The sequence below is a fragment of the Phocoena phocoena genome, chromosome 9 (assembly GCF_963924675.1).
Source record: "Phocoena phocoena chromosome 9, mPhoPho1.1, whole genome shotgun sequence".
NCBI classification, from domain to species: Eukaryota; Metazoa; Chordata; class Mammalia; order Artiodactyla; family Phocoenidae; genus Phocoena; species Phocoena phocoena.
In genome coordinates this window covers 2,263,984-2,408,162 of record NC_089227.1, presented here as the reverse complement: position 1 = coordinate 2,408,162, position 144,179 = coordinate 2,263,984, and the positions used below count along the sequence as shown (strand labels likewise).

Sequence of the window (144,179 nt, the reverse complement as noted above, 5' to 3'; positions counted from 1 at the left end):
TGCTGATTATTAAGCTATATTTATAGGTAATTTGGAAGGTACATTTTAGCGTACACGAGTTCTTGGTTTTTACTTGACTTCAATACCCTTAGGAAGCTTCATAGTTTCCTTACAAATTTCTCTTCTGGATTGGCAGGTAAATTCTACACATCTGTCACCATGATACATCCATCTGCAGTCCTGTTAAAATCATTTTAACTTAACGTAAGGAGGCTTATAAAAGTAACCTGAGGAAGAAAATCTAAAATAAACCACTTCAGTAACACACTTGTTCTCCTGTTTCATTTATCACGACAGCTTCACTTTTTAATGCTTCTTGTGAAATTGTGAGAGGTTCTGAGGCACCCTGTTTTAAGTGCTCACTTATAAATCCTTGAAAACATTTAGTATATGACTAAATCCTGTTGTTTGTCTGTGATCCATGCTGCAGTGACCTTTGGCGGCAGTACGAGGGGCCTTTATTTGGTGAAGTGTGCACTAAATGCAGTGAAACTGCCCGTGTGCGGGTTTAGGCACCGCTGCTCACTGGCTGTGTGACCCCAGCCAAGCTTTTGAACTCTGTCTGCCTCCGTTTCTACATTTGTGCAGTAGAGATCATAATAGTAATGTTTAGGTATTTTCGCGTTCATTATTTGACTTGATTCTCGTAATGACTTCTCTCATTTTACAGATAAAACTGAAGGCCCAGTGATGTGAAGAGGCTTGCGTGAGATCATTCGTCTAATTTTCCTAGGGACGGAGCTTGGCTTGGTTTGTTTTGCTTTGCTTGTCTCTAGATCCCTTGTTCTTCCATGTTGCCTTTCGTTTGCTGATTAATTTTTTTTTAATTTAATTAATTAATTTATTTATGGCTGTGTTGGGTCTTCGTCTCTGTGCGAGGGCTTTCTCTCGTTGCGGCAAGTGGGGCCCACTGTTCATCGCGGTGTGCGGGCCTCTCACTATCGTGGCCTCTCTTGTTGCGGAACACAGACTCCAGACGCGCAGGCTCAGTAATTGTGGCTCACGGGCCTAGCTGCTCCGTGGCATGTGGGATCTTCCCAGACCAGGGCTTGAACCCGTGTCCCCTGCATTGGCAGCAGACTCTGAACCACTGCGCCACCAGGGAAACCCTGCTGATTAATTTTAAATCCTCTCCATCTAAACCTTTCCCTAATCACAGGGAAAATTATTATATAACTAAAACAGTTTAACCCATAATAGAGCATTATTATTTTTTTGGCTGCGTTGGGTCTTCGTTGCTGCGCACAGGCTTTCTCTAGTTGCGGCGAGCAGGGGCTACTCTTCGTTGCGGTGCGCGGGCTTCTCATTGTGGTGGCTTCTCTTATTACAGAGCATGGGCTCTAGGTGCACAGGCTTCAGTAGTTGCAGCACCCGGGCTCAGTAGTTGTGGCACGCGGCTCTAGAGCACAGGTTCAGTAGCTGTGGCACACGGGCTTAGTTGCTCCATGGCATGTGGGATCTTCCCGGACCAGGGATTGAACCCGTTTCCCCTGCATTGGCAGGCAGATTCTTAACCACTGCACCACCAGGGAAGTCCCTAGAGCATTTTTAAGTCAAGTCTTTAATCTTTTATATCTTGAATGCCTGAAAGCTATGGTTAACTAGATGTTCCCCTATAAACGGTCTTTCCTTATAAATGAAAAGTCCAGTGTACCTTCCTTCAGATAGGCAGAGATTTTAAAAGTATGTTTAAAGTATTATGTCTTTGTTTCCTTCTGGATACTGAATCTTTTTCATCTTTGTCGTCTGTTATAGAACCTCTAAAATGCAGGTCTCTAGCTCCAGGTCTGTACACTTGAGTGAATGGCAGAAGAATTACTTTGCAATTACGTCTGGCACGTGTCCGTCAGGAGAGAAGGCAGACGCGTACCGAGCACAGATTCTCCGCATTCAGTACGCATGGGCAAACTCTGAGATCTCCCAGGTCTGTGCTGCCAGACTGTTCAGAACATATGCAGAGAAATATTCTGCAGTTATTGATTCTGACAGTGTTGAAACTGGCTTGAATAACTATGCAGAAAACATTTTAACTCTAGCGAGATCTCGGCAAACTGACAGTGACAAGTGGAAGTCTGGATTGTCAATACATAACGTGTTCAGAATGAGTAACGTGCAGGAGATGATGCACGCTGGCAGGAAATCCAGAGACTCTCTGTTGGCACCTGCTGATGAGTCAGTAGTCATCCATAGAGGGGCCGCTGTCTTTGATCTTCCTAAATTTAGTGTTTGTGGTGGTTCTGGGGAGAGTGACCCATTAACTAACTCAGCCCATGGTGCCGATAGGACCAAAGACTTCCCAGAGGGCAGTCCTTCTTTGAAGTGCCCTCAGAATGCCCAGCCACCTCTGGTCACTGACACCACTAAGACGTGTCCTACAGTCTCAGGACCTTTCGGTGAGTCAGCCACTGCAAAATTCCATGCCACACCATTATTTGGAAATGTCAAAAAGGAAAATTACAACCTCCCAAAAGCCAACATAGGACTAAGTGTGTTCTCATCTAATCAGTCTTGTTTTCCTTCTGGCTTTGAAAATCCACGGGAAATGAAAGCATTTTATGGTTCTGGCACCATTGATGCACTTTCTACTCCAGTAATGAATAAGGCTTTTAGTAAAACAGAAGATAATGGCCAAAGAGAGGAGAGCAGCCTGCCTACTTTTAAAACTGCAAAAGAACAGCTATGGGTAGATCAGCAGAAAAAGTACCACCAGCCCCAGCGTGCATCAGGGTCTTCACATGGTAGTGTCAAAAAGTCTCTGGGAGCTAGTAGATCCCGAGGGATATTTGGAAAGTTTGTTCCCCCTGTACCTAAGCAAGATGGTGGAGGTCAGGGCGGGGGGACACAGTATAAGCCTCATGGCGCGGGAGCTGCAGACCCAGCACATCCCGTGGATGAGCGTCTGAAGAGCTTGGAGCCCAAAATGATTGAACTTATTATGAATGAGATTATGGACCAGGGACCGCCAGTAAATTGGGAAGATATTGCAGGAGTGGAATTTGCCAAAACCACAATAAAGGAGATAGTTGTGTGGCCCATGATGCGGCCAGACATCTTCACTGGCTTACGAGGACCCCCTAAAGGAATTCTGCTCTTTGGTCCTCCTGGGACGGGTAAAACTCTGATTGGCAAGTGCATCGCTAGTCAGTCTGGGGCAACATTCTTTAGTATCTCTGCTTCCTCCTTGACTTCTAAGTGGGTGGGCGAGGGAGAGAAAATGGTCCGTGCATTGTTTGCTGTTGCCCGATGTCAGCAGCCAGCTGTGATATTTATTGATGAAATTGATTCCCTGTTATCTCAGCGGGGAGATGGTGAGCATGAATCTTCTAGAAGGATAAAAACCGAATTTCTAGTTCAGTTGGATGGAGCAGCCACATCTTCTGAAGATCGTATTCTAGTGGTAGGAGCAACCAATCGGCCACAGGAGATTGACGAAGCTGCCCGGAGAAGGTTGGTGAAAAGGCTGTATATTCCCCTCCCAGAGGCTTCAGCCAGGAAACAGATAGTCATTAATCTGATGTCCGAGGAGCACTGCTGCCTCACTGAGGAGGAGGTCGACCTGGTGGTGCAGCACTCTGGTGGGTTCTCGGGGGCTGACATGACGCAGCTCTGCAGGGAGGCGTCTCTGGGTCCTATTCGCAGTTTACAGGCTGCGGACATTGCCACGGTAACGCCGGATCAAGTTCGACCAATAGCTTACAGTGACTTTGAAGATGCCTTCAGAACTGTGCGACCTAGTGTGTCTCCAGAAGATTTAGAGCTTTATGAAAACTGGAACAGGACTTTTGGTTGTGGAAAGTAAATGGGACGCTTGAAATTAAAAGATGGCATTTTTGTAGCCCAGTCTTCCCATTTTTTTAGCATAGGAGATTGATGACGTGTACATCAAATGTATATTCTGAATTCTGTACCTCAAATAAAATAGAATAACAATAGCTCAACTTTTACAGTTGATTGACTTAGACTATGTTAATATAAGCTCAATTTCCCTTCCAGTCACCACCTGATATGTAAGCCTATTCATGTGAAATGGGAATGTACTTTTTTTGTTTTGTTCCTAAGAGGTCTTTTCAAGATGTATAGGATGAACAGTGAACTCAAATTGAAACTTAAAATCTGAGTTGTATATGAGGATGTATCTGACTTACATGTGTCTTTTATTGAAGAAAGTTTCTTCTGAGGATCACATAATTCTTAGTGTTGGCTAGTATAGTGGTTTGCATTTGAGACCGAGTGTTGCTTAGTGTTGTTTAGTAGATTTAAAATCTCAACCAAAGCTGAAGTGAAAGGGCCAGTTTTTACTTTGTTCTGGCTTGTAACTGCTTATGGTTGTCTTTCCTTCCCAAGACTAATTAATCAGAACATGTTCAGAAATAGCAAAGGGTAATCTAACATCAGAGACAGGTCCACAGAACTGAAAGGGGAAGAATGTTGTGTTTCTCCAGGGGGTGGGTGATGTTTGAAAGTAGTATTTTATTTGGCACTACTTTACAACCTGTAGGGTTGGTCTCTTTCAAAAATAAATGTTTTCAGGTTTTAAAAACGGACTGTTTTGTTTTCCAAATAGTGCATGTTCTATGTAGAAACATTGGGAAATAGAGGTGAACAAAAGGAAGAAAATAAAAGTCAGTTACCCTACCACTTTGCGGAACACAGTGTTAACGTTTCAGCATCACTTCTTCCAGATGTTTTATACAGGAGTGGGGTTGTGCTACGCCTTTTCGTTTGCAGCTGTTTTCTTTAAAGTCCCTCATCATCATCTTCCACATTGACGTACTTCTGCATCTTCCCGTACGTGAGTGCCTGGGCTTCCGTGATATGAGGGGGCCTATAATTTAGTCAGCATTCAGGGCCGTTCCTTAGGTTCACCTTTTGTATATAGTAAATAAAATATGTTAAATGCCTTAGTTATCTTTTTAAAAAACATACATTTCTTGAGTAAAATTCTTGGATTAACAATTTTTAATGCTTTTGGCATGTGTTCTAAATTGTCTTTTGGAACAGTGGTACTTGTGTAGAATTCCTATCTGCACTGAGTCAAAAGTGCCTGTTTACCTGAACCTGGTGGTCATGGACACTGTCCAGCTGCCAATTGGACAGTACACAGGTTTTGCATCCATCCATCCATTCAAAAAATATTTATTAGGTGCCAGGCAGTGTTCCAGGCGCTGAAAGTAGACCAGTGAACAACAGACAAAAGTCCTTGGTCTCATGGAGATTACGTTCAAGTTCTAATGTTTTGAGAACAATTCACCTTAAGAAATGGAATTTGAAACTTTTAGTAGATGAATTTAAGCAATTTATATATTGTTTTAATTTTTACTCTTGGTCTGTCTGCTATTTTTATGCTCTTTTAAAAGCTTTATTTCTCCAACTTTTAGTTTTTCCCTTTGAAATATGTAATTGTCTTTTATTAGAATTTGGATGTTAAATCTCTTAATCTTTAGTTGTGTCTTTTAAAATCTTAAAGCATTTCACCATATTCATTGCTATCATCTTTACAGATCACTTCCACCCACTTGGATCTTACAGTTACTGTAGTTATTTAGATTTATCATCAATTGCCCGGGAGGGGTTAGTGTTTTATTTAACTTTGTAACTTGGTCTTAATGTTTATTAGCAGTTTTTTCTCGACAGCAACTTCTGCCAGTTCTGACTTTCAGCTCCATTGATCACCAACCATGGGGCCATGTCCCTCTGTAGAACTTCTTTTTTCTTTTTTTAAAAAAAATTTTTATTGGAGTATAGTTGCTTTACAATATTGTATCAGTTTATACTGTACAGCAAAGTGAATCAGCTGTACTTCTTTTAGATTTTGACCAAGAGAAAAAAAATCTCATTGGCCCAGCTTATCTTGGACTAGGCAGAGCCATGTCCTTGTTAGATTGTGAAATGGCCCCTCCAGAATTAAGGTCTTCTCTGTTCAACTGAGACTCTAAGCCTGAAAGGAATAAGCAAGTAGGATATTTTAAAGCTGGAGAGAAAATAGGAGATAGGGAGTCACTTGGCAGTTTCTTCTATGTTATACCACATTAGAAGCATCCTTTCTCTCAGCGTTTTGTGATTTACGGTATGTTTCTGAGGCATTTGGGTAGGAAATTTCCTGAAACTTAGACTTGAGATTTCTTTCTATTTCTACATTATGAATATTCTCTTGATTGAATATGATAATTTTGGGTTGAATTCTTTCCTCCCAAGTGTTTTGTTCTGCACTGTCTTTAGCCATTGTTTTTGAGAAGGGAATATTTACCTGTTTTTTGTTTGTTCTGTTTTTTTTTTTTTTATGTCATTGAAAGATACACTTCCTTTGTAGAAATACACACACACATTTTACCAACACATGTAACTTGTTTATATATTAATGCTTAAAAATGTTGGTAGGAATACAGAAATTTATCTGAGTTTTTAATGTCAGGACTTTTTAAATGTTTTTGTTATACATCTAATTATAGTTTCTGGTTCTTTTGATGTGTATTCTTTGGGAAATTCGATTCCAATTTACTGTATTTGCCATTCTTTTGAAACTCTAATTCATTTTCTCAGTTCCAAAATACCAAGTCTGCCTCTACGTCGACAAGTTGTTAGGGTGGAATCTGTGGGAAGGGCGTGGACTTTGGCACAAAATGGGCATGTTAGACTCTGTCATTTACTAGTTGGGACTGTAGCCTGCCTCTTTGTTCAGTCTCAGTTATGAAATTAGAGTGGTCTGTACCTGTCTTGTTGGAGAATGAGAATGACACAGTAAAATACAGGTTTGAAAAGTCTGACTGCTCAACAATTGTGCACCCTGCTCTGTCCATCCAGCTTGATTCTGCCTTCATTGCTCTGAAGAATCATTTTCTTTTCAACTGTTTCATGTGATTGTCTATTCCATCTTATTGTTCTTATTTCTACCTTAATCCAGCGTGGTACTGGCACAAAAATAGACACATAGATCAGTGGAACAGAACAGAGAGCCCAGAAAGAAACCCACACATCTATGGTCAATTAATCTTTGACAAAGGAGGCAAGGATATACAATGGAAAAAAGATAGTCTCTTCAGCAGGTGGTGCTGGGAAAACTGGACAGCTACATGTAAAAGAATGAAATTAGAACATTTCCTCACACCGTATACAAGAATAAACTCAAAATGATTAAAGACTTAAACATTAAGACATGACACCATGAAACTAGAAGAGAATATTAGGCAAAACATTCTCTGACACAAGTCATACAATGGTTTTCTTAGGTCAGTCTCCCAAGGCAATAGAAATAAAAACAAAAATAAACAAATGGGACCTAATCAAACTTAAAAGCTTTTGCACAGCAAAGGAAACCATAAACAAAACAAAAAGACAGCCTACAGAATGGGAGAAAATACTTGCAAATGATGTGACTGACAAGGGCTCAACTTCTGAAATACACAAACAGCTCATACAGCTCATGGCTGATAGGCACATGAAAAAATGCTCAACACTGCTAATTATTAGAGAAAAGCAAATGAAAACTGCAATGAGGTATCACACCAGTTAGAATGGCCATCATCCAAAAGTCAACAAATAATAAATGCTGGAGAAGGTGTGGAGAAAAAGGAACCCTCCTACACTGTTGGTGGGAATGTAAATTGGTGCAGCCACTATGGAGAACAGTAGGGAGGTCTCTATAAAAGTAGAGCTACCATATGACCCAGGAATCCCACTCCAGGGCGTATATCCAGAAAAGACAAAAACTCTAATTTGAAAAAGATACATGCACTCCTATGTTCACAGCAGCACTATTTACAGTAGCCAAGACGTGTCCATCAACAGAAGAATGGATAAAGAAGATGTGCTACACGTATACGATGGAATATTACTCAGCTATAAAAAGAGAATGAGGGCTTCATTCTCTTGAGAGAATGTGGTTGAGAGTCCGCCTGCCGATGCAGGGGACGCGGGTTCGTGCCCCGGTCCAGGAGGACCCCACATGCCGCGGAGCGGCTGGGCCCATGAGCCGTGGCCGCTGGACCTGCGTGTCCAGAGTCTGTGCTCTGCAACGGGAGAGGCCACAACAGTGAGAGGCCCGCGTACCGCAAAAAAAAAAAAAAAAAAAAAAATGCCATTTGCATCAACATGGTTGGACTAGAGATTATCATACTAAGTGAAGTAAGTCAGAAAAAGACATATCATATGATATCACTTATATGTGGAATCTAAAATAAGTGATACAAATGAACTTATTTACAAAAGAGAAACAGACTCACAGACATAGAAAACAAACTTATGGTACCAAACGGGAAGAGGGAGGAGGGATACATTAGGAGTATGGGATTAACAGATACGTACTATTGTATATAAAACAGATCAACAACAAGGACCTACTGTATAGCAGAGGGAACGATACTCAATATTTTGTAATAACTTATAAGGGAAAAGACATATTCATATATATATGAGTCTCTGTGCTATATACGACATTGTAAATCAACTATACTTCAATCAAAAAAAAAAAAAAAAAGAGGATTAACATAGTGCAAAACTGAAATGAATCCAGAGTCAGAAGCTCAGCCACTGGTCCCGTTCCTAGGCCACATGATGAATTTGGGACCTAAGCTAATAGACCGAATAAAGGCAGCTCCACCTTTGCTAGGAAGATCATATCAGTAGACATTTGTCTCATTCAAGAGAGGAAACTGTTTCCTGTGTTTTCAGAGAATCCCTGCTGAAATTCCTGCTGAAGTCTTTGGGTTGGAAGTAAAACTAAGCAGGCCTGAAACAATCACAGATGTTGCCAAAGCAGAATTATAGGTGTTTTAATAAGCTGATAACCAACCCACCAATGCCAGGCAGAGCAGACATGATTCAGTAAAGCAACACGTGGGGTTGTAAAGTGCCTACTGTAAATGAGCCAGGGGCCCTACCAAGAATTGATGCTCTTCCTGCAGTCCTTATGTCAGCAGCTCATGGGAATAGTTTTTCCTTTGTAATCACACACTGTTGAATGGGTGCAGGACATCTAGAACAGGGCTGTTATATATATATATATATATATATATATATATATATATATATATATATATATATATATATATATATTTATATATATATATATAATGAGAACCACATATGTAATTGGAAATTTTTCAGTAACAAAGGTTAAAAAGAAAAAGAACCAGGTGAAATTAATATCTAATTATTGTCATTCCAACATGCAATCAATGTAAGAATTATTCGTGATATATTTTACTTTCTTTTTCTCCTACTGAGTCTTTGAAATCAGTGAGTATTTTTCATTCACAACACATCTCGATCTAAGTGACCATATCCAAATACTAGACGGTCACATGTGACCGGTGGCCACCACACTGGACAGGGCAGGTCCAGAGATGGTATGATCAGCCCCATATTTGTAATTAAGGTAAGTAGTTCTCTTAAACTCTGTGTTGTATATATGCAGTCAGCCTTTTTTTTTTTTTAACATGTTTATTGGAGTATAATTGTTTTACATTGTTGTGTTAGCCTTCTAGGAAGTAATTTCTATACCATTAAAGCTAACGTTAAGAATCTGGCTTCAGGAATTGGTGAACTTCATACAGTGTCGGCCTCTGGGCAGTTCCTCATCATGTTACCTCAGTGCTGCAGCAAATGTGACAATGATCTTTAAACTCTCCCAGGCTTCATTGTCAGGCATTTGGTTGTAGCCCAGGCTCATTCTGTCATCCAAAATCACTGTCAGAGGTAAGTACTTACTATAAAAAAGAGAAGGTATATAAAAATAGAAATGCTTAAAAACAATAATGCTTTTATTGACATAAATTTTCATTTAAAAATGTCTCTAAAATTGTTGATATTGAAGTTCAGAACTCACAGGGTAGTGTGTATTTAATATTGCATTTAACTTCTTGTATCATGTTCTTATGTTCTCTTTAATACTTGGGGTAGATGACTGAATATTGATGAACGTTTCATATTAAATCACTCCTTTAGAATAAATGGCAAATTATTATTCAATCAGCACTGATTAAACATCTAACTATGTAATATATGAATCTATATGCATATTTAAATATATATCCCATTTAAATTAAGGTAAAAACAAAACTAATATATAATATATGTGTGTATATGTTTGTATATATATTTTAAATACATCTGTCTAAAATGTAAGTGAAAATGATAGTAAGAAATAGGACAAAGATAAGAAATGAGATATAAAACCTCCAAATCACCAGAGAAAAATAAAAGCAAGGAAAACCTGATCAATCCAATGAAAGAGAAAAAAAGACTTTTTAAAAAAGCATGAAGAAAAAAAAGAATAAAAGCTTAATAACAGAACATTTTAAGTAAGATGTCAGAAAAAAAGATCAAATACTTCAGGTTCAAAATAAATGGGAGGAACTTGATTAATAAAGCCTCATAGATGAGGTAAAAAAGGCAAAGTTCAATGATATTATCTTTATGAAGTGAAACAAGAACGGTGACAATAAAGGGATGGAGAGAGATGCAAGCAGGAAAGTGCTGACAACAGCAGGAGCGGCACCCTTACTCCCAAGGAGAGAGGAATCGGGGTCAAAAGCAGTAAACTTGGTGAGGAAAAATATTTCATGTTGATAAAAGTTTCCTACCTTTCACACCATTCGTGAACCTTTATACGTGGAGGCAAAAGCATCAAAATAAACAATTAACGACTACAAATGATTAAAGCATCAGCAGCAATGTGAAATATCCATGGTACTCCGCGCTGGTAAAGCTTTGGAGAGCAGGCATTGCGCACACTGCTGGGGGAGAGTAGAGGTGAGTCCAACCTTGCAGGAAGGCAGTCTGATCACAGCTGCCTAGAAATGCCTCCACTGCTAGGTACGTATTACATAAATACGTTCATGGAAACATTTTAATATGTAAAAACTAGTGCAGACATCTATCAATGGAGAATCGTTAATCTGGTCCACGAGGTTTTAGTAGTGGTTTTTAAGAATCAAGTAGATGTCTGCATATACACTGATGGGAAGAGAGCGCCAGGCTCCATTGTTCATTGAAACGAGCAAGTTGCACGGTAAATCATGTGTCTCTGTGTAGGCAAGGGAATGCAAAAATACTCCAGAAGGGTATGCAGTGACCATTAAGACTGCTTACCTCTTGGAGTGAGGTTGGAGGAGGTGGCCAATTTCCATATCTGACAACAATAATGTACTCTTTTTGTAATTTTTAAAAACTCAGTGAAATAGTATTTTTAAGGTGTTGAACATGGCTTTGTTGAATAATTAAAGTTTTTATTTTTTTTAATTAGAGGAGCCATGAAGTTTGCTAGTAAGGAAGAGGCAAGGGGTGAGAACTGAAAACCCTATCATAAATTCCTTTTAGAAAATATTACGCATTTCATATGGGAAATGAGGCTGAAAAGATGATGACCAAACAGAAAATAAATCTTTAAAAACCAGGGTAGAAGTCTCCCCATTTTGCACATACATATAATTGTATTTAGAAGTAAACCTCTCAGAATCAGAATTTGTAGCACATATCATTCATCCAACTCCAAATTGAGCAGGACCATCAAAACTGCTTTAAAAAGTAGCTGTGAGACAAATACAGATTTCATCTGCATTTTAAGAAACTGAATGCTCAGAAACCCATTATACAAAGGAATCTTTGAGAAAGCAGCATACATGCATAACATCACAACAATGACCACAGAAGTGGTTAAATTCTATTTTATCAGAGTTTGGGATGCAGATAAAGTTGGGGCCTCACATCTGGAAGAAACGGCATGGCCATAAATATGCTTCTGACCTTGTGGGGCAGCCTGAATGTATGAAATTTTGAGACATAATTTCACAAAATATAGGAAATTGCTATAAAACTAGGGCACAATTGCAATTTAAGGGAAATGGTGCAGATAAATCTATTTTAGTGGATAAGCTTAGTAGATGCAAAATAAATATGTCAGGACTTCATTATTTATTCCTCTCAACTGGCCTAAATTAGGGTGGAAAATGCACACAATATCCAGCCTGCAATTGTACACAGAAATGAAAACAATTTGTTTTCCCTAAACCATTTTAGTATTTTGGAGAAACTTAACCCTACTGTATAACTAATCTCAAAGGCTGTTTCTGACTCAACTCCACTACATGATCTATTATGTATCTTTTTGTGTCACACATTACCTAGGCTCACCACTGAAAGAAGTTCACAAATGCCCTTCGGGTCAAGTGAGTCTCTCTGGACTCTAAGGTATTTTCATTCAGCAAAATTTAGGTTAGTGAATTGGACAGAAAGAGCTGCCTGTCATCACTACCAGACAAAAGGGCAAATGGGGATGAGCCCAACACAAAAGGCTGTGATACCTTCCAATTCGGTAACTCTTGGTTTATTGAGCAATGTGATTAAGTCATGAGCAAGGCTTGTCTTTCTTGCAGCCAACACAACAGATAGATTAAGAAGGGGACCTAAAAGTCTAAGTAAACTTTTACGATTCCAGACTCTCCTAAAATTCTACCTAAGTTGAGAAATCAATTCATAGATATTTATCCTAAGAAATGGGGAATTCAGTATAATATTTCCTTCATTATATTAAATTTGCTAATTTATGTAAAAAATAGTACACATTTTATCATGTCCTAGAGAAAATAAGACTTTTTTTTTAAAGGCAAAGAAACAAATTCCCTGATAAAATTCTATAAGTAGTGTTATCCACTTAAGATAAATGAACTCCTCTAAGTTTAGTTATCAACTTGAAACAGGAGAAAGTATATTAAAAAGACAAAGCTGAATTTTGCCTGAGAAAAAAGCCCAACACATTTTCTAAGGAAACCATAAAAGTATGTACAGGTCCAGGGTCAAAAAGTGAAACAACTGAAATTGGGTCGTTCAAGCATAAAAATCAAGAATATAAAATTCTAGGTACTGGGATTTAAGAATATTTGCTCTCCTTGTCTCTTCTTGATGTTTTATGTTTTATTTTTCATAAGGATAATCAGAGACATGCTCAATAGACATTAAAACATTTTTTTCTTTTCTTTCTTCCATTTTCCCCCATTCTTTATCTTTTCTTCAAGTGTTAATTTAAGCCTTCTGATTAGTATTTGGATACATAAGGAGCTTTTTCTAAAATTTTATTTATTTTTATACAGCAGGTTCTTATTATCTATTTTATACATATTAGTGTATATATGGCAATCGCAGTCTCCCAATTCATCACACCACCACTACCACCTGCCGCTTTCCCCCCTTGGTGTCCATACGTTTGTTCTCTACATCTGTGTCTCTATTTCTGCCTTGCAAACTGGTTCATCTGTACCATTTCTCTAGATTCGACATATATGCATTAATATACGATATTTGTTTTTCTCTTTCTGACTTACTTCACTCTGTATGACAGTCTCTAGGTTCATCCACATCTCTACAAATGACCCAATTTCTTTCCTTTTTATGGCTGAGTAATATTCCACTGTATATATGTACCACATCTTCTTTATCCATTTGTCTGTCGATGGGCATTTAGGTTGCTTCCATGACCTGGCTATTGTAAATAGTGCTGCAATGAACATCGGGGTGCATGTGTCTTTTGGAATCATGGTTTTCTCTGGGTATATGCCCAGTAGTGGGATTGCTGGATCATATGGTAATTCTATTTTTAGTTTTTTAAGGAACCTCCATACTTGTTCTCCATAGTGGCTGTATCAATTTACATTCCCACCAACAGTGCAGGAGGGTTCCCTTTTCTCCACACCCTCTCCAGCATTTGTTGTTTGTAGATTTTCTGATGATGCCCATTCTAACTGGTGTGAAGTGATACCTTATTGTAGTTTTGATTTGCATTTCTCTAATAATTAGTGATGTTGAGCAGCTTTTCATGTGCCTCTTGGCCATCTGTATGTCTTCTTTGGAGAAATGTCTATTTAGGTCTTCTAACCATTTTTGGATTGGGTTCTTTTTTTTTTAATATTGAGCTGCATGAACTGTTTATGTATTTTGGAGATTAATCCTTTGTCGCTTGCTTCAATTGCAAATATTTTCTTCCATTCTGAGGACTGTCTTTTCATCTTGTTTATGGTTTCCTTTGCTGTGCAAAGCTTTTAAGTTTAATTAGGTCCCATTTGTTTATTTTTGTTTTTATTTCCATTTCTCTAGGAGGTGGGTCAAAAAGGATCGTGCTGTGATTTTTGTCATAGAGTGTTCTGCCTATGTTTTCCTCTAAGAGTTTTATAGTGTCTGGCCTTATATTTAGGTCTTTAATCCATTTTGAGTTTATTTTTGTGTATGGTGTTAGGTAGTGTTCTAATTTCATTCTCTTACATGTAGCTGTCCAGTTTTCCCAGCACCACTTATTGAAGAGACTGTCTTTTCTCCATTGTATACCGTTGCCTCCTTTGTCATAGATTAGTTGACCATAGGCACATGGGTTTATCTCTGGGCTTTCTATCTTGTTCCATTGATCTATATTTCTGTTTTTGTGCCAGTACCATATTGCCTTGATTACTGTACCTTTGTAGTATAGTCTGAAGTCAGGGAGTCTGATTCCTCCAGCTTCGTTTTTTTCCCTCAAGATTGCTTTGGCTTTTGGGGATCTTTTCTGTCTCCCTACAAATTTTAAGATTTTTTCTTCTATTTCTGTAAAAAATGCCATTAGTAATTTGATAGGGATTGCATTGAATCTGTAGATTGCTTTGGGTAGTATAGTCATTGTCACAATATTGATTCTTCCAATCCAAGAACATGGTATATCTCTCCATCTGTTTGTGTCATCTTTGACTTCTTTCATCAGTGTCTTATAGTTTTTTGAGTACAAGTCTTTTACCTCCTTAGGTAGATTTATTCCTAGGTATTTTATTCTTTTTGTTGCAGTGGTGAATGGGATTGTTTCCTTAATTTCTCTTTCTGATCTTTTGTTTTTATGTATAGGAATGCAAGAGATTTCTGTGCATTAATTTTGTATCCTGCAACTTTACCAGATTCATTGATTAATTCTAGTAGTTTTCTGGTGGCATCTTTAGGATTATCTATGTATAGTATCATGTCATCTGCAAACAGTGACAGTTTTACTTCTTCCTTTCCAATCTGTATTCCTTTTATTTTTTTTTTTCTTTTCTGATTGCTGTGGCTAGGACGTCTAAAACTATATTGCATAAGAGTGGTGAGAGTGGACATCCTTGTCTTGTTCCTGCTCTTAGAGGAAATACTTTCAGTTTTTCACCATAGAGAATGATGTTGGCTGTGAGTTTGTCATATATGACCTTTATTATGTTGAGATAGGTTCCCTCTATGCTCACTTTCTGGACAGTTTTTATCATAAATGGGTGTTGAATTTTTTTTTTAATTAATTTATTTTGGGCTGTGTTGGGTCTTCATTTCTGTGTGAGGGCTTTCTCTAGTTGTGGCAAGTGGGGGCCACTCTTCATCGCAGTGCACGGGTCTCTCACTATCGCGGCCTCTCTTGTTGCGGAGCACAGGCTCCAGACATGCAGGCTCAGTAGTTGTGGCTCACGGGCTTAGTTGCTCCGCGGCATGTGGGATCCTCCCAGACCAGGGCTCGAACCTGTGTCCCCTGCATTAGCGGGCAGATTCTCAACCATTGTGCCACCAGGGAAGCCCCAAAGCAGGACTTGTAAGTGACTAACTCGTCATTGTGACCAGACACGGGGCTTCCAAGCAAAGTGTGGAAGGTGCTAACTGGTTCCTGCTCATAGTGAAACACAGGAGGAGAGGTGGGTACCGATAGAAGAACCATCAGACAAAACAGAACCAGGGCTTGATTCTCAAAATCCTCAGCCTCTCCAGATGGCAAAGGTGCTAAAATTAAGAGATTTATTGTCAGGAAAATGTCTCGAGGAAAAGCAGAGCGTGTCACTTCAGAAGGATGAAAAGTTCAGAATACTCACTCACACAAAAGACACTTTGGTACCCCACAGACCCTCCCCATTCAGCTGGCTGGCCTCCATCCCTTGGCCGTGCTCAGGGGCCATGGAACAGGAGGGATGGTCTGAGGGCATCAACATCCCTCAGATGTCTGATGGGGTCAACCCACCAAAATCCACAGAAGGCTCATACAGTATCTGAGAAAAACTGTCTTGGTGGAAACACTGTCAGCTTAGACTAACAGGGACAACGAATAAAAATGAAGGCGGATGGCAGACTCTCGAACACTTCTGGCAGAAAACAGGCTGGTGAAACTGCTCACCTGCCAGTAACTTCCATGAGAAAGGAAGGATGGCTCAGAGGGCGGAACCCGAGACTCGGAAGGCAGAGCCAGGGCCAAGGGATCTTGTACTCAGGCCTTGAAACTGAAGCCCCTCCCAGCGTTAACCTGGTGGAATTTCAGAACCTCTAGGGGTCAGTGCTACCCACCTGTGTGCCTCTCCCGTGTCCCCATTTGGCGTGAGGGTGTGTGTAGCTGCTTTCCTACCATTGTACTCAGGTTGTGATGGGGTAGACAGCTTGTCTCTTTCATTTGCAGGCTCTCAGATCAAGAGATTTTGAACCCCAGGAACTTGCTCAGGGGCCACATCTGGACCTGGACTTGACTTAGGTGATAAGAGTTTGGACTTTGAGTTGAATGGGATGAGACTTTTCAAGGGGTGACTGTATCTTACAGGTATCAGGATAGAGTCACTGGGGCCAGTGGGAGGATTCTGGTGGATGGACTACAAGGCAGTTCCCAGGATCTTGACTTCATTTGTTCATGGTTTCCTGTAATCCCCTCTCCTTGAGGGGATTACAGGAAACCATGAATACAATACAGTAAGTCCAGTACCTACAAACCTTCAAGTTGCGAACTTTCAAAGACGCAAACATGCGTTCCATCAACGTCAGGCGTGAGTGAAGTTGCAGCTTGCCCTCTGTCCCCTGTTGCTGATGACCCTTCAGCTCTACCATCTCCCACCTCCTCTCCCTCCACCAATCAGTAAGTCTTCTTGCCTGTTCACTCGATGCCAGCCCCTGTGTGCCAGCCGTTGTACCACTGTACTTTTCAAGGTACTGTGCTATAAGATTAAAAGTGTTTATTTTTTGTGTTTGTTTTTTTATGTACATATTATTTGTGTGAAAAGTACTATAAACCTATTACAGTATGGTACTGTATAGCACTGTTAGTGTGTACCTAGGCTAATTGTGTTAGTTGGGTACCTAGGCTAACTTTGTTGGACTTAACGAACAAATTGGACTTCCGAATGCGCTCTCAGAATGGAACTCGTTCGCACGTAGTGGACTTAGTGTATAGCAAAATTGATCAGATGCCACCTCCATGATTAGTTCTCAAAGGCCGGCTTCTAGCTCACTCCTCGCTCGCTGCCTCACTCTGGGTGGACGGCTGCCACGTGTGAGCTGCCCTGTGCAGGCCCACACAGCAAGGACAGAGGCCTTTAGCCCATGGCCAGCAAGGAGCTGGGGTTCTCCATCCAACATCCCGAGAGGAGTTGCATCTTGACGATCCCATAAATGAACTTGAGTGAATCTCCCCCATTTGAACCTTCAGACAAGACCTCAGCCCAGGCAAACCTTGTTTCCAGTCTTGTTGGATGCCTTGAACCAGAAAACCCAGCGAAGCTGCACCTGCATTCCTGACTTCCAGAAACTGTTAGAGAAAAAATGTCTCCCGTTTGAAGCTGCTAAGTTTTGGGATAAGGTGTGTATAGCAATAGATAACCAATAAGGCCTGTGAAATGATATTTCTTGCACACTTGAGTTTGTGGCCTGAAATTCAAACATATAATAGTATGCATAATTTCACTGCTAACCATATATGTTTACCCCTAAAACGCTTGCAGTAAAAGGAAGACTTATGATTTGCTTTCATAGATTCCATGGTGTCTTTCCCATAGCTACTATTTATTTAAAAACTCAGGGATCCCACTTCTTATTTGAAACTTGCTAGCTCACCCACTTTTTTTTGTTCTGATTAAAATATCTCCTATTTTATTCATTAAAAATACTTCCTATTTAAAAATTTCAGACTTACAAGAAGTTGCAAAAATAGTACAGGTTTTGTACCCTCTCCCAGTTTCCCCTGTGATAACGTCATACATAACTGTAATTCATCATAAACATCATCTCTATTTTTTGAATAGAAGAATAAGTCTACTTGGCAGATTTATAAGTAGGAGTTCACCCTCCATGGAAAGTCTCTCTGTCACTGGAGCCTTCCCCCAAATGTGGCTTCAGATCATCATTCTTCTCTTGTTGAACAGAAATTATTCCAAAGATTGATGGGAACCAATACCTCTGTGCAGGCCTTACACTAGGCTGAATCCCACAAAATTGCCCACATTGGACCACTTTTTGGACCACATTGGACCACCTAAGCCATGGAACTTCACAGGGTACAAGCGGATAGGAAGATGATTCTACTACTTTCCAGGCCTCGGGTCATCACTGGTCAGTGGTGCTAGATATGCCCACCCTCAGCCTCCAGCCTGCTCTCGGGTCTCCCCTAACCCCATGACCCTCACAAGCAGGATGCTTCTTGGAGGAAACCGGGCACGGATGGTGTTTCCAGCAGGTTCTCTGTCTTGGGGTCTCTGGTTTATGTGCCCAGTGAAAGGAGCACTTCCTGGCACTGTGTCCTTCCAGGCTGAAGGGAGAACGACTTTGCTGTTCCAGGTCAGTGTTTATGCTGAGGCTCTAGAGCAGAGTTCCCGGGTTCTTCACAATTTTACTGACTTTCAGTCCTCTGTCAGCCTTGGCTTTCCAGCCATAGATCCAGACTCAGTGTGTCTCTTATTCGGCGTCCTGATTGCTTTGGGTGCTTTCGTACAGGGAGCAGAGTTGTGTGAAGGTTTTACATAGTTAAATGAGAGAGACAGAGACAGAGACAGCAGAGGGAGCTGGGGGGGGGGGGGGAGGGACAGAGACAGAGACAGAGAGACAGGAGAGAGCTGGAGAGGGGGTGAGAGACAGGAGAGAGAGCTGGGGAGGGGGAGAGAGACAGAGACAGGAGACAGGAGAGAGCTGGGGAGGGGGAGAGAGACAGAGACAGGAGAGAGCTGGGGAAGGGGTGAGAGACAGAGAGACAGAGACAGGAGAGAGAGCTGGGGAGGGAGTGAGAGACAGAGACAGAGAGACAGACAGAGGGAGACACAGAGAGAGACTCCTACGTGCCCACCTTACAAGGAAAAGCCTGTTCCCAGATGCCCAGCAAATGGGTCTCCTTGCCCTCTTCCTCTCTAGTCTTGGTTCCTATCTGTTTATGTACCAGACCACGCAGACTTCGGTGTTTTAATGGACTTTTCTCTTGTTCCGCTATATCACAACTCTTTCCTGTAAACTTAGGGTTAGACCTGCTGCTCTCAGATCACTCTGGCGCTCCTGCACACGGAGGGAAATGACCTAGGAGTGAGTTTTTGCACTGGATTGCAAGTTCTGAAATTGCACAACCGAATTTCACCACCACGTTTTGTGCGGCAAAATGTTGCACTTTGGGGAAGATCTGCATCTTAATGAACTAAATTTTGCCTTTTTAAAGATAAAGTCTTAAAGTGGCGACTTGCATCTCAGTGGGGCTTTGGATGAGTCTTGGGCTTTAACCCCGACTCAGTCCCAGTGATGACTTTGGATGTGACCCAACTGCTCTGAACCGAGTCTCCTTATCTGTAAAATGGGTCTGATTGTACCTACTGTGTGTGCCTCTCTCGTAGCACTGTGATAAAAACAACTGAAATGACATGTTTAAAAGTACACAGCACCAGTTACATGTGAAACAGAAGAAATTCTATAACTGAATTTCACTTATTAATATAAATTATAACGTAGGATATGAAACAGCATATTGTTGTTTAAACCTGATGAAGTAATATTTGTTAATGGGCGGGTGAAAGGAAACGATTGTAAAGGTTTATAAAGTATTTTGCTGTGGTGAAATGAAGCGCTTTGCCATCAAGACAGATGATGGAGTAGAAGTATATTCACTGATGTGGGGAGGGTCTCAGGATGGGCAGAGGTGGAGTGGGGGGGGTTCCTCAGGCTTCCTGGTTCCACCCAGAGGGATGTCACAGGGCAGGAGAAGGAACAAACACTGTTCTCAGAGAGCGGGACGGAAAAGTGAAGACCATCTCGTGCTTTTTATTTTATCTTGCTTTACCTTATTTGACCTTTATTCTATTCTATTCTGTTCTATTCTTGCTATACAGAGAGTGCTTCTTGTGGAGATAAGGACCCAAGCTCGCAGGGCCGTGCTTTCCTAGGGCAGCTTTCCAAGTCCATCTTTTCTTCAAAGAAGAAAGGTGTTCCCACGGTGAATGGCCAAGCGTCCACTTGCCCAAAGTCTCCTGAGCCCGGAAAAGGAGGAATTAGAAATATCAGTGGGGAAGAAATATTACTCAAAAATTTTGCAGAGATACTTGGTGAGTTACTTGGAAACATCCATCTAAATACCCTGTGACATTTAACAGCATCAAAGGACCATGCTGCCGTTCACATAGCACGTCACATCTGGTCTCACATCCCATGTTTTGTTTTCTTTCCTTCCACATCCTTGCGTTGTCTAGACCAGCTGTCCCAAAGATCTTTCTGTGATGCTGGAAATGTTCTGTGTCTACACTGTCCCAGACAAAATCCATTGGCCACATGTGCTACTGAGCACTTGAAATGTGGCCAGTGTAACTAAGGACCTGAATGTTTCGTTTCATTTCATTTCAGTTAATTTAAAGTTAAAGCCACATGTGGGTGGTGACTACTGTTTGAGACAGGACAGGCCTACATGCCACTAGAAAAACTCTTAATTCTCCTGTGTCTCCTGAGCAGATCATTTCCTAAATGGTCTCTACTTATTTAATGGCTTTGCCGCATTAATGTTCTGAGTTTTTGCTGGGAGCTGCACTGTGAGGTTGATTCCACACTTACTCTTAAATGAAACACCCACAGGGTTTTAAACCTGGACGTTGTTGACGAGAGCCCTTGCCTATCCCGAGAGGTGTGAATCCAGAACAGGTCTGTCATTTAGCTGAAAGGGTCTTGTGAAGTCTCACGCTTAGGTGCCCAGAGCCAGAATTGAAGTGATGCTTGCTCTCGTCTTGAATCCAAATAGCAGCGCCCCCTTCCTCCTGGAATCTGTGGTGTATGTCACCATGCTGCCGCTGCTATTATTTTGGTGGTGTGGCTTTCCCCCGAAGCCTAGGGCTGTCGGGCCTTCTGTGGGGCAGGCTCATCAGGGCTGCAGTAGGTAGGCCAGGTTGATGCTGCTCTACCTTTGCTGACGAGCACACATCCCCACAGAGATGCTCTGGGCTTCGGGCTCCGCTCCCTGTACAAAGGTACCAAAAGCAATCGGAGGCTGGACAAGGTGCACAAGTGGACAAACAACTTCCCAGAACCTGGGCTGAATCCACAGCAATAGCATAAATAATAAGTTAAACACAAATAGTCTCTCCTAGAGGATTAAGTGAGCCTTGGTGGATCTGTGCGCCTGGGCCCCGGTGTGATCCTCTAAAGACACACCGTCCTTTGCTTTCCCGACGTTTCAGATCATTTTCCTGAATAGTCACTGTCTGACACACGAGGGGGCACACTTAGCGAGATGAGGTCGCCTCACTGCCGTGACCACACCTGCGACTCAGCCAGTGAATCCGAGCCCATTTCGAGGTGAGTCTGGATTTAGAGCCAACATCTTGGCTAAATATCTTCCTTCAATTCTTCAGTTTTCAGACTTCTCACAATAGCGGCTTATTATTTATTGTTGCCTGTGCCATTAACAGAGTGAGGCAGAATGAGTTAAATTAGTTGAAGGGCTATCATTTCCCTTTTACCTTTAGAATGGCGACCCTGTTTCCAGCAAATCCTACATATGGGGTTAAATATTTGTGATTTTGACAATTTGCAGGGGTCCCAGGTGCCAGGACGGGCGGTGATGCTATCTGCACTGGATCCTAATGGATGCGCTGTATACGGAGGCCGGTCTCCCGGCCCCAAGGTGAGCCTGGGGTGAAGGACGCCACGGGCTTGTCAGTCTTCCTCACGCATGTTGGGAGGACCCTTGTGAAGCTGGGGACCCACGAGTCTCCCGAGGCAAATTTGCTTGTGGATGTCGAGGGTCCGGTCCGCTCTAGGACATGGCTGCCCGCCAGGCATCAGAGGTCACTGGTTTGCTCTGACGTTCACTTTCCCAAATAGTCCATCCTAGCATAGACCAAGAGTCCATAAACGTCAGGGAGCCTCCCGGTTCCCAGGGCTCTGGGGATCCCCGACAGTCTCCAAGGACCAGAATGCAGTCAGTTCCCGGGCAGTCGGACACAACCCTCAGCAATCGATCTCCCGCTGTGGGTTTCCGTGCATTGTTGCAGCCTCCTGTCTGGCCTCAGCCCTTCTTCACAGACATTTATTCAATAAACACATAGGGACAATTGCTGGTGACAGTGGGGTTACAAGTATGAACGGGACGTGAGGCCTGACCTAAAGGAGCCCGCCGTCTGGAGGCCAACAGACCTCATGCATGAGGGCTAGAGCTCCAGGGCCAGGATCTCGCGAGCACTTTCTCCCATCCCTCCTCACGTGGTGGGGTTGCCCTTTCTTAAGCACGTGGGCGCCTCCATAAAGACCCTGGACCCAACTCCAACGTGTTGGGGGCAGGGGAGTTCCCACAGCACCAGGCACTTCTCGGACAGCAGCTGGGGGCCCTACAGTTTAACTCAGATCTGACACTGTCTACCTGGAGGCGGGATCAGATGCCACAGGTGAAGGGCTCAGTCCCACAAGACCACCCTTCACTTCAGGGGCCAGTCCCAAACCCAGACTATTACCTGTGCTTCTAACCAAATGACTATAAATCAGAGGTTCCCACAACCCCTCCTTGGGTTCGATTCATTGGTTAGAAGAGCTCACGAAACTCACAGAGACATTTTACTGACTGAGTTACTGACTTATTATAAAAGGATAGAAGGGATAGAGATGGACATCCAGATGGAGGAGATGCATAGGACAAGGTGGGGGAAAGGTGGTGAGGCTCCCATGCTTTTTCTGGGTGCTGCCATCCCCTCAGCCTCCACATGGTCACCAACCCAGAAGCTCTCTGAACCCCGTTTTCTTGGGATTTTATGGAGGCTTCATGGCACAGGCAGGATGGAGTCAATCATTGGCTGTTGTGATAGATTCAACCTCCAGCCCCTCTTTCCTCCTGGGAAATCGGGGGGGGGGGCAGTGAGGGGTAGGACTGAAAGTTCCAACTGTCTGATCACATGGTTGGTTCTCCTGGAAACCAGCCCCATCCTTAGGTGGGACCCCAAAAGTCACCTTCCCCGAAGGGTTTTCTGGAGCTGATCCCATTGCTTTTATCGCTTAGGACAGCCCAAGGAAGGGTTTCAGGATCTGTGAGCCAGGGATGGTGCGTGAAGGCCAATCATATAGGAGAAACGTGCGTGGTGATTCAGGTGAATGAGCAAAAGTATATATGTGTTTCTTATGAATCACAGTATCACAGTACCTGCACCAACCTTACTAGCCAACCCTTACGTACCGTTGCCTTTCCAGAAACTACCAGCCCCGCACATTGAGTCCCTTTCCTCGGTCTCGGCCCTTCTCATTAAATGGATCTTTCTTTGTCTGGATGGTTCAACAGCCCCCAAGCCTCACTGTTTCTTGGGGGGGAGTTCTCTCCTTTCTATGAAGTCCCTTGTGCCACGTAAAACTTTTTAACACCAAATAAAATTGTGTGCCGTTTCTCCTGTTGACCTATTGTTAGCTTATTTTGCAGACTCAGCCACTGAACTTAAGTGGGTAGAGGCCAATTTTTCCTTCTCTACAGACATCAGGTATCTTGGTTCCAGGGACCTGGAGGCCCCGGGTTAAGGGCCAGTGGAAAGAAGAATCACTCCTGAGCAGGTGAGCTCCCGAGACCCCTTGCTCAGGCCAGGGGGAGGCTCCACAGAGGTCGAGGTGGGATCCCAGGTAGGGGTCAGATAGGAGCACCCATCAAGTTAGAAGGGTTCTGGGCTAGAGTGAGGACCCCCTCTGGGTGGGGGAGGTCTCTGTGCTTGGTGTTGACAGAGTTTATGCCAGAACTGATTTCAGGGGGCATAACAGCTGAATAACGGATTTTAAGGGTATTGAACATCAAACTATAAGCTAATGATACTGAGAGAACACATTTCCAGCCTTAACATGCTAAGTGACCAGTTCAGTTTTCACTGCCTCAGGGCTCCGTTTGTCCTTGTCGCAGTGGCGAGCTGGGCTCAGGGTGTAGAAACGCTCTCCCCTGGTAGGTGCTGTGAGACCCCGTCCTGGAAGCCGGGGGTTGGCGGCTGCACTCTCTGCCTTCACCACTAGGGGGCGCGCGTCTCCCGCTTTCCTTGGGGCTCTGGGTGGGCTCTGGAGTTGCCTGTATCCAGCCAGCCGTTTGACATTTTTTTTTTTTTAATTTCATTTGTGAGCTCTTTTTTGTTTTATTTTACTTTTTAATTTTTATTGGAGTATAGTTGATTTACAATGTTGTGTTAGTTTCAGGTGTACAGCATAGTACTTCAGTTATAGGTATACAATGTACCTATTCTTTTTCAGATTCTTTTCCCATATAAGTTGTTACAGAGTATTGAGCAGAGCTCCTCGAGCTCTACAGCAGGTCCTTATTAGGTATCTATTTCATACATAGCAGTGCGTGTATGTGTCAACCCCAATGTCCTAATTTATCACTCCCCCCCCCCACCACGTTTCCCTTTTGGTAACCATCAATTTGATTTTGAGATCTGTGAGTCTATTTCTGTTTTGTAAATAAGTTCATTGGTATCATTCTTTAAATTAGATTCCACATATAGGCGATATCATATGGTATTTGTCTTTCCATTTGAAGTTTGATACTATTTTAAGGAATTCCAACTCAGATGTTAGAGAATGTTCAGCTAGTTTGCCACACAACTCACATATTGAGTTTCTTCACTTTTGTATTTAAACTAAAAACAAACTGTGCTTTACTGAATTGGCTTTTAAAAATGCTCTGGCCTATAGTGTTACTGGGAGCTTTCCAGCTGGATTGCTTTACTGATGCTGGTTTCTGTGTACACAGAAATGGCCTCGAGTCCCTTCCAAGGGACCTGTTCTTTCCTGGGCCAAGCAGACGTGTGAACCGGTGGAGATGGGGGAAGGCGGGCAGTCGGTTCCTTCCACCCTTCCAGCCTCTGTGCTTTCCCAGCTCGGTCGCCTGCCAGAGAGTCCCCAGGTCCTCAGCCCAGACACTGAACACACACACACACACACACGGAATGGCTCCCTGGGAGGGCAGTGCACACGTACTCTCTTGACGTCTAGCGTCTCCTGCACCCTTCCCTCTGCTCTCAGGACGAGTATGTTCAACCTTGCTTGTTACAGAGGAGGCAGGTTAGAGTGAGTTGCTAACCAAGGGGTCCCCAGCCCCCCAGCACACACAGAGGCCTGGACTTTGTCCATTTGCAGCAGGGCCACAGAGAGGCCTGGGCCTTCGGGAGGCTGCTGCTGGCTGATGAGGTCGCCGTCCACCCTGGGAGGCCCCCAGTTCTCGGGGGAAACCTTCCAGAGCTCCCAGAGATGTGCATCCCGTCCCACCCTGGAGTCCAGCGGAGATGAGCACACACCATCAAAGGAAGAGCTGGATGCTTCGAGCTGGCGTTTGTCTTCCGACAGAGATGCAAGGACTTTAGCCAAAGTCCAGGGATGGGGGAGCCAGGCCCGGGGAGGAAACTGCCATGCAAATCCCTCCTGGAGGCCTGGGTGGCACAGCGTGTGGATGTGTGGAAATCGCTTTCACGAGGAACATTTCTCTAACTGCAAAGGAAATGAGACAAGCAGTTTATCGAGGAGAAGCAGAAGCAAGAGGAAAGTGATTTGCCTTTTTTTCCTCTTTTTCTCCTGAGAGGAGAATGGTCCTGCAAGAATCTACCAGCAGGGCATCAGAGTCCTTCCCTATTTGCTGGAAATCCCACCCTCCTGCGGCTGCTCGGCAGGTCGCCACTGCCAGGAGGGGACTGGAGGTCACAGGAGGAGCTGCCGGGGCACAGACCCAGGGGCAGCAGGGTGAAAGTCTGGGAGATACCCGTGGGGCATCGGGGAAGAGCAGCCCTACCCCAGAGACACCTTGAAGGGCCTGTGAGCCTGCTTTATTAAAGGTACATGGTCTCAGGCAGATGCGGTGTCCCTGCCGGCAGAGTGGAAGGCCTGATTCCCCAAGGGGAAGTGAAAGTTGCTGCATAATTTGAATATTGACGGCAGCCTTCAGGATTCGGTACCCCAGGGCAGGCTTCCTCAGGAACAAGCTGGGAGCCCATGGTTTTCTGGGGGGAGGGAGTTAAGGTGTCCCCCTCCAGGCGCTGGACGCTGAGGGGCTGCTTGGCACCCTGGGACAGAGCTGTCCCTTCGATGGAAAGCTTTCCTATCTGCTCTGTCCAGCATGGCAGCCAGAAGCCCCACGTGGCTTATGGAGCACTCAGAAGGAGGCTATTGCAACAGACAGGCTGAATGTTATAATTTATATAGTTCTGATGATTTTAAGTTTAAATCGCCGGGGGTGGCTGGCGGCTAACGTGTGGAACAGTGTCGTTCTGTGTGGAACCTCTCTTTGGGGAAGGATCTCAATACTCTGTTCTGGCATTTCCAAGCCGCAGGTGTGGAAAAGGATGCCCTGTTTCTCGAAGCAAACAGGCGAGAAGCAGAATTGCTCTTTGTTTCTGCACGCCTTTGTTTCCGTGCGCCTTTTCGGCTGCTCTGTGTTTAATCTCCCAGTACAGCCTGCGTGGGGCTGGGCGCGCACCCAGAGTGTGTGGCAGTGACCAGGTAATCCTCAGGGTAAGACACTGTTACCTGTTTTCCTTTCTGGTGGTTTAACATGATCCTGTTGTACACGAGTTCCTGCCCAGGTCACCAGGAGTCTGAGCTGCCCCACGGCCTCGTAGTGTGGTGACAGCTCCCCCCAGCTGGGGGACCCCAGGCCAGGTGGGGACCCTCTAAGCCTCTTTCACATCGTCTCTAGGGCACTGGGATAGCGACACCTTTGTTTCAGGATTGCTATCTGCATTTCTGTGCAGTATTATTCTTTTTCCTATGTGTCTGACCCAGAGAAATATTCATTCAGGGACTGTGTATCTTGGGCATAAGGGGCGTCAGGAAGTGTGGTTCAAGGGTGACTCTCTGTCACCATGAAGGAGTGTCTCTGCTTCTCCGGCCTTCCTTTCACTACCTGAAGCTGCTGATAACGCCCCTCCCCGCCCTTCCTCCAAGGTCCCTTGACAGCCGGGCAGTTCCAGGACCAGGACGGGGGTTTGTTTCCTGCCTCTTTCCCCAAGCCTCTGCTTAGCATTGAGAAGGCCCTTCTCAGGCTCAGTGTGGATGCCCCCCTTCCTGCTGGACCCCCCAGTGGGCTGGCTCCTCAGCACCACGGAGGCTGCAGACCCCAAAAGCCCTTCCGTGTCCCTCTGGCCAAACCCAATGGCATGGCCGTCCCCAGACACATGGCCATGTTCTGGCCTCTGGACCCGTGCTCACCTGTCCCTCTGCCCCAAGTGCCTTCACACCTTTCTTCAACCAAACACCTTCTGTCTTTCCAATCAGCCCCGTCCTTCCTGGTTCTCTGTCTGCTGGATCTGTCTGTTTCTGATGGAGGGTGTTGACGTCTCCAACCGTGAATGGATTTGTCTATTTCTCCTCGTGGTCCTATGGCATATTTGGATGCTCTGTTTGTAGGTGCATACACGTTAAGAATCGTTACGTCCTCCCAGAGGACTGACCCCTTTATCGTGACACAAGGCCCCTCTTTACCCCTGGTAACTTCCCTGGCTCTGAAGTCCGCTGTGTCTGAACATAGTATAGGCTCCGCTCCTGCTTTCTTCCGACTGGTGTTGGCAGGGTGTGTCCTTCTTCATCCCTTCACTTCGATCTATGTGTCTTATGTTTAAAGTGAATTTCTCATGGATGATGTGTAGTTGGGTCTTGTCTGTGGATCCACCCTGACAGCCGCTGTGTTTTAATTGGTGCATCTAGATCAATGACATTTAAACTAAGGATTGATACAGCTGGATCGGTAGCCACCACATTTGTTACTGTTCTCTTTGTCGCCCTTGTTCCTCTCCTTTTTTAAAACTTAATTGTCTTCCGCTCCTTCTGCCTTCCCTGGTTTGAATCGAGTGTTTCTGCCTCTGTCTCTCCTGACTCAGCTGAGACGCACTTGGTCAGCGGAACCTGGCTGCCCTGCCTCCAGTCCTTGCTGCTCTCTGAGCAGCAACCCCCAACCCCACCCCCAGGGCTGCTCAGCCTGTCCCCTGGACGAGACACCCCTGCCAGGGCCTGAACACCAGGACCCACGAGAGAGGACCCTCCTGGAGACCCCGGGAGCTTGGGCCCTGTGTCCCATTGCCTCCTGCCTTTCTCTGGGGAGATGACGCTGGCCCTGAAGCAAGTGGAAAGATGGGAGGGGGCTTCAGAAGGAAGAGCCGTGGGCTGGGGTCCAGGCCATCATCTTGGGTGAGATAAGACCTCACAGACTTCCAGACGCAGGGGAGGAGAGTCCATCCTACATGCCACGTGCCATTCCTGGGGCCACAGGGGCATGACCCCAGCTTGGATTGAAGGTTTGGGGGTGATGAGGTAAGACCCCTGACTCATAGTCCGACAGGGGAGGTTGGCACTTAACACAGCACCGTGAGGGCCCTGACACAGACTTAAACATGCTGCTCCAGGAGCCCAGAGAACTGGCCTTGAGAAAACTCCAAAAGTTAGCCAGAGACAAGGGTTCAGCCTTGTCACACGCCTAGTTCAGCAGCCGGCAAGGCTCGGGGGGCATCCCAGGGCCAGCGGGCTCGTGGTGAGAGGGAGCCTGGGTACCAGGCTGCCTTGAAGGTTGGAAGCAGCCTGGAGAGAGGCGGGGGTCAGGTCTTGATCAGGCTGGATGCCATTCTGGAGGGGGTGGACTTGAACCCCAGACCCGTCTCCCTGACCCCCAGGCCCTTGGTGATGGCAACAGACCCCTGAGCTCATACCCGTGCCTATTTTATTTTTGTAGCAGTGGATATACACGTATGATTGCTTTCTTGTAAGATGGTTCAAAGGCAACTTAGCAAAGGAATTGTGATGCCTTAAGGGGTGGGGTCCGGGTGTGGGCAGGGGGAGCCACGGCGGGTTTTGTGGAGGGCAGTGCCCAGAAGGGAGGAGGGCCCTGAAAGGGGAATCGAACTGAGGGCCTGAAACCGCACGCCCCCCTTGCTGTGGGGCCTCGCCTGCCCTTGCCCACAGGAAGCGGGAGGGCTGATGCAGCCGCAGGTGTGGGGATGGGGTGAGGTGTCCGGGAGGAGCTGCTGCCAGGAGCCTGGGGCCCTGCCACGGGGTCCCTCTGAGAGGGAGCGGGGTTCTGCCTGGGCAGGGGGCACTGCTGGGTTGCCCAGAGGGGCCATGGACCAGCCGGGGAGGGGACCCTGGGAGAGTAAAATCAGGGGAGAGGGAGGAGGCCTGACTCACACAGGGAGAAAGAAGACATCTTTGGACAATTCACACACTCAATGTCGTATCTAGTTGGCTTGACAAAACATGGGAAAGAAGAAGTGAAATTTGTTAACTGTACCGAGATCCAGGCAGTTCACTTCAGGGGACAGCTTTGCTACCAAATTATCCTTATTATGCAAATGTCCTCCCCAAGCGGCTGGGTCCCAGTTGTGCGCAGGGGACCACGGTGGCCACATCTGCTTCCGGTCCTGCGATCCCCCAGGCAGCCACAGCCCATCTGCTCTGCCGGGGCGGCACCCTGCTGCCAGGGAAGGGGGGCACGGGCTGCTTGAGTTGGGGAGGGAGGTGGGGCCGGCTCCCCAGGGGTGCCCAGAGCCCCAGAAAAGGGTGGCCACAGGAGACATCGCACAGGGATGGTGCCTTGCTCCTGTCCTTGGCTTTGCCAAAAAGCAGAAAAAGTGAGGGGACTTCACACTGAGGTTTTCACCTTCCTCCTTAGGAAAGTTCAGCCCAGTACTTGGCATTTTTGAAGCATCAGGTCCCAGCTGAGGCCTGAGGCCCGTGCTTCAGGGAGTCCCCATTTCTTCTCTGCCAGCGTCTCGGGTCCCAGCCGTCCTCCGCCCATCCTTGCCTCTTGAACCCACCTGCCCGACAACCTGCTTTTTGGCCTCTTCTTCATAGAGGAGACCCAGGTGCTGGACTCAGCATGCTTTCCTTCTGTCTGGCACAATCGCCCTCTTCCCTCTGCAGTTCCAAAGCGTCTCCCGCCCTCCCACCTGGCTCTCCCCTTGGGCACCTCCCTGTGTCCATCCCGCTTTCCTTGCTGTTGTCCACGTGACTCTCAAACTCTGACCTGTCTTCACAGCTGACCTGCTCTGGTCATCCAATGGCTTCAATTAAACAAAAGCGAGCTTCCTTCCCCAATCCCACTGCCCAGCCTCCCTACTAACTGCTCATACAGGACCGGAGACTTGGGGTCAACGCCTCATGATCCCTTCATGTGCAGTCACTTTAGTCATCTTCAGTAGATGATTATGCATGATGGCTATTGACCTCCGTCTCCATCTGCGAGCTGCTATAACAAAACGCCAAAGACTGAGTGGTTTATAAACAACAGCAATTTATTTCCCCCAGTTCTGGAAGCTGGACGTCTGAGATCAGGGTCGGGTGAGGACCCCCTCCCGGGTGGCAGACTTCTCCCTGTGTCCTCACATTCAAAAGGGTGAGGGAGCTCCTTGAAGCCTCTTTATAAGGGCGCTAATCCCATCACAAGGGCATCATCAACCATATGACCTCATCACCCGCCAAAGGTCCACATTCAAATACCATCACCTTCCGGGGCATAGGATGTCTGCATCTGAATTCTGGGTGGACACAAACATTCAGACAATAGCAAGCACCTACTATGTGCCAGGTACTCTTCTTGACACTGAGGATATGACAGTAAAAAATTGTCCCTGTTCCTGGAGATTGCATTCCAGTGGCAGAGATTCATGTCCTCCCCTCTCTGCTTCTGCTCCAGCCCCGCTGCTGTACAGGTTACAGCCATGTCTCTCCTGCCAGGACTGCTGCCTGGCCCTCCCATCGCTCTCCCTGGTTCCCACTACATCACTCTCTTCTCTGTCTCCAGTGGCTCGCCCGCACCTGGTTCCCTACCTTTCCACACTTGTCTGGCTGCAGGAACTGAGCTTGCTTTCTGCTGCTTTCCTGGGGTCTGCTGCCTGCAGGATGTGGGCTCTGGTCCCCCTCCCCTTTCTTGCAGGGTAGGGGCTGAGCCTCTTCAGGGGGTACCTGAGTTTAAGTCCTGTCTGCATCCAGCAGAGCAAGTCTGCCTGAGGTTTGCAAGCCCGCTGTGGTCCATGCACTGAAGCCATGTCCTCTAATCTAGGTTTCTATGGGTAGCACGGATAGGATTTTGACTTCCCATTCTCTGACTCTCTTGTCTATATCTGAGTTGTCTCAAACTTAAGAGGGGGAAGAGAGAGACATATTAATTTTTAATAATTATTCATTTTTATTAATAATTATTAATTTTCTTCCTCTGTCAAAAAAGAGGGGGTTGATTGAGCTGGAGGAGAGGGTGAAGGCTGTACCTGCCTTGACAGCGAGGGGGCTGGGGGGAGTCAGCTTATCCGGACTTGGGGAGCTGGTCCCACACCTGGTGTGTGGGGCTCCATGCAGACCTCCAGCTCCAGAACGGTCAGGAGTGGGTCTCTGGAAACTGCATTTTAAAGAACCAGCCAGGTGATTCTGAGTCGCCTTTGAGAACCAGGGTCATGGGGGAGTTTTGGAAGCCCCGGGGCTTAGGGAAGGTGGCATGGTTTAGGGAGTCCAGAAGCAGCCTTGAGCCAGGAACTGGGAATTTGGGTTAATCTTGGGAGAGGTCAGTGGGAGGACAGCAGCTTGGCTGTGAGGCAGAATTGTTATTCCAGGAGCCAAGGGAATCCATTTCCCCCTCGTTCCTGGGTTCTCTGGGGAAAGGCAGAGAAGATCAATGCTACATAGGCAGTACTCGGGCTCCACCCAGGGTTGCTGCTCTGGGTTCTGGTGGCAGAGAAAGGCCAGCGGGGTTCAGAGCGATGCCCTGGGTTTTGGAGGAATATTGAACTCCTGTGTCAGTGGTCTGAGAACGTCTTCCGAGTCTTCAACAGATTGTCCAGCTCCTAGATGTCTGTTTTGAGCTCTGCTCTGTGTTTGGAGTTGAAAGGTGGCCATATAAAAAAAACAAGACTTTTGGCAATGTCCAAGGGATCCTGTTCCTTGAGAATGCACGAGCTTTTAATGAGAATGCACGACCTCACCAAGGAGTCACAGAACCACCAAGACGTCTTATTTTGATAGCAAAGGTGACCAATTAATTGGAAATGGGATCAGAAATCTTTGGCATCTGAACCCCGAATTCTGATGTTTAGCTCCCCAGATTTCACACTAATATTTAAAATATAGCACAGCACTCATCAGGAATAGAACTGGACTGCAGATGAGCAGCTGTTTTCAGGGGGTGGGTGGGGGATGATAAACCGCATGCAGGAAACTTCCAGGGCTGCCCCAGGGGCACCACCAGAGAGGGAGATGTCCAGCACGCGCCAGGCTGCTCCAGGTGCGCTGGGAACAGTGTCAGGTGTGAGGGCTGCGTCCATACCTTGCTTCCTCCACTCAGCCTCTTCCCGGCCCTCCGTGCCGGCCACCGGCTCTTCGAACCTTGCTGCATCCACCTGGAATTAGGCGTAGTCCTCCTGGGGCCAACCAGGCAGACCGATGCTGACTCCGCTCCCTCCCAGGTGTGGAGGTGAAACGCTCCGGTCCTCACCGTCACCCCAAGAAGGTGACACCCTCCAGGTCAGCCTCCCCAGAGTGGGGCCCACCGGGTTGGGCACATGGAGTGGATATACCACTGACTCACTACAAGTTCGCAGGGGCCCAGAGGAAGGTTAATGGGAACGATGGTTTACAGCATCAGAAAGACATGCTGAGAATAATCATTCTTAGGAGGACTCAAATAGAATAAAAGGTAGTGAAAACCAAGGAATGAAGTCTCGTCTCGCTAGTGGCTCTCGAAGTGGGTGTTTGAAAACTCACCCTCACTCGTCGCCACGTCCCGGGATCCAGGATGGACGCCGCCGCCCCCACCCACCATGCTCAGTCGACGGGCACCAGGGAGGCTGGAGAGAGGAGGGCAGGCAGCTGCTCCCCTCACACCCCTTCCACACACACTCCTTAGGCTTTGTAAGATGAACACAAACACAGTCACGTCCTCACTCTCACGGTCTAACCCCACACTTTCGAGTCACTTTTTCTCCTTAGGTTGAGCCTAGGTCATTTCTGAGTTAATGCAAGCCTTCTTTATTTTTTGGACCTGTGATCGCTGAGAAATGACAGGACATAGCTGTGAAGCGGTGGGATGGATCTGGCAATGGGTGTGTCATCACGTCTCTCTAAGCCACACGCTCTTTCAGAACTCACGCGCACTGTCAGTGCTGTAACCGAAAAGGCACTCACCGTGAGAACTTCCTTTGAAGGACGCTGCCTCAGCCAGCACCGCTTACGAAAAGCCCCTGATGCCAGAGCCTGATGTGAAACAGTACCGTCTATGGATTTCATTAAAGTTTCGCCCCACGTGGGTCAAATGTTGGACCATGGAAACTTAGTCACTTCACCTTGTTTAGTAGATCTGAACCCATAGGATGTCTGGCTAGTTGTCCAAAAGGACCAGAGGGTTTTCACCACCGAGAGTGTCTGCAGCAGAGCTGGAGCGCCCCTGCCCTAAGTGTGCAGCTCTGCAGGGAGAGCGCCACCTGGCGGTCACTGCGGTCGGTCACTGCCTCTGGGCTCCGGGGCCACGGGCCTGCTGCTTGCGGCATTAAGCACTGCTCTACGAAGAGCCAGGGATGTATGTCTTGCTGCTCTCGACTTCTACCTACCCTCAAACCCACAAGTATCGTAAGCGCAGCACAGCTAGGCCCGGGGCAGGGGCGGGGTGTCAGTCTGCTGAAGTGAACTGACGCACTGGCGGGAACGTCGTATGCAGACGATCACATATGATTCCAACTTGTACTGTACCCGCCCCCAAGCCCACCTCTGTCTCCTCCGACCCGGAGGGGGTCTGTAGCAGGCGGCAGCTCTGCAGGACCTTCTCTCAGACTAGCGTGGGCTTCACAGGATAGGGCAGACAGAGTACTGGTTGCATTTATTTGTTCTATCACTACAGAGGAAGCTTTTCAAAATGTGTACAAAAGGATACTCTATTCCTCCAGGGGTACACCCCTTGTTCACAGCAAAACAGAAATAATTTAACATCGTCATAGAGGCAGATTGGAAATACAACTGCATTTTCCCATTTACAATCCTGTACACGTAACTGCCAGAATGGCAGCCGAACACCTAAAGCTGCATTAGATACAAACAAGTTGAACCCTGAACAGTCATCACACACAACATTGTAAAAAAGTGTATCAGAAAGTATTGGAAACAAGATTGCATATTCATATCTGGTTACACGGGTTCACAGTGAATGCTAATGGCACCAACAGCCTATGTGCTTTTTTTTTTTTTTCTGATGTCTGTATATCTTAAATAACTCTAATTTTGGTTCATTTTAAAGTAAAACACACACACACACACACACACACACACACACACACACACACTGAACTGAAGGAGCGGGCTCTGAGTAGTGGTGACCCTTCATTATTGCTGGAACTTAAGAAGTGCAAGAGAGGGAAATACATTTGCTTCATGACTTGTCTACAGCAGTTCATTCCATCTCGCTTTTGTTTCGGCAAGATGATGACACCATTGAGAGTCACAATCAAAACAAAACAAGAAAAAAGCACAAAAATAGAAAAGAAAGAAAAAGAACTCACATCTCCATAACAGGTAGCTGTCTTTCTCAGTGAAAATTCTGAGATTTCATTCTGCGGTTGATGCTGAATTGGAAGTGAAACGCGCAGGTATCTGAAGCGCTGGGTGCTGGGACATGCCCTTGCGCGATAAAGCAACGGTAACACAATTCCTTTTAGTGACTTTTCTACTAGGACAAGCCCATGCTTTAAGGGACGCGATGCAGGAGGACCTGGGTAAGGAGCGGGCATCCAGGTGTTTCGTGTGGAGGGAAGCTGGGTGACACGGAGCGGCAGGAACGCCAAGCAGGGATTTCTCGTGATCAACGAATCCACCTGCTACTGGTGCCCCTCCTTTGGTTGATAGTTATTTTCAACGAAACGAGAATGCATTAAACCTAGTGCATCCATGACAGTCCCCGAGACACACACTCACACCATCAAACAGCAGAACAAACCACAGAACAAAAGGGAGTGAGATCATGCAAAATCCTACTTTTACCAGCTAGGAGGAAAACATTAACAGCTTTCAGTACAGAACATGGCCGCTTTTCAAACATAATTTAATTACTTGTTGACATTATATGAAACTTACTTTAAATACAATAGTTTGAAAGAAAAATGGTGTTACAATAGAAAACCACAACAAAAGGTGTGTAAATAAACAGTTATATTGGCTATAAAAGGCAGAGACAGGGAGGGGAAAGCCCTGGAGAAAAGAACTCCTGTAGCCACTATTTACAGTGGTGGGTCCAGCTCTATTTGAAGTCACAGGGAAAAATAACTCCGTTCAGCCAATGGACCCTGTGGAGCTGGCTGGGAAAGGACAGGGCAGGTGAACTTGGCCTACAAACTGTAAATCTAAGCAGTCTCTCACCTTGAATATATATGTTCTTGGGGATGAGGTGGGTCTTTCTCTGTAACTGCAAATGGAACTAACACTGTCCACAGCCCAGAGCCTCCCTCTGCCCCTTCACCCAGTGCATCAGTGTGTCACTGCCCAAATTATTACAACTTCGTCTATTTCCAGGTTCAAAATGTCAAACGGTTCTGTAAGCAAAGAACCCCGTGCCTCAAGGATGCTGGGACGCCATCCTTTCCAGAAAACTCAAATGGACCTGAGAGGGTATGTTTCTGAAGACTGAAGAGGGATAATTCATTGACAGAATTTATAATGAATCCAAAGGAACAGGAGTCAGGCTCCAGCCTGCTGATGGGAAACATTCTTGCAGGGCTTCCAGACCCTTTAGGAGGCCTCCAGACCCTTGACTGGTTCAGAATTTTCTTAGAGCAGTGTTCTCCGCTAGGGGCAACTCTTGTTCCCAGGGAACATTTTTGGTAGTCAACTCGGGGTCTTACTGGCATCTATCGGGTAGTGACCAGGGATGCTGTTAGCCTATGATGCCCAGGGGAATCCCCTGCAACAGAGTATCCAGCCCCAAATGTCAAGAGAGCTGAGCCCAAGAACTCTGGATTTAGATGAAATGCAGAGGTGCTTGTGCACAAGTTTTCCTGTTTCTTCATGGTCACCTTGGACATTTTTGGTGATGACAGATACTGGAAACATTTGAAACTGTATGCCCTTCCTGCTAGATGGTGGAGATGAATGTCCGTAATGACAGAATTACCTTCCTGGTTGGGATGAGAACCCACGGACACCTTCGTGGAGCTTCAGAGAGCACCTCTGGGGCCACCTGCCTCTGTCCTGTTGGACTTCGAGTTCTGGTCACGAGATGGTCCCGAGTCAGACGGGTGCGTCCTGCCTACGTGGATGCAGGGTACAGCTCTGTCCTTACAGGAGAGAGTTTCAGATGGTTGGAAAGTTTAGTTTCAAACAAATAGGTGCTGTGTGTAAGAAGCGTCTCCCGGACTTCACCTGTCAAACTTCTTTGACCTAAAAATGAAGGGTCATTCTGAATGTTTCTTTTAAGGATTTTAAAATGAGAATAATATACACAGCGAGCAGGGTAAGAAATGTACTGACGGTAAGAAATCCAGGCCTGGGGCTGCAAACAAAACATTAACTGAGGTCTAGGACGGGCCTTCTGCAGGGAAAATAGCCTTCTGGTCATAGGTAGAACCCAGCGGGGAAGGAGTACAGAACCAAAGAAATGAGTGTGGAATTTAGAATAAAATTTTGGTTTCTGGGGGATTTTATCATCTGAACATTTCAAAAGGAATTAAGGTTCAAATTTCAGGACTGGTGTTAAAAATGTAGTGATAGGTTTTGGTGGGGGGCCCTTAAAAGTACTGATATGAGGGAGCAGAGGACAGTAGTCCCAGGTGCCCCAGGGGAACACGTGACAACAGGCCTCGGAAGGCTTAGCTGTGGGCTGAGCAACCTCACGGTCTGGAAATCGAGAATGAGTCCAAAGGCTGTGCAACCCCTCGCTCCCTCTGCCCAATGGTCACTTGTCCCAAACAACGTGCAGAATTTCACTTAGAATCGTATCTCTGTTTAGAACCTGTGGCCTGTCTTCCCTGGATGCACACGCAGCTTCCGGCCCTGCTGTAGGGGCACTCACCCCCAGGGTCAGCTCACGACCACAGCTCAGGGGCTGCGCACACGGCTCCCGGGACCTCGGAAACCCCATCTGGGGCGTGAATCCCATGCTTAGCACGGAACCGGCTCATTCCTTCCCGGGCTTCCGCCTGTTTTTATAAAATTCTCTCTGAACGTGACCCATCATTTGGAGGACAGCAATTTCTAGGGAGCAACAGGGGAGGGGATTTCAGCCAGCGGTCTACAGAATCGTCTAGTAAGAGAGCATTTCGGGGGCCCCGAATGGAACCCTGCATCTAACAAGAAAAACTTCTTGTTTTCAAAAGCAAACCAACTCAGAACAAAACGAAACACGACCTAGAGGTCAAAACAAAGCACAGCAGTCGGTCCATCCCGGCTGCCCGCGCAGGGGCTGGCGCGGGTCCTGGATGCTCTTCCTGGGGGCGGGGCGGGGCGCGGTCCGCGGGTGGGGGTGGGGTGGGGTGGGGGTGGGGGGTGCTTTAGCTCATGTGGAAGCGGTGCTCCCCCCGTGTGATGTGGGACGAGAACTCGTAGCGGTCCTGGCTGTGGTAGCCGCACATGTTGCACTCGAAGGGATCTCGGAAGCCGTGGCAGCCCATGTGGATGGTGTACATGACGTGGTCCAGGAAGAGCACGCGACAGTGTTCGCACCTGTACACCTTGAGGGGCTCCCCGCTCGTGCCGATCACGCGCAGCGCGTCCGCGGGGCCCTCCGAGGCCGCGCGCAGCACGTCGTAGGCCGCGTGCTCCTCCTTGATGGACAGGCCATTGCGCGCGTGAGGGGTGAAGTGGTTGGTCAGGTAGATGAGGCCGCCCCGCTGCTCCTCCGTGTTGCTTTCGGTGTCCGTGGAGTCTTGGCAGCTGTTGCTCGGCGACGCCTCGCGCTCGGAGGACGCGGACTTGGCCTTGGAGAGCAGCAGCAGGTTCTCCACGGCGCCGTCCTGGGCCGAGTGGTTGGAGCGCGCGGGGCCCTCGGCGTGGGGCTTGTGGAGGTGGTACATGGGGCTGAGCACCGGGACCACGTCGGAGCTGCCCGGGGGCGTCTGCACCAGGGGGCGCAGGGACTCGGCCCCCAGGTAGCTGATGGCGTTGTTGATGGCCTGGTCCATCACGTGCGTCTGCATCATCTCGTTCTCCTTCTCGTAGCTGGCGCTGCCGTCGTAGGGCAAGTCCGACAGGCACTTGTCCCCTGTGGGAAGCGGGGGACAGTCAGAGAGGCCCAGGTTACCTCTGCACCCGGCGGCAAGAGCCGACAACTACACCTGCGGGGCACCGACCTCGGGAGCACCTCCAACATGGGGGAGAGCTGACACATCTCTGCCTGCCGGGCTCCTGGCACGGGGCTCTGCCCGGGGTCGGCGTTTAAACCGATTTGTCTGGACAGATCGATAAATGAATCGGGGAAATAAGGATGGTGTGCCAATTTAAACAGCATATATTCAAACGGGTGAAACCAATACTTGTGTCTTTTACTCCGGATGTTATAAACATTTTTATATATTTTTTTTAACATTTTTATATTTAACATTAATATTTAAATGATGTGTTTTCAATATACTGTTGTAAGAAATTTACAATGGCTGCTTAATTTATCAAATTTATTTAATTAAAACATAATTATATGATTACAACAATGTGCGACGTACTTATTTAAAATAATATTATCTCGTATGTTTAAATTCCCATCTTTAATACGCTAGAATAAGGCTTAATCAAAAATACGAAAACTGTATATCCTTTATAGTGAAATGGTATCAGTCTTGTCAGTAGCACAAAGCTGGCTCTGACTCGCGTGAGAGTGAAAAGCATCGTCGGACGTGCCGGCCTCCACATCCTGCCTGGCCTCCAATTCCACTCTCGCCTCCCAGCCCTTAGCAGCACTGAGCCCGTGCTGCAGAGTCACGGGGTGGAGAGCCGGGAGCAAAGCAAGGAGGCTCCAGGGGTTACATTTACTTGTCCTTTCAAACAATTACTGAGCGTGAACGATGCCCGAGAATTGTTGTCAAGGACTCGTCAGCAAGCTTAGCCTCAAGAAACTTAGGGTCTAACATGACAGTTTGTAGAAGGCGGCGAGCTCGCTTCCCCTGGAAAGGGGAAATTTGAGAAAAGATTTGACTTCTTGTAATTAACTTTCGAGTATAAATTTTCACAATGAAATAAAATGAATATACTTGAAGATACACCTTCCCGATCTACTGGTCCTAAGCTCAGTAGGAAACCATGGCTTCATTAGCAAAGTCATTAATGAGCTGTCTGTCCTCATGGTCAGGGCTATTGATTCACTGGACTTTCAGCGGTGGTTAGTTAATAAGTCACAGGACGAGAGGCCCTCCACAGGCAGGTCTGAATTGTTTACGTTTCACCCCTCGCTCTGCTTCTTTCCTTCTCGCACCAAATCTCCACCAAGCGTCCACCCTGAAGCAGACAGGAGGGACGGAATGGCGAACAAGTAACAGTGGTCCCCATTCTCAGCAGCCCACAGGGGAGACAGACATTAACACATGATAACATGCAGTGCATCCCTGTCTGAGAAGTTGCGTGAAAGGAAAGGAAGGTTTGCTGCGGGGACCTAATGAAGCTTTCTAGTATGATGAGGCATATTCCTGCCACTTATCAATGGTCACAGATTTTTTTAAGGATTAATAATAAGTCTGGGAAGCATGGAGCAGTTTATCCTTCTGTTGCTAAGAGCGGGCTGCAGACCATGAAGTGTGTCCCACACAGGAGAAGCAAGAGGACTGAGAGGAGAGGGAGACTGGAGCCTTGAAGGGATGGGTGAAGGTGGCCAGAGCCCTGGGCGGATCAGTAGGCTGGGTAAACCCTGCAGAGACTGTGTCTGAAGGAAGACAGAAAGGTCCGAAGGAAGGAAGAACCCTTCTTGGTCACTGGCGGGAGGCAAAGGTGAGGAATGCCTTCCGGCTGCCTAAGGGTCCAGGTTACAGCTGATGGTGGCTGGAGCGGCTGGTGACAGCAAGGACCCCCACACCTCCCACACTGAAACCTGACAGCACAGTCTGCAGCTAGTTCTCAGCAACGAAAGGAAAAATCGCTCCACAGTTCGTAGACTTATTAATCATCCTCAAAAATGTCTGTGACCTTTGATAACTGTCCAGGAGTATGCCCCATCATACGAGAAAGCATCATTAGGTCCCACTTCTTGCTTTGTTAGGGACGTGTATCATACAGCGGCCTGGCTCTCATTCATTCAAATCTGCTGGGGGTCAGGAGCGACACACGCCCTGACAACAGTACAATGTGACCCCTGGATGACACAAAGAAACTTGTCAGTGGACTGCCACGCCCTCTGCAGAACTGCAACAGAATGGAATTTCTACGTAAGTTGGGTGGCAGGGATCACAGAAGTGGTGTTTCTCCCCATTTAAGGTTAGAAGTAATTGAGTAGCATTACAGAAACCACGTGGGTTTTTATTTTTCCTGTTTTTGTGTCGAGGTGCCCAGTGTCTGGTTACATTAACCTCAGAGGAGAAGGAGTCCCTTCTGGCTGGTATCTCAGTCTGTCCCTCCACCAAACCCCAGCAGGGAGGGGAGGGGAGTGGACTTCACAGACAATTCTGATACATATAAAAGTGCTTACAGCTCCACCAAAAATGGTGCTTTCCCACCTAATCATCCTGTTTCTCCCAAAGTCATGGTTCTGTGGTTTCCTAAGCAACCACTGAAATCTGTTGTTTTTAAAACTGGGAATCAACAACAAAAGGATGTAGGAAATAAAAAACAACAACATAGATTTCAGACTCACGTGGTATATTAAAACCACCCACAGAATTTCTCTTCCCTACTATTCCACAAAGTGAGAAAATCCCACAACATTCACTTTGGCAATATACTAAAGAAAGGTACATAGTCTAATGAAATACATGTTTATAAAAAATCAAGGACCAAGGAAAGAAAATTCTGGCATGAGATACATGGCAAAGCTTGGCTGTTGATCTCACTTACAAAAACCTTAAGTATGAATCAACAAAATCTTCAGCATTTTCCCTAATATCCTCATATCCATAGAGAATCAATTCAAATAGGTGTCTTTTCCCACTTATGATCAAAAAGCAGTTAAAACCTCTGCTAATGAGACCAGGTGACCCTGGCCAAGTGAGCAGTGAGACTGGTTCTCTGGATGGGAGACAGGAGTTAAGTCCTCAATGCTGTACACTGGGAGGAAATAGCCCAAAGGACCAGAGCAGGCCCCTGTGGGAAATACTCCCCAACCAGGTATGGTACAGTGATAACTGGTTTAGGGCATTTAACCAGGTCTCAGAACGAGGGACAGAGGGCGGAGAGGAACTCTTTTAACAAAGGCTGCACTTCGCATCACCTGAACTCTCCCAACCCCATCCTTGGCATTCTTTCAGTATTGAGAAAAGTCAATAGCTCTCACAGGAAAAAAAAAAAATCTCAGATACAATAGGAAGAATGTAGACATGTCAATCAAACTCTATCAGCCCAAGCTGAATAAGCAAGATGAAAAGAAAAGGTCATGGTTGCTGTGAAGATATTTTCTAGCAAGACAAGGGAAGAAAGGAAGTGAAACACAGAACACTAAGCCCATCCTAGGGAAAAGCTTAATTCAAGGAAGAGAAGTAATGTTTCATAATTGCTTTGTGACACGGATTCAATTAAAAAAGATACTGAAACATGGCAGGCTAAAACAACAGAATAAGATGAAAACAGAGATTTTCGATCTCAGGAAACAAAATGAGGTCCAAACAGTATTATTACAGAATTAACACATGGATTAGAAACATCAAGTAATAGAACATAAACTCCTAAAAATGGAATTACTAACACAGAGGAAAAACACAAGATAATAACAGTGAATAAATGTGAAAAAGCCAAAAAAATAAACTTAGAGAAATGCTAACAGATATGGAAGACAAACTCTCCAACATAAGGACATCTGGTATCTCTGAATAGAGATCCCAGCAGATGAAACGAAATATATACTTATAAAAAAGAGAATTTCCAAGAAATAAAAGAGAAAAGAAGGGAATCCCCAGATTAAAATGTCAGGAAATTTTTATTCAGAATGCAAAAACACCAAGACACATCCCAGTTAGGGTATTTAACTTTTAGGTTAAAGAAAAAACTCTTCAGGCATTCAGAGAGAAAATGAAAATCTTGCCTTCAGTCATGATGGCAAGATCTAAAAAGTTCCCAGGGGAAAAAAAAGAGTGAACAACATCACATACTTGTCAGCATGCTCTTCAGGTAGAAAGGCAGCAGGCAGACCTCCTCAAACACAAAGCAATTATGAAAACAGAATACCTACAGAAGCTTCTTGAAAAGAGTGGCATGTAAAGTCCAATCAATTAAGAGATCACTCTAAATAAATAGAAATAAAAGTAGTAGAAGGGCTGGGTCTGAGCCTCTCTTGAGTTCAAACTCGGAGCTCTTTCAATCCCACCAATACCCTGCCAGCTTGTACGGTAACAGCTGCATTCCTACACACTCTTTCTGAATCTGTATACAAGATAGACCACTTCTAGAGGTTAGAGGTCCATCTCCTTTTTAATTTTAGAGATGGAGAAACCACAGGTTAGGAGTGGTTGATGAAAACCCCATCAAGTTGACATGAGGGTGAGGTAGTCATCTGGGGGCAAGAAGAGGCATTATTTTAGAAATAAACTGCCAATCACCAAACTCTTGGGCAAACACCTAACAGAACACACAGCCAGTTCTGAGCCCTTTTTTCCAATCTCCACTCTGCCATCCTTGTCCTACTGTCTACTGTCGTTCCCCCCGGGACCCTGCCACTTCTCCTGTGCTGTCCACCTCTCCCCAGTGACTCCTTTTTACCTTAGCTTTGTTTGATCAGACAGACGGGTTCTGGTTTTGTTTGTTTGTTTGTTTATTTATTTATTTATAAATAGCATCTAAATCTCAATACAACACCTAAATTGTGGTCTCACCCGCGGTGGCTACTGCGGAGTTTCACAGATAGTTATTTGAAGTCTCCATAAGCTGCAGGGGCTGAAATGCCCATTTATAAAGCCCTTGGTATCCCTCACTTTCCTCACCTGAAGGAGGAAGTGGTACCCAGCTCCCCAGGGCCCGTGACTGTCAACAATCCTCGGGCACACGTGTTGCTCCATCTCTCCTGGTCACCGGCCCCCAAGCTCCCTCCACACAAGGCCTCCAGGGAGGAGCTGAGGGGCCCCAGGCTCGCCTCCACCCGGTGCTACCTGAAATCCCACCCGCAGCACTTGGTCCTCCACGTCACGTCACTCCCACTCTGCTCAGGAAACATGAGGCCTCCCCCGCCCAACAGTCTAAAGGCTCAGGTTTGTGTGGGCGACTCCCCAGACCGCGTCTCCAGCCGGTGGTTTGCAAAAGTGTTTTTTAACTGAATCCTTCCTCCCCCCACCCCGCCAAACACCCAGCCTCCGATCAAAATGAAGCCTGTTTTAAGTGTCAGAGACAGGATGGAGCCCAAGAACTTGGGCTCCTGTTGCTCCTGCCCACCTCCTGTAGGAAAGCAGCTGCCCCAGGCTTCACTGACCACTCACCCCGTGCTGGACCCACGCCCTCTCCCAACACACGTTTCCCAGGCTCCCACAGGGCGTCACTCAGAAAGCCCTTGAAAACGAGCAGATCAGACCCAGACTCTATCTTTTCCCAGAACCTGTCAATGGCACATGGGTCCCCATGACTCATAACTTCCATCCCCCAGTCCCGGCACGGCCCCCATACCTCCCTCCTTCCACCACAGCCCCACCGTCCTCGCATTTCCAGTCAATCTTTGGCACTCGAGCTCTCTATTTTCCAAGATGTGGCTCCAATCAAAAACATGCCAATGCTTTCTTCTGCCTACTGCATTGAGGCTACCTTTCTCACCTTGGCATTCCAAGGCCATTCACCTGTGACCAGAGCTGACTCGGGCTTTACTATTATGGCTTCCCTGAGGATCCGTGGGTCACCCTGGGATGCGCCCTGCTTGTCAGACGTGTCCACACGTCCCGCTCCAGCCCCCAAACGGCATCATCATTTCTCTGTATTTGTATCCATCTGCCTAGAACCCTCCTTCATTGTTCCACTGTCAAAAATGTGTTGAAATCCTCTTCCTCCCTCCCAGTGACAGGTCACTGTCAGCTTCACAAGCTCTTACTGATCCTCCTCCCTGGACGTGACCCTCCCCCCTGGTAGTCCTCCCTGGACATGACCCTCCCCGCTGGTCCTCCTCCCTGGACATGACCCTTCCCCCTGGTCCTCCTCCCTGGACGTGACCCTCCACCCTGGTAGTCCTCCCTGGATGTGACCCTCCCCCCTGGTCCTCCTCCCTGGACATGACCCTCCCCCCTGGTCCTCCTCCCTGGACGTGACCCTCCCCCCTGGTAGTCCTCCCTGGACGTGACCCTCCCCACCCCAGTCCTCTTCCCTGGACGTGACCCTCTCCTCTATGTTCCTCCTTCTACATTATCTTCATGATATTATCTTCACACTGAGGGCTTCTAAATGTTGTCACTTCCTCGGTGCTAATCTACGTTCATAAAACCCTGTGATATACGTAAAGAGTGGAACCAAGACTGGAGAGTTTGACTAATTTTGCGAAGGTGACAGTGTGGCTGTGAACTCACACCCTCAGGCTGGGTCCCCAGCCCAGAGCCCAGAGCCCCTCCCTCCTGCCCAGGTGTCGTCCTTCTTGAACTCCCAGGGTCTGGGCTGGATGATGGCTACATTGGCAATAACCTCCTAGAGGAAGGGCTGCCCCACCCTGAAAGCACCTAGCACAGGTAGAGAGTCAGAGGTATCTCCTTACTGGGCACCTCACAGGCCAGCTGCCCTGCAATTCTGCCCTTTTAGCCATCAAAGTAGCCCATGTGGGGAGCATTATGAGCTTCTTCTGAGAAATGAGCACCTGAGGCTCAGAGAGGCTGCTCTCCAGGCCATGCACCCGCTGCCCTGTGCCCACTGACAGGCCACCCCCAAAGGACACAGAGCGTCCCAGGCAGATCTCGCCGAGTGCCCCAGAAGCTGCAGAACCACCTCTAAGGACAACTCCTGGGAGAAGGTCTGTTATTTTTAAGAAGCCTATTGGAAAACCATTCCGAGATGTTTGAGAAATGTTAAGCTTGCCAATGTTTGCTTTTAAAAAAATGAGATATGTTTTCCTTTCTTCTACCCTCAACTAATCACCATCTAAAGCACCCGCGTGGTTGTTCTTTTAAGAGACAGGAAACGTTTAACTCTTACCAACAAATTTCTGAGGCATAGAGCTCTTACGTTTGGCGACGTTACTTGCTAGTCTGTCCAGCACGAGCGAGCGCTCCGATCCCATCTTGCACAGGTCTTCTGCCATTTCACTGTGATTAGTTTCTTCTTTAATGACTAAAGTCAAAGACAGTTAGAAAGACCAGTTTAGAAACACTTACGGTGAAAGGATTCAGTCTCATCATCAGTGTTAAACATGACATGTGTTAAGTGCCTACAAGAGCCAGGATCTTCACGGAGATTATTTCTAATCTTCCTAGCAACCCTGCCAGCCAGATGCAGGCTGACCAGAGCCACCTGCTAATGACACCTGCCTTATCCCCCAAGACCAGGGAATAAGCACCACCACTGTCCCTAGAAGCCAGACTGTGATTAAGTAATTGTGTCCCTTTGACAAGTCCTCTTAACTTTTCAAATACACCCCAATCCACTAATTCAGTCAATCCTGAGAGCAGCCCTCCTGAGAGTCAAAGAACTCTCAGCTAGAAATGATCTAAGGCTCGGACTCTGCCACAGTGAACAGAGGTGCAGGAGAAACCTGGCCACAGAGATGCTGCGGCCAATTCTGGCAACATGGGAACGAACTCAGAGCTCCTGGACCCTGAACACAGCAAACCGGAAAATCAAAAAACATGCACTGTAGGAAATCTAGAAATTGTGGAGGTGAATGTTGATCTAGGAAGTGTTTCTAGCCAACCTGTGCTTTTCTATGTCATCCCTTTCTTTCCATAATTGAAGACACAGCTTTGTATCCTGCATAACCATCCGTGTTCTAGTTTTTACGGTTGGAGTTTTGGAAATATCGCTCTTTCATCCCCCTGCAATTTATCCTAAGCTATAAGAAGCTAAAAATGCAAACTGATTATCTTCCAAATGGCTAATCAATTCTTCCCACACCGATTCTGAAAAGTCCACTGAAATCCCACTGCTCTGTGCTTCTTCCTTTTTCAGATGGGACGGGCTGATTGATCACAGGGTCTCTGGAAGTTTTACTCATTTCTATTATTGATTTGTCTGTCTATTCTTCAAAGAGGTCCAGATGACAGCTACATTTGAATACAGCATTAGACATTACTCTTCTTTTTAAAAAATGCCATTTCCCGCATTTGCTTTTCCAGATACACTTTATGACATTCCAATAAGATTGACAAACCAATTTCATGCTAAAACCATGCTGTGATCCCAGAGGACACACGTGCAGTGTCCAAGCCTCTCTCCCTGTGACTCCTCCATGTTTTCTGGCCCCAGTATTGTTTGCTAGCTTTCTTCATCATGGACTGCACATGACCTAAGATTATTTCTAAGCATTTTATGTCTTCATTGCTTCATGATGAATGCCACTTTGAAAAAATAGATTTCAAATTGGTTATTAGCGCTGGTAAATGTAATTTTTTAGCCTTGGAAATGTGGGTTTCTTATTAAATGGACAAACGTAACAGCCCATGCCCTGATTTATATGAGGGGTATCCATAAAATCCATAGAATTCAATTGCACTGGTAGTATTTTTGATCTATCAAGCTAATATGCTTCCCGGTGTATCCATCCTTCTCTGCAAAGCCGGGCCTGTGGCCTGTCCAGGGCGCCTACAGCATCTCGAGCTGGGTTTCCTCTCTGCCAGGCCATGGGGCCTCCTGAGACCCTCAGAGACAGCACAGTGAGGGGCCACGAGCCCAGGGCTCCCAGACCACTGACTCTTCTGCCATTTGATTCATTTCTCTCTAAGCTTGTAACACAATCTGTGCACCTAAGGCTCAAGGGAACCTCATGCTTTCCACAAAGACATTAGGAAATTATGACAGATGACCAAAAAGCCTTTTCCCAAATAAAATCATATTCAGAAAAATTAAATCTTTGCTACATCTCATAAGCTAGGCTTTGTCTATACCTAAGCCCAAAGAATGGCTCCAACCTAAGGGGATGGAGAGGGGTGAGCCTGCTTAAGGGCCCATCTGAGTGCTCATGGGGGCTGGTCCTGGGGGGCCCAGGAGGGATGGGTCATGAGAAATGCACAGAGGGCACAGGTCAACCAGCCCAGCACAGTGAAACCCCCACCCACTGCCTGCCCGGGACCCGGTGTAGTCTTGCAGGAATTCCACTGGCTTTTATGGACCCTCAACCAGCACTAGCTCCACACGAGAAGCCGTCTCATCTGAGTACGGGACAGAAAGCCATCATGAAGAATCCCAAACCATCTGATCACCAAAGGGAATCGATTTGCATCTTAGGACTAAATGGATCCACACTCTCTCTGTTTACATCTTTCACTTTACATTATCTCAGATCAGAGCCAAATGTTATCTCGAGATGCAATACACAGCAAAGCATCAGAGCACATGAGGAAAAAAAGCAAGCTTTCCTTGAAACCTGTGACAGCTGCAAGACTACAGACAGTCAGGGTCTTCCAGTCATCCCATGTTCCAGGCAGGTGCCAACACTGATGAATGAAAACATGGTCTGAAAGCTCTTATTTGATCCACTTCATGAAAAAATCATTTTTAAAACCAGATTTCACATCTTATTTTGATGACTAAGCACAAAGAAGCAATCGATACTCCAGGTTAAAAAAACACAAAAAAACAAAACACCAAAAACCAGAAAGAAAAGAAAAAAAACCCAGACTTTCAAGGGTCACTACAATCTTAGAAGCTTCCCCAGACTTCGAGAGGGAGGGGTTTCAAGGTCACGTGCTCCCTGGTAAGAGGAGGTCTTGGAAAGCTGGGAAGCACAGGGCACTCCTAGTGAGAGTTCAGCGGCCAAAAACATCCCTCCATCCCAGCCGTGGTGGCTCCCGGGCCTGTGCTCTGGTCCAGCTGCATCCCAGCGGGCAGGGGGCCCTCCTTCCCCCCAGCTGGGGAGGGAGGGGGAGCCAAGGCCAGGCAGCCTGTGCCCTCGGCGCTTACCTGGGTACAGTGTGCCTGGAAGGCCCATGCTTTGCAAGTAGTTGTGGCAGCGCTCTTTGTGTTCCTCTAAAGAGCTTCGCTGTTTATAGCTTCGGCCACAATATCCACATTTGTGAGGCTTACCAACTGCAGGAGACACAATGGAGTTCAAGACCCCGATTAAATAGCGGCCGTACGTGTCATGGGAAGGCATGCAATACACTTTTTACCAAAAAGGCAAAAAAAACTCTGCTCTTGAGAGCTAAAAGCATTATGGGCTCCGTCGAGTTGACTGAATTTAAAGATGTGAATGCCCAGGTGTTTCCGGATTGTACCAAGAACTCCTGTTACCTTTTTATCATTTTAACTTGTTCACTGCCTAACAAATTCTCTTCTACTTAAATCACAAAGTCTGAACTTTAACTGGAAGAAACAAACCACTGCAGTGTTATAACAGGGATGCCCGACAACAGGGCAGAGATGTGAGGAAGGCCCGAGCTGGCTGGATAATATACAGACTCAGCTCCAAAGTTGGCCTCTTGTCCGTGGCCACACCGTGGGCCAGGTCTGGAGTGACAGTGGCGTCAGGTCTAATGCAACCAAAGTGAATTCAACTCCTAGTGCTAAACAAATACCTGAGGTCTCTAAGACACCACAGTGTTTAAATAGACTTTAATGAAATAAGCCTTTTGTTTCCAAAATGTACTTTCTTGTTCTAACCTGGAAAAGCTCTGTTTTCTCCCCAGAGACCTTTAGGGATGGCATGGCTTCTAGATCAGCCCTGTCCCACAGAATTTACTACGAAGAAGGAAATGTTCTCCACCTGTTCTGTCCAATATGGCAGCCACCAGCCATGTGTGTCCACTGAGCATTCAAAGTATGGCTTGCGCCACTAAGAACAGAAGTTTGAATTGTGTTTAACTAATTAAAATTTATAGACCACATATGGCTCGTGGCTACTGTATTGAGCAGTGCACTTCTATACAGAGTTTAGTTCTTCCTGAATTTTATGGAGTGGTATTTTAGGAAGAGAAGACTAGCGCAAGTTCATATCATGCCTAAGTTTAAAGATTTTAATAGCATTTTAGGAGATAAAATGGATAAAGGATCTTCTATTATTTATACAATACAAATTTCCATCCTAAAGCCAGAACCTTTTAGTTCCTCCTCATATTGTTAGATTTCACATATTTGAGAGCATTATGTCAAAATCGACGCCATCCAAATAGGACTGTTTGGTGAAACGGCTTAACCAAATCTTGTACTGGTTAAATCTCTTCCTTAGGTGAACAGAAATTATGGTTTAAGAAGACTAGATGAAAACCAAAATTTGACTTCTGGAACATTTACTGGAGGGAAAAGGGAGCTTTTTTTATCCGGAGAAAGTGTTGTATCCCTAACATCAGAGAAACAACATTGACATATACAATGTTGCCTAAAACCGCACGTTTTACTGAGTATGGCCTTTAGAAACTCATAGAATAGAGATAACCCACTCAGTGTCTTTTCCTGGAAAAGCTACAGCTTTAGCAAATTTCCATACATAGAGCCTGGTGTCTGAATACCCATTTCTGTCTGAGTATATGATTGATTTTAACTCTGGAACATAAGAAGTTCATGAAAGCAACTGAACGAAAGTATATCTTGAAGCGTAGTCCACTGTTCTGCAGGAAAGAAGGTCTCTAGCCAAGCTTGCAATTTCCAAAGAAAGCAGAGAAGAAGGGAGGGGAACCCTTCCTCACCCTTCCAGACTACCCAAGCCCCTCTTATCAGTATGGGACAAATCCTATAGCTGGAATCTCAGGCCGCCACCGGTTGCCAGGGAAAGCTACCAGGCTGATGGTGGTTTTTAGCGGAATGGGGGTGTGGCCATTTCACAACGGACTAGAACGTGACCATATTTGAATTTGCAGACAAAGGCTGAAGTCCTCATTTCATTCTAGTGAAATCACCTTGTAGAACCTAAGTCATTGTCTTTTTTTTTTTTTTTTGCAGGAGTTGTGTGTCTGTGGCACTTTTCAATGGCAGAATCACCAGCAGCCCTGGATCAATGACGGTTTTCTCACTACAGTTTTGTCTACGCACTCATCAGTGGATCCCTGACAGAAGTAAAGTGTCCAAAGTCTACCACTGTTATATATAATCAGCCACACTTGGAGCGGGATACCATCACGCCTCAAATGAAATAAGCAGGCATGGAGCCAGAATAAGTTAAAATATTGCACTAGGTATTTCTAACTTCACCATAGAACTGATATGCAGGAGAGATTTCTGTTGCCAATCGGAGTGACCCAGGGATGACGACAGTATGGTTGGTGTCAAGCTAAGGCTGAGTCTTTATGTTTTCTACCAAAGGGGATATTGTGCATCCTACGACTCTAATGCAGTGTTACTGCTGTGATGAGGTCAACCTGACTCCACATGAAGGCCACCTGTGACGTTTCTCTGCCCTAGAGCCCCTGGTCGGCTCTGTACACAGACGGTGTCACTGTCACATCTGAAGCCTACAGAGACCCTGCAAACCTCCACCTCTGGGGGGACGACACATGTGCTCCTTGTTAGCCACACGTGTGAGCACCTGCGAATGCTCACTGTCACGGCGTCACCGTCCCGCTTTGGGGGAGCCGCCTGTCTTCCTGTCCCCTGCAGCAAGGTCCTCCCCAGCCCTCAGCAGGGCCCAAGCCCCACAGGCACCCCCGCTGACCTCTCCTCGTGGAGAAGCCACTCCTCGGCTTCGTGTGGCTCCTTTCTCGGAAGATTCTGAGAAGCTTTCCCACGCCATCTCAGTGTTCTAAGAGCATTTGGGAGCCTCCGCCACGCTGACGGTCAGGAAGGAGGTCGGAACGAGGGGCGATGGCCGGGCCGAGCATCTGAGAACCAGAGCTGCCGGGACCCACCCCCCACTGTCCCTGTGGCCTTCCGCTGACTCCCTGCAGGCACCACCCACCAGAGGAGGACCACCTCCCCACAACACTTATAAATGCCCAGCACCTCCCTTCCCAGGACCACATGTTCACTGGGAACTTCTCCGAAGGTGAGCCTAGAAACTCGCCCTGTGGCTGGACCCCAGCCCTGCCTCCTCCTGGATGGACACCTCCCGCCCGAGACTGACTGTCCCCTCCCTGCGCTCCCACTGTCCCTCGGATGCTCGCACCATGGTACCCGGCACACGCTGGGGCTCTGCCATCTCCTCCCCCGGGTGCTCATTAAATGCGTGATGAGGAAGCGGCCCCAGCCCTGGCATCAACTACACCCATCACCTCTGGGGAGCGGGGCCTGAGCGCAAGCCAAGCTTCCCCAAGGACGCGCATCCCCGCCTCCTGCGCTGCTGTCCTGGGGGCGTCGGGGGGAGCTGGTCCACAGCCTCTTCCTCTCTCCCACCGCAGGTCTGGACAGTCTGGACAGTGAGCTCCCTGAGGGCAGGGATGAGGGCCCGTCACCTCCTGCTCTCGGGGCTGGAAGGGCGTGATGTCAAATACCCCTGCGGGTGGCGTGCTGGCACAGCACACATTCCCTACCCTGTCTCCTGACCTGGAAGGTTACGGGGCCACTGGATCATGAAACACCAAGGAAGCTTCTCCGGGGACAGAAGATCCAGTCTACTCAGAGGTGGATCTGTGCTCTCAGGCTGGAGCGCTTCGAATATTGTGGGACATTCTCGCTTACCATGACCTTGCTGAGACCCTGATTACTCAGGACGCATTTACTAAAATCTCATAACAGCCCCAAACTGGCCTCTCCCACGGAGGCCTCGGCTGGCCTCTGGCGTGACCGTTGCACTTGGGCCCAGTCGGGAGCGCACCCTCAGGGAACAGGCAACACCAATCAGGACAGAATCACCTTATCTACCACCTTTGCAAAGAAAATTAGCCCCATGATGACTCCCGAAATGCTCGGCATGAAACAGTAGCGAGGGTGGCTGAACGGTTAACATTGAGAGACGTATTTGGAAACTTTCGGGCGTTAGCAGCACACTCAAGACAAGTACGGGCTGGCAAAATCCTTTAAAAGAGAAACCCACTTACCTGACACAAGGGGATGAGGAGGCCTCTTTTGAAATACTCTACCTAAGATGAGACATGTGCATGCGTGTGTGTGCGCACGCACACGTGTGTGCGTTAAGGTTCCCCACCCATCAGAGCACATGGGGTAGGGCACTGCTGTCTCCGTCAGGTGCAGCCGATGACCGGGGGAGTGGTGTCCCGGGAGCAGGGCATCCCTGAGAGGATGCCAGGCAGTCCCCAAGCCAAGCCCCGCCTGCGCCCAGAGGACCTACCAGAGTGCGTCCTCAGGTGGCCGGTGAGGGCGTCCCGCCGGCGACATGCGTAGTTGCAGAGATGGCACTTGAAGGGCTTCTCGCCCGAATGAAGCTTGATGTGCCGGAGCAGGTTGCCCTTCTGCGTGAAGGAGGCCCCGCACTGGTTGCACTGGAAAGGCCGCTCTCCTGCGGGGACGAGAAGGGAGCCGGTGAGAGCGGGACTCAGCGCTGGGACGAGGGGAGGATGTGGCGAGAAAGTTGTTTCCCGAGGGCCCGGTGACTTCCACCGGCTGCAGGTTTGATGGAACGTGAGGCTTTCAGACTAAACCTGCCAGTTCCTTAACGCTTCACTGGTTGGGTCAATTTGATCTGAAAATCTAATTTTTTTTCCCTAAATCAGAATGGCACATCACAATGCAAATTCAAACTCATTTAAATAAAGTGGCTGCAACATTTTGCGATGAAGAGCCACTCTTCCTCATCAGCAGTTTTGGAATAAACCAATATCCAATTTTGCGTGTTGTGGCATTTGGTGGGGCTTTTAATGTGGCTTTTTTCAAAGGGTCTTTAAAATATGCCACTGAAGCAGCAAAATAAAAAGGAAACTCATTAAAAATGCATTTCAGGATCACAAGTTCATTTCAGCGTTACATTCTTATATTTAAATGAAAGGCACTTCATTATAACAGTTATAATAACTTCTTTTCATTTACATTTTCCCTGTCTTTTCCCTTTCAATTTCTTCTCCATTACCTGTCTGTCCCTATGCCGGCAAATCAGGAAAGAGACAAGACAGAGCGTGAGGGTGGGAGAGAGAGAGAAAGAGAAAGATTGAATAAAATGAGAAGTTGAGAAACTGGAGGGAAGGTCTGCACCGTCCAGAGAAAAGTCCCGAATCTTCCCGTGATGCTGCCTCAAAATCTGACCTGCACTGAGGTTTCTGGCTTTTTGCTTTCCTCACAATCCTACAACCTTGACGCTAGTATTGTTCTATCCGTATTCATAGAAGACAGTTATATTTTCGGTACAAATATTCTAAGAGGTGCACTTTAGTTGTCATTAGGAATTCTTTCAGGGGTGGCACTCCTGGAGTGGTGACAAAACCAAAAACAACAGGAAAACACTGGACCCTCTGCTGTGTGTCAGCTCATGTCCCCAAACTCTGAATCCAACAAAGGAATGAACAGGTATCTGTGCTCAAGAAATATGCTATTGGGTCTATATGCTATAGGTCTCAGAATCTAAAATCGGTGAACATTTTTATTTAACTCTCAATTAAAAGAGGGATACATTTGTCACGTTTAAGTAAGCATTAAAGCTCTTTTAAAAACAAATGCTTTTTTTCTTCCTTTTTTTTTTTTTTTAAGAAGGAGAGCTCTGTATGACCACGATATCTGGTGTTGAGATACCATGAGAATGCACTTCCTATTAACAATTTTTTCTTCGGAAAGAAGAATGTGTTAAAACGTACAGTCAATTTTCCCAATTGGCTTACATGATTTTAGTGAACAAGACAGCACTTAGCAAAAGCGATTAAGTAGAAGCATATCTGGTACTCTTAAAATCTACACCAGATTAAATTTAAAAGTCTGTGTTGGCCTCTGAGTTTCACGGTTACCATCATTCTTAATTTTAAGTGGGCAGGACAGATGTGCTACTGGAAAAACTGAAACTAATTTACAGTGATATTCAATCATAGACCATTTGGAAACTTGACACGAACCAGAATATATTCAGAATTCTCCCAAATCTAGATCTAGATTGGACTTGGCTGAGCAGAGGAAGTCCAGCAGGTGGGAAGGTGATTATAAAAGTAACTAACTACCTAAATCTCTGAGTTAGGAGGCCACACTGGATGAGATTAAAATAGCTGACAGGCAGCCCCGAGGAGCGTCCAATAGAGATTGTTAATTACCTACTAGAAACACTTCTGAGCCTTCACTCACACACACACACACACACACACACACACACACACACACACACACGCGCACATGTGGCTGCCGTGCTTAACTCTAAGCAGACAAAAGAAGGAAGAAGAGTCCAGAGCGACCTCGCAGGGGAAAAGCCTCCACCCACTCGCTCTGGCAGGGGGACCCTCGGGCTGGCTGTTCTGGAAAGCTGGGTGGTCTCATGCCACGCAAATGCGTGTGACAAGGATGTGGGCCACTCTTGGTGACCAGCGTGCCTCAGTGTGACCCCACCCATTGTGAAGCGTCCCCTCTGTGCTGACGAGGTGCTTGCTGGGCTCCCCCCGAGCTCGGGCGGGCTGGAGGGAACACCGGCTTGGACCAGCCAGCGTCTGTGCAGGACAGCCGGTCAGCAGAGCGAGAAAGGACAGATCCTTCCAGCCACGCGTCCCTTCTGCAGAACAGGGCAGGCAGGAAAGACAGGGGCCGTGCCTTGGAGAGTGCAATCTGTCTTCCAATTTGAGTCATCGGCTCTAGTGTGTCCTGCTGGGCCTGGTGTCTTAATCCCGCTGGTAAGCGTTCCCGGAAATCTATTTGTTTCTGATTTGCTGTGCTGGCATGAATATGTATCACAGGGCCCGGAGACCGGAAGACAGCGTTCCCTGAACTGACAACACGGAGCTCAACTCGAGGTGGTTTCCCTTTGGAGGTGTTAACAGGAAAGGGATCAGGGCCCCGGAGCTAGACGACACAACACGGCCCACGATACCTGGGTACTGCTACTGGTGATCGCTTGCCCCCCCCACGTATACGGCTGATGGGAGCCAAGTTAGACCAAGTTCCTCCAAGACTGTATTCCCTTATAGTTAATTGGGATGAGGGCCTTCATATCACTAATTCAAAATTTACCTTTTAATCCCAGGAACTCTATAATCTGCCATTTCAGAGACTCCCTGTAAGAAATGTCTGAGCTCCTTTGCATAACTTAATTGGGCAAAAAAGAAAGTCTCCACGGATGCCCACATCAAGAAATTTCTGACCCTATATCCGAAGAAAGTGAATTAAAAAATACACTGAACTACAAGGCCTCGCTTGGGCTTACTGCAGCTGTGCCTTGTAACAGCACCCAGTGCGATGCCGTGTTTATAAAGCACGGAGACTCTGCCTTTCCGCCTTAGAGACGGGAACAGAGTGGGCACAGGGCCGGACGGAATAACCGTAATTCAGACACTTTTCTTGATGCTTCCTGTTAAAAATCCCATCATTTAGAATCAGATTACTGCACGTTCCTCTCCCACTACCTTCTGTCTGACTCCCCCGTGAGCCCTCAGAGGTTGGCGGGAAAGTGTTACTACGAGGCTTGAGTTTAAAAAAATGAAACTGAACAGCAAAACTGGGGAAGTGAAACGGTGTCATCAGTGGACGACTCACACAAGGGCAGCCCTGGCCCCGCTCGGAGGCGGTGACGTGGGAGATTGCCCCGGACAGCTGCAGTCCTCCAGAAGGAAACCCCAGTGCGCCCATCCCACTCGGTGACGGCAGGTGCAAGTCCTGGCTTCTGGGGGGACATTAGGTGGAGCCCAGGCTCCCCGACGAAGGGCCCCCTGAAATGGCACTGTTTCCGGTCCACTGGCAACTGCATGTCCCACCACCTACAGATGCTCCCAGTGTCCTCTGGGTCTGGACCAGAGTCTGCATTTTCAAAGGACACCCCAGTGATTTATGGGGACTTGACGTGTTAGAGAATTCAGGACGGGGTCGGTGATTAGCAAAGCATGTCTTTCTGATACATTCCACTCCGATTCCAGGAAAGTGGAAACCTTCTAGCATGTCTATTTATTCAAACCTAGTTTGGCCGAACTATTTCTATATCGACCTATGACTGTATTTATGCAAAGTGGAAAAGCATTATGAAAACAAATCGGGAGTGCCTTGTTTCGTTTTGTTTTGTTTTTTTTTTTAAATAAAAGTCAAAGCAGGAACCATAAAACTGATGGTCTCTATGTCCCTCTTTCTGGAATGAACTTGAAAGACTCTACGTGTTGGCACCTACTTGGCCCGTGGCCACTACTTGTGGGCAGAAGTGGACAGCAAACAGCCGGACTACTCTGCATGTCTATGCTTGGCGGGTTTATTCATTAAATGCAATTATTCTTTCTTTCAGGGCAGGCAGTCATTATATTTTGGCCATTTAGTATGCCAGCATTTCATTAGTTATCAAATATTTATTGAAGAGAACTTTCACTGTATAGTCAGGTTTTACATGAATTAGCAGGAAAGTAATTCATGTACGAGGTCTATTCCTCCATCAGGAACGAATTGATATGGGTCCCGGTGTTATCCTGTGAAGGGTCTATCACCACGTAACCTACCTTCACGTTAACTTCCACCTCATTACAAAGCGGGGAGCCTGGCTACTCTCCTGCGAGCTTCCCTTGGGGCTGGACGTGGCGTGGACATTCCACCGGATAATTGGAGGATTAAGAGGTACATTAGGAAAAGCAAAGTCTGCTAAACTGTAGAAGGTAAGTTTTTACCGAAAATGAATGTTGACTGAAAATAAACTTATTTTACGGTTTTCCAGATGTGTGACAAACAGAAATTATTTGGGGAACTGCCTGATTCAAATACAAAAATGACAACTCCACAAAGGTCCGCATTTCCTGACGACCCAGCTGTTCTTCTCCATGAATTTTCTGAGTTCCCGCTTCAGTTTCGATAATCAGATAAACGTTTGGCCCCTGGGGAGAATCGCTGTGATGCTCTTCCTTACTTCCCTGAGCTAGCTGACAAAACCCACCCTGCTTCTTCAGCCTGCTTTCATCGGTTTGTTTTTCTCCTCTTGTGGAGAACAGGGGCAGACGCTGGCTTTACGATGACCTAAGATGCCACCCACCGGGACAGCAACGGCTCACGGTGTGTTTTATGTCCAAACTTTCAGTGACCACTGGAGTTGGCACATTTATTGTGTTGTTTCCACCTTTCAGGCAGAAGAGCAAAGTTTCTATTCAATTCAAAAGACACCTTATGCATGCAGTTTAGGTAAGATGTGACCTGTTAACATTTTAATTTGAAGACTGTCTAGTGCCACTTGTGGTGACAGTCCCGGTGGGGACACCCCGTGACTGGTCACCCACCAGGACTGTGCACCCTGGGGGATGTGGATGGTGCAGAACGGAAACCCTATTCCTCCGGCCCTCAATGTGAGAACATGTCAGGAGCCTGGGTGCAGCCGTCAGACACAAGCTTGTCTGCATCCCTTCATTTCTGGACACAGAATACTGTTTTCTACTGCCAAAGCCTCCACTGCCCCGTCCACTGGGACAGGGGTTTGGGTATTAAATCCTTTACCAATTTGAGATAGAAACTAGTGGCAACCAAAGCATCTTGGTGGGAGTGTCACCTGCTGGAGGATAAGCCATCTGAAAACAGAACTCTTTCTGAAAGACTAAATTTCGCCGCTATTCAATCATTCAACGAATGTTTCTAAAAATCAAGCCTTGTCAGTTTGGATACCCCCAACATGCACATTTGACTCATGGGTTTCTTAGTGGAAAATTGGAGGAGTAGATTTCAGCGTATCAATCTCCTCTTATCTTGCTTTGTCTTGTTTTTTGAAGGGTGAACCACCTGACAGCCCCACCGCCAATATTTAGAGAATGCGCTCTCAGGCCCTTGTCAGAACTTGCACACCGGTTACCTTTTCCTTTTTGTTTACGGCTCTAATATATAGGATCGAATTGGTGCATGTTCAGAAGTCCTTTTCGGAATATTGCTCCCGAATAGGGAGGCTACGCCTCGCTCAGGACACTCAGCCGGGAAGGGCCTTGTCCTCTGCAACACCCCGTGGGCCCCTCCAGGCCGCCAAAGGAGGAACCACGCCAGGCCTTACCAGTGTGGCTTCTTTTGTGCACCGTGAGCACATTGGGGCCGATGCAAATTATCCCACAGACATCACACTTTAGTTTGCCGTTAGGAAGTCGAATGCCCCCAGCTCCTGACAAAGTTCTGCTGCCTTGGGCACCGTGGGAGCCATTCATTTTCTCTCCGGAGGCATCGAGCATCCGTAAGTCCTCCGCACACTCTTCCCCATTCACTTCACAGGCACGCCCATTCTCTTCATCACTCTGAGTCTCTACTTTAACATTACCAGCTGAAAGAGACAATACAACACAGGGGGCCGTTCAGTGTCATCGCAAAAACAGAACACAACAGCACAGCAGCAGAGACAACCCGGCGGGAGTGACACCTTCTAAACACAGGTTCCTGGCAGCTGACACCAGGGGACAGTGGCCCGGGCTCTGGACCCACCGGCCCACAGGGGACTGTGATACGTGGCAGCAAGCATCAGGGGTTTGGGACCCTCGTCTGCCCTCTCTGTAGGTCTGAAGGGCAGACGGTGGAAATGAATGGAATTTATAAATTCTCGCTTTAGACTGGGTGTGTGTGGGGGGACCTCTATGCAGGGTAAGGTCACGGGGTCCACCGTGACAGCCTGGGCCCCTCTGGAGGGACCTGAGGCCAAGTCCAACACCCTGTGAGCCAGAAGACCCCTCACGCCGGAAGGTGAGTACTGATCACGTAGCACCCCCCCCCAGGTGTGGGACCTCGTTTGGCAAAACCCCCTAAGAAGCGCTTATCTAGCCTGAAAAAGTCCCCTTAATCATAAGGAAAAGCATAAACTACCTTTCCTTCATTCACGTATGAATAAACATGGAGACAAAACTCAGCAAACACGCGCTCAGATTTCTGACCAGAGATTCCTGAAAGAGTTCTGTTTGTCTGTTTCTTTTTATTCCATGATGAAAATAAAACCTGCGTCCTAAAGTAGGGCCACGATTTCTCAGGTTTCTTCCAGTTGCAGAAGGGTTGACCAGCATGATGGTGAACGTGACAGACCTGCACTAGCTTTTCAGAAAGTAAGACTCGTGCGTGCACGGGGGTGAAGGGCTCCTGGTAACAGCACAATAACCACTGTCTGCTCTGCATTTAGTCATCATTCCTGTCATTCACGTATTTTTTCTCAGTAAAGAAAACAGTCATTTGGTTTGCATTCTTCTGAAACAGCAACTGATGATGGATGGCTGAATCCAATATCGTAATGACCGGGAGAGACTGCAGTTACACTGAAAGGCCTCAAGTTCATCACAGTCTCTAGAGATGAAGAAGAGGAAGTAGGTAAATTCTGCCCAGTGAAATAATCAACGAGATCGACAGTAACTACGGCTACAAAATCTTTGATCAATGCTGTAAATCAGCGGTTCTCCACGTGTGGTCCCTGGACCAGCAGTACTGGCATCTCCTGAGAACTTGTTGGAAGAGCAGACTCTTGGGTCCACCCTAACCCGCTGAACTAGAAAGTCTGGGGGGTGGGCCCTGCCCTGGGCGTCCTTCACGTGAGCCTCCAAGGGATTCCCACGCACACTCGAGTCTGAGAGGAACTGTGCTAGTGACACTCCAAGTTCGTTTGACTTAACACAGTTCTCATGATTTGGAAGCCCAGAGCCCAGACTCTGAGATCAAAAGTCCTGGTTTGGATTCTCAGCTCCACTCTTTATAGGCTCTGAGATCTTGGGCAATCCTCATCTGTAAAAACGGGAACTACCCACACTAGCCCAGCAGGGGCTCTGAGAGGATTTAGTGGGTAAAGGGATGTAAAGTGAACTTGGGCCAGTGACCGGCCTGGCAAATGAGAGCACGTTCCCATAGAGCCGTCCCCTTGAGGGGGCTCCCCAGGAATGTTCATGGCACGGACCGTGTGCCAGGCACTTTAACTGCCCTGTAATGGGTAACCCTCACAACGGCCCTGTAAGTGAGGTGCTGTTATCCTATTTTACAGTTGAAGATGCCCAGGCACAGAGAAGTCGAGCAACTTGCCTGAGGGCACACAGCTGGGAGATACTGCAGGCAGCCTGGCCCCAGGGCCTACGCTCCTAACCGCCACACCGCCCGGGTTGCCCATCAGATCTTTGGAAAGAAGACTTGCAGACAAATAAGCCAACGGAACAAATGAGCTGGGACACGGGCCACACCCCCACTGTGGACTTGGAGACCCCAGAAGTGAGGGGACATCTCTTCCCATCACATTCTGGCATCACAGAAGACTGTCCCGAGGACTCAGGAAGTGGGGGTGTCCAGGTGAGCCCCCCTACTAGATCCCGAAGAGCAGGGACTTGGGAGCATCCCGCATCTCAGCGGCCTCCCGCTGACCTCTCCCAGCCTCCGGAGACAGGGAACCAAGCCCTCCGACATGGCGAGCTCGGGAGACGAGACAGGTAAGGAGGGTAGCTGTGCCATCACGTGAAGGAGCTTCACCCCTGAGCCCTCTGGAATCACGTTCTCAAAGCTAACTCACTAGGGCCTCCCTACCCACTGGGTTCTGCTCCGGAATGCTCAAAGCCCTCTGCACTCCTTCACCGGGGTTATTTTTAATCATCTGTCTCATGGCTTCTGAAAATGAGATGGGGCCAGTTCAGAGCACAGCGGGGCAAATGACTGTAGGTGTGGCAGGTTCTCCAGTGCCCGGAGGTGGGACCCAGGGTGCAGGCCAAGGACCCTGTGGACGGAGGAAGGGAACCAGGCAGATGAACAAGCGCTGGCATAATTCCCTCCGCCGATCTTCCTGCACTCAGCTCCAGGCCGTAAGTTTAGAGGCAACCAGCTCAATGGGACCGACTCTTGCTTTCTCCAAAACACACCTCAGTATAGGACTTATTAACACTTGCCCCCAACTCCCACCTGTTCTGCATTAAGAAGACAGGTGTTTGTGTGACCGTCTGGTGGCCCTGTGGCTTGTGTCGATGACGAAGTGCGGGCCCTTCCTGGTGAGCAACAGGGGAGCTTCGGGCGACCTGAGGTTTCTGCCATCAGGACACACGTCCCGGTCCCGCGGGCAGCCTGCTGGCAGAGCAGGTAAAGCGCGTCAGGAGTGAACGGGATGAGGACAGCGGGAGTGAAAATCGAGGGACAGATGTCACCTTAAATACCGCAGACGCCCTCAAGCCAGAAGCCTTGACGCCAGTCACTCATCCGACCGCAGTTTGTGCAGGCGGGCCAGCTGCCACGTGGCAGCTTCTCTGAGGACCCTGTTCACAGAGCCGAAAACCAGAGGCTGAAGAGAGCTTATTTTAAATTACCCTCCGATCACTGTGGGTCCCCTCGTACAACTTTAGGTAGATGTGTTTGGTGCCAGAAGAGACCAAACTCGAAGAAGAAAATCCAGTATCCTGTGATGTTCTGGGTTTCGGAAAAAAGGTAGGCAGACCCCCAGACTGGGGGTCCCTGCATCACAGTGGCAAGGCCAAGGCAGCGTAAATAATGGGAACCGGACAGAGCGCCCCAGGCAAGCAAAGGGTAGATGCACTGAGTCCCGGAGGCCAGGTGCTGGGGATGCGGAGCCGGACGCGTGCTAGAGCTCTGGGGGTGAATTTGAGGCCAGACTGTGACAGGAAAGATCTGTGGCAAGTAAGAGGGGAGAAAGGGGGCCTGAGGGGGCTGGGAGTGGAGGTGAGAACCAGAGGGCAACACGTCAGCGAGGGCTCAGCAGATTCAAGCACGTGTGCATTTTCTCTCAGTGTTGGGGGAAGGTTCCCATCTCTTCGTGGACAAATGCAGGCTGGGTGCTGGTTGCACGGAAGAGGGGCAGAGATGCCCCCCACCCCTGCGTCTGTGAAAACGGGGCCTCTCGTCTGATCGGGAGGCGAATACAGGCGACATGCGTCTTATTTTCGTAGATGATGGAAATCAGGCCACGGAACTGTCTTAAAACATGGCAAACACAGACCAGATCTCAAAGGTCAAAATCTAACAGACGTCCATCACTTAAGGTAGAATACACATTTTAGAAACACAAGCTTGGACAGGGGTGTCTTGGCTTCACCGCCTCGGGAAATGTGAAAAGGGCTTCGGGGCTTTTAGGTCGTGAGGAGCTCGATTAGAGACGAGGCCTGAGCAAAGGACAGCGGAGGCTGCGGTCTCGGGGGCCTCTGTTATTGACACCTAGAGTCCCCTGAGCCAGCCAGGCCGGACACCTCCTTTAAATGGGGGAGTGCAGCCCGGACAGGGTCAGAAAGAAGGAAGTCGGGGGACACTGAAGCCCATTCCTAGGGGACATCGCGGGGCCTGGACATGCTCGGCTCAGAGACACAAGCCTCCGGCTGAGAGCAGAGATGCCGCCACCCACCCTGAGCTCCTGAACGAGGGGAAGCAGAAAGGGCGGCAAAGTGGGGATCGGAGGTCCCTCCACGGGGGGCACCCGCCCTGGGAGGCCTCGGAGCAGCCCGAGGGCAGAGGGCAATAGCCGGGCTCTCGCTGCCAGGCTCCCAGGCAAGGCGCCAGAGGGGCGGGTGCTGGTGCGGGAAGGCCCTCGGGGGTCTGAGTGCTGGTGGGCCCGTGATTCTGAACTCCACCCACCGAGAGTCAGCGGCACCAGCCTTTACTCCAACCAGTGAAGGAGGAGACTGGGAACAGGTGCTGGGAGCGTATGCAAGCTGTCCATCTCCTGCAGGTTCACATGCAAACAGCCCGGAGCGCACCCAAAGGGACAAGCAGGGTTCCTGCGTCGTCTCTTGAGAACGCCACAGGACCAGCCCCGTCGTTTTCTTTCTTCAGACCCGCCCGTCATCAATTCCAGGAAATGGTCCGTCCTCCCTAGCCTGCATTTGGTGTACTGGGGTCCACCCCACGGAGGCTGTCTCTATGTCCCTCCCCTCCTCGGAATTCCTAAACCACTTCTTTGGCTCCGTTTCCTTGGACCCCAAACTGCTGAGCCGCAGTATTCCTTCTGTGAAATGTTATACTCTCCTTGAATACAGGGATTATACTTACAAATATCTTCTGACTCCATCCTCCCACCACTTAGAAAAATGTCAAACTCAGTGAGGTGCTGAATGGAAGTGATTATTAAATCTAGAACATGAAATGGAGACTTCTGTGTTTCCTGACCCCAGAACACTCTGGCTCAGGCCTAGCCTTGCAGCCTTTCCACTGATGCCCAGGAGCTAATGGACGGGACCCCAATGTCATTATTTAATAAATGTGGCTGCATGAAGAGTGGATGCCTTCAAGTCCTGCGGCAAAAGCCACTTTCCTTCCCCGATGCAATTGAAAATTCGGGAAAATGAGTTTCGTTGTTATAAATTTCAGAGGCCTTCTATGTGTTTAGTAACAGGGCAGATCCAGTTGAGCCTGGACCCCTGAACCTTAGCACTTAGACAAGCTTAGCAATGAGAGAATCCAGGGAACTCGGGGTCATCGGGGCCCTAGTCTCCTGCCAAGCGTCGTACGGCCTCATGAATGATCACATCATTTTAATACACAGGAATAATGCGCACTGGCAGCCCCGCCCCACAAAGGGATTCTGTTTCCCTTTTGTCTTCTTCTTCCTTTCGAATGTGTCTTTATATTTCCTGGTGAGGTAAATGGTACTCTGACAGCATTTTTCCATTGAAAAGATATCCCCAAGCTGTCACTGTGAGTTTAAGCCAGGGAAGCTCAAAATGCTCAATATTTTAAATGAAGAAACAGGAGACAGAAGTATTCCTGCAACTGACGACTAGTGAAAATCAAATGGAATAAAAATATTTAAGAGATATCTTGAATGAGGGTAATTAAACGAAAATTTTAGATGCAGAGAAAACGTGTAGAAGTTTTTGCGCTGTCTCTAAAGGATTTATGAAAACTTTCAAGCATTTTTGAGGTTACTGAAACCAGTTATTATAACTTATATCATTCAAAATGCAGGTGTTTTTTTTTTTCCCCTTGCAAAGATGCATGGTTAGGAATACGTTTATCCTCATTTTATGTTTTAGGTTTTAAATGGAATGAAATCAGGGAGAGACAAAAGAGGAAGATTATGAAAAAAAGAATGAATTACAAGCATATTTACATTTTCCTCAGGTAACAAGGGACACAAACTGAGGTAGAGGGGGTCGAACAGTTTATGTTTTTAATTTTCAAGAAGGAAAAAAAGAGAGATGAGTGAGGAGGACAATTTTCCACTATGACCACTAGGGGGTGATGTTGGCCCAGAACAGTTGGGTTGCTGTTTGGGTGGAGACTTCATCAAGGTCAACAGCCATTTAGTTACAACTTGGGTACGTGGGAGGGGGTGGGGAAGGAGGAGAGAAAGAGATACTAATACCTTGTGAACCCAACTGTATAAATATATAGACAGGAAGTGTATCGAAACATGTATCATCTATCTTACAGTATCTCCAAGTATTGTAGAGGTAGCAATTTTTTACATACTGAAGTCTTCACCAAAGGATCTGCTCCGATATTACAATATGCTCGAGCCTAAACCTTCCTCAGATTTAATGAAAACACATCTGAGAATGCATTATCTTACTCTTAAGTGCTTTTGACTTTTTAATATTTCAACAATGTCATTGCTCATCTCGAAATTAGTTATCTGTCCTAGTATAACGTTTTATATAATCATACCAGCACACACAGACATATATACGCACATATAAACGCTTATATATATATATGCATATAGATCTCACAGAAATAAATTTCAAGCTGTTAAAGTTAATTCAAAGGAACATTAGTAAGAGAAAGATCTCTATAACTTTTTTTTAACATCCTTATAGGAGTATAATTGCTTTACAATGTTGTGTTAGTTTCTGCGGTATAACAAAGTGAATCAGCTGTACATATACATACGTCCCCATATCTCTTCCCTCTTGCGTCTCCCTCCCACCCTCCCTATCCCACCCCCTAGGTGGTCACAGAGCACCGAGCTGATCTCCCTGTGCTATGCGGTTGCTTCCCACTAGCTATCAATTTTACGTTTGGTGGTGTCTATATGTCCATGCCACTCTCTCACTTCGTCCCAGCTTACCCTCCCCCCTCCCCGCGTCCTCAAGTCCGTTCTCTATACTAGAAAAGCAGTCAATGTAGGTTATGAGAAAAGAGATATCCTTAGGTTGATACTGCTAAACCCTTTAGGTACCAAAGAGTTTTTGATAGCCGGGATGTCAGAAACCTATCTGTAACAGCTACTGACACCTTTTAGACTACAGCCTGTATTAATAAGTGTTACAGTATTAACAAGCATGGCCTGTCTTCTGATGTTGCTTTAATATTAGATAATTTATTAATACAGGCTCTGAAGACTTAAGTCCTAAGGGGGCAACCAGCTTGTACCACTTTGAATATTCAGCTCTCTGGACGTTTTTAAAAAGCACTTGCCAGTCCTTAACATACTCCCTCAGGGATGTTGCCCAAATACACTTATCTCTCAATTCATAAAAAAGAAAAATGAAATTAACATCTGTGTTTGGTTTGACAGCTCAGATCAGGAGCGTCCCGCACGCAAAAGCACTCAGTGTGTCTGCTCAGGAAGCGAGGACCACGGACTAACGGCTTCAAAGCCCCGCGATTTTTCTCCTCTCGGTTCTGAAATTAACACTTCAGAGCAACAGAAGGACAGTATGTATCCTTCTCCGTCCTACAAAACTGTAAAAAGTATCTTGAAAGTATGTCGGGTTATTTAACGGTGACAGAAAGTCTGGCCTTTATCGTCACACTCAACAAAGAGGAGACACGCGTAACATTCGTAACAAGGGTGTTTCACAGCATTAGTAGGGTAACAATTCCGTCGATACTATTGTTACTTCTACCCTTACTATTACTGCATTGCCACCACAAAAGGCATGCTCCGTAGTATATCCAACGGTCTAAAACCAGGCATACATACCTCAGTGTGTAAGCGATGTTCTCCATGACAGATGTTTAATAAACAGCGTGATTGATATTTAATTTATCTTAAGGAAGGTGATGAAAAAAGATGCATTCACAACATTTACACTATGGAAACTGAGTATGAAATGAATACACGTTACCATTTTCTAGAAGCAAAGTGTATACTTACGAGAGAAAGAATTGGGAATTATTGCATGAAAATCCCTAAAGCCGTCAACCCCATAAGCAACTGCAATAGAGAAGGCAAAAAGAAAGCTGGGCTGTAACACCATCTGAGAGACAGAGTAAGAGTTTAAAAGAAAGCATTGTTTTTTAAAAGGAAAGTAATATTACTCAAAACCATTATTTAGTTACTAATCTGGTACTGTTAGCTCTCAGACAGAGGGCTGAAACCGTAACAAGTGCTAACACAGAAAGACGACCCCACTACTTCCCAGAGGTCTGATCTCATGGCACTATATCACACAGGCCCTGCAGAGCAACGTCTGGTGTGTTGAACATCTTAGGGGCTGCAACCTAGAACATTCTAGAACTTTCTCTGCGGAGAAACCCTTCAGGGGAGTTGGTATAAACAGGTCCAAGATCTCAGCATCACAGCCAAGCGTCTCCTGGGAAAGCGCTTATCTTCACAAAAGCAGTGTGACTCTTAATGGGCTGACTGCGTTGCAAATGTTCTTCCTTCAGCTTTTTCTTAGAAAGTGTTCCCAGAAAATTAGAAAATGTTCATGCAACACACTGAGTGGGGAAAAATTCGTGTTTTCTACCTCAAAACGAGCTACCAATTTCTGTGGGTATTCCTTATCAGCTGCCCTCATGAATACTATCACCACCTCAAATCGCCAAGTTTGTTCGGTTTTGTAGGTCATAGCTTTTCAGCGTGTGCCTGTATCTTGAAACTTAATAGATACAGCACATCTCTCCTCTCTCTCTCTCTCTCTCTCTCTCTCTCTCTCTCTCTCTCACACACACACACACACACACACACAGTTTTCTCTGCTGGAGTGACCCCCAGTAACTGAGTTATGCATACCGAGTAGCTGCTAAATTAAACGTGTTGCTGAACTACTGAATTAGCAGAGTTTCCTGCAGGAAACAGACCTACTGAAGTTTGCTTAGACCAGTGTTTTCCAAACTTATCTGACCACAGACCCTCCCTTTTTTTTCCTCATGAAAAATTTAGTAAAATACTGGGATAATAGGGAAACAGTTCGGTAGACACGTCCAAAGCTACTCCTTGAAGTCGCTACCTTAATGATTTCCTAGCAAACCCTTAGTCTTCCTCTATTCCTTTTGTTCCTTGAGCATCCGAATCTAACAGTCACCACCTGTGTCCCACCCAGCAGCGCTGTCATCAGGTGGTCCACTTGGGTGCACCTGTGCTCCACGGTCTGCAGACAGTCAAACATGGGATGCTGATTTCACAGTGACCTTTGCAATTCTATCGTCTTCACTGAGTTCTAACCCTTTGTATTGACTTTTGGTACCTCAGTCGTTCTGTGTCATGGGGGTGCTACCATCTCAGATAAGGGAGAAAAGGTCAAGATGTTTTGAAAGGTAAGCATTGCCTTTTTAAATCAGGAACATCACATAGCATAAAGTTCTCTGATTAAATGATGTCACTGCCCCAATTCCCTGAGATACGGCTGAGGTTGCTGATAGGGGGCTTGAGCGTGACTTGATTTGAAAGTGAACTTCCTGGTACCCCTTCAGCTACAGGCCATGCGTGATGATGAACAGCATTTATCTAAAAGCTGCCTCACCAGGAGGAGAGGTACACTTGCACAGATCCTGGGTGATCAGAGCGTAAGCCTTAAAGTATGGAATTCTGTCAGAATGCTTTACCTTTGAATATAAATAATATTACAGCACATCGTCGGACACTGAATGTTAATCATTTTTCAAGAGCATCAGTTCTTTGCTTAGTATAATTCAAATGAATTTGAAAGCTGTTGTCCTAAAGATTTGATTCCCTTCAAATTACAAAAAGTTTAAAAAACAAAACAGCTGTAGCTATAAAGTTGTTGTGCTTTTCCCGAGGAAAGCTGAACTGATAAGATTTCACCCTTGCTTGGGTACCATACACGTTCCTGCAGTTACCTACTTCTGAGTTCAGGAAAATGAGAGCTCTCACTCCCTGTGGGGAAATGATGCACAGCAGGGAACCGTGAAAACTCACCCTATCCTGCCCCGTTCCGTCCCATCTCATCCCATTTTACTCTGGTCGGTCCAGTGCCTCGGGGAAGGCATTCACCAGGAGCTCTGTAAACACCAGGGACTTACAAGCTCTTTCCACAAGCTGCCTTTGGTCCCCACGAGGCCCTCCAAGGCAGGAACTATCATTAGGTCACAGGGAGGAGGCTGGGGCTTCCAGGAAGCTCTGGAGTTTATCCTCTTGGTGGTTAGCAGGGAAACATGTGAATCTGAGACCATATGTAATTGACGCATGGAGTCAGTACTCCAGACACACACTCTCCCTGCTGGAAGGGCCTCTGGGAGCTGTGCTCTCTCCCTTACGATGTTGGAGAGGCACTGGACCGCGAGAACGTTACCGCACCTGCATGCACACTTACCACGCGTGAGAGCCACAGCGCATTTACCTACAGAATCCCCTGCACGATTCGCAGACACACACCACTGTGTAAACAACAGGTAACCAACAAGGACCTACTGTAGAGCACAGGGAACTCTGCTTATACTCTGTAATGACCCGTGTGGGGAAAGAATCTGAAAAAGAATAGATGTACGTATCTGTAGAGCTGATTCACCTTGCTGCACACCTGAAACATCCTATCACAACATTGTAAACTACCTCTACTCCAATATGAAAATAAAAGTAAAAATAAAAAGAACAAAATAGATGAGCAACAAGGATATATTGTGTAGCACAGGGAATTATAGCCATTATTTTGTCATAACTTTTTTTGGCAGTACGCGGGCCTCTCACTGTTGTGGCCTCTCCCGTTGCGGAGCACGGGCTCCGGACCCGCAGGCTCGGTGGCCATGGCTCACGGGCCCAGCCGCTCCGCGGCACGTGGGATCCTCCCGGACCGGGGCACGAACCCGTGTCCCCTGCATCGGCAGGCAGACTCTCAACCACTGCGCCACCAGGAAAGCCCTGTCATAACTTTTAATGGAGTGTAATCTGTAAAAAATACCGAATCTCTATGCGGTACCCCTGAAACAAATACAATATTGTAAATCAACTGTACTTCACTTAAAAATTATAAAATACAGAATAAATATCTTTACTAAAAAAAAAAGGAATTGCCCACACAACAAAATGATGACCAGTGAGTGGTCTGGAAAGTGTGCCCCCCTCCCCCTGCTGCTCTCTGCACGGCCACCCAGCCCCCTTGCCCACGGGCAGTGAGAACGCATGGTGCGCATGGTGGTCAGGGTCTCTTGCTCTCTCTGGACGGCTGACCCGAGTACCCTGCACTCTGATAGTGTCCACATGCCTGATGAGTGTGAAAATCAGCCACACCACCTTTCTCCCCAGGCACCTGGGAGGCTGTGTTACAGGTGCAGACCTGATGTGTCTCTGATCACAATCCTGGCTGGTCCCAGAAGCTTCACCATGGGGGCAGAAGTGATGCCTCCTTGACTCTCAGCCTTGTCTTCATTTCCCTAGTAAATTTCACCCCACATTTCAGGCTCTTGTCTCATAAAAAGGTGCAGACACAAACAGATTTAATGAACCTTGTTAAGTTTCCTAAATTTCATGAAATATATTCTTGTAACCAAGAGCAAACTGAGCTCATTTGCTAGGAATTTTTATTCCCCAAATTGTCACGAACATTTTTGTATAAAACGCTGGGAGTGCCTCAGGTTTTGAACCCTATTCAGATTGCCAATTGATGACCATTCTGGGAAAAAGGTGAAAGCCCCCAAAACCACACTCTTCAGTTTGCCTTTAGTTGTGCAAACTATAAAGAATATAATTACGTACTTCTCACACTGCTGGAACCTTCAGGAGAGATGAAAACATACTTGGGATTTTCAAACTGGGAGAGAGGAAGTCTGCCCACTTCCAAGTCAAAAAAAGACTGACGATTTCAGTGTAAACGCATTCAGATTCGTATGTAGGAGAATTTAGAAATGTGCAGCCATGTGACTTTTTTACATATTCTTTAAATCATATTAGCCTGTCGGTCACAGCTGGATCATCAGTTTCTTATTAACTTGTGTAAGCATGGTTTGCAGTGACCTTTGTGATACCTGCAGATCTAGCATTTCAGGGAAGGGTATCCTCACCCTGTCACTGCCCTAGCGACAGGGTCCCCGAGTGGGCCAGTGGGCAAAGGAGAGGACCAGGGACCGCCCCAGAGCCAAAACCCCAAGGCCATGCTCCTGCTAGAGAGCTGGTTACATCCTGCACAGGTACCGGATCCAGATTCTCTTGCGATCCTGCCACACCCAGACGTTCCTGGGGTGCAGATTTGTCCTCAGACCATCCTCTGTGTTAGGGGGCTCTTTGTCTTGCTGGGGAAGAGAATGCTGACATTTCCTGACCACTCACGCCAAGAAGGGGGTGTCCTTCCAGACTGACAGAAGAGGAAGCTAGTCTGAGCCCGCACACGGAGCCCACGAGCATTGGCTGAGGCCTCACACGTAAGCTGAGCCACTCCCAAGCGGCTCCTGTTGCTACACCCTGCTTCTCGCTCCAGATCCTTCCTGTAGCCTGGGCCCCGGCGTCTATTCAGCCCTGTGTCCTGCATGGACACAGGAAGCAGCGATGTGCCAGCGCCCCGACCGCAGGGTTCTCCTGGGCTCCGTCCCTAATCCAGACTCAAGGTCTTTCTTCAGACCCAGCTCTCCGGCCCCTGTCCCATGTGCCAGTGGCCCTCTCATCTGGCCGCGTGGCCTCACTCCCTCCTCTGGCCTTCCACGGCCAATTTCTCTCTGAGTTCTGTCTCTCTGACTCTTTTCCAGTCACATCGCAGCCAGCACACGCGTGAAGCCGCTGCCTTGCCCCGCAGGACGGCCCCCACCCCACCCCCGCCCCACATCCTTCCAGGGCTTCCTGCCCACTGCCCGGCACAGGGAGGGGGTGACCTTCACCCTGGGGACCCCGCTTTCAGGCTCCGCTTCCAATCCACCCTGCCCATCGCCCTGAGATCCTCACCCACAGGCTGCCTTTGTCAGGGCACCTACGTCCAGAGCTTCCACTGGTCTGCACTGTTGTGATGAGACAAAACCCCCAAGTTCTGGGCCAAATCCCTCTAGGACTGGTCAGCAATGACCATGACCCTCCCAGCTGGTAATGCTATTCAGACAACCAAACGGACGAACCTGCAGGAAAAATGCAAGAAAAACCAAACCACCGGCTGCACTCATTTGTAAACACCTTGTAGCCGGTATGGAGACGTCCTCCTCGTCCAAGCAGATCTGTGTCCTGTGCAGATGTCAGGGCCACCGGCCTCAAGTCTCATGCCCCGACCTGCTCAGCTAGCAATGCCTCTCCGCCCCCCGAGGGGCCCCTCTGCTCTCCTACCCTTTCGACAACCGGTCAGAACCCACCCTCTCTCTCGGTACGACAGCCTGCACCATTTCTACGCCAGAGCCCTTGGGATTCGCGCCCAGTTCTGGAAGCTGGTGTGTCTGGAGCCCAATTCCGTGATCAGATAAAAGGCTACGGGGACTTTGCTCCCTTCTCTCATTCCCTCTCCTCCTGCACAAGACCTAGAACATGAGGGGCTCATCACAGGGTCACTGAATCAACAAACTCCTTATTTTTGGAGACAACCGTCCGACCTGGACGTTTTCAGAATTTCATTCCAAGAGGAACTGCAAAGTCTGAGGCAGAAGGCACTGCACTTCTTAGGTCTGAGTGTGGCTCCCAAGGAAGTGGGTGCACTTAGGTCGAGTGAGTCTCGGGGAAAGTGCTGGACTTGACTTCAGTTTAGAGAACCGAGCACGTGGGCCCAGCCTTTCTGTCCTCTGGCTACTCCTGCCTGTGTCACATCATGCCCCAGACATCCCCGAACCTGGAGCTGTGTCAGCTTCTGGGAAGAAGGGGCGCTGTCGAAGAGTGGGGTGCAGGGGCTGCAGGGCTGGACACTTGGCTTTGTCCCCCCAGGTGATGCGGACCCGGTCAGGCACCAGCTGCCCTGAGCCCCAGCTTCCTCACCCACAGAACGGGAATCATGGTGTCTATTCTGTCGGGTCCACGTGCAAATGCACCGCAACGCTTGTAAGGCCCTGCTCTCTTCTCAGTGGGGAGCCCTGGGCAGATAACCAGGACCTATGATAACACCTATCTTCTCGTCAACAAAGACTTCAGGCTGAAAGGATTGGCTACAGCCGACTAGCACTGACCACGTTTTTAATACACAGGGAAAACAACAGGGCTGGTGCTTTGCAAGACCATGACGGTGCCTAGGAAAGACAGACACCCTCGGGGACCATGTCCTTGGCACCTGGAAACCCAAGTCTTGGCAGGCTTCCCTCCCACCCCAAACACCCCGGCAGGTCCTCACCTCCACTTGGGAATGGGGCTGGGGTGGCCTTATAAGGCCTTCACTCACACTTACAGGGTTTCCAGCTGACGGCCAGGTCGTGGGACAGTTTTTGTTGTTTCAAGTGGAAAGCGACAAAATGGCCAAAGTCCACTTGGCGTCCCTTCCCACGACAACTGTTGGGTCTGCCGTCCAGAGCAGACAACACACGGAACTAACCAACAGCCTGATGAGCTGACGGGCACAAACCAACTTCTGATTCTCTCCATGGAGGAGACCAGCTGGGAACCAGCCCTATTTCTGTTTATATGTCATTAGTACAATTTTAAGTGTTCACAGTGAACTAAATAGCCTGGAAAAGCTCTGATCGCTAAACCTATAATTTAGAAAGGGAAACGTGGATAAGCAAAGACTCTTCTCCTGAAGAGCACAACTGAGCAAACAGGTTCAAAAATGATGATTCTGTTTATGGGACTGTCTTGGAAGTCATTGCTTTGGTGTCCTTTGGAATCGCCCCCTACTCACCCTCTTAGATAGAGTTTACTGCAATTTATGGTAAAACATTCAACAGGTTAAAGAATAGATTTAGGAATATTCTCAGAATCTTGTGTCCTTCTTTCTTTTTCTTTTTTTTTTAAAGAAAAAATACCTTTTTATTGGTAAAAATAGTATGTGCCTATTCAAAGATAGCAAGTATACAGAAATACCAAGATGGAATTTCTAAAATTCGCCTCCAACGCCTATAATCTAAAGAAAACCATGAAAAGGAGAACATGGAAACATAATAAAAACAGAGTGAGAGAGCTTAGCTCAAGTTTTAAAATGAGAGAAGGAAAGGGACATTTTCAGGCAATAAATAAGGGCTGAAGGAAATTCAGATGGCTGGAGAAGCAATGAGAAGCCATAAAATTCTCACCACGGACCTGGGGAGGTTGAAATAGTGTGAGGGCCTGGATGTAGGTGAAACCTTGAATTTTATTTTGTTTTTCTTTTCCATTCAAAATCTTGTTTCGGTGAGGGGAATTTATACTGGATCAGACAGGCCGAAATGGTAAGGGAGGGAGAGTTTGCTCAGACCGCTCGCAGGCATGTGGACGGTGCCAATGGGCGGGGCCAGCGCAGGTGCATGGGGCCTCCTTTCAGTGTCAAGGCCCCGTGAGGAGGGGAAGAGACCAGGCGATGGGTGACTGGACCCCTGGCCACACGGACAGGAGGGATGGGGATGGACAGCTCTTGGCCGTTGGGGCGTGTGCTGGGTGTACCCGCAGGTGCTCTAGCTGATGTGACTGTAAACACTGTGCGTGTTTCAGTTGTGGTTTTCCCGGGGCACATTCTTACTGAAGCAACGGGCTGAATGTCACTGCCAGCGCAAAATGAAGCGGTGAAAGCTGAAGGCGGTGTTTCGACGGTTAGATGTGCCTGGCCCCTGAAGCACGGCTGCTGTGTGCACCTCTGCCACACTGAGGAGGTACAGGACGGGCTGCTCTGTCGGCAGAGGGGTGAAGGGAGGGCCCCCTCCGGCTCTGCAGACACTCCAGGCCATTCCCTCCCATCCCCGCAGTTGGCACGGTGTCAAGCCCCACAGATCCCAGGAGCCCAGGCCATGCTTCGGGGAGGCCGGAGATAAAGTAATCTCCCCCGGGACACACGGAGGGCGGGTCCCCTGCCGTCCCTCCCTTCCAGAAGCTCAGGGGGGTCCCTGCCAGAATTCCAAGCAAGAGGTGACTCAGCAGGGGGAGGTGGGTCTGGAAGGACAGCTCTGCCCACCGCCACGCTGTCCTGAGCCCGGGGGAGCAGCAACGCGCCCTGTCTTCAAGGGCGCTGATCTGTAAGGAGAGGCCGCTCAGGATGACTGTGCCCTACGGCCCAGGGCGGAGACAAGCCCTCACCCTGCCTTTCCCACCTCTTCCTGTTCTCCGCCCAAAAGCATGCTGTCGGGCAGCAGCTGGGGGTGAGGTGAGGCCAGGCGAGGGGCCAGGATGGAAGAGGGAAGGGCAGAAAGTAGGAGGCACCTCAGGTCCGCGAGCACCTGGGCATCTGCAGGGGGACAGGGCCGAGGCTGACACGCGGTGGGGTGGGCGCCCCTGGCCTGTGCACCGGGCTCACACGTGTGTGTGCGTGTGTGCACGTGTGTGTGCGCGTCAGTGGCAAAGACTGCTCTTCCTGCCCATGTATTTACAAAGGCAGCTCAGAGAAACAGCCTCGAAGGTAGACAGCCAGGCTGTCATGCTGACTCTCACACTTGAAGGACAGTGTCCCCAGGGCACAGACGGGCCCCGCTCCGTCCCACTTCCACCAAGCCCCGTGGTCAGAGGCATCTCCACCGTACCCAGAAGTCATGGTGAGGTCCCTGCTCCCTCCGTTTCTTAGCTGGGAACCATCCTGGAGAGATTCCTGGGTGAGGAGCCCTCCATCTTGACAGTAAACTCACACAGGGGGAGACACGGGCCAGAGGTGCGGCCGCCACAAGCTCTTCAGTGTCTAGTGTGGACTTACTGTGACCCGGCATAAAAGAAGTCTGGATACTCTGCATTTTATAGCTCTTCTCTGACGGAACTCTGAAGCTTTCCCGCTCTTCCTCTCTCTCCTCTCACCCCTCTCACTCTCTACGTGCCTAACAAATGCGATGTCAGTGTATCCACCGTCCCTGTAAAGCTCTGGGATATGATCCCAGACCTTTAGTCCAGGGAGGGCGCTGGAGATGGATTTGGGGAAAGAAGTCCTGCTGTGTTCCCTCCGCCTTCGAGAAGCTCCGGGACCCAGAGCGTCACCCGGCCTCAGGCTGGGTCCCCTCAGATGTGACACCAGCACACAAGGCTGGCTCGGGGGTGCAGGCCCTCGGAGGGCGAGGGCCCAGCAGTCGCAGGGCACAGACACCCCACACCCTGTGAAGGGCTCACTCATTGCCCAGCAGCCCCGCATCCCGGCACTTCAGCCAACATTTCACATCTCTGGGCAAGAGCCTGAAACATCCCACCCTTCCCAGTAGGTTTCAGCCGTTTCTTAGGACTAGGGTCTCTCAAAAAGTCCTGTCCTTCCCTCGGGCAACATTTCTTTGAAATGAGGAAGGTTCCTCCTCCGTTTTCCCCGGCGCCCGCCCCCACCAGCTCTGTGATTCAAAACCATGTACTGAGAAACGTGTGAAAAGGACCAGTTTAGGTCACGTGTTCTTCCCGTTCAACATCCAAGCTGTACCAAGCACGCACCATCTAGGGCAGGGCTGCCCGGCCTGGACCTGTCCCCTCCCGTCTGGGTGTGCTACCAGCTACTGTGCAAAACGCTTTCTGGGCACCCGTTCCTTTCCTTTTTGAAGCTGCCCCATGAGGAAACCACGACCCCACTTTACGAATGGAGAAATAGGCTCAGACAGGCCGCCTGCCCTGCCCAGGGCTGCCAGTGGGGGACTGGGACCCAGTTCTCCCCGCAACCCCCAGGGCTGTCTGCTACCTGCAGCTCACCTGATGAGGCCACGCCCGTCTGACGGGAAAGCAGACTGAACCCTGGTGCCTGAGATCAGGGGGTTATCACTCGGGAAACAATTCACCGTCTTCCTCTGGTCCCACCAGGGCTGCTCTGGCCTCTGAAGACCCCCGGGGCCGGCAATGAAGGAGTTTATGAAGAAGGCCCTGAGTGCACCTGGGCACCTAGCATTCAGGGGTGGCTTATACTCAAGCCTTGCAGAGTGTGGTGCGAAGCCCCGAGGGAGGGCAATAGGGTCTCTGACGGCAGGAAGGTGAAGTCTAAGAGGGGCAGGGGGAGAGAGGCCCCCCACTTCAGGGGGCCCAGCACCAGGGAGTCCCCCTGCTTGGAGCCAGCAGAGTGATACGGGGCCTGGTCTCCCAGAAGGATCACGTTTAGAATGACAAGTGGGAAAAAGGCATCTCCAGTGGACACACAGGGCAGTCGCATGGGTGGCGGAGGTCCTCCAGACGACGGGGTGCAGTGGGGAAGGGCTGGGTTCTGGAGGCTCCTGGAAGCTGAGATGAGGCCCCCCCAGGCCACAGGGAGCATCGAGGTCCCGGCTCAGGGGGCCGCGCTGGGGGGCCTGGGTTAGGCGTCGGGATGGAGGGGCTGCAGTGGGGGGGCTGGGCAGAGGGGACGTGGAGGAGACTAACAGCCCACAGACAGACAGATAGACAGTCACACAGGGAAGCTGGGAGCCCGTGGTGGCCCAGGGCAAGGAGGCTTTGACTCGGGAAGGGGCTCCTGGGTGCCCCAGGCTCCCTAAGCAGAAATGGCAGCCTCGGCTAGCGGGAAACTCCAGGCTTTAGAGGAGAAGCACGCTGGCGTCGCCAGCGCTTCTGCATTCTGTCTTCTCCCCTCTCCGTGCCTCCCTCCTCCCGCCTCATCCCGAAGCCTCCAGGAGACAGGCCCAGGAGCACGATTGTGACACGGCAGCCCATGTGTCATATTGTAACTGCGTTTCCACATCCTCCTGGCTGTGTTGTACAAGCCCTAGAAGAGGAACAAGGGCGAGTAATGAAATACAGGAATGCGGGGAAAGAGGAAGCCCGGGACAGCAGCCCAACCGAAATGCAGAGAATTATGGAGAAGTGACAGAAAGGGAAGCAGCGCAGGAATTGCATTTGGGGTGGCTGAGCAGAGTGTGTGCGCACAGACAGCCCTACATACATACACACCCCCATACACACACACTCACACGCCTACAGACAGGCACACGCATACACACACTGCCACATACACACACAGGTACACACAGACACACACACACATCCATGCACACACAGTCACACGCACATACCCAGAGACACACACTCTCACACACATACAGATACACCCCCATACACACAGACACATACACACCTACACACACAGACACACACTCACATACACACCCCCCCCCACACACACACTCACACACGGACATACCCCCATACACACCCCCATACGCACACAGACACACATATACTCAAACACACACATTCTCATGTACACAGAGACACACATACACACCCACATACCCAGAAACTCATATACACGCAAACATATACACAGTCACACATACATACATACACACCCCCGGACGGACACTGACGCTCACACACCCTGTCTTGCATCTCAGTCAAACTTCTACAAGAGGAGGATCTCCTAGCTCTTAGCCCGGGAGGGAGAGGGACACGTCTGCCCTGTGGTCCAGTGGGCTGGGGGATATGGTGCAAGGGTCACCTGCACGTCTGCACTAAACCATACTAGATCCAGAAATTCCCAATAATCCTCGGAGGTCAATCTGTTATTTTTCTCTTGTATTTAAAAAGCCGGAGTTAAAAACATGGTAACGTTGCCTTGTGTCATCAAACACACAACTTGAGAGCCGAGACCAAAACAATGGACTAAAGGGACAGAAAACGTAAGTATATGCAGGTAGCTCCTCTTTGGGACGTCCAAATACCATTTTAAAAAATGAGAACAGGCCACGAGAGTAAAGCATGGAATCAAGGGAAAAATGAGAAAGAAACTGTGAATTAACTCGTTTGTGGCGTTCTCTGTGCGTGGAGATAACCAGCAGCGGTTCTCTATGTTAGGCATTCCCACCGGAGGAGCCTGGAGGGCGCTCAGAAACACGCCTTATCTAGCATTTCCATGGCCTGTGCCTGAGGGGCGGGGGCCCACCGACCTGCCTTTGAGGTCTCTGAATTCAGATGGAAAGTTCCCTCCCGGGGCCCGTGGGTTTTTAAATGAATGCACTATCTTCCCCCTTCCTTATTTTCCAAGAACTACTATTGTTCTTATAGAAAACTACGGATTATCTCTTGAGACTACGTTTCAGGAGCACCTTCCCAGGAGTGGTCCTTTCCGGCTATTCTTCACAGGCTCACATGTTGAATCACACGAATATAAACCGAGAGAGGCCGTGTCCCGAGGAGACGGTGGCCAACCTTCAGCCTGTGGGTATCACCTCACCCCTGTGCACGCCACCTGGGGTGCAGCGGGGTCGGGAGGGGCTGCGGTCCCGGAGAGGGCTGCCCTGGGTCAAGGCCCTTGTCTCCATCTCCACCCAAGACCCCAGGACTCCACCTCCGGGCCTCCTGGGTGAACGTTCTAGATGACGGTGCATCACCCATCCTCCCTACCCCTCACGTGACGCTTTGATCCTGACGTGGTCCAAGCGTCCACGTCAAACCGAGACTGCGCGTTTTCCTTCCTGGGCAAACTTCAGTTTACCCAACCAGCTCATGCTGAAGACCTGTGGCGCCAACTCTCTGCACCACCGAGGGTGCCACATCCACCCCCGGGGCCACAGCCTGTCACCAAGGGCACTGTTCACCTGTTTTACTTTTTGCATTGTTCCTTCCGATTTGGGGACAAAGGGCGGCAATGCAGGAGGGTCACCAAAGGCCCGTGACCCCTAACTGTCTGAGTCCTTTTTCTCCCTTGGGCTTTGGTAAGTTGTTTTCTCATCTCAGAAAGTGGATGCTCAACCTCCGTGGGGCAGCCCTCGGCCAGTGGGGGAAGGGGGCCACGCATGCCCCTCCAGCACCCAGCCTGGCGCTCAGAGCGCCCTGGAGAGATGGTGGTCACCTGCGCACTGGTTTTCCCTTCTGCTTTCCGCCCAGTGCCTTCCTCTGCTCCCCCTCCCACAGGCTCATCTTTTAAATGAAATTAACTGTCTGCTCACAGCACTCACGTCCAGCTGCCCTGGAGGGAACCCGGGCTGGGAGAACCACTGAGCTCTTCCAAGTGGGGGGTTGTTGATCAAGAAGAAGCCCATCTGGGGGCTTCCCTGGTGGCACAGTGGTTGAGAATCTGCCTGCCGATGCAGGGGACATGGGTTCGAGCCCTGGTCTGGGAGGATCCCACATGCCGCGGAGCAACTGGGCCCGTGAGCCATAACCACTGAGCCTGCGCGTCCGGAGCCTGTGCTTCGCAGCAAGAGAGGCCGCGATGGTGAGAGGCCCGCGTACCACGATGAAGAGTGGCCCCCGCTTGCCACAACTAGAGAAAGCCCTCGCACAGAAACGAAGACCCAACACGGCAAAAATAAATAAATTAATTAATAAACTCCTACCCCAACATAAAAAAAAAAAAAAAATGAAGAAGCTCATCTGCACAGAAGGCAGCCCTGGGTTTTGTTTTTTTTTTTGTTTTTTTGTTTTTTTTGTGTGTCTGTGATACGCGGGCCTCTCACTGCTGTGGCCTCTCCCGTTGCGGAGCACAGGCTCCGGATGCACAGGCTCAGCGGCCATGGCTCACGGGCCCAGACGCTCCGTGGCACGTGGGATCTTCCCGGACCGGGGCACGAACCCGCGTCCCCTGCATCGGCAGGCGGACTCTCAACCACTGCGCCACCAGGGAAGCCCCTAGCCCTGGGGTTTTAAGTCCTGAGTCACAGATAAACGCGGGTAGAACCCCCCAACCAGCACCATCCGCTGCAGATGCTCCGGAGGGAATTCCGCCTTCCCTGGACCCTTTGTCATTCAGAGTTTTAAAACACTTCCTGCACCCTGGCTCTGGGACGGGCTGGGTCCCTGGTGTGAACGGGTCTCCCTCCTTGTAACAGAGGTCCCAGGAGAAACAGGCAAAAGGCTTGTGGACACTTTTCAATAAATGCAGCAGATTTAGAGACTCACTAGCGGATCTCGTAGAGCAGAGATGCAGCCCCTGGGTCCTTGGCAATGAGGCTTCCAAAGCCTCTGGGGCCAGAGAGACCCCATGTCCCCACCAGAGGACTGGCTTCGACGGTAAGTCACTGCATCTGGTGACATCAGAGAGTCCCCAGCATTGTGGCTGGAGGGGGATCGGAGGGAGAATGGCAAACTTCTTTTCTCCCTCATAAGCATCAGTGCGAAACCCTACAGGCTTCACAGGGTTCACAGGCCAAGGGAAAAGGAAAGAGCAGCAGACTTACGCACGGTGGGTGGGTGGTGGCCGACATGAGGAGCCCCACCCACCCCGGGGTGGGGCGGTGGTGGTCAAGGGTCTGAAGGCTAAGACAGCACGTTCTGGCCAGAGCTGTGGCCGGCACGGCTGAGGGTACAGAAAAGCAGGTTCCTCTCTCTGTCAAGTGCCCTGGAAGTCTGGGAGAAGCGGAGCTGCAACTTCCGTGGGACGGCGGGGAAGAGGATGGCCCCTGGCATGTCCCATGGGGAAGCATCGCCGCCAACCAGTCCTGCAGCCCCTCCAGACCCCGGCTCTCCAGCTTGACTTCTATGATGAGATTCTGCCATCGAAGCAAGGAAGGGAGATTTGGGAAGCCATAACCTTGCTGAGAAGCAATTTTATTTTATTTTCAGAAAACCAAGTATTTAAAAAGTCTAACAGTATGTAAGATGGAAAGATACACACCACACGTGGAATTCAGAGAAAGTTTTACCCCCTGCAAAGACAAAATATTCCTATTTAGCTTGCCAGTTATTCCAAGGCATGTCATGGTTGAGAGCCAAGTAAAATAACATTTCTAATAAAGAAATAAGGAGATCTATTTGCCCACTAGATAAAGCCTTTCATTTGCCCACTATGAGCCTTTCATTTTGATTTGGAGGCTGCCGGTTTAAGTGACAGAAAGAAGCACAACGAAAACTTAAATTGGAAGGATCTGAATAAAGATCAAAGAGACTGAAAAACTCAGAAATATAAACTTGAGGAACTCAAGAGCATCACCTACTGATCTCATGTGCATGCCATCTCCCTTACTCAGAAGCCACGCGGCCATCTACAACGACCCACAGCAACAGGTCCGGAAGGAGAAAAAAAGTAAAACTGACCTCTGAGACAACCAATAAAAGAGAAGTAGGAAACCTTTCAGCCAAAATTCACTTGTTTACTCATGGGTGAGTCCCTCCACGCTCGGCGGGGGCATCTGTCTTCCACGTCGTGGACAGCTGTGGAAACGATTAAGTGGTTCTTTCTTAACACTCAGCAGATTAAAAGTTGCAAATGAGAAAGTCAAGGAAGAGACTGAAAATATTATCCAAACAGATGAGAGAATTCAAGGCCAGGGTCATTTAGGCAACAGTGAGTGATAAGCTCCATACACACCACAATGACTATTTCTGAAGCCAGGTTCAGGACCTAAGGGTTGGACACGTGCGGGTAGGTTTTCTGGCCACAGGAAGACTGCACAGTTGTCATCTGTACGTTACGTTGCAGGTGTGAGAAATGTCTGCTGAAGGAATGAGTAAATGGATGAGCAAGCGAACGCCCTGATGACACAAACCTCCCTGCTGGCAGGGCTCACAGTTCGCCAAGCGTGTGCGTGCAATGCCCTCTCCAACATGCTGGGTCTAAGCGTTTACAACAGTGAGAAGGACTTAAGAAGAAAAGGTGAGAGCATATTCAAGATATTCTTAAAAGGATCTCGGGGGGTCTAGCAGGTTCTAGCAAAGATTCCTTATCCAGAAGGGTTAAAACACGATGAACGTAAGATGGAGTAGGCTTGAGTAATTTAGAACACTTAGTTGTGAAGAAATGCTCCCTCCCCCGCCAATGCTACATGACCGAGATGTTGGATGAGGTGGCCTGTGGATGAGAACCGTGACCATGAGGCCAGAGCCGGTACGAGGCCTGGCACCAGGCCCAGCATTACAGGGGCTCACGGACCAGCTGGCTGAACGATTCTGCACACAGTAGGGACAGCGAATTTGCCTCACACCTCCTTTTCTGTGCAGAGATCTTGTAGATCTGATGGCAACTGCGTGCCGAGTGCAAACATCTGAGGTGAAAGAGTTTGCTGTCAATTGCTTCCAGGGTCCTGCTGCCAGGAAAGCAGATATACGGAGGAAATACAGAACATTCTGAGATTAAAAACAGGAAATGGGTGAATTCAGTGCCCCTTCTGGGAAATGATGAAATGAAATGTGTTTCAACCTTAAGGTGTAGTCATGCAAATCTTAGTTTATCAAGTTTATTAAGGCATACGATTTCTCTGCATGAGAAATGACTTTTTAAACTTAAAAAAAGCTAGTATAATGGTTAAATCCACTCCTTCCCAGATCATAAAACGACAAGGCGCTAGATGCGTGGCTATTTTCTATTAATAGACAATAAAAAAGGAAAGGATCCAATGGACTATGGTGATATGGTGAGTATTTCAATGATCTCGAATCAGAACTTATAAAGGTTATAATCTGTTCGTTTTGCCCAGAGGTGTAATCCACAAATTGAATTAAAACAACTAGAGTCATTGTGTGAAGACACCAGACCTTTCCGCTAAAAAGCACAGCTAGGATGTTCAAAAGCAGCTCTTCAACAGTAAGTGAGGGAACCAGAAGCCCACTGTCCTCTGTTTGCTGGTGGTCAGCAGCCCAGGCCGGGCTCACTGTGAACCCACTTCAAGCTGACCACTGGCACCTGGCACGTGGGGACCAAGCGACCCTGGCAGCTCGGCTGGCCCCAAGATTTCTTTTCACAGACCGACACACAGAGTGGTTGTACAAATCGCACCGAAGATCTACATTTATGAGTAACCAATGCAAATGAGAGGAAATGAGAGACCAGAAAATGATGGGAAATCTAACAGCATAAATAGTTTTACACTTCAGAGACGCACTTGCAATGGCTCAGACCGAGGTGGTTATCTGCACGTGATGTAGGGCCGCTGGCCGAGTCTACTGGGGGACACGCTCTCAGAATTATCTTCCCATCTACCTGTCTCCAAGTGCTGGAGGGGTCTCTCTCCGGCTGCACGAATCACCTGCATGCTGCCTCAGGGTCACGGGAAGCACCACGGCCTGGGCTACGATGGGTTCAGAGACTTGACCTGTCTCACCTGCTCAATTCACTCTCTTCTCTAGGCCCTGAGAGCTGAAATGGACTCTGCACCAGGAAAACCCATGGAGGTGGCAACAGAGGGGAGGAGGGGAGGTCTGTACTGCCTTCTTGAGAAACAGAGCGTGGCCGTGATCCCTGGGACCCCCTGAAGGGGCTTCCGTGTCCCAGGATTTCCCACCACGGCCTCTGGAGCTGAGGGCAGCTGCACCGGGTGCTCAGGAAGGCGTGGGGGGAGGCGCCTCAAAGCCACGTGGTCACGACGGTGATGTTGAGTGACACCCAGGCCTGCATGTCCGCAGGGCCCACCCAGGGCCACGCCCCTCACTGCCACCGCATCCACGTAAGATCTGCTCCGACACCTCCGTCTGACTTGGGGATCATTTCAATTGTTTCTCACGTGGGTTCTCATCCCTACTTTTGGAATTTTCCAAAATTCCAACAGCTTTCTGGATGAATTTGTAAAATAAATAAGACAAGCTGTCTGGTTTCCAAAGCTTGGACTCAAACTTTGCACAGAGGGTTCCCATCTGCCCCGAACTCCTTTCTCAGAGCTCCTAGAACACGACTTCACCTAGAAGAATGAACGCCCTGAATGTGACAGGGTTTCAATTAGGGTGATCCAGGTAACGGGATTTCTTGTTGAAAGGCAACGGAATAAAGGGTTCAACTTGCAATCCTTTGGGGGGAAAGCTAAGCCAGCGACTCCCTGCCCCAACTCCCTCACCCATGGCTGTGACTGCCCAGGGAATACGTTTCCGGAGCACCTCCTCTGAGGTCAGACCAGGGTCCCCCTCGGCCCACGCAGACACCAAAGCTGCAGTGATGCTTCCTCGGCCCACGGATATGTCCCCCACCTGATCCCTCTCCCATCAAGCTCTTACAATCCTACGCATTCTTGAGGGAACAGGATACACGTCATGTCTTCTAAAAAGCCTACACTCTTCTCATCAAAGCTGGTTGTGCTCCTGGCCTGTTCTGTGGGGTTTTCTGGCTCCGGCAGCGTTCCGTGTATTCTGTCCCCTCGGGAAGGCTGGTCTTGCCTTCCTCATCCCCTTCACCCTTCCCTCTGTGCCCTGCGAACACTGCACGGTGACGGCCAGCTGGACTGCAGCGATCGGGGCTACGTTCTCCCACCACTTTTCCACCACTGAGAATACAAGACAGTACTGTCCAACGTCGCTCAGCTAATACTTGTGTTTTGAACGGTGACAAAGGTCGTAAACACACACACTTAAAATAAAAACGGTAAAACTAACAGTCAAAAGAATGAAAGATTTAAGATCAGAAAAGTTGGGTTCACACAGGTTGTGTGATCTGAAGATCAGTTAATTAACCTCATTAACTGTATAACCACCACCTGCCCAAGGAGGCCGGGCGACTCGAAGCACCAACTACCCCTCTAGGCATTGTTACGGTCTGGGCAGATGCTGGGAACGCTCTCATCTGTAAAACAGAGAGAGTGATGCCTACCTGTCCCACCTGTCCACGCTCTGTCTCCCTCCAACTGACTGTGGGTCATTTAAGGGCAGGGTGTTGGCATCCGTAGGGCATGATTCTGGGGCATTTTATTAAATGAGTGGGTACTATTATGCATAAAATAGTAATTGTTTTGTACTATCTCAAGTTGCGTTTTCTTTACTTTTTCCCTTGTCTACCTTCAGAAGAGCTGCCTGCTTTGATCACACCTGCCATGGGATCCATCTGTTCATTCCTGAATCAACATGGCGGCCGGCCTCCTTCCACAAGTGGGCGGAGCGTCCGTAGCTGCTCTGATCGACGCCCATGGTTTCAGAACCACCTCACTCTTGTTCTGACCTTCGTGCCATAGTAACGAGGAAGCAGCACCTCACAGAGGTACCTGACCTCAAAGAACGCGCCAAAAAGAACTGTTTCTCAATGTACATACTCTACTCTTTATTTTTCTTGAGGTGAGAATGTTTGCTAACAGCCAGTTTGTGGGGCATCTCCCGAAATCACTCATCAGTCATGCGTCTTCGTTTTGTTTCCTGTGGGAATCTCATGCTCTTTCCATGGACTCCGAAACGTCGGGCCTGTCACTCCCAGGGGCAGCAGCTGAAGATTTCAAATAATTAAAATTTTCTGACAAACTTAAAAGCGGAATTCCTTTCCCTGTTTGACTATTTGCAAGGTACAGCCGACTGATGGGCATCTACAGATGTGTCTCTCTGAAAGGGGAATTCTCCTGGAAATGCCTCGGGCATCTCATAGGGAAATCTTGGCATTTTCTTTATTCTTCCCAAATGAAGAAAAGGACATACTTCATCCTTCGATGACAGTAAAGCATCCTTCCCTCCAGGCTCCCCGTGTTTCTCTGTGCGTCTTGGAACGTGAGCCTTCCTGACCCAAAGAGTTGGGAATCCAGTCACGGCAGCAAAACCGTGATGACTACACAAAGCATCACAAAGAAGACCACCCACGTACCTAATATTTTCAAGCACACTTTCTACCCGATTTCCCTTTCACTTAAAACTTTCTAAGAAATCTTTCCGTCTTTACGGTGTACCTACCACCTGCATGTGAATGGTTCACGAAATTACGTGACACGACACCTGACGTTTCAACTGAGCTGTGGAAATTCTGGATTGAAGGAGTGGACCGATTTGTTTAAAGATAACGTTTCTCTTTACAAAAGTAAAACTTAAACTCGATGAAAGATCTCATAGACACAGCTGTTTGCAAGACTAGCTTCACCTAGAATAAAATAGGATGCAGGAAGAATTTCAGTGGGAACAATGGTATATTTTTCTGCTTTTTGCTTTGATGTACGGTGTGAGCTTTGCTCCTTTTAAGAACCTTTTAAAAACGTAGGTTTAAAAGCAAGACTTTGACCTTAGGCCTGGTTTGCTGACAAACTACCGTGAACTGCTTCCTTTTTATATCTGCTTGTCCTGATAGCAGGGCAAAGATCCTAAGGGAATCGGGGATCAGACAGAGTGGAGTCATTAGCAGTACAGGTGTGCTAATTTCATCTTTTTAAGAAAACTAGATTATCTGAATGTTTTTTAAAAAGGCTACATTTTCATCAGGCAAAGTTGCTGAGGTACCAGCATGTCAAGGGAGGCCCCCTCTGATTCACCACTGTCCCTGCACGAGGAACCCACAGTCCTTCCAGAAGGACCCTAACAGGCTGAAAGGAAACACACTGTACCCAACAGCATGGGACACTCCAAACACCAAAGGCACAGGTGCAAGAGGAGGGAGACAGTCTTCAGAGCTGTTCTGAGAAATGGACGACGAGTTCTTATTTGGCGGTGAACCCAAGTCACGGCTGCACACATCTGACCCGACCGTGCATCTAGGAGAAACCTGCACCCAATCAAGGAAGGCTCTATTCCTACATGGCCCCTGCTCTTCAGAACTAGAACATTAAAGTTCAAAAGGACAGAAGATGTGTTCTGTACCCACGTGTTTATAAACTAACAGCAGAGAGTCCTGCACGGTAACAAAATTGGCTTTGACATGCGGTCTTCCCTCGCACCCTGGGGACAGAGGTAGATCTGGACCAAGGGGAGCTCATCTTCGGGGCAGAGACTGGGCTTCCTCTCTCACCTGCGTCCCCAGCCAAGGCCAGCGAGGCCCTTTGGTGCCGGGTTTCAGGACACTTGGGCACACCGTGCAATGCCCAGGGACCGTGAGAACAGTGAGGAGAGGCAGAGCAAATATACGATCCTGTTTATTTCATCACACTCGGAGGGAACCAGAACACATTGGCTGGGAGAAGGAGGTGCTTCGAGGGCCTGGTCTACTGTCTCCAACGATTGGTGGGGCTCCCACACTTCGGAGAAAGTGTTGCTATAGCAGGGATGGCTCTGGACAGAAGCAGGTTCCTTCAAGGCTTTTCTAACATTCAGTGTCTCTCGAAACCTCAAGCAGGCTGTCTCACGAGGTGCCCACACAGGCCGGCCATCCCCTATCAAGGATGCCGAGCCCTGGGCTCAGGACCACTCGGGGACTTTGGTCTGGAATGCTTTCTGGGACTGGGAATCCATCCCTACCGCAGACACAGAGCAGAGGGCAAGCAAGCTGTGTACACGGCTGGTTCCGTGAGTGCTGGGGTGGCGGAAGCAGTCAGCTTCAGAAGCTTTCCTAAATTGGCCTGGTTTCAAGCACGTACAGACAGATGCTCCCATTCACCTTTTCCCTAGGGGAACGGTCATACTGCAGTCAGTGCAGGCGTGAACTCCAAAGCATCAAGCTAAACGTTTTCATTACTAGGAAGCAGACGTTTATAACCAGGCAGAACCGTCTGCCGGACAAGAAGAAATATTTTATTTCTATATTTTCCCTTTTTACTATTTCTCTCCCTGCTCAGCTGCATCCTTCCTCCCTCCCACCAGCAGGTAAACTCTTTGAGCCCTGGAATCTTACCTTTCTTAGTCGCCCCTGTGCCTAGCAGGGTGCTTGGGATGGAGCAGGTAATTAACAAACATTTCTCTCACTAATCAATCCTCCAAGGCTGGCTCAATCCCCACCTCCAGCTTGCTCCCCTGCAATCTGGAACGCTGACACTGCTTAGAACCTGGGCTAGCCGTTTAGCCACAAACCTACCAGGGACCCTTCAGGTCCCTCTGTCCATTTAACCCCTGTAGATGCCGCTTCTCACACAGCTTTGACTCCCCATGACAGCTAGTCTAGCAGCTTGGGATGGGTTCAGTGATAGCACTTTGAAGACAGGACGGTTTTCAACACGATGTCAATGAGCAATGGGATTTCTTTTCAATTTTCAAGACTGAAGAGGATCGAACAAACCCAGAGTCTATGCCTGTAAACACTGGAAAAGATGGCACTTCCGTGTAGGGCATGCTAATAATTTCTGGGATCCCAGGATGATGTTAATTCGGGTTATTTGTCCCCTTAAGCGTTGGGAGAAGCCCAGAGGGGGGGGCCCTTCACAGACTCTGGACCTCAAAGCAAATCCTAACTATACAGCAAAACTGAAAATATTCATTTCCCTTTTACTTCCCATACATACTGATTTAAAGTTTTAGATGACATTTTATTTTCCCCTCAACTGTGTTAAGTATTGCTTCCTTCCCATTTGTGTTAACTACTTTCCTTCGATGGTTAAAATATTGTTTCCAGACTTTCAACTGAAACGATTTTCTGTTTCTACAGCCAGTCTCATGAACAGACACAATAAAGAGGATTTTCACAATGCACTGGATTTGGTATATCTGAGTGTCAGGATGTTCATTACGTCCTGCTTTTCCCCTCATTGTGTTACGGGCTGGAGAAGCAGCAGGAGAAGTGCTGCCTGCAGGGACCCTGACATCTAGCTGGACGCAACGCACGGGCACTGGGCATCCGGTGCCCTCAGGGCGGGTCCCGTCCAAAGGCGGCACATGTGCCTCACGGCATCTTAGGCTGGTTTTGCATTTTCAGCACTGATGGAGTGCAGGAAGGCCAGGTGTGCTCAGGTGAATTTAGGTACACAGCTTGGAAGTTGTGAAATATATTTCCCAGAGTACAATGGGTACAGAGGTGAGATGTGGATGACAGGTCCTCACGGTACCAACCTGTAAAGAGAATGGGGGAGACAGGCGCCGAAGGGCTTCTTCAAGGACTCATCGGGAGGGACAAAGAAACGAATCTGGAGTCGCAAAGGACGTGGCCTGTCCATCCCCCACGCACGAGGAGACGCGCACGGCCAATACACAGCAAGATGGTCATCCTTTCCAAGCCAGTTTTAAATACTACCTTACACGGAATGCGCTTAGGGAAAACGTCTGATTCATTCAATGTACCTGCAGACGCAGGCAGTGCATGCAGGGAGCTCTGCTTCCAATCCTACAACGAGCTGGACTCATCATCTTCCGGGGGTGATTTTTTAGGGTGAACTTATGTCAACCCAGAAAACAATTCTCACTACTTTACAATTAAACCGTGTGTTTGAACCAAACAATAGCATTCCCCAGACTAAGTCAACACTTTCGTGCAAAGGTCTAAGGTTCCAAATGGACTTTTAACTGTTCCTAAAAGAAAAAGAAAGGCTTGCCTCAAATACTCAAAAGTAGGTGCTTGGGGTTCAGCAGGGAATGACGGTGCGGAAGCTACAAAGTGAGTGTGAGCAATGGAAAAATCTGGGCCCCTGAGGACAAGTGCTGGGCACCTGCACTCAGGTGCAGCAGCCTGGAACCCAGCCTGGAGGCACAGCATTCCTCCACGTGTGCTCAGCTGGGGAAGGTGTGCTCCTCAGCTCCAGAGGCAACCCTTCCCCACGATGGTTTTTCCTGGTACAGCCCTTTTGTACAAAGACGTGGTTCTTCTCAACAAATCACGAACCAGGTCATCCCTGTCTATTCCATTTAACAAGCAGCAAAAGGCGAGAGCCAGTGACCTTGAACTTGGGAGGCTGTGAGTCTTCCCGTCACTGCCGACTGTACTGCTACATTAGGTCGCTTATTGCACAGGTAAGTGGTACCTGAGGGCACTGGGGCAGCCTCTCCTTGAGGCCTCCTAAGATAGTTTGTTCCTGAGCTGAAGGTTTCCATTATTGGTCCTTGGACCCAAGTTAGAGAACCTTGATGAAACTGTTTCCAAGATCAATATTTAAAAAAAGACGGGAAGGAAGGAACACTGGCAGGAAAGGAAAAAAGAAAGAAAGAAGGGGAGGGAGAAAAGGAAGGAAGGGAGGGAGGGAAAAACAGGAAGGAAAGAAAAGATGGAAGGAAGGAAGGAAAGGAAGGAAGGAAGGAAGAAAGGGAGAGAGAAGGAAAGAAAGAAAGAAAGAAAGAGAGAGAGAAGGAAAGAAAGACAGGAGGAAAGAAAGAAAAAAAGCCTGAGAGAGTGACAGCACAATCAAAGCCACACTGCCGCCTCTGTGGCTCTTTGGATCTGCTGTGCTCAGGAAACCTAGCAGCCACACAGGGACACGCTGTCTCCTGAGATGCAAGAAGCGAGCCAGTAAGAAAGCACGAGGCGTCCTTGCACAGGAAGGCCGGGGTCTGGCTTGTACACAGCTCAGCCTGGCTGGGTGCCAGGGTGCCCCATGCACGGGCATCAGGACCTGGTGCTGAGAGGAAACCCCAGGCTTGTTTACTCAGGGTGCAGTATAAGCACGGCTGCTTTCCTCTCCCACATTACAATAGAAGAGAAAAGCCTCTCCTTTACCACCTCTGCCCCATTGCTTCATCAGGTTGCAGCAGCATCTTTTGGGAAGTTATCAAGAAGCTTCATTCTCCACAATTTTTGCAAACAAGTTCACCAATATGATGGTGCCCGGCTTTGGAGCTCAGTTCACGTGGTGCCGGTCCTAATGGCACTCTTACGGAAATGTGCTTTACGTCTATAAAACAGTTGCCTTGCTTCAAAGCATTCAAAAGGATTTCCCACCACCCAAAATGACCATAGAGAGTGCATGAGAATAAAATGAATGGATGAAAACTAAAACAAGAAAAAAATAGTAGATTCCTGTGTTTCATTCCGCCACTATGCTTTGGAAAACTATTTTATTTTACATGTTTACATTTTGCTTTATTCCTGTTACTTTGTACTTAATCAAATGCCTACAAAACCTATGGCTGAAACAGAGCTACATTAAGTAAATCCCAATGATGTAAAAAAAAATGGAACCGGACCTAGGTTTTCTCTAAATCAAATGTGGCCCAAACCAGAAGAACTAAAATGAAAAATTTCCAATTCCTTTGTGATGACAATTGAGAAAATGTCTTGAAGATAAAACTGATTTAAAAACTACTTTCAGAAAGTGGAAGACTAACTAGTTTGGGGCTTAATTTCAGCAAGAATTAATTGTAAAAGGTCTTCTATGACGTAATGACACATACTTCCATAGAATCCAGATCTGCTCCGTCCAGTAGGTAGCCGCCGGACACAGGAGGCTTCTGAGCCTTGAAACACACGCAATCCAAATTGAGATGTCCTGTAAACCTCAAATACACACTGGGTTTCAAAGACTCAGTAGAAAAAAGGGGTAAAATGGTCATTAATGATTGTCTATACTGATAGCACGTTTAAATAATAAAATTTGGGGCATACTGAGTTAAATAAAATATATATAAAAATTCGTCCCACCTGTGCCATTTTTCTTTTTTAATGTGACTCCTAGAAAATTGAGAATTATCTATGTGAGTCTTATTATATTCCATGGACAGTGCTACCCTGGAATAGGTGATTCCCAGATTTCACAAATACGTTCCAGAAATGTTGGCTGTCATTCATCCATGAAACCTTTTCCCAAACAAGGGCTGTTCAAGGTCACCATGTCTCAGAAGGTTTGGAGTCCAGCTGCCTGCGAGGACCTGGCTGGAAGGACCCCACACCTACCCTGCAGAGAGTGAGCATGTGTGTGCATGCACAAGGCAGGCTGATTTTAAGGATGCCTTGCTAGGAGATACTCCATCGGTTAAAAAAAAAAAAAGCTATCGAAATGGGAAAAACAAACAAATGAACAAATACAAACCCTTAACTGTTAACACCTATAGCTCTGGCTTCAAGTATAAAAATCAGCAGTGAGTCCACATATTTATAATAATAGCACTTCTTTAAAATTGTGTCGTGTTGATCATGACAAAATAATTCCCCTTCCCTCCCCTCCCCTCCCCTCCCCTCCCCTCCCCTCCCCTCCCCTCCCTTCCCCTCCCCTTCCCTTCTCTTCCCTTCTCTTCTCACTTAAAACCACAGCTTTGTCTACTGAACACGAATTTCGCCAAAGGCCGCTTGAACCGTAATGCTAAGATTACCTAAGTGCTCTCTATACCGGATAATAGTTAAGCGTCATCATTTAACATTATGGGGGGTGGGGGGAAACAGAGGCCATCAGAAGTGCTGGGGGGAGTACAGGCTAAGTCATATTTTTATTGTTACCGCGTTTGACTGGAGAGAGTAGAGATATTGCGACAGGAGCAAAATTCTGCCACATTCCAAGAATAACAATAAAAATAATCACAGAGCTGCCTGCGGGGCTGTCATCAGAGTCCCTTTCTCATTTCAGCAGGATTTCACCTCTAGCGTGGCAGTCCTTCATTCTGAAAAGGAAAGTGGCCGCCTCTGCCACGCGCTCTGTCAACACAGTGAGGCCCTGGGGTTGCAGGCCTTCCGTCCAGCACACCCCACCCTGCGGGGAAGACACCGGATGTTCAGGGCTTCACCGGAATCGGGCCCGGGTGATTTCAGTGGAAATCAACAGCCTGCAGCCACATGCCCTGCAGGGGAAGTGTTCTCCTGGCAGGCAGCCTCGCAAGACACGCCCTAGACCTGCTGAAAGATCCTGGCAGCTAAACTCACTCCTCCAAGTAGGGCACGAAGACTCTTCCGTTAATCCAGCTGCCGCCAGGGTCAGGTGCTCCGAGCGTGAATGTTGGAAGGAGCCTCTCTGGTCCTCCAATGGCGATTAGCTTTCCAACCGCTCCCCAGGCCGCTCACACATTGCTGGGCCCTTGCTGAGAAAATGTCCCAGTGAAGCCACCGCACACTTAGGGGCCGCCACAGAGGTCACCTCCCAGATCTGTACCCACATCTCAGGGTTGTGTTTCATCCAAGGAACTCAATACAGAAACAGTTTTGAGGAGACCAAGTTCAATCCCATGTGTTTTGAAGAACGGCGTGAGCCCAATGCTTTCCTGGAAAAATCACTGTAATTTAGCAACGTATTGATGGAATGCAGACAAGTCTCGCTTCGCATTTAAAGTTCTTCAAACCGAAATAACAGCAATAATAATAATACTACTACCTCATAAATAAGACACAGAATCCTTTCTAATCTCACTCCCCCAGCAGCAGAACTAAACCGCTAAAGCAGCATTCTACCTATCAATATTCTCTTCCCAAATCAAATTCTCTTCCCAAATCAGAGAATCTAGTTGCTGTGACATTTCCAGTTTGTGACATCAACAGCAAAGCATCACTTGGAATCAACTCGTGTTGGACAAGCTGCATCTACCCCTCACTGCCCCCGGTCTCCCCAGCAGACTGAGACTTCCCTAACACCCGCTCCGAAAAACACCCACCCCGCACAGCCATCAGTAAGATATTCCTGCTTTCCACTGGAGCTGTCAAGACATTACAACCAGTGTGAAGCCACTGTATGCGGGTAAACTAGCTCTCAAAAAAAAAAAAGAAAAAGAAAAAATTCCTAATTTGTAGCATTTGCCCATTTCTTCGGTGTAAATCCTTCCAATCACGGTAGTCCGCCGACTACCAATAGATAACGAGAGCCTGGAAGCTTTGATTCCAGCCCGAGAACCTGAAGACAGTCTCCTAGTTGCCTGTAAGCTCCTGTCTCCCCGCCAAGTCCTAACAGGCAAAGGGCTTACAATTTTGAGTGGCTCTGCGGTAACGTGTGAGCTGTAGTTCCTGCTAAGACCTTGCAGGGTGCTGGGCTTATCTGGCGGCTACAGTGGGCTCGGCCTCAACCCCACCCCACGGCTGCGGGACCAGGAAGGCGGCTTCCTGGGGCCTGGCTCAACCGAGCAAGTGTTTTCATCTCATCGAACTGGTACTGTGGAAACTTTACAGGGCAATGGTTAGGGCTCGGCTCTGCCTAGGCTTCTACTTTTGCATAAAAGGAGGGGAAGCTTTTTTTTTTCTGGGTTATATTTACACTCCCCAAATCAGAAATGTCCTAACCAGATAGGACAGGTGGCAACTGGCAACCACAGCTCAAAAGCTTTTGTTTTTTTTTTTCCATTTCTTTCTGAAACCCCATGCAGAAGGAAAGTTAACAAAATGTCGGTTGGTTGTTTTATCCCCAGAGCTAAGTATGCTTTCAACACAGATGGAACAAAGCAGAGAATAAAATGGGGACCAAGACCCTAAAACAGAACATACCGCTTATCTCTCTACTTTAATAGGTAAGAATCTACCTTTATTTCCCTCAGTAAACCAACTAGGTACAACGTGATCTTGAGTTTAAGTTGTCAGAGGAAGATGGACAGAAGCCGATCATTGGTTTCTCTCTGTAAAAATAACCAGCATTTCCAAGTTCACACACTCCTTTGGAGACACAAAATGAAACTACAGTGTATTAATGCATATCTGTGGAATCTAGAAAAACGGTACAGATGAACCAGGCTGCAACGCAGAAATAAAAGACACCGATGTACAGGACAAACGTATGGACACCAAGGAGGGAAAGCAGGGGTGGGGTGTGGGTGGTGGTGAGATGAACTGGGAGATTGGGATTGACGTGTATACACTAATATGTATAAAAGAGAGAACTAATAAGAACTTGCTGTATAAAAAATAAATAAATAAAATTCAAAAAACAAACAAAAAAAAGAAAACTGGAAGCGTGGCTTGGAAATGCCAGCCTTGGGGTATTCCAACCTCTCCGGGCCCCGTTTTTCTATAGGTTATGCCCTTTTTAAAAAAGTCATACTTCTGGTTCTGGGACACTACTGACTGTATTAAAAAATCTTCAACAGTCAGCCACAAAACGCCTGTCTGCAGTGTGAAGCTCGCGTGAGTGGACACATGGAACCGCGTGAGGATGACGGTGTTCAGTTGAGATGGTTCTCAGTGGGGAAACATGGTGACACCTGGGCATCCTGATGAGGGGGTTGAGGTGGGACACAGGTGGCTAAACAGCCCCTGGCGGGGGAAAGGACAGTCAGCCCAGGAAGGGCTCTCCACCCCAAATATCGATGGCACCCATTGAGAAAAGGGGCCTAAAAAATCCACGTGACGAACCTTAAATTCGGGTGCAGCCTTAAATTCCCCCCCAAACTTAAAAGCTCTCTCTGCTGTCCTGCCAGCTCTCTGCCTGAGAATGCTGGGCCACCATCCCATGCATTCGGTGCACGCATCCTGGGCGCCCACCGGATGCTGGGATGCAGTGAGCAAAGCCCCGGGGCGTGCTTTCCCTGCAAGTGGGGACAGGTGAAGAGCCAGAGGTCGGTGCTGCCACTTTAGGTCAGGGAGGGCCCCTCGGAAGTGGCATTTCCGAATGGAGACTGAATGCAGGAGGGGAGAGGGTCACAAGGGCCTGGTGGGGGGCAGGAAAGGCAGACACACCCCAGCCCAGCCCCTGGATGGCTGGTCCTGCCCGCGCTGGGGCTCCACTGGGCTGTCATATATTAGTCCTTTCCCTCTAGTCACTCCTTCCTATCTGCCTTCTAACGGACTTAACTATCCTCCTCTAGCACGGGCCACCCTGAGAATCCTCCCTGGCTGCATCCTCACAGCCTGCTCCCGGCTCGTCCCTGCATCCCTACTGTCTGCCGGCTGCCTGAGCTCCCCGGCCCCTCCTGTTCCGCTACATTTCGATCTGGGCCTCCACCCCTGCCGAGCCCTCTGGGAAGCGACCGCCCAACTCCCGAAGGCCCCTTCCCAGCCCCTCCGTCCTCCCTTTCGTGCTTCGCATCTTCCCTAAAACCTCTATCCCGGTAACTTCTACACCATGTTTCTTTCCAGAAAATTGTACCCGAATCAAGCAACTGATTCTCTGCTTCCTCCTTTGCTTTCTCTTCCCGACAATCACACACATGTATTCCCGAGGCCCTGGGGCTTAGCATCCCTCCTGATAGCCGGACCAGCTCCGTCCACCCCTCCCATGCCCTGCCTTCCAGACAGTTCCTTGGCTACGAACTTGTCAGCGGACTTCCAGCCAACCCCAACTCTGGGTCCATTTCCCGTTCTGTTAAGAGAATCGCTGCAGGCCCTTCACTCACGGGCCCACACCGCGTGGAACACGCTGTGCCCACTGCTGGGAACCACCTCCCCACCCGGCCCCTCCCAGCTCCGGCACAGGACATCTCTCCCTGTTTGCTGTCACCAGATGATCTTGTCAGCACTCAGGTCTGGAGGAAACATTTTGCGGGGTCCCCTCCAAAGGCCACAGCTCGCTCCCAGAGCTGGCCACGGGGGCCCTTGCTGTGACGTTGCCCACCCACTTCTGCCCCTCCCAACTACCACGCGTTTCCTAAGGTCAGACATGACTCACCTTCGCGCCTCTGTGAGAACTTCAGCTCCCTGAGTCTCCCCATGGCCCCACTCCCCAGCCCAGCTGGGAACAAGCCCTTCTGTCCACTTTCTTTAGAGAAAACGTGATGTCCCTGTGAGCACTCTGCCGTGCCTTACGGCGCTGGGCGATTAGTCTGCAAGCTGTTAACTGTTAAGGTCTGCAAGGCAGCGGCTGCATCAGCCAGCCAGGGAGAAGGGCTCAGTCAATATTACTCTTATTGAATGGAAGGTCCTCATGTCCTAAGAGTCACAGAAACACAAGTTCAAACAAAGCACAAAGCCAACCTAAACGGTGCAGTCCCAAATCCTAAAGTGAACCCAGTGGGGACGTGACAGGAGGGCGGGGCCCAGAGCAGCCTGGCCTCCAGCAGGGGCCCTGCTTTCGGTCACACACACCTTGACAGCCTCCAACCGTGTGGTCACTGATCTCCGAGTACAAGCAGGACACACTGGTCCTCAGATGACCTGACAGCTCAGCGCCGCGAGTCCCTCGTCCCCAAGCACATCCTCCCGGTGGGCCAGCCCTCACCGTAGGCAATATATATATTTTTTTTTTTTTTTTGATGCTGTGTCTCACGTTTTGGGAAATTCAGGAAAATGAGAATCTTTCCAACTGGCCTCCTCTTGGTTTGGTGATGTACGGTAACCTCGGTGGTCTTCACCAGGCACCGCAGGCAGAGACAGCAAATTGGAAGATGAAGAGGACAGAATCTTTAAAAGGTGCCCATCAGAAGCACTGCACAATGTGTCAACTACGAAAAGGAGTAAGGAACTAAATAAACCAGAGGCGTGGACACGAATCTAAATGACATGCTTTGAGCTGTTCCTCAGAAGAAGCCTGGAGACCAAGATGCCCGAGCCCTGGATGGAGTTCAGCCCTGGATGCGTTTCTCTGTGAGACTGTTTCACGGCGCACATCCCATCCCAACAAGCTCGAGACCAGCTGCAGCTAATGCTCAGATGCTGTGAGATAATAGTTCTCCCGAGCTCAAATGGGGTTTCTCGGTTCAGAGGAGATGCATTGCACAGATAAAAACGACTTCCTCTAACTGCTGATTAGATAAGCGGGCGCAGCATCCGTACTCAAACGCCAGCGCCCCAGCTCCAATTAGACCAAAGCCCACTGTTTTCCACCGTGAAAAACCCTCTCCAGCATCTCCCATCAACCCAGGCTGTGGAGAGGTGTTACAGCCCTCACCCACCGTCCTGCCACCGTCATGGTGCCCTGCCTAGAACTTTAAAACAAAAGTGAGATCTGGTACCAGGATCACCAGTGAAAAATGTATGAATCCTCTTACGATTCACACTTTAGGTCTGGAACTCATGATGGAATAAAGCAATGTTTATTTCAAGTGAATGGACCAAAAAAGAGAATTTATGCGTAGACACAATCATTTTCCTGGATTCCGGGGGCAAGAACGCCAGATTTTTTTTCTACTTTTTTTTTTCTTTCCATTTTTGCCAGGGTGAATCAAACCCTGGTCAAAATCTTCCAAGGGAAGGACCCAAGGACCCAAGCTGATGCAAAAATTCAGCTTCTAGAATGCTCCAAACACCACTCTGGGGGATGTGACCTGCAGGAATTACATCCTGCAATAAACCACCCAGGAAACAATGGCTGTCACCGCCCTACTTTGGGCGTAGGTCCTGAGCAAGGGAAGAACATTCTAGAATGTGGCAGGGAAGGCACAAACACACGTCATTGCCCCGTATTCAAAAGGCACCCAACCTCGCATCTCCCTCTGCATGCGAGTGACTACTACACAAGGTCATCCTGACTGTCTGTCCGTGGAGCCGACCGAGCCATTCGGAAAGCCTCCTTCAACCTCAAACCAGCCTCGCGTCTTTGGCCGTCGGCTAATTCAACCACTCCCTGGGCATTACTGGGCTTCTGCCCCTGGGTCTTCCCTTTGATTCTACTCTAAATCCTAACCTTGCCAGGCATCTCTCTTAGGGTACCATCTGGTTTTCTGGCCTCAAATCTCTCTTCTCCATCTCTGGCCTCTCCCTGTCTCCTCTGCTCCAGCCCAGCAAGCCTCCTTCCCTGCCAGCCATCTACACTCAGAGGGGAAGGGGCTTCTGACTTTATTCACAGTCTCTCTTGGGGCTGGAACCAGCCAGCCTGCAGTCCTCACCCTTCCCCTCCAGGCCTGTGCACTCACTGATAGCATGCGGCAGCTGGAAGACCCCTGCCCAATTTTAGGACAGGGAAACCCACACAAGCAAAGGGAGAGCAAGGCAGTAATGGGTAAAAATCCACGCCCGAAGGAAGAAAGCAACGTACGGGTTATTGAATAAAGGAGGAAAAGAACTAAGCTTTTCGTTCCTTCACTCAGTCCCGTTAGACGCCCGTCCTGACATCATTTCTACACGAGACACTTTTAATCACCCCTGGTCAACAGCTGTCAGAAGAACTCTCGACCCATTTCCCACTTCTCTAGGGCACCTGCCATGGGTGACTGAGTAAATTTGGGGGTTGCCTTAGGAGGTCACTGAGTGCATCCTCCGTTTTAGCAGTTTCATACACAACCACTTCAGAGAGGCAAGATTTCTCTCATTTTTAAAGGGACCACTTCAGAAGAACGAGCTAGCATCTCATTAAGTAGGCTGTCCTGATGACTAAATCCCTCATGGCCAGGAAGCCCTGTGTCTATCTTACATTCTTCACGCTGCACTTCAGACCCTTGCGTCCTCTTATTCAGACCCAGAAGAAAATGGAGCCAGATGAGAGCCAGAGCCTTGGCCTGGCCTTACTCCTCTGACCACCTTTCCACACAGTCCTCCAGGACTTCCCTCAAGACTGCGGGAAGGCTTGAGGTGCGAAATCATTACTCTTCTCATGCTGGGAATGACCTGCCACCAGTGAGATGCTACCTCCCCCTCTTAGGGGGCTGGTTTCTACCTTTCCCAACAACTTGTTCATTACTCAGGTCTGTTCTCCTGGTTGGGATTAGATTTGTCTAAAACTGGTAAGGAGGGCTCAGAGCTTTTCAAAAGCATCACTTGGCTCCTTCTAAAACAGACACCCAGTGATCTATTATCACCTAAGACTTTCCCATCTTTTCCCATCTTTTGGCCTGTCGCCATTTCTCCTTGACATTTCCACCGGAGGAGCCAGGACCCTTGACTGGACCTTGGGTCTGGGGGCAGCCAGCACCTCAATCTCTCTCTTGGTCTTGCCCTCTCCTAACTGATCCCTCCCCCGTCTTCTTGGCTGTCTTTTCGGTTTGCTTGATCTCTGGATCACATTTTTTTAATTAGTAAATTCCTCTTCTATTCCTGGTGCTGCAAATCTCATCCATTGTCTTTCCCTTCTCTCAGGGGCAGCTACAACAGGCTCCTTTACTCTGCCCATGAACCTTTAAAAGATCTTTTTCTGCCTTTTACTGTCTGTTTTACTTTTTGACTTTGTTATTCTGTCTTCAGCAAAGCGAGTTTGTATGTTTTCAGTTACCCCTGGAGACCATGCTGTGAGTTGAGCTCCGATGCTGCCGCCGCCAGTTTGAAATGAGGGCAACAAGGCTCAGAGGTCTGCCTGGGAGGGGCCCAGGCTCCACCCTTGCCCTCCCAGGTGCAACTTTCTCCTGGGCCAGCCTCCACCCTCCTCACCATCCTCCCCGGTGCCTTCTCCCTGGCTCTTCCTTTTTGTGCTGTGCTGCTCCGGCTTCTGTGAAGGGAGGGGCCCCCCTGAGCAGGGCGGGGCTCCTGCTTCCTGTTGTCTGTCCCCTGACCCTCCTTCCTTTGCTTTCTTCCCAGGGAGCTGAGGAAACATGCCTTTGAGTGCCTTTCCTTTTCCTTCCGGCTTCGAATTCCCCATCTTTTAAAGCGGTCTCCTAACGCTACTGACAGACTTCATTTGTTCGGTGCTACCTAAGATGCATCACTTTAATAAACAACCTACCACCGCCTACTCAAGCCAGCTGGTTTCCTTCAAAAGCCATAAGGGATGGTTTCTAAAGCTCACTGGCCGAGCGTGAACAGCAGTCAATTTCCTTGATGCTTCTCTCTACCCTTTGGTCTTCTGGGATTCTCTCCCACTCACCTGTCTCCTTAAACCTGCCCGCTGTCTCCTCCTGTAGTCTGTGCTTCTGTCCCTTCTAGTTTCCTGGCAGTGACCCATCACTCCTCTGTCCCTGGCCCCCACTTCCAACCACCTTCCCTGACTGTCCACACGGCAGCCGCTGTTTACAAACCAAGGAAAGAGGATGCTTGGGCATTTGAAGTTTCACAACTCTGAAATTCAGTCTTTAGAAACTTTACGCTGAAAGGAGAAGTGGGTGAGCATCGTGTCGCATGGCGAGCAAGCACTGGAGAGAGCCTGCGGGAGATCACACCCCCCGGCTGTACCAGCCACACCTGCACGGGCTCCGTCAGGACCCAGCCCGAAGTTCACCACCAGAACGCAGCCTTGGAACCAGGGGCTTGATGACCTCTTACCAAGGCAGGTCACCCACAACCTGAAGTTCTTAAGGGGTGGTATATTTAGACCGTGAAGGCATTTATAACGAAGGCTTGTTTACCTACACCAAGTGGACTCTTCTCCACTCTCCAGGAACCGGCCCGACTTTCAGTTCTCTACAGGTTGCCCAAGGTGACTGTGGCTGTCAGCCTGCACAGCATGCAGGGATTTCGGTGCGGGGGCGGAGGGGGGCAGCTCCCCAGTTTCTCCATAATGACCCCGGAGTCCTAACTCTGATGTCTGGGTTCTCGGTTCATTTAAATGGTTAGTGGGTACGTATCCACATAATTTCTTCTGGCTTTTGGTCCCTGAGCCTTTGCAAATTTTTATCAGGTATACACACCCTCATCGTCCCGATGTTTTTACTTAAATTTGATCTTTTAATTTATGTAAATGTGCCTTGAAAGGAAACTTTGCAGCAGTACAGGTTGTATGACAAACCAGTATCTCTTGTAATAAACAGAAGACAATCTTAAACATAAGTGCATCAATTACAATAAAGCATGCTCTTTCGTGTCTCAGTTTTGGGAAACCCTGAAAGGATGTGTGTGGAACAAAAGGCAAGATCCACAGACCTTCTTCCCTCCCCCTACTCACCCACATATACATTTTCTAACAGGGAAAAGGCATTCAGAAATGTACATGTTTTCTTGGTTCACCTACGTCAAAGGGCTTTAGCCACTATCTTTGTCTGTCTGTACAGCTAAATTAAGACAGAAGAACCATAATACCCAGGGTCTATTTGGTTTCCAAGACACATGAAAACATACAAAATCTGTTTCTTAGTTATCACATTAGGATGTCCTACAGGAAAATAACTGGCGATTTTCAGAACCCCGAGAGCTTTACACACGTACCCTCCTTGGCTGTGGCTCCTATGAGCTGATCCACATGAGATCTGTCCTACCTGTCCTACCTCATTTCCACCTGTGTACCCTTCACGATACTCTTTTGTGCAGATAAGTGGCTCTCAACATCACAGTTTTATCTTTATAAAAAGAAAAAAGATAGGTATTCCAAGGAACTGTTGACTCGTTAGCTGATGAGAATAGGGTATGATGGAGTGAAAACCAGTCTTTGAGTCAGAAATGGAGTCTCCTTCGGACTCTGCTATGTGACCTTGGCTAATTCACTGAATTTCTCTGGGCCTCTGTTTTCTTAAAGAGGGTGGACTGAGATTTCTCACCATGAACTGTAGCCTGGGTAGGCAGATACTTCCATACACATTCTTTTATGGAGAAGGCGTGTAAATGTCCGCTAGTCAAGATTATCTAGATTTTTTTTTAACATTAAAATTCTTCTACTTGTCAAATTTTCTACTTTCAGTTAAACTGGACATTCAGGAAACAGAGACGTGAAGGGTAACTTAACATGGCCAGATTCAGCTCCTTCTAAACCAAAGCTATGAAAATGAACAGCCCTATTGCCATGACACATAAAATGGATAGTTTTCCCCGTCTACAATCCATAAACTTGGATGTGGCTGCGATGCGCTGAGGACACGAGGCCAGTGATGTGCCTGCTTTGGGGGATGCTCGGCAGCTTGGCCACGCTGCTTCCCACATGGGGCTCAAGACCACACTGAGCTGGGTCTCCCGTCCTGCATACGATAGGGCCCCGTCCTGCATTTTGTGTCTCCTTGACGTGGGGGGGTTGAGGGGAAACCACAGGTGAAATGACTGTAAAGAGACAAAGGTCCAGGAGGACTAGAGCACGTGACAGTCTGTGGACAGGAGGCCACTTACCCAATCCTCTGTCACCCTTGGAGCTCTGCTGGCCTCCAGACGTGGTGGAAAGGTCTTCAGGGACAGGCATGGGTTCATCGCCATCGTCGGGGGTGTCACTCACCGGGGGGCTTTCCTTCCCTGAGGAGGCAATTAGGAGCTTGAGTTTCTGGGGACATGGTCACCCCTGGGGTGGTGGTCACTGCGATGGGCCTCACCGTGGTTTGGCTTCATTCGAGTTACAGGATTGAGTTCACGTTTCTCTCTGGGGATTAGAACCTGCTTTCCTTTTTGTAAAATAGTATCATTGCCACACCCAAAACTGAGAGGACACAGATGTGAAAACTACGTATCACCTAGAGATCACCACTATTAAAACTGTGGTGTGTGTGTGTGTACACATACATGGATACTTATATATTATGGATAATGCGTGGTGACATATTTTCTTGATCAAAATAAACTGTACTTTTTAGACATTCTCATAACCAGTGGCCCTACTTCCATAACTTTGTGGTGTCTGTGTAATACTTCACCGCATGGGCACACTAGGATTTATTTAAATCCTTTTTCTACTTTTGAACTTACATTGTTTTCAATCTTTTTTTTTTTTTTTTTAATGAAACAACACTGTGGTAAACCTCCAGACAGACAGCTTCTGCCCACGTTTTTAAGAATCACCATAGTATAAACCCCGGGAGTTTTATGCCTGGGTCAAAAGGCATCCACATTTTTAAGCCTCTTCACGTGTTAGGGCCAAATTTTCCCCTGTAAGTTTGTTCCACTTTACCTTCCTACAAGCCTGCTCACCACACCCTCATATTATTTCATTTTTAAGGTCACCAGGTTGAGTGTCCTGCTCAGAGCTACACATTCTGGGTCTGTTCACTCTCTTTTTCCAGAGCCAGGGGGTAGGTATTTTGCCAGCTGCCCGACTTGATTAACTTGATGGGGCCGGGAAGCCTGGAAGGAGGATGAACAGGGAATCAACACGATTCTGCCCCACGTGCACAGAGAGTCTGCCACCAGGAATTTTTATCCTCAAAATATGAAAGCAAAACAGAATCCATACAACTCTAAAAGCTGCTTCACAAAGTAGGATTTACCAAATGAGATAGGGTTTTATGGGATGCCCGACTCTGCTTTTGACTATATTATAAGGTTTCATCAGAAGCTCCAGAAATGGGGAAATCCCTCCCACTCCCAAGAATTCAATACAGGGAAGCCTAGATGTGTAGAAAATGCTCCTTCTCCTTTGAAATGGAAACCCCTGTACCTTCTAACATAGATGTTACCTAAAATTGAGTTAGGAGACAATAAGCCCAGGCAAGGAAAGAGCTGGTGAGGCCCCCAGTGGATGCAGAATAGCCCAGGAGCACTGCTGTGGAAGACAAGCCTGGAAGACAGGGCGAGGCAGAGTGCGAAATTGTCTTGTTTGTTTGAATAAACCACCTGTGAAAAGCAACACAACCCTTCAGGGGAAGGACAGGACCAGTGCAAGCATCCCCGGCATAGGAGACGACCCTTCCAGGAATAATTTAAAATAGAAGCTGCAAGGCACCAAGGCGATGCTTTGGGGAATAGTAGCGCATTCTCTAGCAAACAGACATCACAGGGCTTCCCTGGTGGCGCAGTGCTTGAGAGTCCGCCTGCCGATGCAGCGGACGCGGGTTCATGCCCCGGTCCGGGAAGATCCCGCATGTCGCGGAGCGGCTGGGCCCATGAGCCGTGGCCACTGAGCCTGCGCGTCTGGAGCCTGTGCTCCGCAGCAGGAGAGGCCACAGCGGTGAGAGGCCCGCGTATCAAAAAAACAAAAAAAACAACAACAAGAAAACCAGACATCACAGTTTAATATTCCAGCTTAGCTGTAATTACCTCAATTGGCATATTTTCAGAAAGAGCATTAATAGGTATATTTGGATAGCCAATACAAGATGGATAGTTAAAGGTGGGGCAGGCTGATAGGAATTTCCCAAGGAAAAGCCAAAGGCCAGAGAGAAAATGATTGAAGTGCTCGTGTTACACTAAATGTGCATTACATCAGTAATATTTTCACCGCCCTAAAAGGAAGACTTTAAAAGTAGCAACAGCTAAAGATGCAGTGTTACTGTTCACCAGTACAGGTGGGCCAAAGCTCTGAACAGGAGCCGGCAGGAGGCATATGACCAACTGACAACTCTTTTTTCCTTCTCATTTCCTAGAGCTATGGTCTTCAAACCTTGAGGACTTCAGGGAGGTGGTCAGAGGACTCTTTTTCAATTTTTTTGGGGTAAGAATAATATATTTTTTAAATTATTGAAGTAAAGTTGATTTACAATATTGTGTTAGTTTCAGGTATACAGCAAAGTGATTCGGTTATACGTACACACACACACACACACACACACACATATTCTTTCACAGATTCTTTTCCATTATAGGTTATTAGAAGATATTGAATACAGTTCCCTGTGCTATACAGTAGGACCCCCTGTTGTTCGTCTATTTTATGTATAGTAGCGTGTATCTGTTCATTCCAAACTTCTAATTTATCTCTCCCCGCCTTTCTCCTTTGATAACCATAAGTTTGTTTTCTACGTCTGTGAGTTTGTTTCTGTTTCGTAGGTACGTTGATTTGTATCATATTTTAGATTCCGCATATAAGTGATATCATATGATATTTGTCTTTCTCTGTCTGACTTACTTCACTTCGGGTGAAAATCTCTAGTTCTTACACAGAACTTCAATATACGAAACCCGTCTTCTGTGCCCATCTTCAGCCTCCGGCTGAAGGACCAGAGGCCCAGGCCACTTGCTTCTGCGAAGACCCCCAAGGAGCCTCCACAGAACGGACCATGGGAACTCTGGCCTAACAAACTGACCGGATCATTAAAGGTACAGAGCGTGGGGTGTGCACGTTTGCCTTTCTGATTAACCAGCCGTCATGGCTACGGGCTGGGAGTGGGACACTGAGAAACTAGACTGTATTCATGTTTTGTGTTGTTTTTTATTCTGAGCTTCCTGATGATAACACTGGAGAACTCTGGGATCAATTTAGATGCCCGGGCACGAGGAAACCAAGGGAGCATCATAAAGAATCGGGATTTATCCAGTGAAGGGATGTGGTCTCTCTCCTCCATTTACGTGAAAAATGCATCCACATAATCTTTTTGCAAATTTCGCTGATTCGTTTCTTGGGAGAACTTGCTGAGACCCTAGGCGCACTTCCGCCTGGCTGGGCTCCTGTGCCGAGCTACAGCCCAGCAGTCCTGCAGCATCTCAGCGCTTTCATTGCTTCCTACACGGGGGAGGAAAAGGAATAATGGAAACAGTAGGGACCATGATTCTAAATACCCTGGGTCGGGTCGATCCATAGGAGCTCCCCACGCAGAAGCAGCGAGAATAAAACATGAGTCTCGGCATGTGCAGGGGCATCTGGTAAAAAGTCAGTACTGGAAGAGAGCGAGGTGAGACAGCTGCGTACCTGTCACGAGCCCTGCTGGAATTCAGCCTCACCTCGCCTGCACTCTGTGATGGATTTTAAGAGCTCATCTGATTTGCCTAAAAGCCCCCAAGTCTGAGCAGCGGCTACTGAGGCATTAATCGCTGGCTTGAGCCTTGGTACTCAGCGACCCTGGGATCCTTCCCCTGCTGGAGATTTCCACGATGAACCTCCACCACTTCATCATGACCTTCATGGGGAGCAAACATATTTTTATGTGTTGATTTTAAACCAATTTACCCAGTTAACCGCTTAAAATACAACACCGGGTATAAAATACAACACCATGATAAAAGATAAGAAAATGAAGTTATTAAATCAAGCCAACACATAGCAGATATTAACACACTGTGACTAGAAGTTAGTTGACACAGGGTACAGCTCAGATCTGACCAATTACAAGACAGATTCCATAATAAGTCACCTCTTTAAGACTCTTTCCTCAAGAGTAAAATGAGGCTAAAAAACATGATTTTGGCTTAGCTCACAGGTTGTTGTGAGGATAAGATAATAAAGTGCATGGATGCTAATATGCTAAGTAAGCTTATGGTATTATTTTGTAAATATAACATCCTATAGAAAGAGGTGTGCACAGCACCAAGTGCCCATGTGTCCCCCAAGTGCACGTACAGTGTCACACAGACACGCAGAGCTGCAGACAGTGAGAAATCAAGTACTGAAATGGAAGAATTTAGGAGGTGAGAGGTCATTTTACCTATTTAGAAAAATGGAAGAAACTTCTTACCAATTTCTATGTAAGTTACCTACTACCCGTGTTTCAAATAAAGCTTTACCTATGAGAAGCATTTTGGGCAAATTAGATGAGAAAATTGTATCATTAGCTTATCAACAGCAAGCAAATATTCCTCAAGTAGATTATAATTCACCCAACAAAGTTCTGCGATTCCCCTTCTCCCTAGTGGATGAGTTTTTACTATGCACAGTTACCCAGGAGAACGTAATTCCTCGGTGGAAATAACAACTCAGGAAATAGACTCTACAGAATAGTGGGGAAGCTCCTACTCAGTGCCATGTCTGGCTCCTGTGGGACTTCTGATTGGTTATTGAAACTGTGAGTCTCAGCTCCCTGTGAATTGAAGACAGTCCCTGCATCTTCTTCATGGGGGTCTTGTAAAGTTGAAAGGAGAAAAATGCCGAGGGTGGTGTTTGTTAAATCTCAAGCACTCAATCAATGTGACTTACTCTGATTAACATTTGCACTGACACTTCAACGTAGACGAGCCTCATTTCCCAGGCAGGCGATGGATGTCTACAGAGCATAGTTCTTGTTTCCTTGTTCCAAAGAACATTACAAACAACCACTGAGAAAACATCCCATAGGGCCCCAGGAGCCTGAGCATCCTTAAGCTCAACTGGCTCCAGTCCCCCATTTTGCAGAGGACACACAGTGGTCCAGGAGGCATGGAGAACGGTTTCAGGTCTCAGAGCTGGAGGCACAGATGAGGTGCTGATATGGGCCTCACAATTCCTGTCTTCCCGCAGGCTGCCTCTCCCCTTAGAACCCGAAACAAACCATAAACCACACGCATAACTAGTAATTTGGAAAGTGTGCCAAAGAAAAAAGAGACAGAGAAAGCAATAGAAAACTTACCCAAAGAATGAAGGAGATGTGCCCTAAAGGAAAGGATGGCTTTGCTTTAGACATACTCTCCACCAAGCCTATGCAACAGCATTTCCCGACTCTGGTGGATGCAAGTGGGTAAATATTTATTGAGTGCCTACTATATGCAAGACCCTGTAAACCAGGGCTCAGTCCACATTTAGGATAAATCCCAGGGAAGAAAGAAACAGGTAGTTTGAAAAAAGAGTTAGGTATTAAGTACTTCTCTATTTTTCAAGGGAGTAGTGCACATAGATTAGGTGGACTCCCATGCAGTTGCTGATGTTGGAACTTTTTTTACCTATGATAGTGGCAACTTCGTAGGGTTCAACTTAGACAAAAATCTATTTTTCTTTTTTGGGAGCAGCATATAACAAGGAATAATTTTGTGGGGAAAGGGGATGATTCAGAACATATCCCCCATATAAATCAAAAATTTAACTTCTGTTTGGCTAAATGTACATCCTTATTCTACAACTTACTGCCACCTTCCTCCATTTTAGAAATCAAAAAGGAAAAGTGATCGTTACAAGGATTGTATTGGAGAAGCAGCAAGAAGTAGAAAAAGTGTGCTTCAAATCTCTAGTAAAAATGGCACAATTTGGGCTTCCCCGGTGGAACAGTGCTTAAGAATCCCCCTGCCAATGAAGGGGACACGGGTTCGAGTCCCGGTCCCGGAAGATCCCACATGCCGCGGAGCAACTGAGGCCGTGCGCCACGACTACTGAGCCTGCACTCTAGAGCCCGCGAGCCACAACCACTGAAGCCCGCGCGCTAGAGCCCGTGCTCCGCAACAAGAGAAGCCACCGCAGTGAGAAGTCCGCGCACCGCGATGAAGAGTAGCCCCGTCGCCGCAACGAGAGAAAGCCCACGTGCAGCAATGAAGACCCAATGCAGCCAAAAAATAAATAAATAAAATTTAAAAAATATTTTTAAAAAGGGCACAACTCTTTAAATGCTCTAATCTCTGTTTAGAATGCTCCAAGCTCAACACAATCCAAAGGACTATTTGTGTAAAGTACTACAGGTAGCGTTTCCTTTGCTAGGAGTATACCAAAGTAAATTTCAGACCAAATCTTGAATCTTTTTTAAACCAAAGAAGAGTTGGCTTTTTCAGGCCAACCTCACTCTTGACTCCACCCCCTGCCAACCTTCTCTTTAGCCACTTCCAGACAAATTGAGTGTTTAGCATAATGTCAAGGGCAAGAAAAATAGGAGAAGAAAATGAGGGTTTTGTTATGTTTGTTACCAACTGAGGGGATCAGAATATTGACTGGCCATTCTACAAAACTTTCTAGAGATGCCAGCCCAGGCTCAGGCTTTCGGCTTTGCCTTTGGGACAGCAGAGTCTGCGTGGACCCAAGGGCTCTCCTCCTCAATGCATCATGTAAGACGCCAATCTGGAAGCCACCCAAGACGAAGGTGACAAGGGAACACAGAGGATCAGGAACCATGAAGGGGTCTCTTTGCGCCTTTGGGATGTTTAACATCCCGTGTTCCTGGCCCTCTCATCACCTCTAGCCATGGTCTGCAATTCCAGGGAATGGGGCTCACCTCTCCTTCAGCTCAGACTGCATCTACCAGCAGCTATCAGATCCTGGCCAAGCCGAAGGAGAGGCTCCAGAGAGCGAACATTTTTGTTTTTTTAAATAGTTTTATTGTTGTTGCTGTTCTACTTACATTTAAGAAACAAAGTGTGTTTAAGGGAAATAAATCCAAATAATGCTGAAAGGTAGAAGATGAGAAGCCAAAGTCTCCGTCCCCTTCTTCTTTAACCCATCCCCTCCTTCCAACCTCAGTCTTCCAAGAGGAAGCGCATGTTTAATAAGTATCACTCCAGAATTTTCCTAAACGTATATACAGGCATGTGGAAAGTGTGTGTGTGTGTGTGTGTGTCTGTGTGTGATACGTTTTCATTTCAAAGGATGGGATCATACTCTGCATATCATCCTGAAACACGCTTTTCTCACCTTCACATACATCTTGGATGTCTTTCCACATGACTATGTTCCGATGGCCCTCACTGTTCAGAGCCGAACGAACAAGGGCATGGAGGGACCAAAGTTTTCCGGTATCAGCACCAACGCTGCAGCGAGCATCGGCAGAAACGCCCTGTGCCTGTGTGCGAGCATGTCTCCTGGGCTGATTCCTCCAACACAACTTTCGTTTCTACAGATAAGGCCAAACATGTTGACCGATGTTCACGTCCTCCAACTGTCCATCAACTGCCTACATGCCACAGCTGAAAAGCCAGGAGTCTGCTGGTACTTCACAGCCTGGAGAGTTCAACCCAGACTTTCTAAATGACAGGAGTGGCAGGGACAGAGCAGGGGGGACCGTGGGCTGCAGGAGGCCGTCTCCAGGTGGAGGGGACTTGAATCTCCCCTCCTGCTCATCTCCCGGGAGTGGCAGCCACACACTCAGCCCTGATCTCCATCACCAGGACGGACCGAGGCCCAGACGCAGAATTCACTCACAACTTGGAAACCAGTGGGGGCAGGTTGGCCATGCCCAGAGGACCGCATGGGCCATTCTAGCAGAGAGGCTTACCTGGGACCGACCATGGGCCTGAGACTGGAGAATATAAAATATTGAAAACCCGACTGCTGCGGACCCATCCAGGTTCAGGACTAGCCAGACAGTGGGCTTCCTGGGCCCACGAATATGGAGCTGGGCAGGCTTGGCTAGACCGGCTGGGGGTCCAGCGCACGGGCATCGCCCAGCAGGACAGCGTGATCCAACCTTGGGCCTCATCTCCCAGGACTGCCCCAGGCCCTGGGTCTCCCGGGATGGGAGGAGCTATGTCCAATAGGGCTTGAAATAAACCTATGGTGACTGGGGCAGCGTTGTTGCCACGTTTAGCAAGTATCCTGAATTGTGCCCCAAACTCTGTTTTCCAATCTACTTTCTCCTTGTCTCCCTTCCGCCTCCTCCCTCCATCTTTCTCTCTCTCTTTCACTGGCCTGTGTTTGGACTCTAGGGCAGATCACCCGTCCTTTCTGCTTCCCCAGAGTATCAACATAGATTATATCCTTTCCAAGTTGCTTGCAGATGTAACAGGAAGACCAGTTTTATCTGGGAGGGAGATTTTTCTGTCCTGGTTGCCACATTGGGATAATCTCTAAGAGCTGAAGTGAAACATGGATACCAATTCCATCTCGGCCTTTCCTTTGGCAGGACAGCCCTCTACCTCCCCCGCCCCCCCGGCAAGCACCTTGGTTTTGGGTGCCCACTGGAGTGGGCTTCCTGGACTCCCCATATGGGCATCTCACCAGCTCTCACCTGAAACTTGGGACATGTCTTGACCCTCATCAGCATCCATGGTCCTCGGGTTATCTGAGAAAGAGAGGAAGGGATTTTAGTTGAAAGCAAATTACTCATAAGATACGAGAGAGAGAGAGAGAGAGAGAGAGAGAGAGAGATAAGGGCTGAGCTCTTTAACAACGAGGCTATCTACCAAGAATAATGCATTTTCCTCCTCACACACTCGCTGGAGTATCAGACTGGCACAGACCTTGATCCTTTGAAAAACAGCATTACAAAGATTTATAAAAATATCATTACAAGGACAGGAGGACCAAATTTGTTATTTATTGTTAATTTCCTACCGCATAATAACCCAAAATGCAAACTGACTGCAACAAAATTAAGCAGAAAATTAAATGGCCCTGGGTCATTGTAGGCACAGAATTCATTCTCCGGGCTGATCCACAGTTACGTTCTTTCTAATTTACTGAGCATGCATCGATGAACCTTGAGTCAGCTTGGTGACACGCGTACAATCAGTAATCAAAAGACGAAGCAATTTGCTGAAGAATGTCTCATTTACCCAGGCAGGGCTGCGTATACGAGCAGCCACCGTGCTCCGTCCATCAATAATAAATACACCTCCAGCCTGGCAGATGGGCCTCGCGCCGCTGGCTTTGTCCCCCGCTCTTTCAGGGCCCCTGCCTGAGACCCTGCCAGGCTCTGACGCGGGGAGAAGGAAACCTCACGACGGCTGCCAGACCGGACCCGGAGAGTGCCCAGACCTTCCTGTTCTGCTGACACGTGGTTGGCTCCTCAGGCGGGTGGAAAGAGAGAAAGCGAGCCTGGAGGAGCTGCCCTTGGGTGGCGATGGGGACCGTTCTGCTCGCGGCCACCACAAACACCGGGGAGAGGCCACGTCAGCCGAGCAGGAGGGAGGGATGGCTGCGTTCTGCACTCAAGGTCCTGGCCTGCACCTCACAGGTCTCAGGTAGCCCTGATAGGTGACATCTGGAGTCTCCATGGGTAGGAAAGCTGGGGCCCACTGGCAGATGACCTCCACCAAGTCTGCGTGTTTATGCCCTGCTGGACAACCTTCAGAAGAGCGCCTTCTCCAACCAGCCAACGGAGCCTGTTTTGACTCGAAATCAGCTCACTTCCTTCTGGGGGACCACCTCTGTCTCTCCCGTTCAGATGTGTGTGTCTGCGCTTTCAGGCCTGTTCTCAGCAGATGCCTGCACAGTGATGGAAGGTTCAGGGGGCCTGGCCCTCTCAGGGGAGGCTACAGCTCTGAGCAGACAGAGGCCATGTGTGTGTGTACGTAACAGCCGTCATGGTGCATTCGGAATACAGATTTTCGGTTTCAGTCCTGGCGGCGCTAGTCACGAAGAGTCACGGACGACCAGCACTGGCTCTGGATGGGGAAGGGTTTGCATCTATTCCTGAAAAAGCCATTGCACCAGTCTGAGCTGTGACTCGAATTTCCAAGGCAAGTGTGGGCCTTAGGGGTACAGCCCGTGACCCCAGAAGGGAAAAAGGCCCCATGGCCCACTTATGTTTCAGCCCCAAGACTGAGGGTCCACCAAAAGCAAAGCCTGACAAACTAGTCCCAGAAGCAAACACGAAACCTGTCTAGGGTCACCAAAAAGCAATGTGTCCAAAGTCTCACATCCTTTTAACAGTAAAAAAGGTAAAAAACCTATGATTCTTCTGAAACGTGCTGAAACAATTCTAAAGAAACAAGGCAGACTCAAATGAGAAAAACCTTTGTGTTCACTGAGCGGCATTAATACAAGATTCAGCTTTCTGAAGACAAACACGGTATTTTACAGTGAAATATCACAAACCAGTTCTAAAGTGTCCCCGTATTGACGGGGCGACGTATAGTAGATAGAACCCAAATGTTGCAGCAACAAATGATACTCTAACTCCCAATTTTTATTTTGTTGACTTTGAACTTTTTTTCTGCTATGTGAGTGATACATATTTTACAACTGTTTTAACACAGAGGCAAGTAAATGCCCATCATTTCCACTGCTTAGGACTACTACATTTTTTCTGTGTGTGTATGTGTGTGTGTGTGTACACACAGAACTTTTTAGAAGAACAGGACACTAAACATATTCCAAATAAACTGTTGTAAAACAATTTTTTCATTTAATACTGCACGTATCTTTTTAATTGACGAATATGCATTGGCATTCTTGTTTTAATGACTACGCACTGCTCGGTGGCAGGGACTGATTTCCTCAATACCCTACTGTATATTCAAGTAATTTCCGAGTAAAAAGAGAAAATGTTTCGTAAGGCCCAGCTGATGGCCACCCCAGCCCTGCCGGAGAAGGTGCCTTCCAGCCCACCGGACCCTATGGACCCTCTGGGTTCACTGTCGGGGCAAAATCTACCCACTCCCGGCTCCCCTTGGCGCATCGGTCTCTTCAGGTGGGGAGATGTGAGAACGTGTCACAAAGCAGCAAAAGGATGCTCTGGGCCAGTGGCTAAGGCCCAGGCCCGGCTCTGCCGGGCGGGCGCGTGTGCCTGTGTGTTCCGAGGGGGCAGGGCGAGGGCACCCTCCTGGATCCAGCCCTGCCTCAGTGTCCATTGGTGCTCTGGACAGTGGGCGTGGTAGGCAGCCGACCCCAGTGATCAGAGGATGCAGGATCCCTGTCACAGGCCTGGTTCCATTTTCACTGAATGTCTGCAACCCCCATGTGGAACTGTTAGGTCCTCAGACTCACTTAGAATTCCAAATGCACTCTCTACCAACCCTACACAGACCCACTACGTGTGGGCCTGCAGCCACTGCAGTCCTGGGGCTGTGCTTCCGGGCTGCCCCCCCTTGATTGGACGAATGTCTTGTTGGCACCATCGTTTTGAGATTCGGAAGACATTAGGGCACAGTCCACGCTGGCCCTGTGATTCTGTGGCCTGTCTTGTCTGACATCACACAGTGGTTCGGGGCGTAGCTTGACAAGCTCCCTCAAACTTCCCCAAAGTCGAAATTTGCATCTCTTGGGACTAAAAAGTAGTGAGTTTTTTTTGTAAAAGTGACTTTGCTTTTAGGCAAAGACTAAGGAATAATCCGACGATGGAAAACTGTCTGAGGGAGAGGAAACGCCACCCCCTCCAAGACCAAGAAGCTGCCAAGGGGCAGCCTGGAAGGGTCTCGAAGGGGACAGTGAAATAACCCCATCTCCGGGAACACAGGCACGGCCCAGGCTCTGGGTTTCTTTTTAGACTCGTGGAAGCAGTGCCCAGTGTCAAATGGAAAATGGGACTCAGGCTTGATCTGATCTCAGTACAAAAGAGCTTGCAGTCAGGAAGGGGAGTTTATCACAAAAGTGACTTAACACCTTATTTTCACAAACCTTCACCTAAACCCAAACGAAGGCCAGCAGGCCTGTAAAGGGAGATGCCAGAGGGAACACTTACTTCACGGGAACATTGCCATATTCTGCTCTGCACAGGGAGCCCCGGTGATTTGAGGCCAGAGCCAACATATTGATGGCAGAAAACACACCAATCTCAGGAAATTACCGTCACCGGGCAGCTCTTACAGACGTGAACTTTTTTATTGTCTCTTCGGAGTGAGCAGCCCTGAACCCCGCACAAGGGGAAACAGATGCAGAGATAAGGGGCAGCCAGCGGGGCCTGTCCTTTCAGGAGGGACAGCCTGCGGTCAGGACCGTCACTCCCCTGCTGCTGCTCGGGACTTGCCCATCTCTCTCCCCACCGTACCTCTGGAGTCTAGGGAACAGGGGAACAGTGAGGACCAAGCACAGGACGGAAGCAGGCCCACAGCATCCTGCTTCCACGGTGGCCAGGCCAGGGGGACAGCAAGACCTTCTGGAAGCCCCTCCCTGACCTCGCCTTCTTTTCCTCCTCCCGTACCCACAGGGGCTGGAACCTGGACGCCTCCCCGGGGACAAGCATCCAACAGCCCTGGGCAGTCGTGGCTTCTGAGAGAGGAGCCCGGGCACGTCTCCAGGACGAGCGGCCCCATTTCTACCTGCCGGAGAGCAAGCAGCTTGAAAAACGGCTCGGCAAGAGCCTGCGAGGACCACTCAGGTGGGAAGGGCCGGGGAGAGCAGGGGTCCCCAGACCCTCCTCAGCCGCCTCCCCTCACAGCACTTTCCCTGAGGTGCCAGGGCTTTTCCATAACCCAGAAAGGTGAGTCTGGATGAATGAAGTCAAAATTAAAAGCCAGATGCTTGCCATGAACCACAATTTGATGACTCTCCAAGCCACCCTGATGAATGGCAATTAAAGAATTAAGTACACAGCACAACAAATGAACCACATGGGTGAGTTTCTGTCCAGAAATACTTCATAGCCTTTCTTGAGTGCCTTATATATGCCAGAAAAAGAGGGAAAGGAAATGATACCGGGGTTAGTTCGCTTTCTTGAAGCAACTACCACGCGCCTGGCATTTCACTGCTATAATCCCCACAGGCCTGGACACCACCCACGTTGTCCTCTTGCCTTATCTGAGTGCCCGGCAGAGTGCCCACTGTAGATCTAGTATTCAATCCCCATTTGCTAAGTGTGCATCTTTAATCCTTACGATTAAACTGTATTCTTCTTATTATACATAATCCATATTATTCTTTCCATTTTGTAGATGAGAAAACCGAGGCTAAGAAAGAAGTATTCTGCCCAAGGCCACACATCTAAACAGACAACAGAGCTGAGATCTGAACCCAGGACCACTTGGGAGGCGGTCCCAAATTTTAAATGTATAAATGGATAAGGAATGGGTGTTACCTGTACCTTCACAGAAAATAAGCATGTTCTTTGTAATACCCTGCAATTAAGGCAAACTTCATCACAAAACTTCTACAATATAGTTAAATTCTGGTTATTTGGTCAAACAAATGGATGCTATTGGTTATTTTCCTCCCTGATGAGTGAGGTTACACTAGAGTTACGTTTGGGGTTATTTCCTTATAATCTCAATGACGCTTATTTTGAAGGGGGAACACGGGCCAAGCCTATAATCTATTTAAAATGTCTCAGGTCACAGACCTCTTTAATAAAACCCATTATTCCTGCTGAGAGAAAGTCTTTTGATCTTCAGACTGGTAGATTTTATTTTTGCAAATCTACCCTATCACTGTGAATTACACTGTCTCTTACAAAAGGAAACTTTCCAAGAGAAAGCAAAGGCAGTATGCAGGGTCTTTGTGTCTGGTTCTGGGGACCATAGAGGTTTTCCTAACAACTTGACAAAACAGGTCGGGAGAACGTAACAACTTCGGAGCCCAGTTACTCCATTTCTGAGTCTTTTCATTTTTCAAAAATTAGCTGCCAATCTACACATTTTCATGATTATTCCACAGAGATTAGGGCTGGTACAAATAACAATGAAAAACAAGATTTAAACAGGATGGCAGGGAATCCAATTTGGCTTTCACACACCCTCTCCCCCATATTTAACTGAGCCATTCATACACACACACACACACACACACACACACACACACACACACACTTTTTTTAAACTGAGCTACAGAGAACTCTTCCTCCAGTGGTTTGTTCGGCTGTGAACCTGCTTTTTGAGGGCAAATTAGCTCCCATGAGCAATTCTGTCCTCACATTTTTTTTCTAGGGGCAGGAACTGATATGCAAAAGAGGAAGGGTCAGGGGGAACTCAGGAAGCCTCTTCAAAAAACAGCTGAAAACCCTGCAGTCTGAAAACATTCTTAGTGAGGAGGGATTTAATACAGAATGAAAAAGAACCGTGAGACTGTTTGTAAAAGCCATCATGGAGCCACCTGTCTCGAAGTGAGGCAGGAAAAAAGATGCGAAATATTAGAAATCAGAAAATAATACAGAAAACAGAGCTGGAGACAGTTTGTGCTTTCAAAACAGGTCCAGAGCTGGGTTTCAGGTGCCCCAGGAAGGTCCAGCACTACACAACTATTGTGTGTCTGGACTCGCTCATGTGTGCACCCCTGTACACTGGCTCTCAAACTGCTAACAGTAACTGCCGTTTATTCAGCAACCCTGGGAGAGGCAGACACACTCCGAATTTACATACTCTTTTGGAGGACTTTTCCTGATTCTGGCCGTCATCAGAGGCCATTTCCTAAGTCACTTCCTCAAATATAAATGGTCTTTTACACTTCATCACTTAAGTAAAAAGTCTAAGTTTAGATCATTTTCTTCTACCTTCTTCCCGATTTTAGAAGACTTCATGCTTGGCCAGCAACTGTGCAACAAAAGTGACATCTCCATCTTTAAAGAAAAATGTAGGAACTGGACCAAAACAATGATTTACACGGATATTCTCGTAAGTGTTGATCTCTTGTCATCATAAAGTGAAGAGACAGAGCAACCCAGGAATAGTTTTTGTGTTCCTATTATTTTTCAAAGATTTTTTTTCATTTTTTATAAAATAGATAAATACAAAGTTACAATATGAACTCAGTTTTTTACTCAGCAAGGCAAGATGCTGTCACGAACACAGTATCTCCTCTTGCCTTCTTAGCAGTGAAGTTTTATGTGGACGTGAAAAATTCAAAATTAAAACTGTATACGGTAGCAAAATCCACGTGTCTACTCATAACACTCCGAAAAACATACCTGTCCTACTGAGGTTTCTACAAAGGCCATCGGACTTCTTTTTAAAGCTATATTTATGCCATTTAGACCCAAGGAAGTAAAATTACGCTAATCCCCACAGGAATACCCAGTGTTTGCAATCCATACATATCTATTTGTCAACAACAGCTGAAGAGCTATTGTTGATTTTCCCACTGAGGACACCATCCAGTTTACCATATAACTTTTTTTTTTTTTTTTTCCTAAATTTAGAAAAGTCTCTCCCGCCTAGCTGGTGGGGAAACAAGAGCTACAAATCTAGATGCAAACAGAGAGAGAAAACGTATTCCAGAGCCTCATACGATGCTGGCTCCAGAGAGAAATGGGTGCAGACATCCTGATGGCTGACTCTCCATGTTAAGGCCATGTGGTTTCCAGGTTAATGGGAAATTCTCCCTAAAGGACTTGCATTCTGAGATCAGTTCTGTCTACAACACCCCAAAATTATCAGCTGTAATGAATTAAAATGAAGTAACGTCTTATAAAAATTCTTAAAAAATCATCTCTATTCACTTTTCAAAACCAAGTTCATAGTACACAGAATATAAATTCAAAAATCAGGCTCCTTAAATCGCAGCTTAATCTCTTAGCAGCTTCAGTACTTTGGGAATTTACTTTGGTCACCCCAGCTTCAAATGGGTCAGCTGAAGTCAAGTTCAGTTGTATCTGAGAAGGGTAAAGGAAGTACAAATGTATCAATGATTTGGTGACAGTGATTGCTACTGACAGTAACTAAAATAATCACAGAGAAGAATACCACTTGATATTCTGAATGGGTTCTTTAGTTGGACCAAATCAGCAAGAAAAGTTCTAGATTTCCATTGTAATCGGTGACGGACAGAGAGCTGAGCTATCCTGTAACCCAAACCTTGTAGGATCCCGAGGACAAAATGCCCAACGTAACAGAACACGTAACAAGGTCCATGTGGATATGCTCTCCTAGCGGGTATCAGGCCCAACAAGGACTGCTTGGTGTCCGTTCTGTCATCCACAATGTCCTCATGCAAACCCAGGGGGGAGGGGGGGGTGTCGTCAGTAGAACCTCACAGAGGCTTACAACTTCCTCGTTTTCAGGCCTACAAAATCAGCACATCTTTATGCATAATCAGGCAGAAAATGCTCACATCCATCAGGGAGCAAAATATAGGAAAACTCATTTTAAACACTACAGTCAGATTTTTCTGCAGCCCTTAAATAAGTTTAAATTATTTATTTTCAATGTTTTACTTTTTTTTTTTTTTCCCAGCAAATTACATTTCTTTTACAAAAGGCTATCCGCTCTAAATTAAACTGAAAGTTCTTGAAATTCAGGTTAAACAAACACAACTCCAGAGAGAAGTGAGAAAACGCAGGTAGAAATGCACTAGAAATTTCTAAACCATTTTTAAATGGAAATTAATTGCCTTATCTCTAACAACCTGAGATAATTAGCAGTACGATTTTTAATTTAATGAAGTAGGATATACAATTTATCAATATGTTTTCACTGTGGATCTCTTTGAATATCACTGCCCTACACAAAACCCAGCACAAAGGAGGAAGTAAAGGTCACTTTTTCAGGCTCAAAGTGGGGCTCACAGCAGGGGGTCGCCGGCTCTCTCTAGTTTCCATTAAAAGCACCAGAGTTCATTTCAGAGTGCCTCCAAAGTCAGCTTATAAGAGATCAATCCCTCATTTTCATTTCTCCTAAAGATTCTAAATTAAACATTTTCCCCATTTGGTCTAAGGAGGTGTCTTACGTGCTATTTCATATGCTCCAAGTGTGCCAGTGAAAGTTTGATGTAACAACAAAAATTTACCAAAACCTGATGAATCAATATTCACCGTGGAACCCCTAGCTTTAGAAAAGGACTCTAATCCAAACCATCTTGTTCAATCTTAGACAGTTTCAAACTGCCCGAAAAAGATTTAGAGTGTCAATTTTAGCATGTGGACTCCACAACGGGGCCCAGAAGTCTATTTCACCGTGTGTAAGGTCATTTACAAATTCTTTATGCAGTTCCTAGTTGTCTCCGCAAAAACCCCACACATGAGAGACAGAAGGAAGATGGAGACACAGAGGCAGAGACAGAGAGGAAGGAGGGAGGGAAGGGATGAAATAACAAAGCTGGGACCCTCGCACACTGCACCTGCCCTCAACACACCCCAGAAGCCCTGCACCAACTGCACGTCCATGAGAGCTCACTTTTGGCGTGAACATGGCAGGAAGAGAGTCAGATTTCTTTTAGCAGTGAGCTGACTGCTGAAGAAAAACGAATCATTGCACACTTGAATGAGAAAAGCTGAAGGAGGAGCTTTCCCACTCATTGGGGCCCATCTTCAGCAATTCGTTAAGCCATGGCCCTGTGCCGTAAGCCATCAGGAGGTGAAGCGGGGACCCCGGAAAGCAGAGAGAGCACATGGAAGGTAATGAGGCTCTCCATCACCCAGGACAGACAACAGGAGGGGTGCCGGGCAGGGGCTGGGTCGTAGGCTGCCCTGGGAAGGAGGAGAGTGCACGCTGGGAACATCCCATCTGTGGAAAAGCAGCAAAGAAATGGGCGATCTCACCCAGGAGCCTGTGGCCCCTGGAGACCCAGGGGGGCTGCCCCCCAGTCCTACCTTGGAGGCCTGGGGCCTTCGGACCCTGAGCTGTGCAGAAGGCCCTGGACTCAGCCACCTGCAAGGGACCCTGCTGTCTCCTTCACCTCGTCACTGCCCTCCTCGCCTTCCACTGGGGTGGAGAGGAAGGTGGGCCCATTTGCCAAATATGCAAAAAAGGAGGGAAGGTAGTTTTCTCTCAGGAAAACAGGGGCAGGAAGGGAGCCCGTGCTTCCTGTCCTGACCAAAACGGGTTCACAGATTAGGACGTCTGACTTGGCGGGCTTGCGGCGGGTGGGAGAGGGATCTCTTTTAGTCAACAGGCATTCTGAGCACCCCAAAGGCAGAAACAAACGGCCCTGGGAGAAGGGAGACAGAGCCAGGCCTGTGGTGGGGAAGGCAGGTGGCCCCCAGGCCTGGAACTCGGGGTTTTCACCATTTTTCACAGTTCACCCCCAGGTGGATCGTGGGAGGCACCCAAGGCATCCACCCACCTGTTCATTGCAGCAAAACAGGGGAAGGAAAAAAAGATGGACTCAAGGGATGAGGCCATTTCCTGCAGAGGAGGCCTGGGCTGCCTCCCCACCAGGCCCTTCTCAGGAGAGACTCCTGGTCCCCAACCAAATACACACCAAAGCAGGGTGGGCCCTGCCCACCTCTCCACCCTGGGGCTCTCTGCAAAGCTTCTTTTGTTTGCTCTGTTTCACTTGTAACAATGCAGCATTTCACTTTTAATGTTTCTTAACATCTTACAAATATTTGTTAGACTATCATCAAACGTTTCAAAGTGATGTCAAACACAAGCTATTAAAGCAACGGACACTGAAAAGGGAAGGACGTGAACATATATAACAGGAGATGCCGAAAGATAACCCGCAGTGCAGAGTCATTTATACGCTGCAAAGAACAACAACATGCCAGGTCTCCGTGGAGAAACCAGGGTGGGCATCTGCTCGACCCCATGATACAACCAGTTTTGCTGGTGTGGCTTGAGTCTGCTTTGGGAGGCCCACGTCCCTGATGAACCCCCGTCTCCCTCCTCATCTGGATTTTAAATGTGTGTGTGTGTGTGTGTGTGTGTAATGCCTATGCTCTGAAATGCAACCTGCCCAAGGTCTGGATCACATGTGTACATGTGCCTGCTCTGAGCAAAACCAAAATGATCTGTCTCAAGGTGTCAACTGGATCAACGGTTCTCCCCTTGTCAGCCTCAAAGGATGGGTCACTTGTCGCTTTTACATCTTGTGTTTTCTCCAGTGACACGGAATGATGCCACACACATGCCTGAGGGCGCTGCAGGTACAAACGGACCGACACCAGACAGGGACTAACGGTAACCATCAGGGCTGGAGGGGCAAGGTCTTATGGCCACAAGTGGGGGTCACAGCACCCAAAAATGTGTGTAGAAATAGCGGAAATTAACACAACACTGTAAATCAAATATGCCTCAATGAAATTTTAAAAATAATAATTAAAAAAAAGAGAACTAGCAAGGGCTGTCAGTCAACCCCAAAGGGCTGCTCTCTGTGAGCTGGATCCACTGATATAAATCTCCATTCAAATAAGGCAACAAAACCAAGAGTTATTTCGTAGTGAAAGTATTTCATAATGACAAATATTAGAGGCGGGAAAAAGAAACAAAAACGCCTCTGAACGCTGCTACCCTTGATGAGTTCTGGGTTAACTGCAAATACGTGAGGCAGACACCCAGAGTACTAACGTCACTTATGCTTAGATTCACCATTCCAAGCAGGAAAAGCTGTCTTGTTTTAGTAAAAGGTAAAAATCAAACCAACCAACCAACGAACCCAAAAAGGAGGGGCTTTAGTACTCAGGTCAGGTGTGTTTGATGCTATAACCCTTTCCCACTCTGCCCCCTGCGTCTCTCCCCACGCTGTGTGTACTCCCTGTGTGTGTCCGTATGCATATGGCCGCATAATGTCTTTATTTCCTGTATTTATTAATACACGTGTAACCGTGAAGGATACACACGACACGTGGACAGGTGGGGTGGAGGTGTTTCACAGCATGGCATGTAGTAGACTGTATATATACACCGGGTCCTCTCAAACTTCAAGAGTTTGACGTTTATATTGACAATATGCTTCTACACATGGCCCAACATGAGACACACAAATCCAAGCCAAGGGGAAAAGATCCCCAAACCAAAGAACCAAGATCCTCAGAATCTAGGCCTCCAGTGAGGAAGACACAGTGGTCCCAGCACTACTGGCTGCAGCCTCTTGGCCAGGAAATTGGCTGTGATCCTAATTTTCAACAAGGGAAATGGCTGCAAGGAAACCACTGGTTACCTTCTCTCAGGAGACTTCAGACATACTTCTCAAAAGACCCAAATGCAACACACTTTGATTCACGGACCTGTGGGCTCATCCCATGAGGCCGGATGATGGGCTTTTATTGTTACGATGCTCCTGAATGTCCGAGGATATGTAGTTTCCCAAGATGTAGCACTTTTATTAAAATATTGATGAATGAAAGAAGCAAGGAGGAATTTCTGAAGCTGCTGCCTTCAACTATCACCAAGAAACAGGACGGGAAGAAAACCTGACCATTTAACTCAGTGACATGTTTTGGTCTTCAGCTCTGGCGGACTTTGAGGCCAGGAAACACATATTTTTTTCCCCACGTAAAAAAGGTATAAACATGTATGACCATGGGAAGTTTTGAAATCGGATACACTATATCAAACCCAAGTTGTATAGGATTTTTAAATGCGACATCATTATTTATATCTGTGCACACAAATTATTTTTTAACACGTTCTGTATAATCTGGAATGTGAGCAAGAAATCTTCCGGTTAGAGCTATCTGTGACTGCTTAAATTTTAAGCCACATATCAAATAATCTAATTTGTCACTGAAACAATTGCAACACATATAATATACATAATACTTGAATTATTACTTTAAAAATCCCATATAAAAGATGAATCCAAATAACCTCATCAAATAAACATCCTCAAACAAAGCAGTGAATTCAAGAGGCTCAGACCGTTTCCTGCAGGTTCCACTCTCCCCTCAACTCATAACCAAAGTGAACCGATCCTTAAAATCACTGAAATTTCCATGAAAGTTTAAATATTATGCATATAAAATATTTTCAGCTTCCTTTTTTTTTTTTTTTAACTTTTAACAGAAGGTTAAGGAGACATTTCTTCAATAACAGTTTGTCTTTCCAAGTTTAAAATAAGGTACCTCAGAGCTGAAATACCCCGTGGGGAGCAGGGTGGGGAATTTTGAGTGTTGAAATTGAGGGAAGCACAGGGCCTTGACATTCACTCCGGGGGCTGCAGTCCAGAGAGAATGGAAACTGCATTTGTAAGTGCCGGATCAGACCCTGCGAATCGAATCGTAACCCTTTTTGCTTCTCCAGATGCTACACTCCGTGCCTCCAACTTAGAAGAAAAAAACAATCACACCTTCAGGAGATTCCTTAGGAATCACCAAGGATCCTTGACGAATTTTTCAAACACGTTTCAAATACAGTCGCAAGTAACCCGACGCCTTTTGACCGAGGGGTTTCGTAACCTGACAGCCAAAACGGCACTCGGCAAAAGTACTACCAACTTTTCAAACCGGGATAATTCCGATTTTGCGGAAAGCAAGTTCAGACTCGATCTGTTTATTTTACAGTATAAACAAAAAGCTCTCACGTCAAAAATAAGAAAAGAAAGCGCGTTATGAATGACTTTATAAAGGCTGACTTCCGTGATCTCACTATATAAGCGTAGATCGATTTAAACACGACCGGGACCACGGTGTCCTCCCCACGGGGACAGCGGGGCGGCTCACAGGTGTCCCGCGGCCGGCCTGCCCTGCACCTGCAGTGACAGCACCAAGTGGCCCAGGCTTTGACAAAAGTCAGCGCTCCCACTGTCCCCAAAGAGGAGAGGCGGACCCGAGCGAAACCAGGACTTACACATCTAACCGCCTCGTCTTTTCTTTCTTTCTCTCTCTTTTTTTAATCCAAGTTTTCCTACGGAAATTCTACCTGGAAACACTCACGTGGATGTGTGCGTCGCACTCTGGGGGTCCAAGACCGATCCTCGGGCGCCAAGAGCAACCTCGGAGCCGGGCTCGCCTGCTCGGCCCCCTCGCCGCGGCCAAGCGTCCCGCCCGGGCTCGGCTGCGCTCCGCGGGGACCCAGGACCGTCGCCGCAGACGCCGCCCCGGGCGCGGGCCGCGCAGGCACTTGTCAGAGCGCCCGGCTCGCTCGGCCGCCCAGCTCTTCCCAGCTTTCTTTCACAATGACTTCCTGAAGTTGCTCACTCGCATTGTTCCCCATTTCTCCTCTGCGCTCCCCACCCCCCGCCGGCCGCCACCGGGCTTTCGCGCTCCCGGCCGGTCGGCCCGTCCCGCGCGCACAGCGCCGCCCACGGGCCGCGTACCTGGGCTCCGCGCCGCGCCCCCGTGGGCCAGCGCTCCGCCACCTGCGGCCGCCCGGCCCGAGCGCGCGCCCGCACCCCGCGCTCCACAAACTTTGGGGCTGCGCGCCAAGCCGCTACCGGCGCGCCCTGCCCCGCCGCCGCCGCCGTCGTCGCCGCCGCCGCCTCGGACCCCGCGCACGCTCCGGCACCGAGCGGGACAGGAGCCGGGAGGGGGGCGGGACGCGGAGCGGGGCTCGGAGAGGGACGGGGACCGGCCGCGGGGCGGGACTCGGAACCGGGCGCAGCGCGGGACTCGGAGCGGGGCTCGCAGCGGGACGCGTCGCCCCTGCCGCCGGTCGCCCGCTCGCGCTGCGCCGTCCCGACCGCAACTCTGGGGCCGCGCGCGCAAACTTTCCGCGCTGGGCTGGACACCGGCCCCCCCCGAGCCCAGGCTCTCGGGGCGGCGGCGGGCACGGGCAGTACCTGCTGGCGCCGCCGCCGGCTGCAGCCCGCTCGCCTGCGCCGGGCCCGCTGGGCGCGCCGCCGCCACCCCCGCGCCCGCGCGCCCCAGCCCTCCCCGCGCCGCCGCGCTTCCTCATTCCAGCGCCGCATCCCGCCGCGGCCCCGCGCGGCCGGCGGTGACCGCCTTTCCGCGTCCCGGGCTGGCTGGCGTGTCTGCCACCGCGCCGCGGGGCCCGCGCTTAACCCTTGGGGGTCCGGCGCGGACGACGCGTGCGGGGTCGCTGAAGCCGGGGCGCCCTCCAGGGGACCCGCGACCCTGTGCCCCGGGCCGCTCGTCGGGGCACCCGCGTGCTCGCCCGCCCGGGGCACTCGGGGTCCCGTGAAGCACTTTCCCCGACGTCTAGGGCAGCCCACTGCCCGCCCGGCTTCGTTTCCCTCCAGCTAGGGCCACTTGGCTTCCCGGTTCTGGCTGCGACCCCAGGTTATGAGTGCCCACCCGAGGGGGTGGGAAAAGTTGATCCTCCGCAAGTGAGGGGAAGGTGCAATTCATTTTCCCAGACAACCAATGGAATACCTCTCGTCTCTCTTCCCTCCCACCCGCTCGAGGCACAAGTTAGGATCGCGCCTTCCGGCTTGGCCTGTGTGCACACGCGAGTGTGAAAGGGCGGCGGCGGCGCGGGCGGCTCGGAAGGCAAACCTGTAACCCCTCCTCGGCTCTCTGCGCCTCAGCCTCTCCCTCCGCGAGCCCCGAAGCGGGAGTGTAAGGCGCTGAGTGTCGATTCAAACGGGAATGCCGGCTCTGATGGCGCACCTCTTCGTCCTCCGCGAGGAATCCGTCATTCTGATCAGGCAGGCCCCACCCGGCAGGAGCCCGGCGAGAGTGCTCAGTTTGAGCAGAAGAGCAGGAGTCATGAATTCAACAGATTTGTGCTGGGCATCGCCTCCAACCCCCGCCCAGGCGCCAGGGGAGGGTCTGTTACAGGAGCCCAGACCGCGGCCTTTCAAGACTTGCAGGGGCGCATCGGTAAGGCTCAGATAAACGGCGGCGCATCGCTGCGAGCAGGACAAACAAAACGGGACCGCGCCTTTCCATGGGAAGAGCGAGAAAGGGCTCTGGGGCCTCGAAGCGGCAGGCTGGGCAGGCCTTCCAAGTGGAGAGAAGTGCCTCCGGGCAAAGGGAACGGGCAGCTGAGTGAGGCCAGGGAAGGCTGTGGCCCGTCTAAGGAGGCTGGTCGTGGCGGGGCCAGGGGCCCTGTTGACCACCTTCGCCTCTGCCATCCCTGGGAGAAGTCTCTCCTACCATCCTTGAGCTACAAACAGCATATGCCAAGACACTAGTACTCGGTTTGTCCTGAAATTCTGCTGTGCTGAGCCCGAGACAGTTAACTCCGCGCTTAAAAGCCCAGAGGAGGCTGGACTTGTAGAAGGTTCATTGACTTAATTCCTAGTCCTTCCCTTACTTGTGTGACCTTGGGAAGGTTACTGAACCTCTCTGAGCCTCATCTTTATCTGCAAAAGAAATAAACGCGACTTCATCCTAAAGAGTCCTTGTCAAGATTCAATGAGGCAATAAACATAGGGTGCAGGGCCCCAAGGGAGGCAGATGACCCGGTGGAGGGGTCATGACCTTGGATGAGTGCGACACTCTTAGCTCCGCCCCCCAGGCTCCTCTCTTTAAATGTGTGCCGTGGTTCCCTAGGAGTGCGTGTCGAGGACTCAGATGTGTTCATCCCACCAAGGCAAAGCCTCCTGAGGCAGAAGAGCATGAGGCTAGGAGCCCAGGCCGTTGGGCTGTGTGACCTTGACCGAGGTCACTAACCTCTCTGAGCTTCAGTTTCCCCATCTATACCTTGACGGTAATAATATAAGCTACCTCCCGGAATTGTTGGTGAATAAAGTAGATCACATACAAAACTCCTTGCCATATGCTTCTTGCTATAGCAGAGAGGAGGACTCTGTGAGCAGTAATTATTATTTATTATGAACTCTACTATTACTAGCCAGTCTCATGTACCACTGCAAAGAGGTGGAGCGGAAGGAACTCGGCTTGTAACCTGGGTCCGTGGGGCCAGAGATGACCCTTCCATCAGAAGTTAAAGCTGCTGAAGACAACAATAAAAGCATATTGGAAGATCTATATAGGGGTAGGGGATTAAAAAAAGGGTTATTATGGGATTACGTGAAACCACGTGTGTGAAACTTTTTAAACTGTAAAGCACTGTATAATTTAAAGAATCTTTCATTCAATAAAAAATAAAAACGATAAACATTAAAAAACACATTGGAAGAGAAAACGTATCAGTGGAAATTGAAACAGGTGTGATCCTCTGAAAAGTTACAGGTGTCATTTTTTCTTTAGAAATATATATATATGTGTGTGTGTGTGTGTGTGTGTGTGTATAGATAGATATAGATAGATAGCTGTTTCCATAACATTAGAGTGTTAAAAATAGCTTAGTTCATTCAGACAATAATTGCTAAATTACCATTTTTTTCTTTCGAGATAATCTTCTCAGAAGAATAAAAACACCTATAGAATTAATCAAAGTCTACTTATTCAGAACTTACTGTAATAATGGAGTCAGCTACGGGTGCTTTTGTTCTGGCAGAGCCTGGATTGCATTTTAAAGGAGAGTGAGTTTTGTAGAGGAAAAGGATAGTTGAGGTGATAAGTGTGGTTATTAGTTTTGTTTCTTACTAGCTGTGTGAGTCTTGGTAAGTTACTTAACCTCTCTGAGTTTCAGTTTGTCATCTACAGAGCATACCAACTTTCCAATGGTGTTGCTAGAATTCAGAGAAATTAAATGAGATAATGTATGTAAGTAATTACGATGATGATGGTTTTTTTTTTTAAGAAAATCTATTAAACAGCAATAAAATGAGCATCCCTTTGCCTCCAGCGGTTGAGAAATAGTAAGTATCTTGTTAAATAATAGGTAAAGTTTTCTGTAAAACATGAAATTCTGTTATCTTTCTGTAGTGTGACACTCATACAGAACGCTTGTGGTTCTGTATGGTGTGAAGGATCATGAACTTGAGGAAAAAGACCAAGCACTGGGATGAAACTTCTGCAACAAGGGCTCTGCTGCTCTGGTTTCGTTTTCCCAGTTTTTATGACCTCCAGCTTCTGGTTCTTCTGTTTTTGAAAACCAAAGCTTTCCAGCCTGGGGCAAGGCCTCGACCCTTTTCCTTGGGGTTCACTCCTTGGGTTTGGAAGTGAAGAACCAGGACTCAGGGGTGGGGAAGTGTGGGGGGCGGCTCATGCAGAGCCAAGACCGTCCAGCTGGCAGAGCCCGGGTGGGAAATGCCTGGGGACCCAGAAGGAGACCCCTCAGGGTGCACCATGTCCTCTCCAGAGGCTCCGTGGCTCCTGGTTTTGAAACTCAGAGAAATGCAGCAGTGCAGCTGGGTTTTGAATCAAGGATGTGAGGCAGCTGACAAGCAAATCCTTCCCACTTTATGATAATTCTTTCACCTTATTCCCTTTGATATTTGTAAGAAGAATACACTTAGACTCTCAAAAACAGTGACTTTTTATCAATATCGTTTGCTTAGAAGCAACTGAAAAACAAACTGAGTCAGATATAGTGATTTGGAGGAGATAGATTCACCCAAAAGCCTTCCAATGAAAAGGTTTAAAGATGTTTTGTGTGAGTAAAAGAAAAGCAGATATTGAAGTGATCTGAACAGATTAGGAGAAAGAAAACAGAGAGCTGAGTGTCACCCTCCCCCCACTGACTGTATGGGGTAAGTTCGGGATTGGAACACTATTTCTGGTGGTGTCACACCTTCCGGTGGGATGCATTTATTCGTTTATGCAAAGAGCATGTATCCATTGAGCGCCTACCTTTGCGGGTGGTATTTGAGAGACAGGTAGTCCCCATGAAGCATCAGATGTGGTCTTATCCCTGAAGGGCCTCTAACTGCTAATCCAGAAAAGTGGAAACAACTGCATTTTGACGTGCAACGCGCTGTGGTAAATTCAGACACAAAGCCTGTGGACACACAGAGGGTGAAGCTGCTCAGTGGTACTCGAGCTGGTGTAGGAAGCGCTGGTCTTCTCTACCTGCGGGGGCTCTAGAAGAGTTTCCTCAAAAGAGACAATTAACCAAAGGCGAACAGTCATATTCAGGTAACAGCCCTATTGAGCCCAGCTATGTGGAGGACGTTGCCAGACTATTATTGCCAGGTTATTTTCCGTCTAACAACGCAACGAGGATACTCAAGTTCAGAGAGCGTGGCTTGCCCGGGGTTGAAGGTTAAGGGCCAGACCCTGGAGCCAAACTGCGTTTGGGAGCTTGGCAAGCTCCTAGGCTTCCCCGGGCCTCAGTTTCCTCTTCCGTAAAAATGGGAATGTGACACCACCACCAACAGTCAGATCTTCATCAGTAACGTCCACAGTCTGAATGAGTCAATGTGCACTAAGCAACCTTGAATGGATACTTAGCACTGAATCAGTGTTCGATACTTTTGAAGTATTCAGTTTCTAAGTGGTTGGGCTGGAATACAAATCTCGGTCACTTCTCTCAGCTATGCCCCCTGCCTATGCCCTGTTTCCCAGCAGAGAGCTGAGATCCCTCCAAGGACTCATTAAGGACATTTAAGACATCCTCCTCCCGCTGGTGAAGAGTCTTTCTTTCCAGGTCACTTTCAGTGTTTTGTTTCCCCTGAGGCCAAGTTGCCGATCTTGGCAGCACCAGTCTTGGTAAAGGGATCAGATCGACACATCCAGGAAAGATGAAGGTTTGTGACTGGGCTTTCCAATCTGTAAAGTACATAGACATTGAGTCTAGCTATTTTTGTATTGTTATAGCAACTTTCTCTTTTCAGTGTTAATACATCATAAATCTTTCCTGTCCCATCTGTAGAGGAATTGGGATGGTTTTGGAGAAGGGGTTGAGCTCTGGGTCTCTATAGTGGAAACTGTCCTGAAGATATCGGTGTCTCTCCCAGCTCCAGGTAAGGCCACGGTAGGAACTTAGTTGAATTACATCACCTCTCTGGCCATCATGTTCTTATCTGTATCTACAACAGGAGAGGTCAATCCTGCTTCATGGAGTTGGCTTCAAGATGGATTGAGAGCCTGGATGTAAATTTTCAATCCTAGTGCCCGGTAGTCCATGTTAGTCCCCTCTCTTTCCTTTCCCCTGCTTAAGGAGGTCCTTGAGGATTCTTGGAAGGTGACATCCAGCAGAAAGCAGGTGAGGAAGAAGGCCAAGTGCCTGAAAGGGGTTTGCAGGCTCGCAGTTGGGACTCACCTCGACCAAGTTGCAAATTGATTGTTTCTTTATCTGAGAAGAGCTGGGAAGAATTAATTCAAAGTGGTTGGTGCAAAGCCCAGCTGGTTCCAGGAGTAGTAAGTGAGCATTGATCTAGGGCTTTAAAGTTTACCTATAACACCCATAAACATTTCTTCTGGACCTGATGACATCAGGGAGGTAGATGTTCATGAGGCCACATTTGCCAGGTTTTTCCCTGTGTCATGGGCTTCTCCGTCTCCTTCCTGAAATGCTGGAGCTCTCCACACAAGGCCCCAGACATAGTTTTCAATGTCATGTGTATCCTGACATCTGCAGTTCAGACCTCCCTCTGAAATCAGGATTCATACACTTTACCTGGGGATCTAATTGGCATCTCATATTTACCATGGCCTCAAACCAAATCCCTGATATTTCCCCTCAAACCTGCTTCATCTTATCTAATAGCAACTGGAAATGGCTGAGGCCAAAAAACCTTGAAGTCATCCAGGATGCCTCCTTCTCTTCCCATCCCATCTGCAAAGACCTCGTGCCAGCTCTTCTTCCAACAGGTATCCAGAACCCAACCTCCTCTCATCTCCATGGCAACCATATTGGTCCAAACTATGGTCGCCTTCCATCTGCAAACTGTGGGCCCTCCTAGGCACTCTCTGCTTCTGTCTTCGCCCCTCACAGCACCCAGGGAGAGCCTGAGAAAAATGAAGTCAGATTGTGTGCTTCTTCGCTGGACAGTGTGCCAGCGCTCTCTGACTAAAGCCGAAGTCCTGAGGATGTGTGATTTTTCTCTCCTTCCTCATGTCTCTCCCATGTCTCATGTCCAGCTCTTGTGCCCCTTGCTCACTTGTCTCCAGCCACCTGGCTCTGCTTTGCTACTTTTCAAGCATCTGGACCAGCTCACTGTCCTCCGGGTACCTGCCTGCCTGCCCTCCTTCTGGCTTCAAGTCTTTGCTCCGATGTCATCTTGGCTCAGAGACTGTCACTTCTACCCTCTGTAAAGCACGACAACCCTCCCCCCACCCCCACCCAAGAATTTCCTGTTCTCCTTTCTTTCCTTTTTTCCCTACAGCCCTTATCATCTGTACCATGTTGTAGAGTTAACACTTATTTTGTTTACTCTCTAGGAAGATAGAATACTTTTCCTTTGTTTCCTCAGTGGCTGCAACAGTGACCAGAACAGTTAACTGGTATTTCCATTTATGGGTACTGATTTTGAAGGGTTAATCTGACTTTTCTAACTCAGAAAAAACAATTTTGTTTAAGTCAAACAACAAAGAGTTGTCATCTTTGTTTTCAAATTTGCATAGGAACTGCTTTTTCCTGGCTTTAGAGCTGGAAGGACCTACCTTCTCTTTGTTCCTCTGTCCATCTGGGGCACCAGGTTCATGCACATCGTAGGGTTTCGCCTTCACCTGTTTAGTGCTTCCTTAGGAACAACAACTTCAGCACAGCAAGTTCCACATTTCTTTCCTCCTTAGGTCTATAGAGAATATGACAATTTAGTTCATACTATCCTTATACATACATTATTCTGTTCATTTTCAAGCTATTTTTCAAAAAGGAGACAAAGAATAATTTACAAATGCAACACTTCAGATTCATAATAAACTTCTCCTGTTCTGGTTGTGTGGGGTGATGATCCTTTTCATTTCTATAGGATAAGAACACAGATTATAATTTAGCAAGGCCAGGACTCAGTATTTCTCTAAGTCAGTGATTTAGAGATTATTCAAAGATATAATGTACTCTGTAGCTACTCACAGCCCAATGGCTATGTATTCTTTTAGTATTCACTCGTAATATTCTTATTACTTGCAGATACGTTTTTTCTAATGAAGAAAAAGAACTCATTTTCTATGATATGCGTTTCAGAAACTGGCAACTTTATTTCCACTTCAGAGCTCAAATACACTATTTCCTTTAGCTCAAACAGTCTTTTGCAATTAAACTGAAGGGTTGACTTCTCATTATAATATCCCTTTATTTTCTATGATTATATCTCATAAACATTCTTTGCCGAGCAGCATTTTCCAATAGGTTATAGTAAATGACCCTGCATTTGGGGAGAAGGGGTAATGTATTGATTGATAGATGATAGCAAAGGCTATTGCTAGTACTTGGTGCAAGTTGAGATGGGGGATTTGTATACGTTTGTAAGATGATTAACTGTAGTAGGGGACACATTCCACGATCACCAAAAGGTGACAAGCCACGTAACTAACCTGAGGATACAACTGAGAGGTTTGGCTCCATTTGCTAGGTTGTAGGGTGCACATGTGCGTTTACTGATCGTTCAATCGCTATGATAGATCGATAGAGCCTGCGTGTTGGTTTAAGTCCTTTATTATTAGATTATTTGTGAAGCAAAAGTCAGGTCCATCTTGCGCTCACTCCTCCAGCCTGTGAACAGCCCTTTGTTCATTTCCAAGGGCGGCTTCTGGCCCTTCAGATTCCAATACCATTAAGCCCATAAGACACAGTGTTGCACCAAATGATTGATGCCCTTGGAGCTGGATGGCCTGATGGAGCAGGCTTCTCAGAGCAAGTCCAAGTTCAGTGGTCGAGAACCATAAACTTAGCAGCTGCCCCTCCACTACAACAGCGTTTCAGTCATCACCACCAAAAGACACTGGACCCGGCTCTCCCAGCACATATTTCTTGTAGGTTCCTGGAGCTCTCGCAGGCTTCAGTGACAGCTCTAGGCGCCTACAGCAGCAGCAAGGCAGCGTGTGCAGTACTCAGTGATTTATATTTGCGTGGCTTTTGAGCTAGTCAGCAAAAAGCACTCATCTATCTTCTCCTCCCCAGGAAGTTGGACCACGCTATTATTCATATTTTGTGGATGAGGAAACTGAGGTGATGGACCCTCCCAAAGTGAGGAGATTGCAAAAAAAGAGACAAAGCTCTTTCTTGATCCAAAAGTAATATTTGACATCTGATCTTCTAACAGGTGGTATTGAGCATTTTGATGACTTAGCAGAGATGGTATTTGATGGAGACATTCACACCAGTGGAAAACACTGCTGCTCCACTGTGATGATTCCTTTTAACTTTCTGAATATATTGTTTAGCTAGGGCTTGTCAAGCTGGTAGATGAAGAAAGGCCAATGGGACCTCTTTCTTGCTCTGCCTCCCCTTGATCAAGTTTAGACCGAGAAGCGCCCAAGGTCCCTGCCCATGGAGTTGCCAAGACTCGGCCCACAGCCTTGTAGTAATAACAGACAATACATTCGGAAGAGCGGGCTGCATGCCTTGCTTCTTTGCTTCCTCCAGGATAGGCTTGCACCAGAATTATTTCCTAGATGTAATAAATTTAGGAGCCTCCCACAGTGGAACTGACAGCAAAGGCAAAGACTGTCAACCCACCTCCCCCCGTGATGGAAAACTTCACAAGGTTTTCCCAGCAGTGCATTAGGGCAGCTCCGTAAGAACCCGCGGTTGTGCGCGCTTTGAGACTTCACGTCTTCCATTAACCAATTCTAAGACAGAAGACCAGTGTCTTTATTTCCCATGTTGTTGAAGTACTTTACATAGGCTTTAACCCAGTTGCTAAATTGCTTGAATTTGTTAAATGTACAAAAGGGCCTCCTCCCCGTTGATGGAGTAAAAGTAGATGTTTGATTAAGTAGATAGCTAGATGTGCTTTTTTTCTCCCCATCTGGATGTGCTAAGGGGGTATGTTTGAAACTTAGCACTCAGTTCATGCCTTTCATAAGGGGAGGGAAGAGGGTATTTAACAAGGTTCATAATGACAGATAGAGGAATTGACACCACAAAAGAAAAAGAATCATTCTAGCATTTCGTGACAGTTCACAGACAGATGTCGTTGGCTAAGTGAGAATCTCGTAGACGTGGGGGTAATATACACCTTATATGCATATGGATTAGCGAAAGCAGACTGTCAAGTCGGTGAGTGTGAGATTGTCAAATATGAGACATAGCTGCAGAAAACCTGGAGAACTACTTACTATTTATTTCTTCTCTTAAAGACCCAATCCTGTTGTCTTTTCACAGACAAAAGACTGAGTACTTTAAGGACAGAGGCAGGCCAAGGGTAGGAGGGAATTGAAGCGTTGGATTGGGGCTTCCGGAGGACAGCAGGGTTAGTAGTCTATTCCCTTTGAAGTGTATTTTTCATCTTATCCTAGGCCAACCATTCTCTTCTTTTTCAGTAGCCCTTACCTCACCCAACAGGCCAATATCTAGTCCCATCTTCCTGATGTCCATGATGAGGGATTCCAGAATTGCAATTGATGGGACCCCGGATAGAGCAAGTTATCTTTGGAGTCCCTTGGAATTAGTTTGACCATGGTGGTCAACCCCATTGAGGTGATTTTAGGCTCTGGACAAGATGAGATGCTTTAGAGAAACGTCACTGGCCTTCTGAGCTTTGGTAGAGGTTGGGTAGGTGGAGAGTGTCACCAGCCAGAGACAGTTTGGTTTGGTTGGGTAGATGGACAGTGTCCCTCGTTAGAGTCAGGTGACCTGGTTTTGGTCATGCTTCTCTCTCCAGCCTTGGGCAAGTCCTTCAGGTCACCTTCCTAAGCATCAGTTCCTTTGTTCATAAGATTGGAATGGTTGACAAGATGGTCTCTGTGGTCTCCCCAGAATGATCCTCCATGACTTGATTTTGGCTTTGGCAATGTTTTTCTGTGGGCTTGCATAGACCTGAGATCAGCCTTGGCAAAAAGCTCTGCAGGCTCTTGGCCCATTATCTGTAAGTCCACCCTCCCTCTGTCCTTTAGTGCCGTGCTTCCCAGAAGTCCCCAAACACTGAGGGCTAACTCTTCCAAAAGCAGTCAGAGCTTATCACACCCTGAAACATGCACCAACACAACAAGTAACTCCATCACCTACTAACCTATACTGACTAAACCTCTTTGGCCAAACCTGGATGGTTTGACTTCAGGACTGTGTGAGAAGGAGTGAAGAAGTAGACAGTTCTCCTACCTGAAACATAAGTAAAACAGATACGTGCTAGAGAGAAAGATCCACGTGCCTTTGATCTGTGTAGTGCCCTCACAGAGAAGCTTGATGTTTCTTGCTTGCAGTAGGATTTTCTTGGGAAAGTCCTCCTGAGTAAAAGGAGAGAGACACCTGGTGAAGATCAGAACTCTTGGAAAAGGCTGCCCCCTGCCTCAGCAAGGGGAGATTTAAGGAAGATGAGTTAATATCAGACTAAAGTAAGTGTATCGATCTGAGGGAAATTCTGAACTCTGCTGTGAGCTAGGCCGTTGGTAAGTAGGAAATGCTTTGGGGAAAACCCATGACTTCCCCAAATGCCTATGTAAATGCCTACAACACGGAAAATGGGCAGGGAGACCCTGAGATCTCAGCAAACACTGTCACTTCAACTGGAAATGTTGAGCTGAAACTGAAGAGAGGCCATGAAGATCAGAATTACAACAGTGTGTAGGTTCAAAGGCCTACAATCATCTGATGCTCAGAAAAGAGAATGTGATGAAAGTGTAGAGAACATCTGAGTGGAGCAAAAATTCTTTGTAGGGAAAGAGAATATGATAAGAATTATAGAAATGTGTATAAGAAATTATGCAAAGTAGATAGATGAAATTGCCTCTGGTTAAAAAGGCCAAACAGCCCAAGCAAAATGACCTGGGGGGGTGGTAGTTTGAAATGGATATATATCATCCAAAAAAGTTTCACATGGTAGGTGAAATTTTCTTAGTATTAAAGATGGATAGGTTGTGAAAATGTCCTTATCAATTAGAGATGCCTACTGATCTATTTATGGGTAAAATGAGCTGTGCTTTAAAATACTCCAGCAAAACAACAACAACAACAAGAATTATAAATAAAAAAGGCAGCTGAGGGATGGAACCGGGTTCGTAATATCTTTGATAATTGTTGATGGAGGTGATGGCTATATGGGGATTCATTATGTGATTATCTGTTTTTGTATATATTTGAAAATTTCTGTGATAGCATTTTTTAAGAAAGAAAAAGAAGACCACTATTTAAATACAAATGATAGCTTGAGATAATATTTGCAATGCATGTGAAAGAAAGTCCATATATACATATATTTGCTCATATACAAAGAGCTCTTACAAATTAATAAGAAAAAGAAGTAACTCAATAAGCAACGGGCAAATCACTTCATTATACAACTTACAAAAGAAAACAAAGGCCACTGAATACAAGAAAAAGATTCAGCTTTAGTAGCGGTTAAAAAATGAAAATTAAAATATATTGCAAGGTATGACTTTTTATTTATCACACCTCAAAGATTGCTGTTAAGGGAGTGGAGAAAGCGGGTCTCCTTGGTGGCATTCATAGGGTAGATTAGTGCACCACTGAGCATTGCATGTCAATATGAATCAAAACGTAAAATGTATAAGTGTACTTTGTAACTTCAAGGAATGCATGCTCAAGAGCTAGGTGTGTGTGTGTGTGTGTATCTGATTTGTTGGTTCTTTTTTTCTTCTTTCCATTGTACTCTGAGTCTTTTTTTTTTTTTTTGCGGTACGCGGGCCTCTCACTGTTGTGGCCTCTCCCGTTGTGGAGCACAGGCTCCGGCCATGGCTCACGGGCCCAGCCGCTCTGCGGCATGTGGGATCTTCCCGGACCGGGGCACGAACCTGTGTCCCCTGCATCGGCAGGCAGACTCTCAACCACTGCGCCACCAAGGAAGCCCTGAGTCTTCTTTTTTTTAAATTAATTTTTATTGGAGTATAGTTGCTTTACAAAGTTGTATTAGTTTCTGCTGTACAGCAAAGTGAATCAGCTATACGTATACATATAACTGCTCTTTTTTGGATTTCCTTCCCATTTAGGTCACCACAGAGCATTGAGGAGAGTCCCCTGTGCTATACAGTGGGTTCTCATTAGTTATCTATTTTATACGTAGTAGTTGGTTCTTTAGAATGAGGTTTTTAGAAATAGAAATTGAAAACAAACTGAATGTTCATCACAAGATAAGATAAAATTTGATATGTTCCTATAAATATATGTTCCTATAAATGAGTAGTTTTTATAGTAGTTCCTGTAAAAGTAGATGATGTAGATGATTTTTTGAGATGAAAAGATACCCACTATGAGTAGTTGAGTGAAAATTCAAATTGCAAAATGCTTTTAAGCATTTCACAGGTTTTTCATATATATATCTACAAGGCTCTCACTAAAATGTTAACATTACCTGTGGGTGAGAGGTTCTTGAGTGACTCATATTTTCTTCTTAATAATTTTCTATATTCTTTGACTGTATTACAGTATTATTAGTAATATCTAATATTATCGATAAAGCTATGTAATATAAAAAATTGTAGTTGAGATACCTCATTTGATTTGCTTCATAGAATTAAAAAAATGTTAACAAGAAACTAAGTTGGGTCAAAATTATGTTGGAAACCATCATGATAACTGACTAATTCATAAGGAAAAAGAAAAATATATAATAAGCAAAGACTGTTTTGAAAATTAATTTAATTCTAAGATATCCATGAGTCCAAGAGTGTTAGATGCAAATATTTTGATAGTTTAATTATCAACTTTATTGGAAAAGTGAAAGACAGTTTATTGCATACTGGTAAATAAAACCCAGATATACAAAATTTAGAAAGACCCATAAATATGTCTCCAACAGCATTTATTTATTTTTTCTTTTCTTTTTTTAAAAATTGAAGTATAGTTGATTTACAATGTTGTGTTAATTTCTGCTGTACAGCAAAGTGATTCAGTTATACATATATATATATATTTTTAAAATATTATTTTCCATTATGGTTTATCATAGGATATGAATATAGTTCCCTGTGCTATATAGGAGGACACTGTTGTTTATCCATCCTATATATAATAGCTCACGTCTGCTAACCCCAACCTCCCATTCCATCCTCCCCCAACTCCCTCCCCCATTGGCAACCACAAGGCTGTTCTCTAAGTCTGTGAGTCTGTTTCTGTTTCATTGATAAGTCCATTTGTGCCATATTTTAGATTCCACATATAAGTGGTATCATATGATATTTGTCTTTATCTTTCTGACTTACTTCACTTAGTATGACAATCTCTAGATCCATCCATGTTGCTGCAAATGGCATTATTTCATTCTTTTTTATGGCTGGGTAATATTCCATTGTCTATATGTACCACCTCTTCTTCATCCATTCAGCTGTCAATGGACATTTAGGCTGTTTCCATGTCTTGGCTGTTGTGAATAGTGCTGCTGTGAACAGAGGGGTGCATGTATCTTTTTGAATTATAGTTTTGTCTGGATATACGCCCAGGAGTGGGATTGCAGGATCATATGGTAGTTCTATTTTTAGTTTTTTAAAGACCCTTCATATTGTTTTCCATAGTGGCTGCACCAACTTACATTCCCACCAACAGTGTAGGAGGGTTCCCTTTCCTCCACACTCTCTCTAGCATTTATTGTTTGTATCGAACAGCATTTATGATGAATCTATCACACATCTTGAACCCCAAGATTTAATACACAGCTGTGGAAGCCATATTAACTAAAAAGAGTAGACACACTTTTCAAACCAGTATAACAAACAAAATGCTCTTTTAGAACATGAGATGAAGGTGGGAAACGTTACAACTGTCCCATAGAAAATAAGCTTTAAACACAGAGAATTTCTATTTTTACATAGTGGAAGCACTAGTTTCTGAAATAAAATTGGCTAATGAAACAAATTTGGATGATGCTTTTGAAGCATTTGACTGTTTTTACTGTGGTAAAATACACATCAAATAACATTTACATCATAACCTATTTGTACAGTTCAGGGGTGTTAAGTATATCCACAGTGTTGTAAGCCATCACCACAATCATCTCTAGAACTTTCTCATCACCCCAAGGAAACCCCATACCCATTAAGCAGTTGCTCTCATTCACCCCTCCCCAGCCCCTGGCAACTATTAATCTGCTTTTATCCCCATTAATTTGTCTATTATGGATATTTTCTATAAATGGAATCATACAACATGTGGCCTTTTGTGTCTGGTTTCTTTCACTTAGAAAGTTGTTGAGAGTAATGTTCATCCATGTTGTAGCATGTATTTGTTTTTCACTCCTTTTTATGGCTGAACAACATCCCACTGTGTGATATTTTGTTTATCCATTCATCTGCTGATGAACATTTGGGTTGTTTGTATCTTTTGGTTAATGTGAACAGAGCTGCTATGAACATTTGTGTACAAGATTTTGTTTGAATACTGTACCTGTTTTGAATTCTTTTGGGTATAGACTTAGGAGTGGAATTGCTGGGTTATGTGGTAGTTCTATGTGTAACTTATTGAGGAATTACTAATTTTTTTTCCACAGCAGCTGCACCATTTTAACTTCCTACCAGCAATGTATAAGTGTTCCGGTATCTCCACATCCTCATTGATACCCATGAATTTCCAGTTTTTTGGATTATATCTATTTTAATGGTTGTGAAGTGGTATCTCATTGTGGTTTTAATTTGCATTTACCTGATGACTAGTGACATTGAGCACCTTTTCATATATTTGGTGGCCATTTGTATATCTTCTTTGGAGGAAGGCCTATCCAAGTCCTTTACTCATTTTTTAATTGGATTGTGTGTGTTTTTGTTGTTGAATTGTAAGTGTTCTTTATATATTCTGAACACTTTAGATATTCTGGCTGTATACTAGAGTTTATATATTCTAGTGTCTAGAGTCATGTTGGATGCATGATTTGCAAATATTTTGGTCCATTCTATGGGCTGTCTTTTCACTCTCTGGGTAGTGTTCTTGATTTACTGATGCACAAAATTTTGTTGAAGTCCAACTTATCTGTTTTTTCTTTCATTGACTGCATTAATGTCAATCTTAATGTCATATCTTAATGTCAATTTTCATTGCATTTTGGGATATTCAAATTTATCTGTAAGAGGAACTCTGGTGTGTTTTTATCACCCATGATTATTTACTTAAATGTATTTTCTTTCCCTGAAATAATTTTGTATTAAAATGTCTGTTTCCTTTGTTGTTGTTGTTATTCTTCAAAAACGGCATGGTCTTCATCTAGTTGGTGAAAATAAAACTTTAGTGTAAAATTAAGAAGTTGGAAGCTTTTCATGGGTTTTACCTGTTGTCATAAAAAAACACCGTGACCTTGGGCTTCGCTGGTGGCGCAGTGGTTGAGAGTACGCCCGCCGATGCAGGGGACGCGTGTTCGTGCCCCGGTCCGGGAAGATCCCACATGCCACGGAGCAGCTGGGCCCGTGAGCCATGGCCGCTGAGCCTGCGCATCCGGAGCCTGTGCTCCGCAATGGGAGAGGCCACAACAGTGAGAGGCCCCCATACCACAAAAAAAACAAAAACAAAAAACAAAAAACCCCAAAAAAACTGTGACCTAAAAGCTAAAGCTTTCTATGTTAGAGAGATGAGATGTATGCTATAAGTGGAAAGAAAGCAGCTAAATAGTACTTTTGAAAGTAAAAAGTGATTTCAGTCATTACAATTGGATCCAATGGTTTGTATTTTCTGATACTTAAGAAATTACAAATCATTATGTACTGAACCATTACTTATTCATTGAGAAAAAAATGTAGTCGCCAACTTTAAAAAAGGATTCAGGTGCTTCCCCGGGCTTCCCTGGTGGTGCAGTGGTTGAGAGTCCGCCTGCCGATGCAGGGGACACGGGTTCGTGCCCCGGTCCAGGAAGATCCCGCATGCTGCGGAGCGGCTGGGCCTGTGAGCCATGGCCGCTGAGCCTGCGCATCCGGAGCCTGTGCTCCTCAATGGGAGAGGCCACAGCAGTGAGAAGCCCGCGTACTGCAAAAAAAAAAAAAAAAAAAAAAAAGGATTCAGGGTGATTGTAAAAATGATAATGTGGTTAACAATATCAATTCACGGGCTATAAGAGTAGTGACCAGCTATATTACTAGTGACAAATCAAATACTTGAGCTCATTTTGTTGTTAGTTTTATAAAATGGGGATGCAACTTTAGTTTTGGAGAAAATTGATCCAAAATAAAAAGTTGCAAGGCAACATTACAATAATTCCATGCAGAAACATCCTTATAGAGTTTGCTGTCGGAAATCTCATTAGAATAAAAAGCATGGAAGTACAGATATGTCACCAAAAAAAGAGATACAGATGGCAAATAAACATATGAAAAGATACCCAACATTATGTCATTAGGGATTTGCAAATTAAAGCAACAATAAGATATACCTACACACCTATTTAAATGACCAAAATCTCTAGCACTGATAACACCTAGTGCTGACGGGAATGTGGAGCAACAGGAACTCTCATCCATTGATGGTGGGAATGCAAAATGGTGCAGCCACTTTGTAGAACAGTTTGGAAGTTTCTTACAAAGCTGAACATTCTCTTACTATATGATCCAGCAGTGTGTTCCTTGGTATTTACCCAAGTGAGTTGAAGACTTAGGTCCACACAAAAACCTGCATGTGGGTATGTATAGCAGTTCTATTCATATTTGGCAAAACTTGTAAGTAACCAAAATGTCCTTCAAAAAGTGAGTGTTTAGAAAAGTGTGGCCCATCCAGACATGGATGTTACTCAGCACTAGAAATAAACAAGTTATCAAGCCATATAAAGACACTGAGGAACCTTAAGTATACGTTACAAAGTAAAAGAAGCCAATCTGAAAAGGTTACATACTGTATGCTTCCAACTATATGACATTCTGGAAAAGGGAAAACTAAGGAGAGAGTAAAAAAAACAGTGGTTACCAAGGGTTGGGGGCAGGGAGAGATGAATAGACAGAGTACAGAGGATTTTAGGGCAGTGAAACTACTCTGACACTATAATAGTGGATACATGTCATAATACATTTGTCAAAATCCATAGAATATACAACACCGAGTGAACCCTAATACAACTATGGACTTTGGGTGATATTTATGTGTCAGTGTAGATTCATGGATTATAAAAAATGTACCATCTGTTGGGGATGTTGATCGTGGGGAGGGTATGAGTATGTGGAGACAGGAGGTGTAAAGGGCATCTCTGTACTTTCTGCTCAATTTTTCTTTAAAAAATAAGGTCCAGGCTGGGGTGGGGAGAGGGATAAATTAGCAGTTTGGGACTAACAGATACACACCTCTATATATAAAGTAGATAAGCAACAAGGACCTACTGTATAGCACAGGGACTATATTCAACATCCTTTAATAACCTATAATGGAAAAGAATCTGAGAAAGAATATACATATATATAACTGAATCATTTTTCTGTACACCTGAAACCAACAAAACATTGTAAATCGACAATGCTTTCATAAAAAAATAAGGGCTATTTAAAAGAAGGCTGTAAGTGATTGGTCTATTTAGAATGCCACGGGTAGATTGCTCTAGAAAATTAGGTCTCAAGACTTATAGTGTTAGAATTCTCAGGGTAGGTGACAAAATGGTGTATCAACAGTTTTGGCTCAGGAACAACAGGAATTAAGGGGGAATTAACAAAAAGATTTTAAAAGTAAGCATGAGAGGGGCTTCCCTGGTGGCGCAGTGGTTGAGAGTCCGCCTGCCGATGCAGGGGACGCGGGTTCGTGCCCCGGGCCGGGAAGATCCCACATGCCGCGGAGCAGCTAGGCCCGTGAGCCATGGCCGCTGAGCCTGCGCGTCCGGAGCCTGTGCTCCACAACGGGAGAGGCCACAACAGTGAGAGGCCCGGGTACGGCAAAAAAAAAAAAAAAAAAAAAAAAAGTAAGCATGAGAATCTCTTCAGGAACTGAGGGCCATCCCAGACTTGTGTGGAAGTGGGAGATGGTGGTTGGGGAAGAGGAGGGTCAGAAGTTGCACAGAGATGACAGTTTGGCAGAAAGATTTTTGGCTTCTCCACTTGCCTTTTGCTCACAAGTCTTGGGACACGTTCTGCTTCTTTTCTTGACTTCATAAATCTTCAACAAGGGTCCAGACCACTGATACCAGCACCTGTTGGGTGATATCAGGGTTGAGGAAAACCTGTCTGGTGTGAGATGTTGAAAAAAAAATACTGGTGGTAGGTGTTCAACTCCCCACAACCCCCAAAGCTAGAAAATTATACCTACAAGGACAACCCTTCTAGGACTGCCACACCCCTCGGGGAGTGACTCTCCAGTTTGAACCTGTGTCCTCACCCTGAGAGCTTGTTGGAATAGATTGGTGGTGCCCACTCAGAATCATGCTGCAGTGGGTCTAGGGTGAAGCCCTTCATTTGCATGTCTCACAAGTTCCCAGGTAATACTGATGCTGATGGTTTTTGAGAGCCACTCCCTAAGGGCTTAAAGGTGGCATCCTGACTGGAGGAGTCTCCTAGGGTGTCTGCAAAGAGGCATTTGGTGGTGTTGTTCTGGGCTCCCTCCCTCCCCTTAAATTCCTGGGCTCCTGCAGTCTAGGACCCACCTCCCCTAAATACACATGGCTAGAGTGGCCGCTGCCCCCTGGAAAATGAGCTCCACATATCAGACATATGATGCAGTACAGCTACTTCAAACAACCAACAAACTGGGTAGCAAATGCCATCTGAGAAACATGGTTAAGTGCTAACTGAAACAATGTATAGTTTTCAACTAAAACAGTTATACACTTTGACATGGACTGAATATCCATATCCTCCACAAATCCCTTTGTTCAAGCCCTGACTTCCCACTGTAATGGTATTTAGTGGTGGAGCCTTTGGGAAGTAGTAAGGTTTAAAGGAGGTCACACGGGTGGGACCCTCAGGGTGAGATTAGTGCCCTTAGGAGAAAAAGAGGAGTGACCCCCTGTCTATTTCCCCTCTGTGTGAGCACACAGTGAGGAGGGCTATCGACAAGCCAGGAAGAGGGTTCTCACCAAGGACAGAATCTATGAGCACCTTGATCTCGGATGTTAGCCTGCAGAACTGTGAGAAGTAGGGTCTGCTGTGTAAGCACCCCACCCTGGGGCATTCCGTCAGGGTGGCCTGAGTGACAGACCCACCTCGTTTCCTGTCAGGGCCACACCCTCAGGTGCCTGGAGGTGAGCTCTTCACACCCTCTGCTCCTCTACTTCCCAGGTACAGCCACACCCTCACCTGCTTCCTTCTCCTCTCTTCCAGAAGGCCAGATACTGAACCTGATGGTGAAATCTATTGACCACCTTATAAAGCC

The 144,179-nt window shown here is 47.4% G+C and overlaps 2 protein-coding genes across 16 annotated transcripts; one reads left to right on the top strand and one right to left on the bottom strand.

Moving 5' to 3' along the window:
• Nucleotides 1-1,765: 1,765 nt before the first annotated feature.
• Nucleotides 1,766-3,799, top strand: FIGNL1 (fidgetin like 1). Its single transcript, XM_065884244.1, has one exon. The coding sequence runs from the start codon at nucleotides 1,766-1,768 to the stop codon at nucleotides 3,797-3,799; it is 2,034 nt and encodes a 677-aa protein (XP_065740316.1).
• A 33,874-nt stretch (nucleotides 3,800-37,673) lies between these two features.
• Nucleotides 37,674-110,909, bottom strand: IKZF1 (IKAROS family zinc finger 1). Of its 15 annotated transcripts, XM_065884283.1 has the most exons (8): nucleotides 110,870-110,909; nucleotides 102,507-102,626; nucleotides 66,347-66,406; nucleotides 58,361-58,621; nucleotides 52,577-52,744; nucleotides 48,322-48,447; nucleotides 45,403-45,537; nucleotides 37,674-38,383 (listed from the first exon to the last, which is right to left on the bottom strand). In XM_065884283.1, the coding sequence occupies exons 1-8, from the start codon at nucleotides 110,907-110,909 to the stop codon at nucleotides 37,674-37,676; spliced, it is 1,620 nt and encodes a 539-aa protein (XP_065740355.1). The 15 variants fall into 15 exon arrangements, with proteins under 15 accessions (XP_065740355.1, XP_065740356.1, XP_065740357.1 ...); XM_065884284.1 differs by lacking the exon at nucleotides 66,347-66,406; XM_065884285.1 differs by lacking the exons at nucleotides 48,322-48,447; nucleotides 66,347-66,406.
• Between the last annotated feature and the right edge of the window lie 33,270 nt (nucleotides 110,910-144,179).

What these genes read in the sequence shown, in the direction of transcription:
- IKZF1 (XM_065884283.1), bottom strand. Translation starts at nt 110,909, where the DNA reads ATGGATGCTGATGAGGGTCAAGACATGTCCCAAGTTTCAG. An exon ending in CAAGGGTGACAGAGGATTGG is followed by an intron (nt 66,407 to 102,506) that starts GTAAGTGGCCTC and finishes TCTCTATTGCAG; the next exon opens with TTGCTTATGGGGTTGACGGC. An exon ending in GCACAAAAGAAGCCACACTG is followed by an intron (nt 52,745 to 58,360) that starts GTAAGGCCTGGC and finishes TCGTCCCCGCAG; the next exon opens with GAGAGCGGCCTTTCCAGTGC.
- FIGNL1 (XM_065884244.1), top strand. Translation starts at nt 1,766, where the DNA reads ATGCAGGTCTCTAGCTCCAGGTCTGTACACTTGAGTGAATGGCAGAAG.